Source organism: Leiobunum rupestre, chromosome 3 (assembly GCF_980474605.1).
Source record: "Leiobunum rupestre chromosome 3, qqLeiRupe1.1.hap1, whole genome shotgun sequence".
NCBI lineage: Eukaryota > Metazoa > Arthropoda > Arachnida > Opiliones > Sclerosomatidae > Leiobunum > Leiobunum rupestre.
The window spans coordinates 41,269,789-41,413,967 of NC_143386.1; the positions used below are offsets into that span (position 1 = coordinate 41,269,789).

The following is a 144,179-nucleotide window of genomic DNA, read 5'->3' on the forward strand; positions in this document are numbered from 1 at the left end:
AACCATTAAAAAAGAGTGAAATTAAGAAGACTAAATCCGCCCTATAATTAGTTTAATCCTAAAAAACTATTAACGGTATTAACACAATTTTTGGTTTAATAGGGTCAGGATCATATGTTGAAAAAACGGCTTTTTAACTAGGTGTTTTTTTAACTTTGAACGCCAAATACATAAACGTGTACGGTTCACTGAACACTATACCAATGGCAATGGTAAAAAAATTCTAGTTTCTTTACGCGTGAGTTGTTATTAGCTGTTAATGGAGTGTGTTTATTAAACAAATTCGGATGCAGCTTCTTTGAAAGTTTCCGGTAATAGCCAAAGAAAGCGCTAAACATTTTCACCAAATGTTTTCAGAGAGACTCATCAACTATAGCTATTTTTATTTTCAAGTAACGACCTACTCTATTTTTTTACAAGTCCTGTTTTATCATATTTAAAAAAAACCACCGGATTCAAAATATGCGGAACCTTAATTGACTTTCTTCTAGAAGTTCTATGCTGAATCTAAAATTAGACCATATTTATGAATATAGAAGATGGTCTTGTACTTTTTAATATTGTTGGAAACATACTTCGATATTCCAATTAAAGGGGAATGGCCAAGCTTTTACAAATATGGCCTTATTTCCGTATCAAAAGATTAACAAGACGTTCAATATACTAACACGTACCTTTTTTGTCTTGAAAAAATAGCTTTTGGCCCAAAAAGTTGAAACGAAAAATAACTCCAGGTTTTTGGATTTGAATTCTCGCCGCCATTTTAGGGGCTGCCGCCAGCGCCCCTAACCCCGTATGAGCGATTTGCGAACTATCCTAACTTTTAAAATCGCGCAATTTAGGCATAGGTCTCTTATAACTGGAACGCGCAGTGCGTGCAAAACAAATTTTTTGCGTCTTCAGCAGCGCGCGCTTTTACGTTGTTTTTCTGTCTCACCGACTTCTCACCAGGTGTCGCGGTGGACGCGCGCTTTTCGATTTCCTGAAATTTCTTTATTTTATTAAAAATTAACCACTCAATATTTTTTGATGCGGTTTTCGCCATAAATTTTAGTTTTTAATGGGCTATAGGGCTATCTAACTGGTTAAAGCTTGACCGTTCCGCTTTAATAAAACTATAAATTTCAATTCAATTAAATCTATTTTATCTTAAAATATAAATTATAAAAACGGTACTTTACATCTAGTTTTTTGACATAAAATCAAATAATACTGCAATCTCATTGGTTCTTAAAAATTACGTTTTTCGACGCGATTAACGCTGCTGCGAGGACGCAAAAAAAAGACCGCCCCTTAGCGTGACGGGGTTAGGGCCTCAACGTGTCCGTCGATGGTCTCGACATATTCATTCTCCCTGAGTATAAATAAATACATTTTGATCAAATAGATTTTGATGATTTGTTGTAGTTTAGTGAATGAAATTATAACTCAATTAGGCTAGATTTGCGCAAATCCAGGTATTTTCTTTAACATTTTTTAAATAATTTTCTATAAATTTATAAGCACTAGAAGTAGGCGGAGCCCATATTTTTTGTTTTTTTTTTGTAATTTTGAGCCTTTTTATTTTTGTAAAGTTACCACAAAAATAATTACCACACTCAAAATATCTTATTTTTATGCTCACTCTAAAAAGTTTCAAAATTTTAAAAGTTGACTGCCAAAGGTTAAACTTATTATAAACTTTTTGAGTAAAATTATTAAACCATGAATAAATGATTAAATCATGATTAAAATTATTAGTTCATGATTAATATAAGAATAAAATGATTAAATCGTGAATTAAATTATTAGTTCATGATTAATATAAGAATAAAATTATTAAATCATGAATTAATTTATTAGTTCATGATTAATATAAGAATAAAATGATTAAATAATGATTAAAATTATTAATTCATGATAAATATAAGAATAAAATGATTAAATCATGATTAAAATTATTAATTCATGGTTAATATAAGAATAAAATGATTAAATAATGATTAAAATTATTAATTCATGATAAATGTAAGAATAAAATGATTATATCATGAATTAAATTATTAGTTCATGATTAATATAAGAATAAAATGATTAAATCATGATTAAAATTATTAGTTCATGATTAATATAAGAATAAAATGATTAAATCATGATTAAAATTATTAGTTCATGATTAATATAAGAATAAAATGATTAAATAATGATTAAAATTATTGATTCATGATAAATATAAGAATAAAATGATTAAATCATGATTAAAATTATTAGTTCATGATTAATATAAGAATAAAATGATTAAATAATGATTAAAATTATTAATTCATGATCAATATAAGAATAAAATGATTATATCATGAATTAAATTATTAGTTCATGATTAATATAAGAATAAAATGATTAAATCATGATTAAAATTATTAGTTCATGATTAATATAAGAATAAAATGATTATATCATGAATTAAATTATTAGTTCATGATTAATATAAGAATAAAATGATTAAATCATGATTAAAATTATTAGTTCATGATTAATATAAGAATAAAATGATTAAATCATGATTAAAATTACTAGTTCATGATAAATATAACAATAAAATGATTAAATCATGATTAAAATTACTAGTTCATGAATAAAATGTTGAAATGATGATTAAAATAATTAATTAATGATTAAAATGATTAATTAATGATCAAAATGATTAATTAATGATTAATTAATGATTAAAATGATTAAAATGATTAATTAATGATTAAAATGATTACTTAATGATTAATATGATTAAATTAATTATTAAACTGATTAATTAAGTATTAAAATGATTAATTAATTATTAAAATGATTAATTAACAATTAAAATGATTAATTCATGATTATACTGTTTCATTTATGATTATACTGTTTAATTTATGATAATACTGTTTAATTTATGATTATACTGTTTCATTTATGATTATACTGTTTAATTTATGATTATACTGTTTAATTTACGATTAAAATGATTAAATTATTATTAAAATTATTAAAAGGATTAAATCATAATTAAATTTTATTAAAATTATTAAAAGGATTAAATCATAATTAAATTGATTAAATAATTATTGTATGATGAAATTGAGTTTTAAATGATTTATTCTGGATTAAAATTATGAAATCGAGTTTGAAATGATTTAATCTGGATTAAAATGCTGAAATAGGGATTAAAATGATGAAATAAGGATTAAAATGATGAAATAGGGATTAAAATAATGAAATGGGGATTAAAATGATGAAATAGGGATTAAAATGATTAACTAGGGATTAAAATGATGAAATCGAGTTTGAAATGATTAAATCGATATTAAAATGATGAAATAGGGATTAAAATTATTTAATCTGGATTAAAATTATGAAGTCGAGTTTGAAATGATTAAATCTAGATTAAAATGACGAACTAGGGATTAAAATGATGAAATGGGGGTTAAAATGATTTTATAACGATTAAATGATTAAATAGGGATTATAATGATGAAATCGAGTTTGAAATAATTAAATCTAGATTAAAATGATTAAATAGGGATTAAAATGATTAAATAACGATTAAAATGATTACATCACGATTAAAATGGTTATGTAGGGATAAAAATGATTAAATAGGGATTAAAATTATTAAATAGGGATTGAAATGTTTAAATCGGGATGGAAATTATTTTATCTTGATTATTTTTCAATAATTTAAGTTACTTTTATGAGTTCTTAGTTAATTCTATGACTTCTTAGCTACTTCTATGACTTCTTAGTTACTTCTATCAGTTCTTAGTTACTTCTATGAGGTATTAGTTACTTCTATGAGATTTTAGTTACTTCTATGAGATTTTAGTTACTTCTATGAGTTCTTAGTTACTTCTATGAGTTCTTAGTTACTTCTATGACTTCTTAATGATTTCTATCAGTTCTTAGTTACTTCTATGAGTTCCTAGTTACTTCAATTAGTTCTTAGTTTCTTCTATGATTTCTTAGTTACTTCTATGAGTTCTTAGTTACGTTTATGAAGTCCTTGTTACTTGTATGAGTTCTTAGTTAATTCTATGAGTTCTTAATTACTTATATGAGTTCTTAGTTGCATCTATGATTTGTTAGTTACTTCTATGAGTCCTTAGTTACTTCTATGAGTTCCTAATTACTTCTTTGAGTTCCTAATTACTTCTATGAGTTCCTAGTTACTTCAATTAGTTCTTAGTTTCTTCTATGATTTCTTAGTTATTTCTATGATTTCTTAGTTACGTTTATGAAGCCCTTGTTACTTCTATGAGTTCTTGGTAAGAGCTAGTTTGTATACGGCATGAAGAGGGACAAACAAGACCAAAAAAGAAGACAGTGTTCGCGGTGGGAATTTAAAGGATTGTCCGGAAATTTCTAAAGACAAATCATGAAAAGAGTATCTAGGAGTTCCTTTTCTTCGCGTGGAAATTTATCCGAAGGTGGAATATCGACGGGGGAGCGTTCAAAAGCTGAAAGAGAGGTGACGCTTTTTAGCAAGTTCTTTTACCAATATTCACGTCGCATCCTGGTTGTAGGTGGCCTTTGATATCTGTCAACTTCCGGTAAATACCGCTGGGTTTGAAGTACGTCGGGTACACACGCGAAAATGGTCATTAACTGATTTCGGAGTCGCGTGGGATTAGGCAGTTACGAAAACACGCGTGATCATCAAGTTTGAACTCTTGATTGTAACGAATTACCTTACTTAAGGTTTAGCCGCGAATATAGTATTAACATGGTATGACCTCTCACTAGTAGAAAATTATAACACCACTAACACTAGAAGTTAAAGGTTAGTTTTAAAGAAAATTTTGACTAGAATATACGCATATCCGGCTCTTAAAATTCCCCTAATTCTTCTCGGAAAGATAAAAATAACTGACTTACACCCAAATATAGATGGTTTACGCAAAAATACTTTACTATTCTACGGAAATAGCGCTATTCTTACGCGTAATTTTCAAGTTTATAAGGTTATTAAAGTGATTCTTATTACTTTACATACCCAGTAAAAATACGAATTTATTTAACACGAGTCATAGACTTTTCTACGCTTTTAAGAATTTTATCTTTTTCCGCGTTGGTTTTCAAAATTTATAGTCCACGAAATGTAATATTATAAACAGAAGTTTAAAAAATGGACAAAATTGTAAATGCCGTGCGTTGAGACGATAAAATATTTCAACAAAATAGGGCTTATAAGAGGTATTAAATTTAATATGAGGAACTTGAACTTGAGAAAATAGAGGTGCAAGAAACAGATAAAACTTATCCTTCCGCTAACTGAGTAAAAATATAGAGTTATATCTTAAATGTAAATATATTTTAGTATTCATAGTTAGGAAATATATACAGTTTATCTTTAACCTTAAAGGGCCACGGAATCATTTGAAATATTCGACCCAAATTTAAAGTGGATAGCAGATCCCACAAATAAAATTCTGGAGAGTAGCACGGGATATTTCTCAAATTCTAACAATATTTTGCTCCTTTAATATATTATAAATGATAAATTCACGGTTTTTTAATCTTTAAACTTAATACATTTAAAGTTGATAAAATTTCGCGAATTTTATTCATTAAACTTAATACATTTAAAGATGCTAAATTCAAGCTAAATGTATTCTTTAAACTTAATACATTCAAAGATGATACAATTACGAGAATTTTATTCTTTAATCTTAATACTAAAAGATGAGAAAATAACGCGAATTTTAATGTTAATACTTAAAGATGAGAAAATAACGCGAATTTTAATGTTAATACTTAAAGATGAGAAAAAAACGCGAATTTTAATGTTAATACTTAAAGATGAGAAAATAACGCTAATTGTAATATTTAAACTTAATACATTAAATATGATAAAATTACACGAGTTTTAATCTTCATTCTTAATACATTAAATGCGAGGAAATCACACTAATTTTAATCTTTAAACTTAATACAATAATGATGAGAAAATTAATCGAATTTTGATCTTTAAATTTAATACAATAAAGATGGTAAAATAACGTTAAATTTAGTCTTTAAACTTAATACAATAAATATGATAAATCCAGTTAATTTTAATCTTCAAACTTAAAACCTTAAAGGCCTAAAGGCCTAGGTTTGCTTCTGCCTGTCCCCCTTTAAAATAACTTGCCTGAAAAGCAAATACCCTGGTGGTGGGCCAACATGTTCAGCGGTTGGCCTACCACCAGGGTATTTGCTTTTCAGGCAAGTTAATTTAAGGGGGACAGGCAGAAGAAGACCTAGGCCTTTAAAGACGAGAAAATCACACTAATTTTAAATGAAGTTAATATTTCGGTCAAGATATTATCGTGAACTAATTTATAAAAGGTCAGCTATTAGACAAAATAAAATTTGAAATTTAATAACTAAATACATCCGTCATTAAAAAATTAAAGGCAATAAAAGCCGCTAATTGACACACTTTATTTGACTTAATTAAATAATATTTAACGAGCCATAGGTCACGCTAAATATCAATTAAAAGTAAATGGAACCCAAGATACAAAGCCACTAAATTGATATAATATTATGCGATTATCTTAATGAAGAAAATAATTAAAAGGTGCGATTCTGTGTCATTAATTAGTGTCTGACTGTGACATTAGACTAGTTCAATACATCGAATATAATATTACGGATGAATGGCAAAAAGAATTTATAGAATAAATTTAATGGATAAATTTGGCAAGCTGGTTTTTGGTATTCCCCCTTTTCGGCGGTCATATAGAAGGCAAGCTAACTCGCACCGTAGCCCAAAGCATCCGAGCTAAAACCGGACGATTTCAAAACGAAGAATTTTACAAGGAAGTGGAACTATTTCGGTTTCGTCACTAAATTTTCTTAATTATCCAGAAGAGGCGGGGCTTTACAAATGTCGTTGGAATGTAGTTTAATGGTCAACTTCGCGTAATTGGTCACATAAAAAGGTTTCATTTTAAAACGGACTAGTAATTTTAATACAATCATATTAAAAATGAAATTAGGGCGTTGTAATTCCAATGTTGACACATAGATGTAATGTACCTTCTAGAATTCTGGTGCATGTATATATATTTACTTTCAAAATGGTTCTAAATTTTACAAACCATTTTGTTTGGTACCAAAATAAGTTAGGTTTAAAATTAGGATTTTGTCTGTCGGTGATTTGGCTGAAATTAATCTAAATCAAGGTTTATTTCAGCACAGAGCACCTTAGTGTTTCAATATGATCAAGGTGAAATGCACTAATATATCAAGGACGATAATATACTACTAAGTTCAGTTGCAAGTCCCAGTTTGATCTGGGCGAGGGAGTTAGTGTCGAAAAAAGGGTCGGTAAATTAGCATAAAACAATAGGAATATTTAAGCTCATGTTATTATGTTAATTAATGATTTTACTGATATCGGCTGCTCTCAGTTAAAAGTTGTCATACAATACTTTATTACATAATTAAATTTATAAATAACGGTACATATAATTATCATACTTTTTTATAACGTTACCTATGTCTAAATTAAACTATATTAATTAGACTCAGCAAAATATGTATGAATTTAGGAATAACATATTTTTAAAATACGTTGCTGAACCAAAATTGCAAGACGCATAGCGATTAGCGAAGGCCTAGTGAAAACCAGGCTTAAAGTAGGTTTTTAGAATCATCACTTTATTTTCGATGAGTATATGTAATCAAAGGAACTTGGCGTTTACAAGGTCATACCTCCGTAATTTTTACCCTAATTTAGCACCTTTACCGACGTATTTAACCCCCACCCCCCATACCATACCTCCGATTGTAAGCCGCGGTATCATCAATCAAAAACCTCGCTAAGATACATTTTAAATGAATAACTCACCATTGCATAATGGCAGACCACAATACTGCCGGATTTAAGGTCACGGAATCCGCTGCAAGACCTCATGTTGAGATTTATTTCGAAGGCAAAGTTTTCAATCCAAAAAATATACAACGACGATGCCCTAGGGTACGTTTAGGGTTCGCTCTGTTGAGCAGCGTTTCTACTCAAAACCAAAGACACCCATCACAGCGTGCTGTTACCAAAACGCGCATTCTACTTCGCGCTCACAATTGCGGGATCCATAACGCTCCTAGCCTAGCGGAACCGAAATCATTTCTTTCCCGACACCAGAAATCGTACGTTTATTCGACGATATTTTCTCATCCAAATTTCTTCGATTTGTTAAAAATGAACTAGCAAGAGTTAGAGTTATCGATTATAAAAGATGAACACTAAGGTTGTTTGTTTGGATGAAAAATAACGGGTGAAAAGACGACCCGTATTTTCGACGATACGGTAATACGATTAAAACAGAGACGCGAGTGGTGGCTGCGCGCTCCTCTTGCCATTGACCTCAAAGGACGAGAAACGAGAGCCGCCCAGAGCCATACCTGTATCTCGTCTTCGTATCAGCTTGTTACGTATTATGCCGGTTTATTCGGAAATCCGTACGCGGTTTCTTTAGAAAGATCGGCCCACTATCGAAGTGCACTTCCCCTCCAATCCTCGCTTTTCAATACGGCAATACGTAAGCGAGACGGGGTTTACTAAAAGGGGAAACGATTGTTTGATTAATCTTAGCATCAATTTATTCATACGCAGTTACAAAACATATTAAGCAGTTTAAACAGTTTTGTGGAGTTTTAAAGTTTAATGCATTTTAAACAGTCTCATGCAGTTTTAATAGTGTGATGCGGTTTAAATAGTTTTATACAGTTTAGCGAGACTGATGCTGCATCAGGGATGCAGTTTTAAACAGTATTGTGCAGTGATATACAGTTTTATATAGTTTTAACACGTTTTGTACATTTTCAACACAGTTGTGCAGTTTCAAAGGTTTTATGCAGTTTAAATAGAGTTGTTCAGTTTTAAAGGTTTTGTACAGTTTAAACAGAGTGGTTCAGTTTTATAGGTTATATCGAGGGGCTGATCACTCAGCGTAATCGGTGTACAGAGCCGTACCTTTGACTGTACTAATGGGATTACGCGTAATCTTTGAAGTCCCTGCCTTTGGCAGTGCTAATCTAAACGTAATCCGGTGTACAGACTTTCTTAGAGTGGTTAGCCCCTCGGGTTATATACAGTTTAAACAGAGTGGTTCAGTTTTATAGGTTTTAAGCAGCTTAAACACACTGGTTCAGTTTCAATTTTTTTATGCAGCTTAAACAGATTCGTTCAATTTTTCAAGGTTTATGCAGCTTAAACAGATTTGTTCAATTTTTCAAGGCTTATGCAGCTTAAACAGATTTGTTAAATTTTTCGAGGTTTATGCAGCTTAAACAGATTTGTTTAATTTTTCAAGGCTTACGCAGCTTAAACAGATTTGTTCAATTTTTCAAGGCATATGCGGCTTAAACAGATTTGTTCAATTTTAAAGGCTTATGCGGCTTAAACAGATTTGTTCAATTTTAAAGGCTTATGCGGCTTAAACAGATTTGTTCAATTTTAAAGGCTTATGCGGCTTAAACAGATTTGTTCAATTTTAAGGCTTATGCAGATTAAACAGATTTGTTAAATTTTTCAAGGTTTATGCAGCTTAAACAGATTTGTTTAATTTTTCAAGGCTTATGCAGCTTAAACAGATTTGTTAAATTTTTCAAGGTTTATGCAGCTTAAACAGATTTGTTTAATTTTTCAAGGCTTACGCAGCTTAAACAGATTTGTTAAATTTTTCAAGGCATATGCGGCTTAAACAGATTTGTTCAATTTTAAAGGCTTATGCGGCTTAAACAGATTTGTTCAATTTTAAAGGCTTATGCGGCTGAAACAGATTTGTTCAATTGTAAAGGCTTATGCAGCTTTAAACGTTTTATGCAACTTTGAAATAAGTTAAGCAGCTTTAAACGTTTTATGCAACTTTGAAATACGTTAAGCAGCTTTAACAGTTATGTGGAGCTTTGTGCATTTCTATGCAATTTTACACAGATTTAAAAAGTTTTATGCAGATTTAAATATAAGTTTATTATAAAATAAATTTTCAAGAACATTTTTGTAAGAAAGTTTAAAATACGTTTTAAACTAGGTTTATTATTGATTTTTTAGTTTGATTTAAAAACAATTAAAACAATTTGCACAAAAAAAGGAGAATTCGCTTTAATTGTTTCCATATAAATAAAGTTCCTCGTGAATAATGTGAATGATGTACTAAGGAATTTAGCTGTCGATACTAGAAAGGTTAAATAAGATTGGGAAACTAAAAATCAGTTATTCAAACCTATAATTAGTCTGTTCAGTCTTTAGCAGATAAAAATTAACTTACATTATGATAAATGAAAATGCTTTTATACATGATGACGCGCCATCTACAATCAGAAAGGAAAAATGCTTTGTATGTATATTTAAAAAATATTCAGATCCGTATGGTGAATAGTTCAAATCTTTTTTATACTTTTTGTGGGGAATTTACTTAAGGTATTCTCATATTTATGGTGTACATGAGAGTTGTTGATATACTATACTATACTGACTTTATCATATTTTAAATTTTAAATCTATCGGTGTAGTTCATGTTACCTTTTTACCAGTTATTTGCTAGCATACAGCGCCGCATCTATCGGAAATATCGATTTTACCACTTAAATTTAGCCACATTTGTTGTAATGGGACATAAACGGTATCGCAGGCCAGATTTAGAGTAACTTTAGAAAATTTCACGTCAATTTATATTGACCATACCAATGAGACCACTTGTATGCGGGAGTGGAGCTCTATTCCACCTTCTTAAACCATGGACACTGTATCTCTAACCGGACGGGAAAAGCTGTAGCCTCCACCATACAAAATCATCTGTCGCCGCCACCGTCTCTCTTAAAGGGGGGGAGTTTCAAGAATTTTGAAAGTTTCGGGCTGTCAAGGCCATATAATTAATCACGTGGTCAACAAAACGTTCCGTTTGAAACATTGAGTTGGGAATATTAATCTAGAGGTCCAATCAAAACGTCGGATTTCAGTATTTTGCGAAACAAGTTTTTAAAAAATAAGAATACTGCCGTCTGCTCCCAAAAGACGAGAAAACTTTATCATTCTACTCGTGGCGCCGTCTATCTCTCAATGGTTCGTTCAAATAAGACGTGTTTTCCGGCAAAAATATTTTTTTTTTCAAAAATAATGGATGGCGCCACGAGTCATATGATAACGTTTTCTCGTCATTTTAGAGGAGACGGCACATTCGTTATTTTCAAAAACTTGTTTCGCGGGGAGCAGATTTGATTAGATCTCTAGATTAATATTCCCAACTCAATGGTTTGAAATGGGCGTTTACATTCTTTCGAATGACCAAAAATAAGCCGCCGATATTTTTTCCCTAAATTGTTTTTTTTTTAATATTCCAAAAACAGACACTGAAAAGTGCCGGTATTATAGCTAGCAGTAATAACCTACCTTTCATCCACCATATTGGATTAAAAATGGTGGAGGTGACAATAATGTGAGCTATATTATTTCCTGTATGTGTCAAGTTTCAACCAGATATAAAATGTTCTTTAATAACAATTGTATGTGGTGACCACCGTAGACCAGTTTTCACCAATTTCCCATGAGATGATTTATTGGGATTTTGAACGGTCGTTTGGGACCTTTTTTGGAACACATTGCCCAAGAAATAAATTATATTACAATTTGTTCTAGGTCAAACCCTAAATCGGCTGCACTATAGGCTTCGAGCTTAAGAAATAAAGCGCCATCAGGCTTAATATTCGTCAACTAAATATGTGAAGAAATAGCAGACAACTTTTGAATCTTTATGTTTTTTCTGTTGAGCTTTCAGGCGCGCAGTGTTGGAAATAAGGCGGTGGCGTCGGTCAAAGACCAGTTTATTTTGGGATATGACCAGTAAATTAAATGGAATCTGGAGGGTTCACTGGTCATAATGACTAGTTTATTTTTAATTAATACTATTATCATATGTAAGATATTTACACATAAGTGTGCCAATGTACCTTTATTCCTTTCAAAAATCTTCACTAACGGTTTGTTTCACCACGAACCAGTAAAAAGGTGGACTACGTTAGATTTTAACATTTTTATTCATACTAGTAATTTTGGGAGTCACACTATTGGCTACTAACATATTTATTTAAGCAATGGAAAACCTCTAAATTGTTTCACCACGAACCAGTAAAAAGGTGGACTACGTTAGATTTTAACATTTTTATTCATACTAGTAATTTTGGGAGTCACACTATTGGCTACTAACATATTTATTTAAGCAATGGAAAACCTCTAAATTGTTTCACCACGAACCTGTAAAAAGGTGGACTACGTTAGATTTTAACATTTTTATTCATACTAGTAATTTTGGGAGTCACACTATTGGCTACTAACATATTTATTTAAGCAATGGAAAACCTCTAAATTGAGAAGGAATTTTTTGCGTCGGAATTATAGTCAGTCCAATGTAGCTTTATTGAAATTTATAAACTCACTCGGTTTGTGCGGATGAAGTTAAATAATGAGTAGTTTAGAAAAATAAAAGGTTGGGGAAAATGACCAATAAGTGATCGCTTTCCGAAAATGGAAAAAGTCGTCGAAGTGGAATATTCCACCAGCGTTATTAAAACCCATATCAAGCCTAGAAGAGTTAGGCCTAGGCTCAAAAGAATCTGCAAAGACTCCAACCTTGTAGATGCGCCAGAAAAGCTAAACCTGAATTTCAACTATTTTTTCTAATAAACCTGCTTCTTTTATTTGAGAACTTCATTAATTTGCAAATTAATTACATTAATAGAACTTGACAATATATTGTAGTTAATTTTAGCTCCTAAACCTTATTTGTTCAAACCGGTTTGTTTACTAAAATAATGGCCGTCGGTTTATCAGACATAGAGCTAATTGGGCGACGGCATTATCGGCATTTGAGATTCGATGACGTCAAATATTACGTAGGGTACGGATGACGCAATATCTGTGAAGCAAACCGTTAGTGAAGAAATAGAGCTAGTGGCATACTTATGAGTAATTATGTTACATATGCTATAATTCTATACCGAAAAGAGAAAATGATAAAAGCATTGCACTCTCAGCTTCTCACAGCCAATGAAATTGCGGATTTTGACTTATTTCTACTCCTAAATCGAACGTATTTCCTAGCATCTGGCAGTAATGCAATTGGACGTTCTTCTGCAGCTACAATCAGTCAGATTCGTCGAGCTAAATGCGAAACATCTAGATCAATCATTAAGAATATGTTTAAGAAACATAAGCATAGAAGACATTGATGCCTATCCTGCAATTTCTTTATGGCTTTTAGAAACAAAAAGAAAGTCAGAAAGGAGTAAAACTGTTTTTATTCGAAGGACTAGAAAATGATGTAAAACTGTAAATACGGATAAGTTTTTATTCGAAGAACAAGAAGATAATGAAATATTTTTTAAGTTTCCTTAAGAAATGTGATAAATATCAAAGCTCTTTGGTTTGTGATAAATAAATATAATTATAGTTCCTAATCGCTATTAACAATTCACTTTCAAAAGTAAATTAAAGAGTGAGAGAGTTAAGTGGTGTGAAAATAGTGGTCATGACCAGTAAATTATTTTTTAAGTAGGGGTAATTGTGGTTATATTGACCAGTACTCTTAAAAAGCTTTGCTTGTTCCAGGGCTCTAAGGTTACACTTTTTACTCCTCCTCGATAGGAGGCGTAGAGGGAGTAATCTAGCTTTGTCGTCTGCTTAAACGAAAACATGACGGGCTTAGACGGTTTCGAGGGTTTAGACCTCTTCACCAGCCTTGGAAATAACGGTGGTCAAGTGGTCAAAGACCAGTTTATTAATTGCTCAGACCAGTTTATTTATTCAAAATTTGGGGGGTCACTGGTCACCGTGTCCAGTTTATTAATTCAAGGTTTCTATTAATTTTGATTTCCCTATAAACCGGATTTCTATGTACCGCGACTCCGCGTACTACCGCCACACGTCGAGGCTTTGTGCAGAGTCCCTCGCTCGCATCCCACGAACGAGTCGAAACTGTCGAAAACCCTCTGCCCTCAAACCCTCAATCCTCTAGTTCCCTTTCCCCCGAGTACGGTAGGCTACGCGGTAACGGACCGGGGACTCTGGAGCTACGGGGCTTAGAGTAGAGAGAGAATACGGTAAATTACGAGGGTCTTCTAGGCTATGGCAGTAGTCTTAGGTGAGATAGTACTATATTGTACTATTCTTGTGATACTAATACAATAAAGTGAACTATTTTGAATACGTGTAAAATTAAGGTTACCAACATAATCTAACTTCTAAACATGTAGTATAGGTTTTTTAGGCTTATAAAATGACATTAGAACATTTTATATGAGACCAGTTTAATAAGGTCATAAGGACCAGTAAAAAAATAGCTTATTTCCAAGGCTGCTCTTGTAAATAACCTCTAAGTTCTCCGGGAGGCAGAGTTTGTGGATGGCCGTGTGAGGACGACCACTAATCCCACAACGGGTGGTTGTCATACTTCCGCCACGGGTGTCCCAACCCTATCCCCAAGTATCCCCTCGTTGGCGTAGCCGTAACACATATCTCGCACCTGATTAATCAAATGTACGAGCGGACTGAATTATCCCACCCGTTACAATCGCTCATAACGAGCTTCTAAAAAAAAACCCCTCTAAGTTCTAACCTTTAACTACTCCCTTCTTACTCTAACTCGTTTTTTTCGTCAAGGCAGAGTTGAAGTAAAATGACGTCATATGGCTACACTTTTTCACCTGATCAAAAAACCCAGAACAGGTGAAAAAAAAACCACCTAATTTTGAACATGCAGACAGCTTTCATATATTCAATTTAAAACTCGGTCGGTAGGGGGCGATAATTATGACAAAAAATTAAACTACAGCAGACAACGACAGTTTCTAGAATCCACAGGATGGCGGGTGTGCATTCGGTGACGACGTGTTTCTAGTCTTTCTATTGAGTTATTGGATCGTAGTTCGTAGTACGATTTTGGGCAAGGTTCCTAAAAGCAAAGAGTATAAAAACTACGGTTACGTAGTTTTTATACTCTTTGCTAAAAGCACGCAAACGTACTGGATTTTGGGTACTTATCATTCTCCGACCATGAAGGAAAAGCAAGGAGCCGGAAAGATGGGGGCCATTTGTCACCTTCTAGAATTCATAATTCTTCTTCAATATGAATTATTTAACAGCCTACTTATAAAATTAATGGGGAAATTTCTAAAACTTAAGAAAAAATCGGAAACTATATTACATTATTTAAAAATTTTATTTTCAAATTCCAAAAATAAATAAAATGGAATTAAAAACATTACCATAAATTACCATTTAAACTATTGTATTTATCCTCCAAAGACAGCCGCTATTTTGTCAAGGTCAATTTTGTCTACTCAACCAAAATTACCCAACTCTGGCAAAAGTGTTGGGTAGCAATTCTCTCCCCCCAACCTGTGGCCACGGCCCTGTGTAAAATCATATGACGTTTTCCCGATGCCAGACGGCCTAGACGCTTAAAGGGGCTGACAATAAGAGGGCCTATTTCACCCGTGATTATTTAAACTCGTACCCTAGATTCGAATACTGAGAGCTTTCCCATTGACGGTTTTGTTACTAGGCGTTTACCCATTTCCGGCACGTGACCTCATAAAAATCGGGCTCCATCGGTTGCGGTAAGGCGCAAACCATGGAGCGAATTTTTTCTGAGTTCCAGAGGGAAGTGGGTAAACGCTATCGGCAACGCGCGAGAGAGTGATTTCGAATCTAGGGTACGAGTTTAAATTATCTTTGATGGAACAAACCCAGCGCCCGGTGCTTATCCCATTTTTGTCCATTACCGACCTTATTACTGGCTGACTTCATGATGACGCGTTAATATTCATAGACATTATTTCTATGTTAATATTGTCTGTATCTAAAAGCGACCATCACATGTGGCTTATCTATTCTCTAATTTTTCAATTATTTAAATCAATATTTATCAAAATTCCCATGGAAAAGCTACGGGGTTATTGTTTTCTGTTTGTGTTGGTCTTTTTCGACAAGGTATTATAAATTTACTTATAAATGTTTATCCCATAATTTGGTTTTATTGAATAACACAAAAGTGACAAAATGCTTTACAACTAAAAAAAATTATGCAAATGGCTGCAGCTGCTTGGAATGATTTCTCTATCGAAAAACAAGTTCAACTCACTAAGTAAATAAAATTATTAGTTTTTTTTACTTATTTAAAGTATAATTAATTGAAAATAATAAATTTATATTGTATGGATACGCTACTAGGTAGTATATACAGTTAATTCACCAAAAATCCAATATCACATGACAAGGCTTAGTGGGGGACTGAAGTGAAAATTAAAAGAATGCCTTCTTTTGCTTTGAAAAATGATGGAGCTGGAGATTTCTCCAAAAAGATGGATGCAGTTTTCGGCAATTTAAGCGCTTTGGAGGAGAAGCACCAGAAATGGGAAGACGTAAACGCTCAAGATAATGAAAATTATATTAAACCAGACCCCATTTTGGAGGAAAATTTGGCCTCCAGAACACGGTCAGCATTGAGTCGCATTAATGATTTTAAAGCTCCTTTCCCTACTCAAATACGGAAGCGTACTCACCACATGGCATCAAATTCATCCCAGTGGAATAGAGTTAGTTTTCAGAAAGATCCTCAAAAGTGGACCAAATACAGTTTGGCAGATGTCTCGGATTATGAAATGACAGATAAATCTAACACCAAAGCCGCTATGAGCTTTTTGGCTGAGATAAAGAAGCAAAAGAGAGAAGAGGAAGAAACAAATAATGAGAAAATTCAATTCAACAAACCAATGTTTCGTAAACCTAGTGGTAATAAAGCTAGTGCTACTATTTCAAAATCTGACGAAGGTGAAGGAAAAATGGAGACTGACACTGACGTAGCTACAACCAGTGGACTCTCAAAGGTAGTTCATGTCATGCCTGAGTGTATCGTTGGTCAGAAACAGAAGAAAAGGGCCATTAGGAGCAAATTAACTGTCACTGACGAAACTGAGGAAGATAATGAAGAGGTGTTAAATATTACCCCAGCGCCGAAGAAACCAATTACATTGAATCATCTGGAAGATGAAGACAGTGATTCTTAATTTATTTTACTAAAATACAAAAATAAATTTTAAAACATTTTATTAGCACATTCTCTGAGAAAACTCTCATTATAAAAACGTCTTTATTTTCAGAATAACTATTTAATTTTCAATTGTTCTAAATCTTTTTCCCAGCCTAATTTAATTATTATTTCCATAATAATTTCTTCAATATCCCCTAAGAATGTTTATTTAGATTAGAAACAAAATCAATACAGGTTGAATTAATTTTAATTTACCAATCTGGAAAATGTCATTATCACGGTATCCAACGGACCCTACCATTTCTTTATTAATTAAAAGTCTTGGTGTTATTTTATTAACGGCGTCAGCTATACTGGCGAATGGGTGTACCTGTATTTCATGTAAATAGAATTAAAGTGTAACAAAATCTATTATCCAATAATCTAAATATTTTAATTACCACTAACGATGTTCCCATAATTATTAACAAATCGGCGATGCTCATATCATCGATGTGTAGGAAAAAGCTATCTGGTAGCATTTCTCCAAAAAACACTATATTTGGTTTTATAACTCCCTAAAAAACTTTCTTATAGTAAAATATTGATAACTTGCATAAATTTTATCATTTTAACCTGGCATTTTGCGCATAACGGAACTTTATCATTTAATATGTCATTCTGTTTGAAAAAAAGTGTTATTAATTTAGTATTTGCATAATTTTCTTAAACAAGAAAACATATTATTTACTTTGATATCATCCGATAAATATGATTTCTTGCATTTCAAACATGTAGCGGTTGAAAATGAACCATGAGCCTCAACCAATTTATCCGGGGGTAAACCAGCCACTGTGTTAAAATATACATTATGATTGATTTAATTTTTGGATAAAATAAGAGAAATTACATCTTTCTAACCCATCAATATTTTGAGTGTACATCCTTAAGAGCTTCTTTTTATCGTGTAATAATTTTACAAAGTAATGAGCACAGTTTGGTTTAAAATTTCCGGGATATAATTCTTTGGCAAGTGTGAAGAAAGGTTTGTTATTGATTCCAAAATATTCAATGTCAAAAATTGCTTCCGGATAAGGCAAGTTGTACTTTTGGAGATTGTCGTACAGCCCACTCTTTGGGGATCTAATAAATATTAAAATATACTACAGTTAAATAGTAAAATATTATGATAAAAATTCTGAGATAAAATACCTAAAATCTGGGATACCACTGGGTGTACTTATACCTGCTCCTGCCATTACAACAACATTTCTTGGTTGGTCATCTTTTAGCTGATCTAAAACTAAGTCTAATTTATTTTCAATCAAACTTAAGAGTCGATGGATTTCATTAAACTTATAGCAATTTGATAATTTATTACAGTTTAAAATTCTTGAACTAACTTTATGTATTAGAATACCACTCATTTTTTAATAATTGAAATATGATAAAGTTCCCAAAAAGTAAATGAAAAAATGTTCAAACTAAATTTTACCTATAAATTTAATTCACTAGCACACCAATCAAAAGATAAAAATTAAATTTTTATTGAAGCTCTCGCCATCTAACGGTTAAAAAGAAAACTAGTTGGGGTTTTTAAATAATATTTTGAATTCCCGGGCTACGGGCCTAACTGTCAAACTTACAAAATGGGAATAACTATTTTTAACTATCAGTTTTTACTTTTTCTACGTTTTCTCTTACCAATTTTATCGTTATACGGATATATTCATCCTGATGAATATTTTCAAGGACCCGAAATCGCAGCAGGTCTAGTCCTTAAATATTAAAACTCGTCAAAACTAAAAGACATGTAACCCTATTTCTCTTTGGTTTTCAGGAGACATTTTGAACTACGACGTTTTTACACCTTGGGAGTTTAATTCGGGTTTTCCCATGAGAAGCACCATCTCATCCCACTCTACCAGCATAATTTTCGCCATAATCAAACTATTTCCTAAACACATAAGGGCCAATTTACTTCTAACACTACCAAGAATCTTTATGGTACTATTGTCCCTCGTAAATGATTACGCATTGAAGAAACTCTGCGTAAAGTTCAACATGGATTGGACAACTATATCCATCATCTATTCTTCATCATACGTTACCTTAATTTATTTCTCTAGAACATTTAGCAATTGTCTCGAAGCAGCTATATTTTCCTTGTTATTATATCAAACTCTGTCTAAAACCGATTTCAGAGATACAAAAGCCTTCACTCGTAAAAAATTACACGCAAATGAGAACTCTTCTTCCATAATGATAGCCTTAATTCTGACAGTTGGTATTTTTATCCGACCAACTTTCATAATATTTGCTGCAGTGCCTATACTACTTTGGCTTTATAAGTCAGAGTCTTTCTTGGCAGCTCTGAAGTCCAAGATAATCCCCATGATTATTCCAACAATTTTAACATCCCTTACTATAATTGCAATTGACACTTATTATTATCGAAAAAGGTACTACCAAACCTTACTACTGCCTGATCTAACACGCATTAATTATAAAGATATTTTGTTAAATTTAGTGGTAACGCCCTTAAATTTTGTTATGTATAACTTTCAAACTAAAAATTTGGAAAACCATGGCTTACATCCGTATTATTTACACTGGATAGTCAATATTCCTCTAGTTTTTGGAATATTAGGCCTTTACGCGGTGTACAATTGTATAAGAAGCGCCATATCTTTTAAAACTAATGAGGCAAACCCTTTAAATATAGCCATGAATTTAATATGGATCTTTCCAGTAATTGGATTATCAATTTTCCCTCACCAAGAACCTCGCTTTATAATTCCCTTAATTTTGCCTTTATGCTTTCTTTACGCCAAAAATATTTACAAATCTAAAACCTTATTTACATTTTGGATACTGGGCAATTTTGGATGCGGATTTTTTTACGCCGTGCTTCATCAAGGTGGCATTGCCCCCTGCGTCTTCCATCTCTCTAAAACCCTACCGGAGACCCAAAATCCAGTAGAATTAATATTTTTCCGCACTTATCTGCCCCCTAGATATCTTTTGCAACTTGAAAAAACAAACTCAAGGGTTAAAATAACCGATGTTGGGGAAAAAACCCTGAAAGATTTGGTTGAAATTGTTCAAACCACTATTAAAACCACAAGCCCCAAAACAGAGGTTTACGCAATAATTCCCGGTTCAATATCATCCTCCGTTAACTTTATGTCGCAAATGCAAGGAACAAATGATGACAAAAAATTTGTATTAGGCAGGGCGCAATATTTTTTCCCGCATTTATGCACCGAAGATTTACCCAATATTAAACTGTTATACACTTGCGCAACCACAAATTGCAAATTCTGGGGAATTTTTAGGCAGCAGTTAAGCCTTCAAATGTATAAAGTTAGCTATATTAAATTGTAATATTAATATTATATTTCCTAAACATGAAACTCTTCATAACATAGTAGATAATAGTCATTAATACTTAAAATCATATTTATTGTTATAACGAAATATTAAAACATGGAATTTTAAGCAATTTAAATAATTAACCATGTTTATGCATTTACAATATTAAGCGTATAAATTAACAAGTTTTTTTAATAACCAATCATTTTTGTAATCATTAATTTTATGAAAAAGTGTAATTTTTAAAATTCACTGTGCCTAACATGATGTTTTTTCCTTGCAATAAAGTGTACGTTTTATAGTCTATTTAGCGGAAACTATTAGCCTGCCCCAAGTGGTCCCATTAAAAGCAATGTTCTAAATTAACACGAAAATCACTAGGTTGCGCAAATAGTTTGCACCTATTGAGGGTTGTGCCCAAAGGTTTTGAAACTAAGCTTATATATTTATACTTATAATGTGGCCTTATTCAGTAGAAAAAGCCCTTTTTTTTTACAATTTTAAGTCGAAAGTGCCTAATTTATAATTTTGTTTACACTAGTATTTTTTGACTAGTCAAATTCACTTTTTAACTAAACTTATAACTGTTTTGTTATTGTACTTTTTATGTAGTAACACACTTTGATATTGTATAATAAAATTTAACACTTAAACATTATAACTGTTTTTGAATGACTATATTTGCTTATGAAGACTAGTTTGGACGGATAGTGAATAAATTATTTAAAACCTCTAAAGTACTAAACGATCACTCGTTGATGCTGCTCCAGAAATCACCCTACGGTTATTAACTTTCCTATGCCAACAACGTTTCTTACATTCCATCAGCTGCTGCATGTCACTCCACATTCTCATCTGCTTCTGTTTTGTTTCGTGATTTTCTTTGACTTCAACTCGTTGATCTTTCAACTGCTTCGACAGTTGCTCTTGTTCTTGGACGAGTCTTGTCAATTGTTCCCTTTCATAAAAACAATCAATGAAAAATACCGATTAAACTTGAATTTCAAACAAGCTTACCTCATACTTTTCTTCTTTTCTTGGGCATCGTTAGAGACGTACATCTTAATTTCATCAGCCATTCTCTGCTCCTGCAGTTCCAATATTTCTATATTACACTTCAGAATGTGGTATCTGGCTTCATCCTGTATAACTTCATCTTTCAACGTTGTAACCTCCTATGAATATTTAAACATATTTCAACATTTTCCCATAAGTACATTATGATTAAGCCAAAATTACCTGCTGAAGCTTCGAGACATTGCTTTCAAGTCCAGCAGCGCAAGAGTCGTAGGAGTTTTTCTTCTGCTCGTAAATAACTGTCATGTCCTGAGCACATATTTGTATGATCAGAGGTATATAATAAATCTCTTATGAGAGAAGTATTCACAGGGGCTATAAAAATAAAACATGTACCTCTACAGACTCAAAACTTGTCCCAAACTTTATGGTCAAACCTCCCTAGTTCAGCCTCAATTGGGCTGAAAATTTATCACGCCTAATGATGTAAATATAAAAATTAAACTAAATTGAGAAATTTATTTATAAACCATATTTTATCTCTTTAGTTTAAGAAAAATCATTGAAGCTCTTAAACTACAAAGGCCTGTACTTGTTTCAATTAGAGAATAACATTAGCAGTATAAGCAGATGGAGACTTCTTGCTAAGATAAATAGAACGTGCAGGGGGTCACTTGACAACTGAAAATTCCATGACCGTGCACCATGTCTTCAAGGTCATTTAAAACTTATCTCAAGAACCATTAGAGATACAAAGTTGGTTTCCATTAGAAAAGTTTCCCCTTCACATTTTAGGTGTAAATAACTTTGATCCTTCCTTTTTTTACCAATAAAAAGTCGAAATAATTGAGACAAAAACATGAAAGTCATGATGAAAATAATGTACCAGAGACCAGGTTGAAAGGCTAATATCTCGAAAAGTACTCATTCTAGAGTATTCAAACTTTGCTAGACATCTAGTAGGAAGTCTTTAGAATTTGCAAACTCGGATGACTAATGGTTCAAGGTCATTCAAGTTTGTCTCAAGAGAAATGGTTCCAATTTGAAAGGTTTTCATGATAATAATAATAATAAAGGGCTTTTATTCGTATATCACTTTCAGCATAGCTGATTTACATAGAGGTCCTACACTTAAATTAAATTAAACTACACCATAATTTATTTGTATTTGGTTCATTAATTGCTGCAACATATTTTTTAAGTTGATCTCTAAAATTTTTATAATTATTTATTTGTTTTAATTCAGAGGTCAAGTTGTTCCATAAAGTTATACCACGAGTTTATGTACTTTTTTTGTGTAAGGAGGCTTTTAAATTTTCAACATAAATATTTTGATTTGCACCATGGGTTTGATATTTATGCACATCGGATGGTTTTTTAAAGTGATCGAATTATTATGAGAAATTTATGAGCGTGAGAATGTTTAAATGATATTGTTGCTTTAGTGTTAACCATTCCAGTTGCTCGGGTGCCTCTGCTGATGAACGCCTTTTCTTTTTGGCCACAAATTTATCGGGCACCATTATTATGCGCCACCTGAAGTCTCTTTAAATCAAACTCCTTTTCTGAGTTATTAAAGATATCGCCATACGAAAAAATTTGTTGCATCATTGTTTTGTACAATAAACTTAAGGTGTCAGAATCTAAGGACGTATATAGCGGTCTAAGGATGCCGAATCTGCCTGCACGTTCTATGTGTCTTGAAAGTTTCAAATTTCTAGCTAAAACACATTTGGAGTTATTGTCCTTGTATCGTTTTTAGTTAACACCCTGTGTATTATATACTTCTGGTATTATGAAATATTGGTTCACTGACGCAATAACCACCATGAATAATAATCAAAACGTACCTGACATTCTTGCCTTAATGGTCTCAATTCTTTTATAATGGGAGCCAAACGGGCTTTCTTTTCGGCAATTTTTGCATTTAATCTTCTGACCATCGTGGCCATCTCCTCTAATGTTTGACCTTTCTGTTCATCAAGTTGCGCCTTCACACTTGAAACCTTTTCGAGTTCCTCTTGAGTAGTATGGTAGCCCTCAATACCTTGTTGTTCTTCCATGGATGACTTTGAAAAATAATTCTGGTAAAAATGAGGTACACGCATGGAGTGCCATTTTAATTCTGAATCATCCCCTCACCAAGTTCTCCGAAACAGATCTTTCTTTATTTTGTAAAATCTCCTCAGTCCGAGCCAGTACACCAATTTCAGCTCTAAACTCAGCCAGCTCTTGTCTTTTCTTCTTGTAAACAGTGCTCTTGCTTCTTAATTTATTAACGTATCGTTTAAACTGTTAAAAGTACAATTAAATATTTAACAGGGTTGCCTCAAAATTTTCAGATTCAAATTCCTTGACCATTTTGAGAGATTTTCCCTGACTTTTTAAGGCCAAAACTGTTATTTTATATTTTACTTTTATTAGAAGTTAATAAATTTAAATGGACTTATATTTCATTAAGGTTATTGCAAAGTTGAAAATATTAGCCAAATTTTCAAGGAAATAAATGATAATCATAGAATCTAGAGTAAAATTACCTTCAAAAGTATCAAGATAAAATTGAAATCCCTGACTTTTTACAAATTCTTAAAATTCTCTGACTTTTTAGGCCAATTTTTAAATTCCCCGACTTTTCCCTGCCTTATGGCAACCCAGTTTAACTAAAAATTAAAAATAAAACAGGCTAATAAATTACTTCATCGCCCCTGAGAACTTCTTCCCCGTTAAATCCTTTCAATTCTTCTTTCTTTTCTTGCATTTCTTCTACCAAATGATTAAATTCAGTCCTCAGTTCGTTCAGTTGTTCAGCCGCAGCTTCTTTCTTCCGTCCAACAATAGCAGATTGTTGTCGAAATAATGATAATTTATCATCAATTGGATCTTGGCTCATCATTCTTTTTTCAATTAGTTGATTGGATTCTGAATTTACAATTTGAATCTATAAGCAAATTTGATTGATATTAAGATGTACTTATTACAAAAAGTGTAACGAATTCACCTTGGCATGTAGTTGATCCAAATCAGTCCTTCCCATTGCAGGTTCGTGAGCTACTCTTTGCATATCCTCAATGTAGCGCTGTTTACTAGCAAGCTCTTTGGGCAGCTTTTCATTAATCAAGTAAATATTAACTTTGACCTCTTCTTCCAATTTTTGAATTATCCCCTCAGGAGACGCTCCCAAACCAGCATGTTTCAGTTCCTTTAATTGTTGGTTTAACCGAGAAATTTTCTGTTCAGCATGCGTCATCTAAAAACCAAGTCAAAGATGAAAATTATAAAAAATTTAATTAAAATGAAAAACAAATTTGTGTACCATGGTCTTCTGTTCTAATTTTTGTTTTCCTTGTTGCATAGCTTTATCTTTTTCTTCTCTAAGTTTTTTCGCAACAGCTAACATTGAATCTTTACGTGGATGGGATTCAACTTTTCTTTTCAAACGTTCAATTTTCTTTGACAGCTGGTCTCTTTCTTCCTCCATATGGGTCAGATCTTTCCGAATTTCTTGGGTTGAGTAACCGCTGTTCTGTACATGTTCATACTGCTTGTGATATTCTTTAAATTCTTCAATAAGATGATCATACTGAAAAAGGTTGTTCCTTAGTTTTGGAAATATTTCTAAGACCCTAAACAGTTATACCTCTTGAAATAAATCTTGAACATCAGAGTCACCTTCTATATCAGGTGCTAATTCAATTTTAATGAGAAATCTTGCTAAGTAAGCTCGTTTACGCAACTCCGGAATTTTGGTTAAAGCCCACTCAAGTATGTGGTGGATAGTGTCCTTGTTGCCCATTACGATACCTTGTCTGAATGCACTCCTGATAGGATGAAGTAATGATGTAACAGGAACTAAGTATAAATTTTAACAATACGAAGAACTCACAGGTCGACATCAGAAGGAGGTTTGTACTTTAAAATGCGCAAGAAACCTAGGATTTTTACTGCGGTTTGTTCAGGGTCTTCGGAACGAATTTCAGCTTTCATCTAACAGAAACCAAAAGCTGAATACTTTTGAATCATGCATTGCATGCACTCCCTAAGCCTTGACTTACTTTGGGGTCTACTTCAGTAAAAACGTCATTTAAAATCTGTAGTAGTTGTTCACTTCGTAATGAATCGAAGGATATGAGATTTAATTTTTGATTGAACGGGGGTTGGTTGAGTTTTTGAACAATAAATTTAATTTGATCACTCATTTTATCGTAGAAGTAATTTGAACACTTTTCAAAAACGAATGAACCGCCACTAAATTTGTATAAATTGTATTTGTTTGGAATTTTCCTCAGTAACCATGGAAACGGACTGATTATATTCCCGTTTCTGAAAAGAAATCAGCGGTAGAAAATAACAAAAATGGGATTATCAATGTCTAATTTTAGCTTTAAAAAGTAAGATAGAATATTTTAGTTAGATTATATTAATTTTTCAAAGTCTTTATCGAAATTTTAATAATATATCATAAAAAAAGACTTCTCGATTTTTATGAGTGTTTCCCGTTTTCATTTCAGAAAAAAAATGGCGTCCAAGAAGGGAGAATCTCAAGATGGGGTAATTCTTATTTTACTTTTCTAACTATTTAGCAATTTTGTTTAATGTAGTTTCTTGATAATCGTAATATAAATGGAATAATACCTATACTTCTTGTTAAATGTTTAAAAAAACAAATCGGAAAATAGGGTGAAGTACGTCATCAGAATATTTCAGAAAAAATCTGCTTAAAAGGGAAGCAATCTATCAGGGGTTTCGGTTTTACACGTCAGCTTACCGGTTTAATTATAAGCCTTGCGTTATTTCAAATTTCCGATTCTTGTGTTCTAAAAGCAATGGTATAGGTTAAACTTTTGCGTATTATAGACGATTGAATAATTTTTTATTTATATAGGGAAGCAATCCTGAAGATAAACCCATCAAAGTTGATAAATGGGATGGATCAGCTGTTAAAAATGCTTTAGATGATGCTGTGAAGAAAGTGTTTACTGAGAAGCTGAACTACATTGAAAGTCACCGCTTGATGGATGGTCGTTTAATCATTTGCAGTGTTGCAGTCGGTGCTGCAATGTTTGCCTTAGTTTGGGATTATTTAAACCCATTTCCAGAGTCAAAGATTGTATTAATCATTTGCGTTGTTTCATATCCTTTTTTACTGCTTAAATTTATTTTTGTCTAACAGTAAGAATCCGCACTCACTAATAGAGATACATTTCTTTAACCAAAACTCACTTATTTCGTATTAATGGGCATGCTAACATTATACACCACACTTTTAGAAAAGGGAATTTTCCTTGTGGCCTATAATCCAGATCAAGCTGGAGTTGATCCAGATGATGTGTGGACTGTCAGCTCAAGTTTAAAAAGGTATACAACCACTATTTAAGTGTAATAGAAATATTCCTTTCCTATAATTTTTATTATATGCAGATTTGATGATCAATATCAAATCATGGTATCATATGCTGAGGGAAAAACTGGTAAAATTCGTGAAGCCAAATTTGAGAAATCTATCGCCAGCTGGTTTGATGAAAATGGAATTTTGTTAACCGAGCTCTTTGACCCTGAAGTACAAAAGCTACATTCCAGTCTAACCTCGGAGAAGAAATCAAAATAAATTAACATACTGTTTATATTTATAAGTTTTGGATTTTTTTGAGTATTAAAATATTTCTTCCAAATGCTTTCAAACTTTTTATAAGGAATTCATTCAAACATAAGCAAGAAATTTCCAGTGATAGATCACCCAACATTTTAATATAACTCCAATAATGTAAGTTTTCCTCTCTCATCATAGCCAAAATGTTCTCAGACTAAGTACTCTTCAGACCTTGGTCTAAGGTTCAGACTATGCAATTTTATTGGTGGCAAATTAGTTTTTTTTTAATTAATTGGTCATCCTATGCTGTTCACAGCTTTCCACCAAAAATAGTTTTATATTCAATTTTATGTGGCAATAGTACAACAATTGGTCCCCTGACTAACAATTTTTGAGGATTCTGCTTTAGGTTTAGCTGAAATTCCATGCATGTACCACACTTAGTTGACTTTCTAATACGCATAAAACTTATATTCATATCTTAGCGGATTGATATTTGTTTTGCTATGTAAATTGTCCACCTAAAGTGTCTCTCCGTTACCAGAAAATGCCAAATTGTTCCATGGGAATAATAAATAATCTTATTGCTTCTCAGAAAGAAATTATCTTCCCTTGTGGGAAGCTGGTCTTGGAGTCAGTTAAACCTAGGAGCAACAAACACAGCACTGCCCACACAAAGAGAACGCAACCCGTCAAAAGTCGTGGATTTTCTCATTTAAGTTTTTCATTGGCTAGACGCTTTAGCGCCTGCTGCCGTCGGAAGGGGAAAAATCGTAAATTGTCTTCCTCAACGCCCGTAAACCATTCAGCTTGAAGGCTTGTCCAATGAAATTCGTACACAACCCTTGTTAGCGTGTTTAAAGGCTGGCTAGCTGCGTTCTCCTTGTGTTTGTTGCTCCTAGGTTAAACCATGGACTAAGAAAAAACAATTACGCTTTTGCGCGTAATGGTACCTATACATCATGAGGTATAGCAAACTTATTTACCCCGTTATACCCTAACATGGCGGTGTATTTTCACCAATTCCACTTTAATTTATAACTATTCCAAATATCTTGGGACTTTTAATAAATATATAATTCATTGGATTAAAACCCAACCCAATATAAAATTCTTTATCCCCATTGAAGTTTAATGAGTAACACTTTTGTAATGCTTGTTCTTTTATTTCAACTTAAAAAAAGTTTTGGAATGGAAGCTGGATTTGGCTCATTTAATACTCTTCTCCATCATCCTCAATGCCTTCAGCAGAGTCAATTCCAACTTCTTCATAATCCTTCTCCAAGGCAGCCAGATCTTCACGGGCTTCAGAGAATTCACCTTCCTCCATACCTTCTCCAACGTACCAGTGAACGAAAGCCCTCTTAGCGTACATGAGATCAAACTTGTGATCCAGACGGGCCCAGGCCTCTGCAATGGCAGTGGTGTTTGAAAGCATGCAAACAGCACGTTGTACTTTGGCCAAGTCTCCTCCTGGTACAACAGTTGGTGGTTGGTAGTTGATTCCAACCTAAAATGAAACGAAGGTTATTTAGGGATAATTGTCACGAGACAGAAGCATCAACAGGTATAGATAATTACCTTGAAACCAGTTGGACACCAATCAACAAATTGAATGGTACGTTTGGTCTTGATGGCGGCAATAGCTGCATTGACATCCTTGGGGACAACATCACCTCTGTACAGGAGGCAACAGGCCATGTATTTTCCATGACGAGGATCGCATTTAACCATCTGATTGGCTGGTTCGAAACAGGCATTGGTAATTTCGGAGACAGTGAGTTGTTCGTGGTAGGCTTTTTCAGCTGAGATGACCGGGGCGTAGGTGACCAAGGGGAAATGGATACGTGGGTAAGGGACCAAGTTGGTTTGGAATTCAGTCAGATCTACATTGAGAGCTCCATCAAAACGAAGGGAGGCAGTGATGGAAGACACAATTTGGCCAATAAGTCGGTTCAAGTTGGTGTAGGTTGGCCTTTCAATATCCAAATTTCTTCGGCAGATGTCATAAATGGCTTCATTATCAACCATAAATGCGCAGTCCGAGTGTTCCAAAGTAGTGTGGGTTGTCAAGATAGAGTTGTATGGCTCAACAACAGCGGTAGATACCTAAATAAAATTATTTCAAATTAATTCATTTATTTAGAGGGAGCCACCAGCTTTGTTATTTACCTGTGGGGCTGGGTAAATGGCAAATTCAAGCTTAGATTTCTTTCCATAGTCAACAGACAACCTTTCCATAAGTAGAGAAGTAAAACCAGATCCAGTGCCACCACCGAAACTGTGGAAGATGAGGAAACCTTGCAGACCAGTACATTGATCAGCCAACTTCCTGATGCGGTCGAGAACCAAGTCAACAATTTCTTTGCCAATAGTGTAGTGGCCTCGGGCATAATTGTTGGCAGCATCTTCCTTGCCAGTAATGAGCTGCTCAGGGTGGAATAGTTGGCGGTATGTTCCAGTTCGGACTTCATCTACTACTGTTGGTTCGAGATCTACGTAGACTGCTCTAGGAACGTGTTTGCCAGCACCAGTTTCGCTGAAGAATGTGTTGAAAGAATCATCTCCACCTCCAATGGTTTTGTCACTGGGCATGGTTCCATCAGGTTGGATACCATGTTCCAAGCAGTAAAGCTCCCAGCAGGCATTTCCAATTTGGACTCCAGCTTGGCCAACGTGTATACTGATGCATTCACGCATGATTGGATATTTTGTTTAAAATCTACAAATAATAATTGGAAATTAAAAATTAACAACTCTCGAATAAAGTACTATCTGGGGCATAAGGGCGGAGCCCTGGGTTCAAAACGCAAGATGGCGAACTACTTCCACGAGTCAGATATGGCATTGGCGCCCAAATGGTGAGGGAAGCCAGCCGGCCGCGCCCTGAACGTCAGCCATTGATAAACACGGCTTTTTTTATTAAAATTTATCATTTAAAATGTTTTAAATTGACCAAATTTCTGCTCTATAGAAGTCTTGAGGTTCATAACTAACAAATCCGTTGCATTTAGTGGTAAAATAGAAAAGGTTTTGAAAATACAACCTAGAAAAAGACCGCGAAGTTGGTACATTAACCTACATACTGAAAAAATCTTTAAATCGTCAAAATTTTGGCTTTAAATCGGGAAATAAACTTTTTAAGGCTAGAAGCTCTATACCCATTAGTTAAAAAAATTAGAAGCTTACATTTTATCACAAAAGAAGAACGGTTAAAAATTCTTTAGAGCTGCGACACGGCTTGCAAAGATGCCAGTCACAGAAACTAATGACCGTTGAGACGCGAAATACCGCTTTATACTTGACTTCTTAGCCAATCAAATCGCTCGTTACAAATGTACCACGCACGCGCAGTCTCATTTCTCGTTTACAAAATATAAGAGTCAACGCCTGCAGCGATAACAAAACTCGCCCGATATAAGGTGACGTCACCAAAGCTGCTCCGAGACGCGGAGGATGTGTGAGGAGGATGGGGGTCCGTTGCTAAAGGTGCAATAATCCTTATGTCATTTAAATTACAATTGGAACCAATTTATAAGAATATAGTTCAATCCTATGCTTATTTCGAAGACTTGAAAAACAAAACTACTAATTTATTAGAAAAACTAGCAATTAAATAAATTATTATTATTTTATAAATTGGTAAAAAATTGCCTATTGAAAAACCCCTCGTCAAAAGCTCTGTGGTCTTGAAATGTGAATTTTCTAAATATGGGCATACGAATCTGCCGTCCCTACTATACGTCACGAAAAAAATCTTTCCCTTTATTGTTCTATTCGAAACACTCTTTTTTTATGACCTGATTAATCTTAAGAGAATAGTAGTTTTGAAATAATCAAATTTAAAGTTTAAATTAATACTGCCTTAAGAATATTTTTAATTATATCAGAAGTTTATCGTTTGTACCTATATAATAAAACTTTGAAAGCTTCATAAGTTAACAAAACCATACAAACAAGAGCATCTTCTTATACCATGGAGCTTCTATACCTATGCTATAGTCACGTACGCCGAATTCTAATACGCTTCTTCCTGTGACCTTGAAAATAGCGTAATATCAAAAGTGTATAATATACACCTTACATAAATATAACACATTCGCAGGTTCTAGACAAGTTTTCAATCGTCACGAATTTCCAGTAACACGGTTGAACATTTATCGCGTGTATTACTACTCCTAACTTTCATGAATGTAAAAATTGCATTCCCTTGGGAAATTTACTAATTTATAATAATAAACCATATTTTTACGATGTAATAGCTATAGAAAGTAAGTATTTGATGTATTTCGACAGGCACTATTTTTTCTTTAGAAAAGTATTTTTAGAAATCGGTGGGAGCTGGTTAAGGTACCCGTTTCAAGCGTATAGCATTAGTATAGTATTGAGAGACGAATACTTCTATCGTATAAAATATCTCATGCACTTCTGCTAATAGATGGTTTTACGGTAGGTAAAAGTTGTCTAGGGAACTAATATTTTTAGCGATATTCTTAGTAATAATAAAAAAATCTTTATCTCCTTCTTGTTCTAGTACCAATTAGTACTTATAAGCCCTTGTAAACAAGAAATTTTATTCGTAAAGTTCATATTCTATCTTCATTCTCATTTTGTAATATCATGTAAGATGTAAATGATGCTGGCCCAATAAACGCATTTGGGCTTTTATGTTTTCCAGTAAAATACACTTCAATCTTTGAGTCATTCAGTGAGTGGAGGGAAAGAAGCCCTTGTGGAAATAGCCAAACCTCTCTCGCGTATTTCGTAACTTTCCCATTCAAAAGGGTAATCCGACAGTCTAATTTTTTCATTTAAGAGTATTTTGTGCGTAGTCATTTAAACTATTTTACGAATAAACTCTGTGTCTACAGTTGAGTATAGTCTAGTATAGTTAAATCAAAACCATATAATATTAACTATATGGGAGGTGTTATAGCCTATTTTTTGGCAACTTCGGACGATGTTACGTCAGACGGCAACCAGCCAAACGAAAATACTGGTTTAACTAACCGAGAGGTAACAACGATAAAAAATTCATGGAAAATAATGAAAAAGGACTCCGCAACTACGGGCAAGGAACTTTTTATACAGTAAGTGTAATTTCACTAGGGCAGCTTAGTTTGTTATACAGAGAAACATGCCTATTGCCCACGTACATGTAAACCTACGAAGGAGTGTCGTGTTTAAAAGACCCATGACCTTGTATTTTTAAATCTCCGCCCACAAGTATTTTTACTTTCCCTTTAAATTACTGTAGGTTGTTCACGGATCACCCAAGTTACCAAAAATTTTTCAAGTCGTTTTCTGAAGTCCCTTTGGAAGAACTTTTCGCATCTGGAAAATTTCAGGCCCACGCGGTAACCGTCATGTACGCTCTGACGTCATTCGTAGACAATTTGGATAGCCCTGAGGTGCTAAAAGAATTAATCCATCGGACAGCTAGAAATCACAACTTTAGGGGCGTGTCAGCGAACCAATTTAAGGTACGAGTTCGCCCACTACTTCGTAAAACCTTTTGGTTAAGCCTTATCTGTAGACAGTTTCTGTAAATCACGGAAATACGTAAACGTGAAAGTCTACGTCACTCCCCTACGCATTTTCATGAGTTGCTGAAACCTAGGAGCAACAAACACCAGCCCCACACAAGGATAATGCAGCTAGCCTTTAAACACGCTAACGAAGGGTTGTGTTACTGTGTACAACTTCCATTGGACGAGCCTTTATGCTGAACGTTTTACGGGCGGGGGAAGACCATTTCCGAATTTTCCCCTTCCGTCGGCAGAAGGCTCTAAACTAAAGCGTCTAACCAATAAAAACTGTACACAAGGAAATGCACGACTTTTAACGGGTTGCGTTCTCCTTGTGTGGGGTGCTTTGTTTGTTGCTCCTAGCTGAAATTATCTCGTATCCTATTCTCACTGTTGCACTTCCACAGGACTTCACCAAACTCGTAATAGGAGCAATTGAAATTAAAAGTAAACATAAACTGGATGAAATAACCACTAATGCTTGGACCAAGTTAATTACCGTTTTAAATAACACTTTCGAAGAGGGTATTAATTTAGCTAAACAGGAAACTCTATAGATAGTTCAGTCATTGTGTAACTAGTATGAAGTAGTAACATTACCTTTCAGTACAACGAGGTTTAAATTGAACATTTTAATCATGTAACAGTATTAATAAAATACGTTGTCTAAACTTCTACTATAGTGGAACATTATTTTGAACAATATCACCCCCCCCCCCCCCGCGAGGTTTCTCACCAGATGCCGGCACATTGCAACCCTACACGGTATAAAGCAGACGATACAAAAAAAAACACATGGTCTAAAGTCAAAACTGGTTTTAGTCAAGGTTTATATATCGAAATTTATATTACCATGTCTATAAATTTAATTGTAAATAATTCTGATAATGAGGATGATATTGAAATATTATCAAAAACGACAGAATTTTTATGGAGTTTAGGTGGAAAAACTAGCGGCTTAAGTTTGGGATTGTCAAGTTTTTATATGTACCACTTCAATACTATTTATTTAACTTTGAATAATGGTAATACTAACATTTTTTATAGTAATTGCATGCAGAGTATTGTCAATGGATCTGAAAAAATTGAGTTGGGTAATAATACCGCTTATTTTAAAATTAATGGTTTTCGGAATTTTGTGGAAAAGTTTCTATTAAAGGACCCACAAAAATTACCAATATGATCAATTGCCCGTATTGTGGAGCCTTTCGCACACCCAAAACAACTAGGATACGGTGCCAACCTAGACTACCTTTAACTAAAAGACTAAGGAAACTCTACAAACTGAGTCAATTGAAACCATTGTTAGTAACAACAAAAAATAAAAAACTAATCTTAAAATTTCAAAGATCAAGAAACAAATTTGTAAGTATTCAATTGACGTCTTCGCTAAAATGAAATGAATAAGATTATGTCTCATAGTCGCTTAATTGTCTACAATGTGGCAAGTCTACAAAAATAGAGGGAAATAAAAAACAATCTGAACCAACACCATTACCTAAAGAACCCCCAAGAGCTATATTTAACATCAAAGCTACCCCTGGGTATGGAAAGCTATGCTGCTATTTAAGTGGAGAGTATCTTTATTATGCTTAACTGAAGATTTACTTACAGGAATAATCAAAGTCGAAGAAAAAAGCGTAACCAGAAGAAATCACAATGTTCAACAATTCTGCTAGATCAATCTAAGTCACCTGTCAATCAACATAATCAGAAAAAATATCATACACAGTATTCTAATTCAAATTTAATAACTGGTCCAACCCCTGTTATACCACCCAAGAGAAATAAGAAAAACGCGTTAAAACAAATTCTACAAATGGAAATAAATGCATCCAATAAGCCTGGGTCTAAGGGGCTCGCTGAATTCTTAGAATCCATTAAATAAAATCAATTTCCAAATCCAAAACATGGTTTTTATTTCTTAAACATCTTTTAAAACGTACCTTTTCATTCAACTGACGCTGAAATTGTCAAGACGACAAGTTTTTTGAAAACAAGGAATAAAACTTCCCGTTAGCAGTAAACAAACTTCGACAGAAATGGTAAGATGGTAAGTGAACCAAATTTCGCGTAAAGGCTTAGTATATGATTGTTTCAGTTTCACTACCCAAAATTTCTAAATTATCCAATCACCAAGTGCCTCAATGGATCAAAGCCAATGATAGGCTAAAACACGGCTAACTGTGATCTCGAGCTGTAGCGGCTAACCCATTCGCCGAAATTCCGTGAGCCAGATATTAGAAGCGTGGCGCTGCACTCATACAGTTTTTTATATTGGCTTCAATGCAAAAACTATTCTAAACATAATATTCCGCTAGGGGCGCTCAAAACATACATATCTTTAGCTATAGGTTAACATAGAATCTTCAACGAATGGGTTGGCTGCTATAGCGCGAGATCAAAGTTGGCCGTGGCTAAAATGTCAAAAAAACCAGTCCAGCTGGCGCCTTTTTTTAAACGTAATAAAATGAAAATTGAGAATCAAAATAACTTTGTAATTTTTCTTTTTTTGTATAGCTAATATTATACTTATAAACCATAATTTTTTTATATAAAAATATAATCTATTTTGCTCATATATTATTCATCTGTGTAGTAAATAAATTATTTCTGGCTAACAAAAGGTAAATTTTAACAATCAAAACCAACACTTAATGGATGATGTACCTACCAGACTATAAAATTTTGTGGAATGCAATCATGGCCTAATACCCTATAATAGTTTATCTAAGAATGAACCGACAGATGATGATTATGCCACTATTACTACTATACGTCGTATATAGAATTCTGAGACAGAGCTCTTCGAGCAATATTAAAATTAGGCACATTAGAAGATGCTTGTTCTTCAACTTTAGCCTTTTTTGATCGAACCAAAGCGTCTTGCAAATTTTGAATAGTTACTTTTTGAAGCTCAACCTAAAACAATAATAAAATTAGTTTTGCGGAAAAATATCACTAGTCTTGTTCTCTAAGTTCAATGATAATAAACCAATCAATCTTAACATGATTGATTAATTCATCCATTTATTTTACTAACCAATCAACAAAAAATCAAACGCTTCATATTTACCTCCGCTTCATTCACATCAAGATTATTCTTGGCAAGTTGCAGCTCTTCATCTAAGTTGATAATTTGCTCAGCTTGTTCATCAACCTGAATCAGCAAAACCCTTTTTTGTTCCTGTAACGATTGCTCTTGTGTCTTCATTTCTTTAATTATATCCTCTCTAGCTTCAATCTAAAAAAATTGGAAAATACACCAAATAGTTTCATTCTATACTTTCGTGAAATCATACACATACATTTTCTTGCAGATTAACTTCACGATCAGCAAAAAAAGCCATTTCTTCTTTACAATGCATAATTTCTTGCTCTAGCTCAATTATCTTATCTTTTAAGTTATTATTAGCCTGTCTAGAGGCTTCTAATTTCATTTCAACGTTCATTAATGCTGTATCTTTCAACTCTACTTCCTTCGCTGATGTTTGAAGATGATTTTGTAGTTGAATAACTAAAACTTCCTTGGCTGATGCCTGTTTGGAGATAATTAATAAAACGGAATCAGAATTTCATTCACTTCTGTTATTAAAAACAATATATTTAGAAGTACATTATCTTCAGCCCTTCTCAACTGCTCTTTCAGTTGCTCAAAGTCAGCTCTGGAAATTTTTTCCACAGAGCTTTCAACGATTTCTTTTATATCTTTCTTGGCCTCCTCCGTTTGAGTTATAACATCAGTCAATTTTCTTTCTGTTTGAACTGCAATTTGGCATACTTCTTTCAGTGGGTTATGCTGAATTTGAACCTAAAATAAGGAAATGGTTATTAAGATACATAAAATTAAATCTTTCAGATACTTACTTGAGTACAAACATCGGACATATGAGAACCAAGTACAGTGTTCTTATAATGAGATAATTTAACTAAATTTGAAGTACTAGTTGCATTCTCTTCGTCATTTTCAGTTAAAGAGTCTTTACTGTTAAGTTTTCCATTGCATTGAATGTCAGGACGGAATATTTTTTGTAGACTTTTAACTTGCATATCAATATTTTCAGTTTTATTTTGATGACAGACACATGGCAATGATTTGATGGAGCAGTTGTCCTACGAGAAATAGAAAATACATTAAAATAAATGGATTATAATAGAAAAAATGATTACGTACATTTCTTTGATGAGTTCCATAAACTTCTAACTCGAGCGAATGACGATCACATTCTGCTTTTTGAATAGTCATTTCATAGTTCAGAGTTGTGATTTGGGTTTCCAAGTTTGCAATTATTCTATCCTTCTCAAGTAACTGTTCCATTAAAAAAAATAGTTATGTATATTTACAAAATAACAAAATATTGATTAGAAAAGTTTATGGTAAGAAAATGGTTCTTACTTCCATCTGGGCTTGTTCTCTAAGCCTTTGCAAGTAACGCACTTCCTTGCGGAGTTGGTATTCTGGCTTTTGAGAATGAACAATATCGTCATGCAAATTAGACAAAGAACTACAACTAGAAGTCAAAAGAGAGCCATGCTGTGGAAAATGCCAATAAAAAGGCAAAAGCTCATTTAAAACAACAAAACCAAATGATTCAAATGAAAATAAACCATGCAAAATGTAAAGTTAGTCAATGTAATGGAAAAACCATATTGAATATGCTTTTGTATTCTAGATAAAAAGCACAATCTATTTAAAAAAATAAATTACTTCAGATACCATTCCAGTATGAGACCGTACATCTTCAAAAGTTTGAGTATAATCAGTGAAGGATTCACCGGAATGGCTGTTACCAAAAAATACAAAATAATTTTTACATAAAGCTTTTAAAACTAATAAATATTACTTACGCTCTGGAAAATGAGCGAACGGGTCCAAAAACTTGATCAGGTGTTAACTCGCAAAATGTAACACAATCAAGCTGTTAAAACAATGTTAAAGGTAAGTTTGTAAATATATATATATATATATTGTGTATTAAAATAAATAATACCTCCCAGTGGCCGGTAGAACGGGCTTGATGCATAATGTGAAGTAAGGCATGAAGATCATGTCTCAAATTTGCATTTTGGTCTCTTAAGAACCCATTTTCCACTTTCAGAGTGGAGCGCTGTTGGGTGAGATCTTCCATGACAGATTCGAATTGAGTTTTTTCAATAATCATATCACGGAAATGTTCTTCATATTCTTGCAAATGAAGTACTACTTCTTTCGTTGTTTTGGCAGACTTTCGGAGCCTGGACTCCATCAATGAGATTCGTTTCCTCGTTTCCCTCTCCAATTCTGTGGCAGTGTTTATCAATACATCATTTTGTTCTTCTAGTTGAGCTACGTAACTTTCTAAAACCCTGACTTTTTCCTAAAATGACAAATGAACTTACACTCCATTTAACTCCATCTATACATTAGCACATACTTTTAGTTTGGTTGATTCATCCCAACCAGTCTTTTCAATATATTTAAGCTGTCTTTGATGGGAGTCAATAAAAGCACTAAATAGAACATCCAGTGGCACTTCCTTATCTAACATTGGTGTTGACCATGATATAGATGAATAGTCTGAAAAATGGGAGCTTTCACCCAATTGCAAGGAACAATCTTCCGATAGTGTTCGGGAAATTTTATCTCCGTTGTATAACAAACCACGTTTTCCTTGCGGTATTTTAGAAATGGCCACGGAAAAGTCATCTTCCGTGTTACTACTCGAAGCACTGTCTATCTCTTTAACTGACATTTTAGGTATTATAATATCCATAAATATAAGAAAATCACATGGGGAGTATCCAGAACCAAACGTCAAACAACATCTGGAACAGTTTACCGATTAATTTTTAGGTATCCCATTTTCTCATCCCAAGTCCCCAACTGATTGTAGGTCAACCACAAAAATGCTGATTAAGGAGTACCAAGAAATGTCATTTTTATCTTGAGGCAAGGTTTACCCTAGTACTCTCCATGTGAGAATTGCGTTAAAAATGTAAAATAAATATTCACTAATTATGGCTCATTTAACATATTCTACCCTAAAAATCACTTCGCACACGAAAAAAGAAAAAAACTAGAATATGAAATCACATCACTACTACCGTTGATTCGCCTGATTGTTGACTTCTTGTCGAGGTGGCATTGGCCCTTGAGAAAACATCAAATACGCCGCCGGTCGGTGATTTCGCGCATCATAAAACACATCCGGATAAACCAAGGCTTAATTAAAACAAATTTGCGGAGAATTGTAGTAAACACGTCGTGTAAAACAAGAAAGTTTATTCTGTTTCTATAAAAAAAAACATAAACGCTTTCAGATCAGATGTGTTTCTGATGAGGAAATAACATTTAATGGAAATAAAGAGTGATCTTTCATGACTTAAACCAAAACCGTATTTAGCGCTTTTTCTTAGCCAATAAAACAGCTAAAAAATGTTGTCCATGGTAAATTTACCCAATCAAAACTAGCTTCTACGAGTCTTCCAACAAGCGTCAAACTTTTAAAACAGAATTTACTTAATTTATCTTAAAATAACTAAATCAAGTTGTTAACCTAACATATTAAAACGCCAGTTTTTACTATTCAAATGCAAATATGCGAGGTCGTTTTCAATAAGAATGCGGTACAACGCAATTTAACTTTAAGTAAACGAAACAAGGGGAGGTTCGGCATCGCCCATAAAACACTACGCAGGCGCAATGTATTTTGAGTTTTTGATAAACCAATTTTTTCCCATACTCGGGAAAGCTGAGAGATCGTTCTTGATGCGCTGTCTTCTTACGCTGTATCTAGCCTAAAAAATAAATTCTCAAAGTTCAATCAAATATTCTCTTAATATTTCCAAAGTGATATTTCAAATATTCGCCAGTGATATCGAATCTCAAGTGTTTATATAAGGGGTCGACCGTAATCTCATTAAAAACGGGTAGCGTAAAATTGAATGGATCCGAATATAGGCTGGTTTCAACCAGAGCAAAAGGTAATTTGCAGATTGATCTTTTAATTCGCTAATCAACGCTTTTTGTCCCAAGTTATCTATTCTAAATATTTCTCTTAATTTTCGCTCAGGGACCAGCGTTGGATTTTTGGACTAGAGTTTGGGAAACTCGACAAGGCCTCGAAAACATGGATTTGAATAACTCGAATTACAAGACTCTTGATTACATCCCCATCAATAAAAGCACGACCAATTCGGTGGCAGATCAAATTAAGGGATCACGAAACAGACCCGAAAATTGTAATAGTACTGACAATTCATTTTACAATCGAGCAAAAAGGAAACGTGAAAATCGCGCGAGTACAGCCGCTCTGAATCAAAATTCCCATCTCATAAGTCAATATGGCGGCACTCCATGGAGAAAGCATGGCAAAGTCTATCGTCAGGGGATTCTCGGGTGAGCATCGACAGTTTTACTTTTTACAGACCTAGGCCTAAGTGTTACGCAAGACCGGTAATTCGGCGTGCAAAAAATCGCTGAGAAAATGTAACATTTTTCTCGGGTGAGGGGGGGGGGGCGGGGGAAAGCGAGTCGGAAGCGGTGTAAATTTCGGCTATGGAACCTCTGATGGAACGGGGTCCAGAACCGGCATAAATAGGCCTACTACAGCGGCATTCTTCGAAGAGAAGAATAGCGGCCGTCGCTCGAAATAGGGGCGCTTTTCCTTTTTAGTAGCCGCCGCGAAAGTAGACATTTTTCGGCAAAGGCGTACAGTTCCGCCCTTTAATTTAATGCGAGAATGGAAATCTCCAAATAAATTGGCCCTGTATTAAATAATTAAATAAGGACTTCTAATTTGGCGTAACAGTTAAAAAGATTTAAAAATCTGTAATAGTTGTTTTTTTGACTGTTTGCCAATTTTTTTTCCTTCTTTTTACGTGACGTGAAATTGAGCAGTAGGTATTTTCCCTTTAAAAATACACGACCGTTGGTAGCGTACGTTTTTTTTTACAGAAACTTCGGATGCGTCAGGGACTTATTTTAATCGCGAAGAAGATAGTTGCGTGAGAGTAGTTCCATTTTTTTTCACCCCTCCGGCGGAACGTAGAAACGTCGTTTCTCTACCCCGCCGCTCTCACGTGCACCAGAAACTTTAAGGACACTAAATCCCCCTCCCTCTTTACCTATAGGGTTGGGTGCCGGTGTTAAAATTGTTGTATCAACCCCACCCACTCAATGACTAGATCAATTAATTTCCTTAATTAATTGTAAATAATTCAAATTAAGTTATTTTTATATAATTTTTACTTCTACAAATCTGGGCTAATTTTACTAAAATCATTTTAATTTATTAGAGTTTAATCTATTAATACCCCATAGTTTTTAGCTTTGGTGCGCTTCAACATTTTATACACACCCTTAATCTTAAACCGAGAACTATGAACCAGCCTTTTCTCGATAGGTATTTGGGATAAAATTAAATTTTTGCTTAGCAAGCTGTTATTGACACGTAAAGGCTGAATGTTAGTTTTTCTTTTCAATCTCAGGCTACACGATGAGATAGAAGATTTCTATCAATATATGTCCCCCACCCCGGAGGAACATCAAATGAGACAAGACGTAGTTGAGAGAATAAGGAGAGTAATTCAGGGATTGTGGCCTTTGGCAAAGGTAAACCTGCCCCAATTTTGTGACCTCTTCTCGGAATAAATGCTCAAGTTTCGAGACCTCACACTTTCTTATTTTTATAAACTATACAGGTTGAAATATTTGGGAGTTTCCGTACTGGTCTATATCTACCAACCAGGTAGAGAATTGGTAGACTTTTCTATTTAATTTTGGTAACTAATGACACTCTTAATTACCATTATCAGCGACATTGATTTGGTGGTAATTGGCAAATGGGAAACACTCCCTTTGTGGACGTTGGAGAAAGCTTTAATTGACCACCAAATTGCCTATGCAGATTCAATAAAAGTGCTTGATAAAGCTTCCGTAAGTTTATTTTCGATAAAGTTTTAGTTACGATTTATGCGCATTAGGTAAGAATTTTGTCCCTGATAAGGAATCAAGGTTACACTTATGCGCTATCTTTATCAGTTAAAAGCTTTCATTTCTATATATACGGTAGCTTGATAATATTTGTATTACATAGGTCCCTATAGTCAAATTAACTGATGCCAAAACTGATGTTAAAGTTGATATAAGCTTTAATATGAATAATGGAGTCAAAAGTGCCAAATTAATAAAGGTACCTTGTCAAATTATGTACTTAAGAAATGTATTAACATTTTCGTCGCAAATTTCAGGAGTTTAAAGACATGTACCCTACTCTGCCCAAGTTGGTTCTAGTCTTGAAACAATTTCTACTCCAAAGAGATCTCAATGAAGTTTTTACCGGTGGTATCAGTTCCTACAGCTTGATTTTAATGGCTGTTAGCTTTTTGCAGGTATTACGGAAATTCCCTTTTCTTAATTAGAATAGTTTTTTCACTTATTTTACTTCCGTATGATGGCAGCTTCACCCCAGAAATGACGCTGCATTAGCTGAAAACAATCTGGGTGTGCTTCTAATAGAATTCTTCGAGCTGTATGGAAGGCATTTTAACTATTACCGTACAGGAATTCGTATAAAAGATGGGGGCTGTTACATAACCAAAGAAGAAGTACAACGTAGCATGTCTGATGGTTGTAGGCCTTCTATTCTCTGCATAGAAGACCCGCTTTTACCTGGTGAGGAATACACTATCTCATTGGTCTATAGTGTAAATTTCTAATTTGGCCCAATTTATCCAGGTAATGACATTGGACGAAGTTCCTACGGAGCTTTAAATGTTAAAAAAGCATTTGAATTTGCTTATTTGGTTCTAAATGGATTAGCGAGACCAGCGCAGTTCCAAATGAGTTTGCTAGATCGCAATGAAAGTATTTTAGGCCGCGTTGTCAGAGTTACTGACGAAGTGGTTGCCTATAGACAATGGATACAGGATATGTTTCCATTGTCCAACCATACGCTCGCTAGTTTATCAGATAGTCCTCTATCCACACCACCCCCGGTTGAAACTCTGACATCTGGGAATAGTTCAAATCGTCATTCGAAGGAGTAGGTTTTTTATTTATCCAAACTCATTTCTTTGGTTTTTACATGATATTAAAACAATTTGTTATTAGTCACAACAGAGCCCCTTCGAGTGGTGGGTCTAATGCGAACGAAGATTCTCTTGGTTCTTGCTCTTCGTCCGTTGGTAGTCAGTCGTCAGCTTCCGTAACTAGTTCCTGTTCCAGTTTAGCGAGTGATACTGTAAGTATGACTGTGGATGACAACCCTGAAGAGTGCGATTAAATCAACACTATTTACATTTATTTATATGATTAACGAATTATTAAATTATTAATCTACTGATTGATTAGTGATTTAAAATGATTTTGATAAGTTATTTGTCCTAATTTCAAATAAATTGATATTTTTTAGCAAAACAAAGTTTATACATTTTCAAACATTAAAAAACTAAGCTTTAGTTCCTATAAAATTAATGTTTTTAATTTGTAACATTTTCAATACAATTTTTTTTAACAGGATTCAGATTCTGTACCTGATGACCGTGGTGGAGGAAATTTATACACGGGCAAGAAGAGAATTGGCAAAGATAATCTACCCGTTGTCAAAATGGGAGATAAATATTCTAATAGTCAAAATCCAGGCCAACACAGTTTCGCATCAATCGCGAGTTCTCAAAACAAAAATAGCCGTTTTGCGGATGTACAGAATCAAGCGCAATGGCCAAGATCTAACCAATCTAACCCTGCCTTGCATTCAAACAAAATGAACCCGAATAACGGGGGACAATATTCGGGGAACAATGAACAGATGTCCTACAATCGTTATCACAACAACAGAAATATTGCCAACAAGAGGAAAAAACCTCCAACTAGGAAAGATGGTAATGGACACAACCTGAACAATAACAGAAATACCCCAGTCGCATACGCTAGTCGGTAACAAATGCGTAAAAGACCATCGAGGTCTTTTAAACGAATAGGATTCAATTAATATTCATAACTGTTTGAATTTTGCTGAACTTAATGCAAAAAAATACTGTGTCTTCCACGGAGCTGTGTGTTAAGTGCATTTTTCTCCCCGTGTGTGCTTAAAAAAACTTTGCCGGTTATTTTCAAACTAGGACAAATTTGTGCGTGTATGAATGAGATATGAGTTTGAGGACAAAATATATCATGACAAGTTATCATATCAGTCATTCCTATAGGTTAAAATGAATCACGTTACTTTCGGGATGGTGAAAGATTTTTTTTCCCCTCCCAACAAAACTTTTTCTTTTTCCCATTCTTTTTAATACGCTTTGACAGTGTTATTTAATGAAAAAAAAACACGAAAAATTATTTAAAAAATTCAAAAAAAACTTTTGCCTTATTAGGTTCTTTAGTAAGGATTTAAACAAATGTTACGAGACATTACAGTGTGTAAGATATTAAAAAAATAACTGTAATTTGGAGTTAAATGTTTAACTTTTCTCTTTTGCGTTCATTAACAATTTAGTGGAATTAATATCCGCTTGTGAAAACATATTTAATAATACTCATGTTAAATTTTCATTGGGTCTCTTTTTTCTTAGTTAAATTTATGTACATAAAAAGATACATAAATGTAAAAAAATGTATGTACATAATTGTATGTAATATAGACTAATTTTCCCCTTTAAAATAAACTCTATAGACCATTTAATTCTCATTGTATATGGAGGTTGCCATTTAGAGAAAGTTTTACTATAATGGCCGCTGCCATTGGAGATTCTAAAAAAAGGTCTATAGTTAAGTAACATTTACTATTCATTGGCACTAATGAAATTAGTGATAAAGCAACTTGTTTTGGAAGACAGTATGTGAAAAAAAGGAATGCCGTACTTAGTTTATGCTCAATTCTTTGCCATTCCTCATATTCAGGCCCCAAAAACATGTAAATATATAAACTAATTCCGAGCCTCCACAATCACTTAACTCGTGACTATATCTCTATTTCACTCATTAGTTATTCCTATTTCTTAGCTACTACTACCCTTAAACTGGCTGTTCTGCATGTTTTCAAATGGTTTTTGTTAATGTAGCTTCGTTAGCGCTAGCTAAGCTACACTCTTTTTTGGAGATTTTAACAGCCATTTTAACGATGTAAGGTTAATATTTCTTCATTTTTTGTGTGTGTAATTTTAGGAAGTTTTACATGCATTCCTAAGGTTCCATTTTTTTTAAAAATAGGATTAAAATTAAAATGGGATTAGTTACCTAAACATCTAAAAAGAGTCCCTCGTGTACCTAAATAATATAAATTATTTTTTTAAATAACATGTTAAGTTAAAGACATTGTTGATCATGTTAAAAGAAAAACATTGGAAAAACGTTCAGTAATATATTATCAGGCAATCATCGCTATTTTAAAGTGTAATGGAAATTTTAATGGAATATTTAGAGACGCACCAAATTAGATAGTTTTAAAAGTATCAAATAACATCTTTATTAGGCGTGTGCCAAAACTCTTCAGAATGATGAGAGTGCTATTTCTGGTCAAAATATTTTACAGTCAATAATTTTAAAGGTGCAGCTTTTATTTACAAAATATACTAAGTATATTTTGTGACGAAAAAAGAGGTATTTAAGTTTCGTCTTTAGTCACACATTGTTCCGCACGATTGAGAAAGTTGTACTACAATATTACATGTAGAACATTTTGAGATAACATCCCATTACTAAAAAAGTAAGAATGTTTTTCGCGCATGTATGTTTGATACTGTGTACAGCTTCAAAAAATGCCAGGTGTAAATTTGTATGACCAAAAAAAAAGAATAAAATTTCAAAAAAAGCACATTTAAAACAACTGACACAATTATTTTAATATTTTCTCATCATAATTTTGTATTACAATCCGCAGCTCAAAATGCTATGACGTTAACTACCAGCATCCTTACACTAAATATTACCTTTAACCTAAAGAAACTTAAGTAATCTGTTTTTAAATTAATGGGGTTTTCCTCCAAGTTATAATATGTTGAATAATTTATCTGCCTTTTTCCTTCACAATTATAAATTTTATTTTATCCTACTGTATATCAGAATAATCTTCAACCAATATTTTAGAACAATTATTTAAAATTTATACTTTTTTAACAGAGAAAACTTGTTTTAAAAGCTCTTTCTTATTAACTTTTCCTAGTAAGTTCTTAGGTAATTGCGATAAACTAACTAATACTGTAGGTATAGAATATGATGGCAATTTATCACGACACCATAGCCGTAACTCTTCCAAGGATAACTTCTCCGAAAAACCACCATTTTCGACTACAATAGCTGCTACTTTTTCCCCCCATGTAATATCTGGAAGGCCCACGACAGCACATTCTTGAATTTTGGGGTTTGACAACAACTGGCACTCGATGTCTAAACTACTTATCTTAAAACCCCCACTTTTTATGATATCAATGGATGTTCTACCCAAGATACGGTAGTTTCCATTATCATATTGAGCCGTGTCACCTAAAAATAGTCGCACAACTGTCTTATATTCATCAATCATGTTACCCTGTTGCAAATTTAATCACCTGACAAGACAACCATTTATAAATAAATAAGTGGAACTTTAAAGTAACAATAAATTTTGTATATACTGACTATTGTTAGGAGGCTTTGGAGTTTTTTGTTGGTTACGTAAATCATTGCAGCAGGGTAATTACTTTTGTGAAAATAAAAAAATTAGCTGACCAGTTTTGAACCATCCATCTTTAGTAAAGGACTGTTTAGTAGCTTCCCTTTTATTCCAATAACCGGCAAAGACATTTGGACCTTTTATCAACAATTCTCCGATATCATTCTCTCGGCCTTTTCGAACTGTGGTTCCTTCTCTATCTCCCTCAGCAACAATGTCATAACCAGTTTTTGAATAGGCATTAGGTATTCCAATTCTAACTTGAACACCAGGAAAAGGCTGTCCAACACTACCTATTATAAATGGGCCAAATAGAAAATTAAAAAAAAAGTAAAGGCAACAAATAAATCACGCTTCAGTAAGCCTACCTGCGACTCTTTTTCCATGTAATGGATTAGTAAAAACCATTCCCAACTCAGTCATACCGTATCTTTCTAACAAAGTATGTCCAGTTATCCTTTCCCACTCTCTGAGAATTGTTGTTGGCAAAGAAGCTGAGCCACAAGCCATAAATCTTAAGAATACCAAAGTGTCAAAATAATGCGTATTTTAAAGTAACCTCCACAAGAATAATGCAACCTGACTTTATATTAGTAGTACAAAATGCTTTGATAAACTCCATTGTTCTGGAGAAGGAAACTTTCTCCAATGGATGTTTCTCTTTTATCTTTCGAATTAATAACGAGTACATGGTTGGAACAGCGTGAAATATAGTTGGTTGATGTTTGTGATCACCAAGTAAATATTTCCAAATCTACAATTACGAACTCAGTTACTTTAATGATATTTTATGTTTAATTTTATAATACCTTTTCAGGATCAAATTTAGGGAGCAGAATAACTTTTGCTCCGCATATTAATGGGCTTATTAAACCATTTAATATTCCATGTAAATGATGCATAGGCAAAGCGTGCATTACTGTATCATTCGATTTAATCTCCCACGCATTATTAACAGAACTAGCTTGAGTGTAAAGATTTTCGTGAGTTAAAATAACTCCTTTAGGAAATCCTGTAGTTCCACTAGTATATACAAACATTGCTAACATTACTAGTTGAAAAACTGTGTTATATGTTTGCTTACTACCTGGTAGTTTACAGAAAGCCTCAGATTTATAAGCCCATTCATTGTTGTTTTCATCAAAATCGTATTGTTCAAGGGAGTTTGGGTAAGAAATTTTTATAACAGGGAGATTGTATCTTTCTCCAATGGGTTTCATAACGTTGAAAAGCTGTGTAGAAACCACTATAGCACTACAATCAGAGTCTTTTACATAATATTCAAGTTGATTAGGAGGATGTTTATCACACAGGGGAACAGCTACAACCCCTTTCATCCAACAAGCCCACTGAGTTATTACATATGTAACATCACTAGGGCACAAAAAGACTACTTTCTGTTGTTTATCACAGTTATTTCTTAAAATATTTAGTTCAGTACCGGCAAATTGGCAGCTGTACGTAAGCAAGTCTTTGTACTTATACTCTCTAATATTATCAACAATCGCTATTCTCTCTCCAAATGTTTTTGCTTTTTCAAAAACAGATTCAAAAGGAGGTGGGAATCCATGTATATTACTAATATTGATTTTAGCATATGAGAAATACGATCCTTTGATTAAAAAATAATTGCAATTAATTCTACGAAAAAATTGAAAAAACATCTTGGGAGTCGGGACACTTAATGAATCAAATAAAATTGTTTTGTTGCATGGTGTAGAAACTGTTAAAAGATAGTTTAGTCAAATCATGGATAGCGTTAATTCCATGATTTAAGATTCAAACATTGAAAGGTAGAAAGTTAAAATATGACTGCTAGATTCCTAGTGTACTGCATCCCTGAACTTCTCGGCTTTCCCTATCGTAACAAGCTCTAAATTTTGAAAATCATATTCATTTACGTAATGCTATGTATATAATAATCTTTATCTAAAAGGTAATAAAATTTGCTTACGTAATAATCCTTTAATTCCCAAGAAATGGAATAGGATGTTTTCAACATTTCAGGCAAGGAAGATTTTATTTACACAGGATAGAATTCGAAGCAATGTGTGGGGGAACGTTCCGAACCGCCAGCTCGCGGGCCCGGGGGATTATATCGTTCGACGCGCCATCTATCGATGAATTGTTGAAACTAATTTTTAGATAGTTTTTTGTGTTTTTATGGAATATGAAGTCGTGATTCGCGAATTAGCGGATGTTTTTTTTTAATTTCTGAAAAATTCTGAAGATAATTGAAATAGCAATGTAGAGCCAAATAATTATGTTACATAATCATATTGTTTATTAAAGGGAATATAACCTCAGGTATTTGGTGTGGAACACCAACGTTTGAAGCTCTGGCCGCTCTTGCCTTTGGCTTTAAAAATGTTTGGCGCCACTGTACAGGGAAACTTGAAAAATTAAAGGGGTCTTCCATAAAGATTGCTTTGCAGGTTATATTCCCTTTAAAGGGCAACGCAAGTGGCCATGAAGGGGGGCTGGCCATGAAGGGGGGCTGGCAATGAACCGAGTATCTTAGGCTTAGCTTAATTTATATATTATGGAGAAAAGAACTGAGTTAGTTTCCGAGAGTTTGACGTTGAAATATTTGATTTAACAATGTTTTTGAAAAATGATTTGCCAATTGAATATTTTCAATTATGGAGGTTGAAACATTAAAGGGAATATACCCTCAGGTATTTGGTGTGGAACACCAACGTTTGAAGCTCTGGCCGCTCTTGCCTTTGGCTTTAAAAATGTTTGGCGCCATTGTACAGGGAAACTTGAAAAATTAAAGGAGTCTTCCATAAAGATTGCTTTGCAGTTTATATTCCCTTTAAGCTTTGGACGCTTTCTTCAAATTAGACACTCTTCGCAGCAAAAATATTCAAACCACGGGCCCTGACCAAACAACGTCAATGGCACCTTGCTTTCCGTGCTATCATAAGTTAATGATACCTCTAAGTAGACAAATGGCTATGCTGCCTATGGCGGATATGCTTGTCCAAATTGACCTATGTCTCTCCGTACTGCGTATCAAAGTAGCCTTAACATAGACTTGGAACTGCCGAAGCTGACGTTTCTTTAATCCCGTTTGGTGCAAGGCTAGCTTGAACTTCCCCAAAAGAGATAAATTTCGGTATTCCCTTAGAAAATTCGTTCCCCCCGCAGAGGACAAAGAACGTTTTTTTGCTACACTCTTTTTAGAAACGTTTACTGGGCGCCGCCATTATCGTACAGACAACCATCGAGCAAGCCCTCTACCACAGAAATTTCTTCCCCCCAAAACCGGTTTTTTCATCACCCTCCCCGTAGACTGTAAGGTAATGGCGGTCGATTGCGGAGGTGCGTTTAAGAGTATAGTTTAATTCTCGACCGCACAGCGTATTGTAACCCGTTGTGCTTATTTTACTTATTTTATTTACTTTTTAGGTTCGCGCTCTAAATGGGAGAGACTTATATTTTAGGTACTAACATCGACTGAAAAAATGTTAACCCTAACTTATTTTATTTTAAATTATTTTTAATTAATTCCACGAGCGCGGATCTTGCACTCCTTTCTTTTTCAGAGTCCAAGTCGTAACTGCACGAGAATCGTTTTTTAGTTTTTCTCGTGATGACAAAAATATACAATTTCAAAAGTGATATATAATTTTAACAAATCGCCATCTTCTGTAACAAATTCGCTCCTTATATAGGCATAGAGAGAGAGAAAGTTTGTTATTTGAATTTTGACCGTTACTTATACACTGTTACAAAAGATATTTACGCGAACATTTTAATTTATACAATTTTATTAGATTATATATATTTTTATCAAATAGTTTCGTTTTAGGTATTAATTTATATTTATTAAGGGAATTATTTAACTTTAGTAATTTTAATATTAGCTATTTTTAGAATTAGGAAAATAACAAATAAAAATAAAGAAACATATATCGTGAGTTTTCACACAGCGGCGCTGGGTCCGAGATATTTTTCATTTTCGCGGGAATCGGAGAGACAAGATTTGACATCACATTTTCTGGACAAAGATTCCACCTTGAAAGGGCTTATTTGTCTACTTAGAGGTATCATTAACTTATGGTGCTATCCATACTTGGAACTCCCTCCCCGCAGATGTACTTTCTGCTCAATCTCGTTGGACTTTCTCGGGAGTTTCTCCATTCTACCGTTTAATTTTTTTTTCTGGCTTTTCCACCTGTGGGTTATATAAAAGCTATTCTAGCTTCGTAACTTGTATTTTTCTTAATAATAACTAGCTGAGAAGCCCGCCTTACAGGCAGGCCCTCATCTAGTGGTGTTTTTCGAGGCACCCTTTCCCCATAGTAGAACCACCCCAGTAAGGCCCTTCCTCAGGCCCGGACTGGCCATAAGGGCGATCGGGCGCGCGCCCGGTGCGCCCCAAGGGTAAAAAGGGCTCGGCACCCCTAAAGTGCCAAACATAGTTCCCCCGATCACGGATCGCCCTATGGTCAAAAAGGTTCGGGCAGTGAAAATATTTCACTAAAACTCGAAAATAATAAAACATAAATATAAATACATCTAGTTTCGTTACCCCTTCGGGAACATATTCAGTATTATCCAAATACTCATTTTGCTTTCCTGAGTCCGGCGGCTACTAACGTAATAATAACCGTGAGTTAGAAGTCAATTGGATACTCTGTAGTTGCCTTTGTATGTAGATCACTCATTTAACAGTTGACACTCAGTGGCGTAAATAAGGCCCCCGCAACCCCGCGGTGCGGGGGGGGCGGAGGTCCAGGGGGCCCAGGGGGCCCCTATTTAGTTCGTTTTATAACCTTGCTTTTGTTCTATCACGGCACGAGCTTTTCAGTCTGTAGGAAAAGATTTTCGGTCATCATTTCCGATAAATCGAGGATAATTATAAATGAAGAAAGTCAAGAAACTTCACTGGCAGAGTTTCTTAAAAACGTGTGTAGTGGTGGAGAAATGGGGTACGCAACTGCGTACGGGGGCAAAGATTTTTAGAGGCGCAAATTTTCTAGTTCTATTAGGTAAGCATTTTTTTATTTGGCGCAGTGGCGGTGTTAGGAAGTAGTCTTATTTTTAATAAAATAAAAATAAAAATAAAAATTTACGCTGCAAAATGCATCTGATACAAGTTTACAAAAAATAAGTAACAGAGTAAATTAAAGAAGAATATTCAAATAATAAATCATACATATAAATGCATCTGTATTAGTATTATTATGCTTCCCTGAGTCCTGCGGCTACTAACGTAGAGAAAATGGAATCTCTGTTCTCGGCCTTTAAAATCGAAAATCTTACATAACCTAAAGTGAAACTAAAACTATCGTTTCCCTCAAACGTTCCATATTTTTATAATGTAGTAGTGTGCACGAACACGCAAGACGACATAATATGTGTTTCGTTAATACCATAAGTCTATATTATTGTTTCATAAGTTTGCCACTTTGGGGAATATTTTACTGAGAGCTAGTAACGGAGTGACGTCATCACAAGTAAAAAATCTCCCTCTAGCGAGGCGCTGTGAAAGACTACGTGTGACGCGTTAGCAAGCGGACGCAAAACTGTGAAGAAGCCCGTAATGCAGGCGCTAGGCGGTCTTCTGAATAGCTCTTACTAAACTTTAGCATGTGAAGAATAGGAAGTGTCACACTAATTTAAATATATTATACACTTATGGTAATACTAATATACCGTTATGCAGGGTGCTTTGAATTGCTCTGACTGGGCATTTGTTTCAGAAACTGCAAGAGATAGAGTTGCGAAATTTTCAGGGTATTATTTCTAGTGTGGGATCGCTTTAAATCCTAAATTTCAGAAAAATCGGAAATAATTTCGGGTTGTTGTAAAAAATATATTTTCACCGGTAGGTGCTAGAAAAAACGTTTCGATGAGAAAGTTGTAGAATGCAGTCGAAAATGTTCAAAGAAATTGGTAAAGAACACTGCTGTTTCACGAAGATATGAGTAGATGAAAAATAACTGTGCATAGGGGCCAATAGCCTTCACATTTTTGTACGTAAATGAAAGAAATCACGTTAAAAGATTAAATTCCTTAAAATAAGTACATGTAATTTACCAAAACGCCAATTTAGGCCTACAGTTGACCTAAAAACGTATCAGTAGGCCAACTACGCACAAAGGTCAAGTTTTCAATTAGTATTTAATGTGAAACCTTTTGATTTCAACCATTCTATAACGTTTATTGAGTCTAATCAACATGCCACTAAATTTTTCTCGTAATCTGCGTGGTTTTATGGTCGAGTTATTTTATGGTTCAGCCAATCGTATCGTGCAAAGGGTTAATGAATTGTTCACCGTTCGATATCCAGATAGAAGACCAAGCGACAACACGGTTCTTGGAGCTGTTCGTGACTTTCAGAAAGTTTCAGACTTACGGAAACGTCAATCCCAGATTTCATGGACCAGGTCGTCAAGACATCAACATGGAAGACACCGTTCTAGCCTATTTTGTTACGTATCCTCGAGCGAGCGTCGGAGGTACAAGCGACGATATCGGGTTATCGACGAATTACGTGTGGACCACTCTTCACAATCATAACTTCCATCCGTATGGAGCGACCCTCCACTAAGCTCTTCACGAAGGAGATGTGGAACGTACATTTGATTTCTGCAACTGGTTAATAACCATGTCTGATGAGAACCCATCATTACATTACATCAATCAAATGCTGGTGACCGATGAGTGTTCCTTTGGGAGAGATGGGCCTTTCAACCATCAAAACCCCCACATGTGGTGTGAAAAATCCTCACTGGGGTTTTCCTCACCATCATCAGCAACAACTCCGACTGAATGTTTAGGCGGGTTTTCTCGGGGATCGAGTTATTGGCCCATTTTTCCTCCCAACTCATCTTAATGGACAACGCTACTTGGTGCTTTTGCAGAACGAAATAGCAGACACTTTAGAAGATATTCCGCTGGAAGCTTACAGACAGATGTGGTACCAACATGACGGCGCACCACGCCACGTACCTAGATGTGTAGTGGAGCATCTTAACAACGAGTTCCATCAGCCTTTTGTTGGCAGGAACGGTCACGTTCGATGGCCTGCGAGGTCTCCGGACCTAACTTCGATGGAGTTTTTCTTGTGGGGGTTCATCAAAGCACAAGTTTACGGGACGCCCGTTGAGAATATCGAAGATTTGCGTCACTGAATCATTGCAGCCTTCGAACTTGTCACTCATGATATGATCAGACGCTCGTTTCAAAACATGCTTCATATCGTACCCAAACATGTACCGCGGCAAACCTAGGTATCATAGAATCTCACTTGGAAAATTCTTATGATTATTCGAATAAAATGTTCAATTAAATCTTTCAGACATTTCTTTCATTTACGTACAAAAATGTGAAGGCTATTGGCGCCTATGGAGAGCTTGTTTTTTTTCATCAGCTCATATCTTCGTGAAAGTGTTATTTTACAATGAAACCAATTTATTTGAACATTTTCGGCAGCACTCTACAACATTCTCATCGAAACGTTTTTCCTAACACCTACCGGTGAAAAATATGTTACAAAAACCCAAAATTATTTCCGATTTTTCTGAAATGTAGGATTTAAAGCGATTTCCCAACTCTATATCTTGCAGTTTTTGGAAAAAATGCCCAGTCAGAGCATTTCAAAACAACCTGTATTTATAACCAGTTTAATAGGAATTAAGAAAAAATGTTAAAAAAGACTGAAATAATTTAGACCTGTAACAACAGAAGTCTATAATAATATAATAGCAAACACGAAGGGGGGGGGGGTGTATAATAGAGTTCTGATCAAAGATATTGGCGCCCTTGGCTTTTCCCGTCCGGTGCGCCTTTCGATACCCAGTCCGAGCCTGCCCTTCCTCCCCTTTTTCCCCATGTGATAATGACCGTGGTACCACCTCCCCCTTATCAAATGTGATAATTACCGTAGTACCCCTTCCCCCCTTTTCCCATGTGAGAATTACCGTGGTACCCCCTCCCACTTTTCCCATGTGATAAATACCATGGAATCCCCTCCACCCTTTTCCCCATATTATAATAACCGTGGTAACCCTCCACCATTTTCCCATGTGATAATAAACGTGGGACCCCCTCCCCCTTTGCCCCATGCGATAATTACCGTCTAACCCCCTCCCCTATTTTCCCACCCTCAGCTAGTGGTGTGTTTCGAGGCCCCCTTTGCCCCGTATTCGAACCACCGCAGTAAGGCCCCCTCCCCCCTTTTCCCATGCGAGAATTACCGTGGCACTCTTTACCCCAAAGTCGAACCACCACAGTAAGGCCCCCGACCCTTTTTTAAACGCGATAATTTCCGTGGTACCCTTTACCCCATAGTCGAACCCCCCCCCCCCCAGTAAGGCCTCCTCCCCCTTTTTGCCAGGGGATAATTTCCATGGTACTCTTTTCCCCATAGTAGAACCACCCAAGTAAGGCCCTTCCTCCCCTTTTACCTCATGTGATAATTACCGTGGTACACCCTCCCTCCTTTTCAAATGTGATAATTACCGTAGTACCTCTTCCCCCCTTTTCCCATGTGATAACTACCGTGGTATTGTAATAAAATGTATTGTGATTTATAACAAACTAAACTCTTTCTCACTGAATACTTTTAATCATAAAACTCGGAATCAACAAAACGTCTTTTCTCTTTCAAACCCTAAATATAACTCTCAAATTCAAAACATAAAACACGCGCTCTTTTTTATACGTGGCACATTTTAAAACGCTATAACTATATCTTCCGCGTGCAGCTTCAAATATCCATTATTTCTTACAATTTTGATGATAAGACCTAAACATTATTTTACATATCTCCCCCCTTAAGGATGAAACACGTCCTCGTGTTTAAAACATCACATAGTAATTTATGGAAATGTCGGGTCTTCTTCGTTCTCTTCGTGGATGTTGGGTAGGGGTTCTTTTCTTCGTTCTTCCACAAAGAAACCATCATGGTAATGGGCTATCTGTGGATGTTTATTTGCTTCTGGTACCACGTTCGAGGGTTTTGCGTTGTTTTCAGTTTCAGTTTCTTTTGGTAGCGTAGTTGGTGGTGTAAAACATTTCTTCAATCGATTATGGTGCACAATGAAGGATTTGAAATCGCGATCTCGTACTATTCTGTAGTTAACCAATCCAATCTTCTCTTTAACCGTGTATGGGCCAGTCCATGGCTGTAAAAACTTCGAACTTGTTCCAGGTGGGCAATGTGGGTTGAATAACCAGACGCGATCATTTACATCATAAGGACTGAATTTAACTTTCTTGTCGTACTGTTCTTTTTGATACATTTGTTTCTTTTGAATATTCTCCATAACCTTTTTGTTTATTTTCGTCATTTCTCCTTCGACAAATTCAATATATTCTCGGGCCGAACCAAACGTATTTTCTTTCAAGTTCAAAATCGTATCCTGAGGAAGCTTAGCGTTCCTCCCGGTAGCCAATTTATACGGTGTCTGTCCAGTCGTGCTGTGAACACTACCTCTGATAGACATGAGCGTGTAAGGCAACCAAACATCCCAGTCGTTGTGATTTTCTGATACGTACATAGTAATTTTCTCTTTGAGCGATCGATTCTGCCTTTCACTCAGGCCGTCACTCTGTGGGTGATATGATGAAGTGCGATGCCGTGAAATCCCTAGTTTTCCGCAGAAATCTTGAAATATTTTGGAGTCGAAATTACCACCTTGATCGGTTATAATGACGTTTGGTATTCCCCAATTAGCGACATAAGTCAAAAGGGCTTTTCTAACTGTTTCAGTTTTCTCATCGGGCAAAGCGATAGCCTCTGGCCATTTAGTGAAATAATCGGTTATGGTAAGAATGTATTGGTTCCCCCATTCGGTAAGCGGCAACGGTCCAATGATATCCGTCCCGATCTGCTCAAATGGGCGACCGATGGAAATATTTATTAAAGGCGCGACGTCGTAGCAATGAGGTGGTTTCGTTCTTGCGCACGGAATACATTCCCGACAATAAGTAGTTACGTCTTCGGACATAAGAGGCCACCAATATTTTTGTTGTAACGCTTTCAAGGTTTTCTCAGTGCCGCGATGTCCGGAAGTTGGTTCATCGTGGTAGTAGTGTAAAAATTCTGGGATCATAAACATAGGGACTACAACCTGAGGATTGGTCGAATTCTGTTTTTTACGATATAAAAGTTCATCTTCCACAAATAAATCCATCGAGTTTTTCCACAATGATCGGAATCTTTCGTTTCCTTCTCCACTTAATTCCCGCGACGTTGGTCTGGCTTGAGTAGCCAAAACGCTCATTATTTTTTTAATCGATTCGTCACGTTGTTGTAAGCCCGCGAATTCACGCGTGGTGTACTTAGGCCCGTAATCAAATACGGCGTTTGTAACGTGGTGAGTGGTAACTATATCGGAGTCGTGATTTGGCTATTGCGCTCGTCGTGACAAACCATCAACATTTCCATGTTTCTTTCCGCATCGATATTGAATTTCATAGTCATACTCCTCAAGTTTCAGTATCCATCTGGCGAATTTCCCTCGGGGTTCTTTCATACTTCGCAACCAAACCAACGGATTGTGGTCGCTGATAATAACGAAGTGTCTGCCAAATAGATAAGGCTGAAATTTTTCCACCGCGTCAATTACGGCTAACATTTCTCGCTCGGCCGTCGAATAGTTCCTTTCACTCTTATGTAAGGTTCGACTATCATAACAAATGACGGTCTCCCGACCATTTTGAACCTGTGAGAGAATCGATCCAATTCCCGTACTCGAAGCGTCCGTTTCAACCCTGAATTCTTCCTTGAAATCTGGATATCCCAAAATAGGCTTCGATGTTAGACAGGTTTTTAAGGTATTAAAAGCCTGATCGCACGATGCTGTCCATTCGAATTGAGTTTTCGGCTTCATGAGCACGTGCAGTGGTGTAGCAATGCTCGCAAAATTTCGAACAAAACGTCTGTAATATGATGCGAGTCCCAAAAATGATTGAACTTCAGTCGTTGTACGAGGTACTGGCCAATCAATAACTTTTTGAATATTCTTGTTGTTGGGTTTGATTCCGTCAGCTGACACTATGTGACCGAGATATTGCAATTCATCTTGGCAGAAATTGCATTTTTGAAGATTCATTTTAAGTCCAGCACTTCGGATTCGAACAAACACTTGCTCCAGTCTCGATAAATGTTCGGAAAAATTGGACGAAAACACTATAATATCGTCCAAATAGATAAGACAGCTTTCCCACTGAAGACCGCGTAAAACACAATCCATAAGTCTTTGAAAAGTAGACGGTGCGTTGGTTAGTCCAAACGGCATTTTATTAAACTCGAACAAACCTTGTTGAGTTATAAATCCAGTCTTTTCCTTATCCTCGGGGTGAACTTCAATTTGCCAATAGCCTGAGGCCAAGTCAAGTGTGGAAATCAACTTTGCCCCTGACAAATAGTCCAATGTTTCATTAATCCTTGGTAAAGGATAGGCGTCTTTCTTAGTGACGTCATTTAAGGCCCGATAGTCAACACAAAATCTCCATGTGTCATTTTTCTTTTTGACCAAAACAATCGGAGCGGCCCAAGGACTTGAACTTGGAGATATAACCTCACTTTTCAACATTTGTTTTATTTGTTCATCAACGATCTCTTTCTGCGAATTTGGGATTCGATAAGGTATCTTCTTAATTGGAGGAGCTTCTCTAGTATTAATACGATGTTGGACGTCTTGAACTAGTCCTAAATCAAATCCGTATTCTTCAAAAGAAAATTTTGCAAAGTGTTTTTATCGGTTGTTGGAAGCGAACAGTTATTCAGGGTAAATTTGTTCAATAAATACGTATTTTTCGAGTCCTCACGTGATCTCGTTGCTTGATTTCCTCCAATTTCTTCCACCTCGTGAAGAGTACCGATAACGCAATCGCGAAATAGGGTTGTTGGTGAATTCCCAGTGTTTAATATTCGGACGTAGAGCGCGTCTCCATTAGTATTGACCAGTGTTCGTCCAAGTGCTACAGCGTTCGAGTGACGAAACCCTTCTGTGGGTTCAATAAGACCCATTTTCTTACGAAGTGCACTCGTCTGTAGACCATTCTCAATTTTACCACGTATAATCAATTCGTGTCGAGCTGGAATTTCGACGGTTTCAGCCAGAGTAACGCGGCAAACTACACAGAAAAAAAGGTGTTTAGGTTTTTAGCATCTAAACATGTTTGAAAGCTAAACATGGGTAAGAGTTGGTGTTGTTTCCTTAAACACATCTGTTTAAATAAAACGAGTTTTTCAAACAATCTTCCAAGATCTTTCCGGTAGTGTTCCAAACCGGAACAGCTGGTAAGAGGTCATGTTTAGAAATTAAACTTAGTGGTTTTTAAACATAATGCTAAACACTGATGTTTACTAAGTGTATATTGCGTTACGAGTTTAATGTATATTTCGCGTTGTCTATATATTTCGTTTAATTTCGTTTTCTATTTTTCTAAAAAAAATAATATTCGTTTATCACCGATATATTAATAGAGTTAACTACAATATGGACCGGATTCCTATATCATCTCATAATTTTAAGTTATTGGTTATTAAGACTAATTAAATAACACTAATGTATATAAATCAATAATTGAAAATGAACTACTAAAAATTAATAAAATAACACTACTTTTGATGTGATTTAAGGTCGTATTAACACAAATATAATTTAAATTAATAGCGCTAAAATATAATCAGGCAGTTAAAGAAATGAAATCGACAGTATAGGCAGTAGGTTTCATTATTTCGTAGCCAATTAATATTAATGTTATTGTAGATCGTAATTAAAACACTCAAATATAGGGCTACTCAAAGAGTGGCGTATACGGCAAATTAACACATGTCTTAAACCACAACACCCGATAATACAATCGTTGACTAATCCATCCGCAATATGGACAGCCCAACGTTGCTTGACTGATGCGAATTCATAATCTACTTACGTTACACCAAGAACACGAATAACTTCCCCGGTAATTGAATAAATTAAAGGTTGCTTGCCTTCTAATTTACCCTGGTCAAAGGAAACAAGATCACGAGCCAAAGACGATCGAATGATACTAATAGACGATCCGCTGTCGACGAGAGCATTCAATTGAACTCCATTTATTTTTATAGCAACATAATAGGTCACTCCATCTTGTCCTTTAATTTGACTAGTTTGGTTTCTACGATTAGTTTGAACATTTCCATTTTGACCCAAATATTGATCTGTCCGGCGTTGAAATTGATGGTGGTCTTCCCGGTGTCGATTCTCGTCGGCTTGACGTTTATAACAATCTCGTTGCAGATGACCCTTTCTTACTTATCGAAACCGTGTGTGGTCAGAATTAATTAATAAGTGTGGCATTTTCTTATCGAAGCCGTGTATGGTCAGAAGTAATAAATAAGTGTGGCACTTTCTTATCGAAACCGTGTATGGTCAGAAGTACTAAATAAGTGTGGCACGAAATAGTATTATCGCCTTCTTGGCGAACTTGTTAAACTTAGAGCCACGCGTAAGAAATCTCCGCCGCGATCGAGCTCTTAGTACCGTAGCCAAGGCTTATTCGCAATTTTATCGTTTTAAAACTTAAAATAACACTTATCTTTGCAAAATGATTAATCAGAACCTAAAACTGGCTATTATAAATAATTATATAAGAAGGTATTTATTTTTCAAATTTGAGATTTAGACGCGTTTTGTGTGGCATTTATCAACCCGAGCTTGGCTGCTCTACCAAGTAAGATAATATTTTAGATGTAGAAATTTTTAAAAAGAGGATGTCACTACTACCCTATCGTCGTACGATAATTTTCTTCTCGCATGGACAATGCCGTAAACATGGGGCTCTATGCTAGACCTTTACTTATGGGGACCTTATGATAGGCTTATGGCAATAATAACGCAGTACACAAATGGAGTGAAAATATTTGAACAATGTTAGGTAAATCATCTAATTGGGCGACATCTTCGCAAACCAGGCCCAATTTAGATTGATACCAGTTGTCACGCTCCTCGTGCGTTATTATTGCTCCTAGTTTCTTGACTAACTTCCGCAAAGCAAAGACTATCACATGAAGCTGTATAATAGCTCTATAGTCTTTGCGCAGCCCCTAGAGATTTGTTTCTCCTATACAACAGATGTTCCCGTGAAATTAAACATTTCTACAGGAGTTTTCATCTATTTTTGGTATTCGTACGCCAATTATTTACATATTTCATCTCGTCGTACGCGCCAAGCCCATGGCTGTTACAAAACGAAACCCTCCCAGAATCTGCGTTTGACCTTTATACATAACTGTTGCAAGTGTTGGTGGGATGATTCGTGTGGGGGATGACCGCAGGGCCGGCGCTAGGATTTTTGGGCCCCAGGTAAGTGCTCTTAAGCCCCTGCCCCCCCCAAAATGTTTTACTCCAAAATTTGTTTTTTTTGGAAATAGTCAGAAACTTTTAGTTAAGCACCCGTTCCGGCGGGCCCCTTTCGCAGGCCTGGGCCCGGGGTACTTTTGCGCCACTTACCCCCCTAACGCCGGCCCTGGATGACAATGTACTCCGACTTTGAAGACGACCCCTCCACCTATCTTTAGCATTATGGAAGATACCCTCCAACGGCTATTCTCCGGAGATTATGGATATTAATGAACAGATTTTGCGTTAAAAGAGCGTAAATACTATCAGAGATGACAATCATACCAGACATTTGGAAATATTGAGAAGTTTATTTTTAACATTACTTGACCCAGAAGTCTACCTTTTGTTACGGGTCTCCTTTTTTTTGTATAAAGGATCCGATTTGTCGGTAACCTCGAAAACTTCACTTTCCTCGGAATGCGTGGATTTTGCTATCGCATAAGAACCGCGAAAGGCGCATTTATACAAAATAAATTCGGCAAATATGGTTCTGCTTATTTTACAGAGGGAAAGGCCTTGGATTAATAATAGTAGTTCCTATCGGGATATATCACTTGAAATAAAACCTGACCAACTTAATGGCTTTTGCGACAGCAGCGCCGCGGAGAATTTCCGAAACTCCCGTAACACGTAGCCTTCAACAAGACAGAACCCGTAACAAACACTTAGCAAATGCACGCGGAACTATAGAGTGATATATCCAGGTAGGAACTACTATTATTTATCCAAGGAAAGGTTATTCGTTCTTTTTATCTATAAGATAATTTACCCCCTGCATGGTTACTTGCGTTGCCCTTTAATAAATTCAGATAATTTGGAGTTCGCAAAGTTCGTATGTGATTTAGGTTTGTCCAAAAGTTGTTTCTTGATAGTTTAGTATGATCAAAGATAATATAAAAAGCCGTGTACCCTAGATTCGAAATAACAGCCTCACGCGTAGTCAATAGGCGCTTAAATAAATCATCCTCCCAGGAAATCGCCAAGAAGTAATATTTCCGAGAGCCAGGACCCGCAAGTCACTGTTTATATAGTGCTTGTGGAAATAATGGAAACTTTTCACCAGGCCTGTAAACAGAACGTCGAGTCAAAAGCATAGAAATCTTATACTCCTACCTAGAATGCTCCGGTCTACGGGAGAACCAGTCCTGATGCCAGGACATTTTGTAGCAACGACTAGTGATTATATAGTCTTTGCTTAAGCTTCAGCCAATCAGCGGCCAATCATTCAATTCAGGGCTGATACTGGGTTACTTTTTTAACTAAAAGTTACTTTTTTTAAATCGGTTACTAAAAGTTACTATTTGTCTAATTTGTTTACTAAAAGTTACTTTTTTGAAATTTGTTAGGTTATCTCTACGAAAAAATATTTTACCATATTTAATTGTATCATATTTAATTTTAGTACTGCCCATAGAAATCAAAAATGCCGTCTTGTAACAAAATCCTTTATTCGTAACGAAGGGAAACGTGTTTAGCTACAAAACTAGCGGGAGAGGCCGCCACCGGCCAATAGGCGCTTAAATAAAACATCTTCCCAAAAATTGCCAAGAAGTAATATTTCCGACAGCCAGGACTCAAAAGTTATTATTTATATAGTGCTTGATGAAATATTAGAAAGCTGGAAACTTTCTCGAACGTAACATCGGTTTTTTGCTAAGCCTTAACATGCCAAAAAAATTACCTGGTTAAAAGGAAACACTTGTTGCATACCGTAGTGCAAAAGAAATACGTTTAGTTCTAAAGGAATTAGTTTTCATCTTTTTCCGAAAGATAATTTCATACGAAATGAATTAACTCTGCCTCCATGAGAAGCCTTAAAATTGACCGGTAATATAAAAATATTACATATAATTTTAATTATTTATACCATAAGAGGATGATAATAATAATAATATTATCTTCTTATACTTAGTTTTAGTAACATTATATATTTTACCTTAAAATATATTATCGAAAACTAACATTAGTATGTTCCTTATACACGTGAGCCGACGCGTTTCTTATCTGACGCAAAATTCTCATGAGGGCAAAAACGCGTCTCCAATTGGCTTAAATACGACTTTTTGGCTAGCGATTCTAACCGTTTAACCGACCGACCGGAAATAGCTCCTTCCCAGATGAATTTGGAGAGGGGAGTGGAAACCGAGTATCTTTTATTGAAGCGTCCATTCCCTAGAAATGAAACGGCCGCTCCCTAAGCCAACTTATGTCTACTCCTATTTTGGCAGCCACATTTTTTTCTTGTCTTAAAAATCGTCTGCTTAATTTATCACAAACCTCGTGTGGTGGGTTTTTAAGTTATTTCTTAGTTACTTTTAGGTTACTTTTTGGCTAGGAGGATGAAAGTTAACCTGGAGTGGTATTTACCATACCTATAGCACGGGGCCGTTGTTCGTATGTGTGGAACCGAAATCCGCTAGAGGCGCTCCGTGTCCACCTTGGTTCATACGATTGTAACGACTTCTAGCCGCAGCCCTAATTAGTAAAAATTAAAAAAATACCTTTTTTTATATCACGAAATATGCTTAGCTTGGTGAGGTGGGCTTAACAAATCTTTCAACATTTAACGTATATCGTTAATAATGGTTAAGTAATGGAAATTAGTTGACTTTCAGCTTTCCTATTTCCAACTTTCCTTTTTTTAGTACTTGTATTTTTCTTATTTCCTAAATGTTTTATAATGCAAGTTGAAGTTATATTTTACTAGGCCTTGGTGACATGGCCAAAATATTAAGCATACAAAATAAATCAAATTATTCTTACCCGCGTCTTTTTTATTAGATGCACAACTATAACTGTGCTCATTCAAAATTGCTGATATAATATTCATTTTATCTTTCAAAATCTTTCTAATTATCTATAACTATAGAAATACACGACGTTCGTCTTCAAAACCCTGCTTAGGACCTGCTTAGCTTATTTCAAGGTCACAGTTCAGATTTTGCCGTTCAGAGATGGCAGCACATTACGATGAACCGGGCCTAAGCCAAGAGGCAGGTGCAGTACATCGTGCGCGCAAATTACCACTCCAGGTTCACTTTCATCCTCCTAGTTTTTGGTTACTATTTTTGAAGAGGTTAGTTACTATTTCCACTAAAGTTAGTTATGAATTTGAGTATCAGCTCTGATTCATGGATTACGGCAAGCCGCTATAGCGCCATAACATGGCTTTAAAAGTCGCTTGATGACTCAGGCCTATGGTGGTGCCTTGGGTATTAGCCTAGCTGATTATTATTATTATTATTATTTTTAAAAATAGCGAGCGAAAAATAGTAAAAGCTTAGACGTTTCTTACAGAATCAATCCGATCCAAGCTCGCAGAATTCCCATAGGTTTTTGCTGGAATTTGTTCACATGAATCACTTCAACGTTTTTGGATTTATTTTATTTTTAGTTTTGTTTTCATATTTACTTATTTAAATGCCATTGTGAGGAAGATAAATAAGATTTCTTTTTAGGTTCGCTTTGAAAATATTTAAGCCTAGGCCTGACAAAGGCTTAACTTTTAAAATAGCAGGCAATCTCAATAGCAGTTTTAAATTCAACATTCCACTGTTAAACAACATAAGAGGTAGTTCTCAACGAATACCGATATTTACAATGCTAAATAAAGTGTTTAAAAAAACGGATATTGCAGTAATTATAGTCCTGAGTTGTTATTCCACTAGGCTCACTGAACTTCCTGAAGTAACTTTTACCAAATCACCAATTTGAATAGCCCGCCGTTTGTTAACATTTCAAATTGTCCCGAGGCTTAAGAAAACCCAAACATTTACCTGTACAACGACCCATTATCGTCCACCGTAAATCGTTTTCTACATGTGGAAATGAAGCATCGAGGACCCCTGTAGCACATGAAGTCGTTTTAGGGTCGGGGTACGGTCGAAAAGTCGCTTTATAGTCGACGACCAAATGCCGACCTAAAAACGTCCGAACTTTTTTCGACACTAAAACCGTAAATCCTTTTTAGGGACTATTTATGGTCGGTATGCCGACCATTATCCGACTTAAAATTGACCTTACATTAGCACAAAGAGTCGATTTAAGGTCGTGCTTTGCCATTAATCGCTCAAAACTATGAAAGTTTGACGATTTAATAAAACAAATTGAAATATTTTTAAAATAACTTCCTTTCTGTATTATATTTTTTCGAAAAAGATTATATATTCAATCTGAGAATGTTTCCTTATTAAAAATCTCTCAGCTCAAGTAGGTTACATTCGTATAGCTAAATATGTTAGGCTAAGATATTATTAATGAAGATTTTTTCGTTACTTTTACTAAGCCCCAAGAAATTCTAGAACTCTGTACTCTAGATTCAAGAGCTTTCCGATTGACGGAAATAAACTCATTGTTTCACTCCCGTTCATGGGACTTGACTAACTGCATACATGTATATAGCTATATTTACGGTTTTATGTGGTCATTTTCAGTCACTTAAAATATCAAAAAGTAAGTCGTTTCGACGTAATAATACAGTACATGCTAAGTCGGGATAACGTCGTTTCTTAGTCGGTTCTTAGGTCTATTAAAAGGCGGTAAAGAGTCGACGTTTTGTAGTCGGCCGACCCTTTTACCCCTAGGACATTTCGACCTTTTGCCGACGTCGGCCCGACTCTAATTTGCTACAGAGGGAGCTTTAACAACAAACAACGCAATAGTTATCCAAAACGTTTGCATATAAGAGAAAAATCTTTACGAGTAAAGAAACAGTCTATCATGTTTAAAAACTACATTAAACTCGATTGACGTGGGCCAATCAAATGCTGGTTCTTAAGGTGACGTAATCAAAATCGAATTATTATTTTCAGTAACTCAAACTAGATGGCAACGAGTCGTTGCCGTAGTCACTCTTTGAATCGTGATTGGCTGATAATGACGAAACCTCCGAAAATGTAATTGGCCCATTTTGTATTTATACGGAATCATTCTATTGTATAAGATTTCTATGGTCAAAAGATACCTGGTTAAAAGGGAACGCCATGGGGAACACTTGTTGCTACCGTCTAGGAGCAACAAAGACAAGGAGAATGCAGTTAGCCTTTAAACACGCTAACGCAGTGTTCTGTACAAATTTCATTGGACGAGCCTTTACGCTGCTCGTTTTACGGGCGGGGGAAGACAATTTTCCCCTTCCGACGTCTAGCCAATGAAAATTGTACACCAGAAAATGCATGACTTTTGACGGGTTGCGTTCTCCTTGTTTGTTGCTCCTAGCTGCTGCAGGTCCTGGATCTCGGAAATATTACTTCTTGGCGATTTCTTGGGAGGATGACTTAATTCAGATTTTTAATACTTAAATTTAAGGTCTACTTTGTATCTTTAATTTAGCTTTAGAACTCATTTTAAAGTATTTTAGGTATACCAAATGTCATCTAGTGTCAGATTATTGTAAGGGATTCAAAAATTCGTAACACCAAACAAATATAAACACAAACAAATACTTCAACAAACAAATACATGAAATGGGGATATTTGAGATTTATTGGAAAATATGCGCAGTGAGAAAATAAAGAAAACACGTAAGACACTGTACCTTTAGGGCCTTTAAGTGAGTGATAAAAAATTGAGTGTTATATTTTATTCCATTTCTGGGTCGCATGGATAATGATTTATGAAGATAACTTTTATGGGTAATCCTTGGAAAACCACACAAATATAAAAATTAAAACCAAGTATTTCCGGGATATCGCCGACAGGGGTAACATTACTTTTATAGTAAACTACGAAATGCTTGGGAGTTGTTTTATGGTAGTTTGTGTGGTTTGGACTAGCCACGACCCGAGGAAGGGAGATTGGAGCAGTTTTAAGTTTAACATTTTCCCCACTTAATTTATTTAGAGGGCTGTAGCAATTTCACTGTGAGGATTAGCAGCCCCGTGGACGTAATAACCAACGCTACTAAATTAAATGTAATGCGAAATTTTTTAATTGTTGGATTTTTGTCCACCCTCAGCTGCAGTTTCGTTGTGATTCCACAATGGTATTGGAAACATTGGTGTCCGTCTCCCACGGTTTGTTGGTCGGCCCAAGTAATTGTCCTCGAAATAGTCTAAAACAGATTGAATAGAACTGTCAATTAGTAACTGTATCTTGTCGAAGGCTTCTTCTATGCGATTTTCCGGTACTATAGCTAAAGCTGGAATTAACGCTAGCTGTTCAGCTATAAGTACGTCATTGGTATAACTCTCTTGAAGTCCTTGAGAAACCCCCCTTTGGCAAACTTTCCAAACGCTATATATGGTCAAAAAGGAAGGTAGAGGGGAGAGACCCTCCCAAATTCTGGGAATTCCGAGATTCAAGAAACGAGCCGGTCCGGGGCAGCTAGCCGCCTCCCACTAGGGGAGAGAGTACCAGTGACCAAGATTTCCAACACTCGCCTCTAAACCGTGGAAAAACCCAAGTTTCTACTTCTTGGAAAGGCTTACTATGGCGAAAAGGCCGATCGTCCAAATTACACATACATATACAGGCAATATAGTAAATATACGACAAATTCCAAATACAAAATATAGAAACATTAATTATACAGCACATTTTCATAAAAATCACAAATACAATGACAATTTCGACAATCAAACAATAACAGATACACTTAGTATTCAAATGTACAGAAATCAAATTAATTAATTAAAATAAGCCCAAAATCGCTGATTATCGAAATCCAAAATTCAACAGGCGCCGCGAATATCTCCAAACCTGTTTTAGGTACGAATTTTAAATTTTCAAGTCGCATAGAATGGGTAGGGGGAATACGTGCTATGAAAATATCGATGACCTTGAACCATGCCTTCAAGGTCATTCAAAGATTATCTCGAAATCTGTAAGAATTACGAAGATGTTTTCAATTAGAAAAGTGTTCCTCGTCACGTTTTAGGTCTATATAGCTCTGATACGATCGGATTTGGCCAACAGAAAGTCCAGAAAGTTTAGACCAAAATGAAATCAAGCAGGTCATGCATTAGAGGCAAGGATCAAGATGTGTTTGAACTACTCATTTTGAGGAAATCGAATGACCATCAACTCGTGTTTCAGGGTGATTATGGCTTTTTTGCTTTTGATTTAAACGCAATTTTATTGATCAATTTGCATTTTTGGCCTAAAAATTCTCGACTTTCTGTTGGCCAAAACCGATATCAAAGCTATGTAGAACTAACACGTGACGAGGAAAACTTTTCTAATTGAAACCATCTTCATAACTCTTACGGTTTTCGATGACCTTGAAGACCTTTTCACATTGTGAGAAATTCAGAAAATTGTCATGGAGACTCTTCGAAATTTATGAAAAATAAAACTTTTCTAGTTTAAGACCATTCTTTTTGGTCGACTTCGACTACGGAGTGACGTAGACAAGAGCGATTTTCGAATAGCACATCGTAATTATTTTTCCACTTTTTAATTTTGTATATAATCTCTTAACGTTTATAGAGTTTATTCTGGATGAACTTTGGGTACATTTTTTTGTTATGATGTTTCGTAAAAACATTAATTCTAAATTTATTTTAATGTCTGTCCCTTCTTAGCCGTAACATTTACAAGAATAAACACTGTTTTTTCAGTTCGTAGAACTGGTTTTCGTATAATAATAATTATTATTATCATGCCATAGGAGTGCACTGATAGAGTAGCTTCGCTCGCTACGCACCAATAAGTAGCATTAAAAAGACGAATCTTTCTACGTATTTCGCTGAACGCTAAAAATGTCGCTGGTAGTTTCTATCAAGTTTAAATTCTTCTATAGTTGGGTAAAGTAGGATACGCGATAAAGAAAAAACGTGTTTGGACGTTTTTATTATTATTTATTTATAAAATATTTTGGCAAAACTTGTAACTGCGATATTAACTGTTTTTTGGGAAGAAATATTACAGAGATTCAATTAAGTCCACACAAAAGTGCAGACTCCAGGCTTAGACATATGTGAAGGTGATAAAATAATTACTACATTAAAGGGGAACGGCTAAGCTTTTCCAAATATCGCCTTATTTGCATATCGAAAGGTCAACAAGACGTTTAATATACTTACACGTACCTTATTTTGTCTTGAAAAAATAGTTTTAGGCCTAAAAAGTTGAAACGCAAAATAACGCCAGCGCCAGCAGCACCTTAGCGAGCGATTTGCGCACTATCCTAACTTTTAAAATCGCGCAATTTAGGCTTAGGTCTCGTAAAACTGCACGAACCGCGCGTGCAAAACAAATCTTTCACGACTTCAGCCACGCGCGCTTGTATGTTTTTTTTTGTCTCACCGATTTATCACCAGGTGTCGCAGCGGACGCGCGCTTTTCAGTTTCCCGAAATTTCTTTATTTTATTAAAAATTAACCACTTAATATTTTTTATGCGGCTTCGCCATAAATTTTAGTTTTTAACGGGCTATAGGGCTATCTAACTGGTTAAAGCTTGACCCTTACTCTTTAAAGCCTTACATGTAGGCTCTTTCCATGAGCGCACCCAGAGCGACCTTTCGGTGTCGACGCATCTGAACGGTCATGAAAATTACGCGACGCGATATCGCCGCCTGTTTCCATTGTCGAATCGAACCCCCACTGATGAGTAGATCGCTCCATTTGTAGTGCTACTAATTGGCACTTTGAAGCATTTATCCTAATATCTTCTTTCTAGCCCAATGCGGTGGATTAAGTCAAACTCGACTTTCACCCAAACTAATTTAACTTACGCTTACGCCCCAAATTTATACGTTCATATAAATGTAAATTTGACGGTGAAATTAGTGAAGCAGTTTGGATATATAATTCAGATTGTACCTGATCATGTGAGAAAAAGATAACGGGTTGATATGTTCAGATATAAATTAGAAGCACTAGATTTACCAGTGGTTTTTAATTCGGAAATTGGCTAAGAGGCACACCGAGTATAGAAGGAATAAGGAGAGAAACACCCAAAATGTAGTGAGAACGATGCGATGACCGTTTCCAAGAAACAAAAAGGAGCGATATTTTCTCCCCGGAACACCTCTTTTGTCGTGCCAAGAAGGTCGACCACTTTTATCGCACTAACCCGTTTCCATGACCGTTCAGATGCGTCGACACCGAAAGGTCGATCTGGGTGCGCTCATGGAAAGAGCCTCATGATCAGCATACGACCACAATCAGATCAGAATCTAAACGAATACGAAGAGATAGCCCAAAATATTAGGTACTAGTATGGAAAAAGAATACGGTGATTTAAAAAAGTTTCGGATAAATCTTCAGAAAAAAATTGCTAAAGGGAGCGGAAACCTTTAAACGGAATACGCTAAATGTTGCATTAGATAATTTGATTATGGATTTAAACATAAGGGGCAATGTCTGTGGGGAATATAGAAAAAGATTCAAATTGTAAATGGATTTGCAAAATTCAAATATGGAAAAAATTGACTTGGAAAGTACACGCAATGTTGTTGATTATTATTCGGATGACATAGACGTACATTTAGTCAATGAATGCGAACCTCATACGACTCATGCGATGATACATTTAAGCTTATTTATGAAAAAAAATCTTTTTGATGTTTTCCGAATTATTGTACAATGTTAAAAAATGTTTGGCATTGCCAACGATGTCCTATATTGAAAACAAATTTAGAACAACAATGACTAATGAAAGATTAAATTATTTTTCAATTCTGTCCATAAACAGTGATTTAACCATTGAGTTGGGAATAAATAGAGGTACCACTAAATCTGGCTGGCGCGGGACCAATTTCGTTCAATAAGGAGAATTTATCAACTGTATCGTTCTACCGTGGCGGTATCTGTCTCTAGTGGTGGCAACTATATAGCAATTGAATTTTTTCGCGAATCTGATGCGAAATTGAAATGTATGATTACTCGTAACAAACAAACCTTTGAAGATTTTTAAAAATAATTTGATTCTGTCAACACTATCCTTTTTAACCCAAGTTACGTTGAGTTAGCTAATAATTATTTATTTTTAGCCATATAACTTTACAAAATATAGATGGCGCTACCGCCTAATTATAAAGATGAATTTCGTACAGTCTTATCAGAACAGGTCCCGCGTAACCATGACAACTGAAATCGTAATTGTAATTCTAGCAGTATTATTCCCAATTCAATGGATTTAACTGGAGGTGTCCCCTTGAATTTCGGTTTTAAGTAAACTTGATTTTAAGCATGGCCCAAAATCATTTAAGTTTTTAATTTACCAACATTCACAAAAACCATTTTAAACCAAATATTGTACATATTAGTGCCTAATTAAAAAAGATAATTAAAAGTTAGTATACATTTATATTGAGAGAGTTATCTAAGGTGGTCTTAGATAGAATGCTACGTACTCAGAAACATAAATACGTACTTGATATAATCTAATGGTAATGCTTTATTGGTTGTTACATCAAAAAGGGTTTTACATGCACAAAAGCAATTATTCTTAGCACAAGTGTAAAATATATATATACACGTACATAAATATTGTTTTACGAATCACTTCATAAAAGTGCACATGTAGTTCACTTTGGGGTCATTCCATGACAAAACGCCTGCCACAGAACACCCGACCCCTTTCGATTTTGCCCAAATTTTGTATACAGGGTTTTTTGGGCACAGGAAAACGATTTTGACAGTTTCATAACGATCGGTTCAGCCGTTTACGAGATACAGCATACGCGTTTTTTCAAAAGTACGCCTTGACCCCCTAAATGTTTTCTACTATATCTTAAGACATAATTATCGCAAAATCACATGTAATACCTCATTTTAAAGACAATGCGCACCCTAATATGAATATTTAATCAGAGTTGTCATTTGACGTAAATGTCATTAAAATCTGGGCCTTTAAATAATTTGACCTTTGACCTTGCCCAGACACCTCAGTCGTAGGTCAACGATTTTAGCATTTTTAAAATTCCCACTATCGAATACATAATAATCACTCAAAATCTCAAAGTAATATTTGTAGTTTTCGAGATATTAATTTTTGAAATTTACCCCTCAAATTAATGAAAATGCTATTTTATACACGAAACTAGTTGACCTACTAAATAAATTAAAAATATCATTATTTTGGTAATTTTGAGTTTAGAATATCAAATACACTAATTCTTAAATTAAGTTGAGTTATTTACATATTATTTTTAGTTTTGCATGTTATCTGTAGACAGAAGACATCACTAAATTGCTTGTCCTTAGTATAGTCTGGCGTTCAATATTATTGTAGCGTATCTTACTGCACCCTAAAATGGAAATGTGCTAGATATCTCAAGAAAACCCAATATTGCTCTTAGTCATATCGATTACGTTTTTAATAACGTAAAAATGTTTTAATATCTTTTTAATATATAATAGTTATAATTGAGTAGTTAAATATATTAACAGCGATAATTGAGTAGCGAAATAGAATTTATTTAACTGTATATTCTCGAACAAAGCCCTGAAATGGATCGAAATTGTTCGTTTTGGAGAGACAGTAGTAAATGTCATTTGCAAACACTTTCGAAAACAGTTGGTATCAACAACCATCTGTCCGAGGATGACAAATTAGTTCTTAGCAGCCGAACAGCTATACCTATGTCCAAAATAAGAAACATATGTCGTCACCATGAAGAACTTTTTATGAAAAGGTATTCAACGAGTCAAAAGAAGTGTATGAATCCTTTTGGGACTCACGACGCTGAAAGAAAGAGTGGACTAAAAACTATTTCATTGGATTTGTTCAAAAAATTAAAGTTACGAGGAATTGAAGTTATCGCTGGAAATAAGTTGTGCATCCAGTGTTTTATGTCTGCTGGAAAAAAAGTAAAGGATGAACTCCAAATACAGTTGGACGTTTCAGAAGTTCACACTGCACAAGAATCACAAGAAAGCGATTCTTTTTCATTTAGTCAACCTTGTTCATCGGGAGATGCGACGCAAGACGACAAAGCTATAGCTTTAGTGGCAGTTAACGAAACTCTAATAAACTTGGGAGAATCTCCTGTTAAAAGAAGTAAGAAATATATTCAATTTGAAAGAATTTATATATGTATACATATATAAATACATATATTTTTTAACTTTTGTACAGAAGGTTTGTCATCTCGCCAAAAAACAATTCTAAGCAGGACTAAGTTAAACGCTGTGAACAATTCATTGAAACGCAAATTAGAAGAGTCAATGGAAATTTCTCTTGATGAAACAGACGATAATATGGTTACGGACGATGTTTTTAGAAAGCTCGAAGAACATCGATTATATGAGAATATTTTGAACGAACTGAGAGAGAAATTCAATAACTCCAAGACATCATACGGCGAAAAGCTTCAGATCCTGACCTTGTCACCATTTGGAATACAACGCACAATGGAGGAATTTGGAGCACCAGAATACATGGTCAAACGAAGCAGGAATCTTAAATCTAGTCAAGGAATTCTTTCGCTACCAGAGAAACAATCGAAGGGATTAATATTGACCGAAGACGTTAAATCAAAGGTCGTTGAATTTTACGAAAATGACGATAACAGTCGTATGACACCTGGACAAAAGGAGTTTGTGTCAGTTAGAAACCACGAGACAGGTCAAAAAGAACATCATCAAAAGAGGCTTGTACTGCTGAACCTGAGAGAGCTCTATAACAAATTCAAGGAAGAGCATGATTTGCCGTTAGGATTTTCGTCATTTTGTTATCTACGACCACCTTGGTGTGTATTAGCAGGTTCGTCAGGTACACATTCAGTGTGTGTCTGCACCTATCACCAAAATGTCAAGCTAATGATATCAGCTCTACCGTCTCCTTGTCCTTTAAAATGTGATATCGATTTCATGGCGCTCACCGTGTGTGACACTCAAAACAGGAATTGTATGATGAGGGTGTGCAAGGACTGTCCTGGGAAAAATGGTCTACTTGAAAATGAATATTTAACGAACCTTTTAGAAGATTTTGAAAATATAAAGTTCATGCAATGGGTGACAACTGACAGCACAAAACTCATGACCTTGAGCGAGAGTGTTGAAAACTTTTTCGACTCTTTGGCCATTAAACTACTTGAACTAACGCGTCATCATTACACATCTAAGTCGCAATCTAATTATCTTAAAAACCTCAAAAAAACTCTAAAACCTGGTGACGTAATTGTTCTCGGTGATTTTGCGGAGAACTATTCCTTCGTAATTCAAGACGAAGCACAAGGGTTCCATTGGGACAATTCTCAAGCGACAGTGCATCCCTTCGTAATCTACTTCAGGGTAGTCGAAAACGGAGAACTTAACCACTTAAATTTTTGTATTATCAGTGATACCAGAACACATACAACCAATACTGTTCACAGTTTTTTAACTTATCTAATTCCAAATATAAAAACACATGTTCCTAATGTTAGAATTTAGTACAGTCAAAGGTAGGCTTGGACGAATAATTACCCGAATGAATTTTGTATTGCTCAATTTAGTTTTAATGCTCGTAAGCTTTTCTTTTGTATAAGATACGCTATATATATAAATGTGGCTTTAAGCCTAATTTATTCGTAGCAGTTATTTAAGTGCTGGCTATTTTCACCCATTGATAATTTCCATTTAAAGACCAATTTTCCCCCGAATTTATTTCCGTAAATAAAGTGTCATTTCAAATACGATATCATAGACGCAATTCAATTAATTATTTAAATTGATTTTGCATTGACAGAAGTAAATGAACCGCAATTATCAGACTGCTTTACTCCCCATGTGGGAGGCGTTTACCTTATGAAGTTACATTTTTACCTCGAATTTGAATAAAAAAAGTTTCTGTTTTTATGAAACCATTTTTTATACATATAAATAGCTATACCAACAATTTCCAAGTGCAATTTATCACGTCAAAAGACGGGGATGGAAATTAGCTTTTATTTGACTCGATTTTCTCATCATTTTCATCAGGAAAACGCCCTCCGATTCTGAGCGCTATTTCAATAACTTGGGTTCATTTACTTCTGGCATTGATTGATTAGATTTGTTATAACTTCTTTGTCTTAGCACGCAACAAAATAAGAAAGTAATGCATTTTTTATCCATTTTTAAGTTAACGGAATCAAGGTGTAAAAACATTGCAGAAATTTAATTAGAGAAACATGACTCAGTTTGCTTTAATTTACACTTTAGCCCAGGTAAGTGGCTGAAATTTGCCGCAAATGACATGCTTCAGCAAAAACCACCACTTATTGCTCTTTCTGCACAAATCTATGCGCTAATTTCGTAAACTAGTAACATTAAAAACCAATATTATACAATATGCGTATTCTAATACTGCTAAATGATGTTAGCTGCTTGAAAGCAAATTTAAAATTAATAAAATTGCAGGGCGAAATATATTTGATAGTGATTTCTTAAAATCGAAGAAACATAATTTAAAAATAAAACAAAATTCTTATCGGAGTGTTTTAGTTACTTTATTTGGCGTAGTGATGCGGATAGCAAAATACTTTGAGCCGGCGAAAGTTTATGTGTAATTCCATGGCCTAGTTGACTAAAGTTATTTTATTTCAAGAACTACGATTACCTTTTTAATCAATTCTTGAGAAGGTATTATCATTGGACGTGGCCTCTTGAGTATAATCTTCCTCTTTTCGTCCTTCCGAACTTAAAGAATATTACGTAAGTTATTTTACAAACAGCCAACTTCCAAGAAACAGACTTTAGATTTGATCATTTTAATTCGTTTGGGAACATCCCTACCATTTTATTCTGACATGGCGTTTAAAAAACTTTGTTTCCCACAAACACATTTCTTATAAAGTATTTAATCGAAACAGTAATACTTTGCCTATTTTAAATTATAAATAGGCAATCTTGGAAAAATTAATTTTTGCTAAAGCTATTTGAAATAGGTTCTTTAGCAATCTAAGTTAAGTTAAACAAGAGTTGAAAAATTTTATAAATAGATACATTTTGAAATTTATCTTAACGACTCCGCACAAAATAAATTTCTTACAGAAAAAATTTGCGGCTTAGCAACGAAGTTATATAGTTTTAAAAAGAAGCACTTAAACGAACTTTAATTGCCGTAATTAATATTAAACTAATTGACCTGCATATACAACCTTGATAATTTATATTATGGTAAATAATCAAAACATTTTTAACGAAAACATTGCCTTTTAAAATACGGTAATTTTTTAAATTTAGGAGTACATTTTTTTAACAATCCAAATGGGATATTTAATTTAGCGTCTCCTGTTGCGTGGCTTTGTGTGTAGGGAAGGTGACTGTTCTTAAGAAAACTAAGGCCATCTCACATCGCGTCAGATTAATACGAAACAGTTGTTACCAATTGTGAATACCTACCTGTATTTTGACCCAGATTTTCCCAACGGCGGGGTGGCCCTTTATGTGCTGTGCTTGGCAACACTACCATGAATAAATTGGTCTTATTCAGTGTTTCTTGCTAAACCCTTACTCTGTGCAACATTTTCTTGGTTCTGAAATGGATTTAAAGCAAGTGACGGCTCTAGTGTATTTCCAGGAATGTACGATAGATGGAATAATGACCAAGGCTAAACGTTAATTTTATTTAATAATTAGGATTATTTTGATTTAACATAATAATATGAAAAAGTGCACATTTTCAATATGTTATCAACGTAATTTATAATCGATTTTTATTTATCAAAGCAGGGCTGACCTTTAGTAAATCATGATAACGATCTTTAAAATGATTGAACCCCCATTTTAAAGAGAAGCTAGTAGTTTTAGTGGCTAGTTACTCTGCTAGCATGATAAAGTTAAATTATGTCTCGCTGTGGTTTTATGATATTAGCGGTACTTCATTGAAGTCTTTTTGTAGTAATTCTGAAAACACGTCAGTCGTTATCTTTGGACCTCCCACTTGCTTTATTTGCGATTAAGGTGTTCAAAAGTCTACAACGATAAATTATAGAAATATAAATTTAGGTAAGAAGTCATACATACGGAAACGATGAAAGAACAAATAACTTTCTGCTATTTCAAAACAAATACTTAACTAATTAAAATATAAAATACGCGTAATTCAATTTTCAACATCAATCAATTAGTAGTATAGCAAACTATTAAAAATGTGACTTTTAAATTCTTTAGATTGAACGGTATATCACCCCGTGTTATGGACCAAAAGCTTTATTCAGTATCACCTAAAAATAGACAATTAGAATTTCATGTTTACAATGAAGGAATCAAATATTTATCAAGTATCCGTCATAATGTAAGTATTAAAATGGGGTGAAAGGTTAAAGGGTGATCGAACACAATAATGAAATATTATTATTTTCTTCTGATATTATCTACTCATTGAACTGCTGAACAAACCATAAGCTCCTCTTGTACAGGTTTAAGTCAATTCTTTACAAAAGAGCCGTCATGTGGTTTTTCACATTTATATGAAATTTGTTTAACGTGTTAGTTAACGTTCAAATTTTTTTTATTCTTTTCGATTAAAATATTTTAACGATTTTTCAAGAATTTAAACCAAAACATTAAGTTTACATGTAATTTGGAAAATCGTTTTAACAGTGAATTTTGTTTATGTTTAGTTTTAAAATATTGAAGCCAATTACTACAATGTATATCAGATCGAGAGTAGCACGTTCTGGTGCTGCTATTAACTTTTCTTCTACTTAATATATATCGTGGCGAAATGTTTACGGATGACCTTAGTGCTTTCAAAAAGTTCTAAAATGGCGTCATCTTAGATAAGACGCGACATAAAGTCCAGGGTGTCTCCAATGGCTCATAGCGAGTTGGTTAATAACGCAGAATTCAACTAAATTTGTAGACACAGATACCTTCAAAGAAATCATTTATTTTAGATATCAGCTATTTTTTTTTAAAGGCCTAGGTTTATCTGCCTGTCACCCTTCAAATTTACTGTCCTTTTAAACAAAAAGAGTAGGCTAACGTGTTCTGCTGTTAACTAGGCCATATATAATAGAAAGTTGCCATTTGTGAAAGATTTTTTCCACTAAACCTTAGCCAACCTGAATAATCCTTTGACAAGCCCTATAGGCCAAGTAATTTAGCTGAATGAAACGAATCATTGCTAAGAAGACCTCTCAAGTATTCCTTGGGGGCGGTTATTTTGCCAGCAAGGAATTTTCTAGTAAGCCTATTTTAGCACTGCAACCTCACACATTTTGTTGGCTAACACCTCAAAAAATCAACTTCAACGTTTTTATTTCTGCACGACCGTAAATAAGTATCAGCCAAAGCTTTTAACATAGTTTTCAATAAAATCAGTTCCAACGGACATGCATGCTTCAGCCGCTCATTAACAGGTTCATTTGGTCCAATTGAAACTATTTTCAGTATAAAATGCGTCAACATTACTTAAAGAATTCCTTTATATTATTACGTATTGTGAAAAATTGAAAGTGTTGGTTACACAGAACACTTCTTGGATGCTTTTTAGAATGCCACGGTGACACCAAAAACACCTCTTAAAATATCGCTACTTCAGGAGCTGTACAAACTATTATATATTATTTTTGTTATGTAAATAATTAGTGTTCAAAATAATTATGTTAAAATAGTTATCTGTAAATGTGTATGTATTTTCAAAATGTTCCTTGTAGGAAATTTCCGCTGTATTATAAGGTTTTTTAAATATTGTAGGGTTTCTCAAGTGCAGGTTATGGGAATTTTCTTTAAAATTATTGTAGTGTATTTCCTGCTAAGGCCGAGTTGAGGAAATACCATGTTCACATCTCGCGGTTAAGGAACGCCAAAAGTGTCCCAAGCAACACTTTTGGACATGTCAAAAGTTTTTGACTAGTGCTTTTCCGTTAGCATTCATTGGCTTTTAATTCACCGAATCCCATCGAAGTTGCAACGTTTCCACCAATAAAACAGTGACAATTTAAGCTCATTATTTATTCAACCATTAAAAATTGGCTGTTTCATTTGGGCGTAGCTGGGGAGGAGTCACGATTTTACTTGACTCGACACAATTTATACATGTCAAAATCAATTTTAGACATGTCAAAACTTCCTTTCGACTAGTGCATTTCGTTTTGACTAGACAATTTCTTCACGCATCGTAATTGGACTAGAGGTTTTTAACGGTAACTGGACAGAAATATTATTCACATAATTATTGAAAAACGCCATTCTATTGGTTTATCAAAATTTATACAAAGCCTTTATTGGCCTTTACGTGTCACGTGAAATAATTTAAAAACTGTAGTCAAGTACGCCAAAGGTGTCTCAATTCCCGTACAGAAATCTAACGCGAGCCGAAAGTGTCACAATACAACAGTTTTCGACTAGTCGAAACTTTTATACACGTCCAAAATACGAGTCACGTCAAGAATTCGGCACTAGTTCGGAAATGTGTCGCTTAAAAACGTTTTTGACTAGTCTCGAAATGTCGCGACTAAACCTGCGATGCCTTTCAACCAATCACAATAGTTGAAATTCAAACTGCCCAATCGCGAGTGTTGTAAATTTCTGTCGCTTAGCTCGCCAAAAGTGTCTCAATACAACAGTTTTCGACTAGTCGAAACTTTTATACACGGCCAAAATACGAGTCACGTCAAGAATTCGGCACTAGTTCGGAAATGTGTCGCTTAAATACGTTTTTGAATAGTCTCGAAATGTCGCGACTAAACCTGCGATGCCTTTCAACCAATCACAACAGTTGAAATTCAAACTGCCCAATCGCGAGTGTTGTAAATTTCTGTCGCTTAGCTCGCCAAAAGTGTCTCAATACAACGGAACGAGACATGTCAAAAACGCTTTCACTAGGCTCCATCTCAACGATTAAATCTGCGATGGATGTATTGTTTCTTTATTATTTCCGTTTATACTCCGATAAATCTGCGACTACGTCTTCTGCTGCTACGTCAGTATATCGTTGTGGTAGCAGACGATTCCTTTAATTTATAGAAAGAATAACATAAATAATAGTTACAGGATTGGCAACTTCACAGACAAAAAGGATTTAAGACGTAGGCTTCGAATGATATTGCAAAATAAACTTGGCAGTACGAGAAGGCTGCGTCGGAATTGAGATTCATTCATTTTTTTATTAGATGGTTTAGAAACTGGAAATAGGAAGGATGCGTCAAATCTCATTGCGTTGTTTTTAATAACTAACGATATTTAACAAAGGATCCTTTCAATGTGTTAGATTTTAGAACGCGAGCTTTATAAACAACATGTTTAAATTATTTCAACTTAATTTTTAAGACTGGCAAAATAAATGCTGCTTTCTGATTTCTGTTAGATATTTTGAAGACCGGAGCTGGTAAAACCAGATGAGTAGAAATCTTCTAGCGATGTTTTTTACTCAGGCATTATAAGCAAAGAGTATAGAAAGTGCGTGAACTAGAGAATACAGTTGGCATCGACCAATGAATTGGTCGCCACAGAGGATGGCCCTCCGAAGAGCTCAGGAGACGGGTCTGTACTTTGGTAATACGATTCCGTAAGTCGTAATCTTTGAATATCGAGATAGTCAAACCAATTTTACCTTACATGGAGTACCGAGGAGAAAAGTGTCTTCGGTACGGAAGTATTAGATTACTAGGTAAAGGTATACGCGCTGCTGATGAATAACACGCCGCGAAAAGTCAGAATTGCTTAGCTCGCCAAAAGTGTCTCAATACAACAGTTTTCGACTAGTCGAAACTTTTATACACGGCCAAAATACGAGTCACGTCAAGAATTCGGCACTAGTTCGGAAATGTGTCGCTTAAAAACGTTTTTGACTAGTCTCGAAATGTCGCGACTAAACCTGCGATGCCTTTCAACCAATCACAATAGTTGAAATTCAAACTGCCCAATCGCGAGTGTTGTAAATTTCTGTCGCTTAGCTCGCCAAAAGTGTCTCAATACAACAGTTTTCGACTAGTCGAAACTTTTATACACGTCCAAAATACGAGTCACGTCAAGAATTCGGCACTAGTTCGGAAATGTGTCGCTTAAAAACGTTTTTGACTAGTCTCGAAATGTCGCGACTAAACCTGCGATGCCTTTCAACCAATCACAATAGTTGAAATTCAAACTGCCCAATCGCGAGTGTTGTAAATTTCTGTCGATTAGCTCGCCAAAAGTGTCTCAATACAACAGTTTTCGACTAGTCGAAACTTTTATACACGGCCAAAATACGAGTCACGTCAAGAATTCGGCACTAGTTCGGAAATGTGTCGCTTAAAAACGTTTTTGACTAGTCTCGAAATGTCGCGACTAAACCTGCGATGCCTTTCAACCAATCAGAATAGTTGAAATTCAAACTGCCCAATCGCGAGTGTTGTAAATTTCTGTCGCTTAGCTCGCCAAAAGTGTCTCAATACAACAGTTTTCGACTAGTCGAAACTTTTATACACGTCCAAAATACGAGTCACGTCAAGAATTCGGCACTAGTTCGGAAATGTGTCGCTTAAAAACGTTTTTGACTAGTCTCGAAATGTCGCGACTAAACCTGCGATGCCTTTCAACCAATCACAATAGTTGAAATTCAAACTGCCCAATCGCGAGTGTTGTAAATTTCTGTCGCTTAGCTCGCCAAAAGTGTCTCAATACAACAGTTTTCGACTAGTCGAAACTTTTATACACGGCCAAAATACGAGTCACGTCAAGAATTCGGCACTAGTTCGGAAATGTGTCGCTTAAAAACGTTTTTGACTAGTCTCGAAATGTCGCGACTAAACCTGCGATGCCTTTCAACCAATCACAACAGTTGAAATTCAAACTGCCCAATCGCGAGTGTTGTAAATGTCAGTAGAGATGGACTAAAACTTAACATGTAAAATCCAAGATGGCCGCCAAGATGGCCGCCAAAACAACGTTTTGACCTTGGAAAAAGTCAACAAAATATTTTTGTTTTCAATCTCAAATTTGACCCTGAAGATGATCTTTGACACAACCCCTAAACCTCGCTCTATCACCCCAACAAGTTTGGACACGATCGGACAAGCTCGGACCGAGATATCGACACTTATGTCTGACCCCCGATTTCTTACGTTCATTCACTTTTGGTGTCACTTTTTTCGTTTTTTCGTTTTTAGCCGTTTAAAATGCTAATTAGTTAATTGCGAGATGGGGAAACGAATTCGCGACCTTCGCTTTATAATCTTGACAAGTTTTGGCCCCACCTAAAATACTTAAAAATTTATATTAATATAAATAAGTTTTTTTTCATTTTTTTCGCAAATATTTTAATAGTTTTATTATTTTAAAACAATGTTAGTTTTAGTAAAAGTAATCAAAACACAATTAGTTATTATAATGTTTAATAACTATTATATTCAAACAATATATTTTTTAAACACTTAACAAAACAAGAAACACTACAAATAAAACTAAAATATAATCTAACAAATTAAATTAATAAATAATAAAGAATTAAAAAAGGTTGTATAAATAATTTGAAGGCTAAAAAATATAAAAAACAATGTTAAAAATATTTTAAATATATAATTAAAAATAATTATAATTACATCAATTCGTAGAAGGTATTTTTTCTCTTCGGTACAAAACAACATGTCGGGTTGGAAATTCGAGCTAGAATTTATAGATATAAATAAATTAATCTATTAAAAACGATTATATCTAAAAATATTTACCACAAGAATTCTTTAACTTTTCCTTGCTGTTCTAACATCGCACGAATAAAAACACTGTCTTTTTGGTCTTAATTGCTTCGGAAGTATATAGTTCCGAATGTCTGAATTAATTAAAACAGATCGAACGTTATGTTGTACAGTGTCAACATGTTAAATTTGATCTAACACGTGAAATTCAGAATCAAACTGTTTTAAATTTTTTGTGATTCCACCACAAAATTTGTCTAGTATTACAAAATATCTGCATATATTTGCTAGATAATTGAAGAATTTCGTAGCTAAACAAATAGTTTGTTTTTAAAAAGATTATACATTCTTACTACTCGAAGAGAGAGAAAAATTTAACGATCGCGGCAAAGAAACTACAGGCTTTAGATAGAAATCTTGATTCTAGATTTCTCCTGGTAAAAACCCTTTACATTGATATTTTATAATTTAAGCCTGACCTATATTTTAAAATTTTAAAATATTGCCTTTGTGAATAATTATTAATTTTGTAATACAACTAAGGTTAACTAATTATCCCTATCCTTCTCAAACAAGTTTTTTTTTAAACAAATTAATAAAAAACAAATATATTTACTTTTAAACGACCTAGTACAAAGTGTGCTTATAAAATTTCAGTTAATACACTCAACAATTACTAAAATAACCATATATAAGAAAATCAAACACTATAGTTTAAACACGATATTAGTATAAAAAAAGTATATAGAAGATATGAAAAAATCAAAAAAATAAGAATAATAAATGAACAATGGGTAGTTTGAAATGAGCAATAGATTGTATCCCAGAGGAACTTCGTTTATATCAGTTTTAAATAATAAGTTTTCAAGAAGTTTTTTAAATAATAATAATAATAAAAGAAAATATAAAAAATCTAATACTAATAAAAACAAAAAAGATATTTATATAACCCAATTAATTTAACCAAAAAAATTAGATGCATGTCAAAAAGATAAGAATAATACAATTTCTTGAAAATGTATTGTATAAAAAAGATGAAAACAAAGGATGTTTAATATAGAAAAAAAGGGCTTTGCACCAATCCAACCATTAAATTAATAAAGCTAGTTAAAAAAGAAAAAGTAGATTATGAAGTATTAAAAAGAACATCCACCGCCTGAATTAAATTAATAAAGCTAGTTATTTTTGAAAACATGTTTAAAAAACACTTAAATTCTTTAAAAAGAAAACATTTTAATTAAAAAATATAAAACATTTTTTTAAATTGTTTAACCTTTACAAAATAAACAATTAAAAAATAAAAAAACACAAATAAAGTTTTTAAATAAAAAATGTCTAATTCACAAAATTAAAACTTTATGAGATTTGAGTCCTATTTTAAAAAAATAAATTTAATTTTTAAAAAATAATAAATAAAAAAAATATTGTAAATACCTTGAGTCGTAGTTGTTAAATTCGCCGACGATCGTTTAAATTCGAAATTGGAGGAGATAATTTGCAACTAAATAAAAATATTTATTTGAATTATTGTAATTATTTTTTAAAATAAGTATTCCTTACTCTAAAGTTGTAACTATTTTAACTTCTTGTCGATCCAAATCATTAATAAAAAAGATAACTATCATTCCTAATTCTAAACAGATAGTATATCTTGTTAGGCGAAAGTCATTGGTTATAGTTAAATTTTTTTTCGAAAGAAAGAAAGTTGCTGTAATTGATAGAGAATTAAAAGGTCGTGTTGAAGGTTCCTACGATTTCTATGCTGTCGAAACCATGGGATCTTATTTAAATTTTGATATAATCGCATATGTTTTCCAATTAAACGTAAAATTTCATAAGAAAACCAGCCCTCAAGAGTGGCTTGAGTGTGGAAAAGCAAACCGTCAAACTCAAAACCATCGTGGGGACAGAAAAATTAATAGAATGAACGTCAAATAGACAAGAATTGTTATTGATTCTTCTAGAAAAAACAGAACCGAAAACAGAGGCTGATAATTTAAAAGACTTTAATAAAGGGGCACGCAAAAATGATTTTTTTAAAAGGTTCTACTAATGCTTGACATTCAAGAAAAACAGATCTCATACAGTAATTTTCAAGTCTAATTGATATATCACTAATTTTAAAAATGTTATAATTCCTAACTTTGCGTAAAGCTAAGTATTTAAGAGTAAAAGGGTTCACAGCGAGAGGATGAGAAATCTTACAGAAAAACCCAAAACTTCGCGAGATCCCATGGTTTTTGAAAAAGTATATAGTAAAGACACTCTTTTATAAGAAAAATTTTAAAAATATTTAATTTTTTACATCCTGTTTTAACCTGTTTAAAATCAAGTCAAAAGACAATTTTTTTTATCAAATACACCAGCACACCCTGCAGAAATATAATTTATCACTTCGCTTAAATTTTATACCTCGCAGAAATACATGGCTTCCCATAGAATTTTAAAACATCTAACCCTGTAATTAACAAAATTCTTACATCTATAATCGATTTTTAAAGCAAAAATATTAAAACTCTTAGGGCGTTTTCTTTTTTGTCACGGAAAATATTTGATTTAATGATAAAAAAACTGATTAAATATAAAGTCCTTCAAAAAAATAATTAATAATTTTATATTTTTATACATGTCTATATTTAAATTGGCATTCACAAGCAATTTTTAAATACCATTTACATATCGATAAATTATAACCAGGTTCTATCCTTGTAGTATTAAATACTTTAATATTCAAAGTTTTATATTTTTGAAAAAATTAATGAAAAAATAAATTACTTTTGGTATAAAAGGGCAAAATTTTACTATTAAAACATAACAGCCTAAAATGGCTTCCACAAGCGATAGTCAAATCTCCGCGAGTCAAGCAGTTTCAGTTTTTGAAAGGCCTAGATTCGGACGAATCGGATGTAGATTTTATTCAAGAGGTACGTCGCATGTCAAATATCGAAGAAGTCGGTATTGAACAATCAGTGAAAGTGAAGAAAAGTGGAGTTTCTTACGAAACTAAAACTCCGAGAAAGAAGGCGAGCGACAAGGGCATATATCTAGATATTCAGATATATTCGTATAAAAACATTAAACATCTTCCTCAAGATGAGATCTGGAAAGGAGATTACAAAAGAGTGAAATTTTTAGCCAACACCCTATCCCTGGACGTTGTTCGAATCATAAACTCAACAAACAGGCGGAAAAAAATAATTGACCAGACGGAAGGAAAAATTGTTTGCCCACCCTCGAAGGTGAGTTAAACTCATTGATTAATTATTCGTAATAGTAATTAGAATAACATTTTAGACCTGGAAAAGAAATTAGAATATGGAAGACTCCAGTGATTACGGTTCGGACAGTGAATTAGACTTTTCATCTTTTAACAGTTTTAATTATAAAAAGTGTTATAAAATTAAAAAAATAAGCCCTAGAAATTCAAAAAAGTGGAAATGTAAACAACTTGATATTGAATTAGAACTAATAGATTTAAACGAAATCCCCACACATTTATTTTTTACAGTATTTGAAAAGATTCTGTCCAAAATTATCAAATACGTAAAAAAAGAGGCACCAGGTTTTGATTTCCTCAGATTTGCAATTCAATCGGAAAATTTAGAACACCCAATTAATATTAAATTTATTAAAATCGATCAGTTAACTGTTTCTCGAATATTTAGCCATATAGCTCGCATTGCTCAATCGAAAAAAGATTTCTTACTAGATGGAGAAATTAAATTAAGTATAATTCTTTTAAAATCCCCACAGAAAATGGGAAAAAAAATTTTTACCTTAAAAAACAGAGATATTATCGATCTTGATGCTTTTTTGAAATCTAAAGCCAACTTCTACTATATAAACAACAAAGATAATTTATGCGTGGCGAGAGCCCTCATAGTCGGACAAAAACTCTGTGAAATTGCCGAATACAAAAAGAAACAAGTTGGCAAGCCAAAATATACCTCTCCTCGGAAGAATTGTCCCTAGTGGTATTAATTTCTCGAGATAACCCTTAAAGATATATCTCCGCAATTTAGAGTTATTTGTTAAAAATATTAACCCATTTCTATCCCGCCCGGTATAAAATTTTAATTATAATTAAAATAATTGAGACGAAACGACCAATTTTAATTTATTCAGAATATCATAAGTTAAGTAGTTACAACAGTAAGTTAGACGTACTATAACAATGCACAATTGAATTAAACCCTTTTACAGAACAAGTTTATCAGTTAAATATAATACGAAGCAAATTTTAATGAAAGAAATATCTACAGAGGCTTTTTGGAATTACTCGCTTACGAAATACTTGCCGAATCTTTAACGCTCATTTTATTTCAACACTCGCCCTTGATGAAGATACCGTAGATATCTGGTAGTGGACGACTCGTTCACTTCCTGTTGACGTTGTGACGCATACCACATGAAAAAGACCAATGCCGTCCAATTTCCAATATCATATAATGACTCGCACACCCAAGAAATCATTGACTGCGTTAGAAATCGTAGATATCCAAATATCCACACCAAATGTATTTACAAGAAGCAAAAACCTTACCATCAACAAAGCACAGAGAGCCACTTGACTAACCGCCAGCTCTTAAAGCAATTAACGTTAAATTATCTCCTTTGAATTAACAGAACTATATATAGGTCGTTAAGAAAGTGGACCACCCACAGGGTCTACCCTTTAACCCTCTAATCTCGGCTGACTGCGCTAAAACAAGATTTAACCTTTAAAAAATACCAGATTAGGCCTTCATAAATTCATTAATAAAAAAAGACTTTATTACCTATTATGCTTACGATGCCTGTCTTAATTTCAGTGAATCTAAGCAGCTATCGGTGGTTCTGTGGTAGAGCGCTCGACTGCCAAGCCGAATGGTCTGGGTTCGAAACCTGGGTGGCGCATTTGTTTTTAATCAATAGAGAAACGCTAAATTAGAATTTCTTCGATGCAATAATTTCAATTTCAATTCTATTTCAATTAAACCAAAATTTCGTACTCTATTAAATACGCTTCCGATAAAGCTGAAGGTCTAATTTTCAATAAGGCGTAACAAGTGTCGGTGGTTCTATGGTAGAACGTCCGCCTGTCAATCAGGAGGTCTCGGGTTCAAATCCCGCCCGATGCGATCGCAAATTGATACTAAGACGAATACCGTGTACAACTGGTGGAAACCCTGCCATTGGACGTTGAGAGGTAGCATTACACTCAGCACTCGGTCCGTCCCAAAGTCATTAAGAAGAAGTTGGAGAGAAAACGCCCATATAAACACAACAGACTCAACATGCACATCCATCAGAACACAAACACAACAAATTCAACACTCACAACCTACGCATAAACATTACAAAAACCGTAATACACCAAACCGTCACGACGGTGAGCGAAAAAACACCATCCAAACCAAACCGCAAATGCATCCGTTAACGCTCACCGTCACACGGTGGTTTTGCCAACCCTTTGAGAAACTGCGTACGCAGTGATTACACTTTGCACCGAAAATGCGAACGCGTTCGCAGTCCTGACAGACAGACACACCCACAGACCCACCCACAGACCCACCCACAGACCGACCCACAGACAGACACGGTCGTTGTATAACCCCTCCTAGGGGACTTTGTCCCCTCGGAGAGGTAAAAACTTCCATTAACAAGTGTTCTTAAAGAATATCGCTCCTTAACAGTCTTTCGTAGTAGATTACAAACTAAAGCCGCTAAACAATTGCATGATGATGTGGGAATTGTACAAGATGCTGTAGAAATTGGTGATATAGCTAAATTTCAAACATTTTTAGGCCCAAAATATCAGATAATAATATTTAACGTAGCGGAAAATTTTCAAATTTATTTCAAAGGTTTTCCACCTTCCGAAAACAAAATTCTACTTGTAAAAACTGGCACGCACGTTCATTTAGCTAAAAATCTACATTCTATTTGGGGTGGCGTAGCTTCGTGCTTAGACTGTGAAATTTTTTTTATTCCACCGAGCGTAGGAACAAGCACCATTGCTTTGCCACGAATTTTAGAAATTTCTTTAATTCGTTGTAAACTTTGTAATAGATATTTAAAACAAGGTGAATGCTACAGTTTTCATTTTAAAAATGAAACTTGCAAGCTTTTCCACAGATGCGAAAAATGCTGTGTTCAATTTGAAACTTTAAAAACTCACAAATGTGAAACAGCTTGCAACTCTTGTAAAATTGAACATCCTCCTAATCAACATTATGTTAAACAGTCGACCTTTAAAAAGAAACCGCGATCCTATGTGTATTTCGATATTGAGACTGTAATCGAGCAGGACATTCATAAGCCTATTTTGTTAGTGGCACAAAGTGAAATCTTAAATCACCCTGTTGAAACCACGGTTTTTGAAGGACAATATTGTGTAAATAACTTTCTCAATTTTCTGTTTCAACATGAAACTATTTTACTTACGGATGGGAAACGTAAAAGAAAGACAATTAGACCGAAATTTACCAACCTCATCGTAATGGCTCATAATTTAAGGTCTTTTGATGGAATGTTTATTATTTCTAAATTAATTAAACATGTCATTCCCGAGGTTATTTATGATGGAGCCAAAATTCTTACTATTTATATTAAAGGGGTAGACATTCGTTTTGTAGATTCTTTAAATTATATTAGTGCACCACTAAGGCATTTTCCTAAAATGTTTTCTTTGCCTAAATCTAAAGGATATTTTCCCTATATTTTTTGGACAAAGAGACTTTAAACTATTCAGGACCAATTCCGGACGAAAAATGTTTTGAACCCAATAAAATGAAAGAGTTGGAATACCGAGAATTTAAAAATTGGTATTCACACAAACAGCTCGAACCGTTATATTGTATTAAATCAGAATCCAGAGCGTATTGTCTTTTAGATTGTAATTTATTACGCTTAGCTATGCAGAAATTTCGCATCTTATATAAAGAACTTATTGAAATTGATATTAGTAATTATGGGGGTATTTCTCTTTCTGGGGCACTTAACAATGTTTTTATCGACAAGTTTTTAGAACCATATACGCTATGTACTATTCCGGCTATTGGTTTGGCAAGTAGACAGAACCAAAGTGAGATTGCATTAAAATATTTATCTTGGTACGAGAAGGAAAATAATTTAATTTTGCAAACGGTCAGATCCCCGGACGGGGAACAGGCCGTAGGTCCGTATTTCGTAGATGGTTACTGTGAAAATCCACCCATAGTAATTGATGTAATGGGTGATTTCTGGCACGGTTGTCCAAAACATTTTTCTGGCTCGTGCTTTAATCCAATTATAGGAAAAACATTCAAAGAAATTCGAGAACGGGAATTAGACCGAAAAGAATTTATAGAACAAAATTTGCCAAACCACACATATATTCAAATTTTTGAATGTGCGATATTAGACTTGTTGAGAAAAAATACTGAAGCGAAAGCTTTTTTAATACAATTAAAATTATTCCTAAAATTAACCCTAGAGATTCTTTAGTTGGAGGACGTGTAGAAACAATTAAGCTGTACCATGAAATAGACCTCTCAATTGGAGAACAAATCCGATATTTTGACTTTTGTAGTCTGTATGCGTATTGCTTACAAAAAAAGAATGTGGTTGTAAAAGTGTTAAAGTTATCACACACAGCTTTGATTATGCACCTGACGCCTATTTTGGAATAATTAGTTGTCGAATCCTCCCCCCCCCCCAGAGACCTCTACTTACCCGTTCTTCCCTACCGTTTTAATAAGAAACTTTATTATCCTTTATGCGGAAGTTGTGTGATAAATAATGATGAAAAACGTACCCATAGTATTGACGAACGAGCTATAACGGTGGTTTTACCTTCGGTGGAAATCTACTACTCAATAAAAGAGTGTAAATACCGGCTGTTAGAAATTTTCGAGGTGTACCACTATAGTATTACAACCAATTTTTTCAAACCATATATTGACATTTTTTTTAGAGCAAAAGTTAAAAATTCAGGATTTCCACCTAATATTAAAACATATCAAGAGCAAAAATAATATTTAGACACGATATACGAAGCGGATGGAGTAAGGTTAGAACCCGAAGAAATTGTTGATAACCCATCCTTAAGAACCTCCGCGAAATTGGCGCAAAATTCGTTATATGGAAGAATGGCCTTAAGAATGGATAAATCAACAACTAAAATCATCCATCGCTACTCCCAATTAACCGAAATTGTCGCAAACCAAACAAACAGATTAACAGATTTCCGTCTAATCAACAACGACGTTGCCATGGTAGGTTATAAAAAAAAAGTGAGCTGGCACCCACATTTACAAAAGGTAACGTAATAATTGCTGCCTTTGTCACTAGTTATGGGCGTATTCATCTGCATAAATTAATTAATAAGTTGGGAAAGCGAGTAATTTATTTTGACACATACGGAGTTAAATTACAACATTTACCAAACGAATGGCTACCCCCCTCGGTGGTAATTTAGGTGAACTTACATGCGAGACCCCTAATACATATATAACAAAATTGGTGTCCACCGGACCAAAAAGTTACAGCTTTCAACTTGAAAATAATCAGACAATTGTAAAACTAAAAGGAATAACCCTCTCTCGTGAAAATTCAGAAATTATTCATTTTGACAATTTCAAACAGATGATTTTTGCAGTGTTCAGCGATTTGGTATCTAGGTACAAGATACAGATAGTAGATACATTTATCCTTTTATTTGAGTAAAAGTATCTAACAGTATATACATTTTTTATTTGAATATACATTTTCGCAGATGCCTATTGAAGTATCTTAAAGTATATCCTTGTTTTCTTTAGATACATATTTATAATAGTGACATCTACTATATCTGTTAATTTCGTTACCATACATAGTAAAATACTCTTAAAGTGTATACTAATGTATCTAAATTAACTTCTGTGCCTTCTAGTAATGCCGAAATAATTTAGTTACGAGATAACATAAAACGCTGCGCTGCCTGACATGTAGCTCACCGTGTCAGAATCTTCTTTTTGAAATATTAGGTAATTTACGAGTGCCTGACGACTAACTTATCTCGTAAACAAACTAATTTTCATTTGTCGTTCTTACATTACTGTGTTTTAAACCTAAACTTCAATTATATTACATGCCCGTTTTATTAAGTATTTATAATATACTAGTCTTTTGCAGTGGCGCAATCCCATTCATTTCTGGATGGGGCCCAAGGAGATATAATATTTTTGACTGCTTTAGTGGTAATCATAAGCAAAAAAAACGTTTTATGAGAGATCGGTCCTCATTTTATTCTTCGTCGTGGAGGGGGCACGGGCTCCCTGCACCCCCCTCGGGTAATTTCAATTAGTGTTTTTAAATAAAGAATACTAATCAAAAATATACTTAAAATGTCTACTGCGTCTATAGTAATGACCAAAGGGTAGCACGGTGGTGTTCAAAGAAAAGTATTCCGTCAGGCGCGACGAAATGTTTTCCACCAAAAGGTACTGGCAGCAGTGGTGTAGTCCTAAAATAAAAAGAACCGGGGCGCTCAAAGGTTCAAAGGTTCAAAGGTTTTTTATTCGCTCGTACAAAGTACACCCTTTTGTAACAGGGCGGCTCCAATGGGAGCTCAGCATTAATTATACAATAATACACTAGTAATAAAAATAAAAGGTAATGGTAATGGAAAATTAACCAGGAAAACGTAAACAGGAAAAAGTAATATACAACGTTATGTAATAAATTTTAGGGGGAAGTACTATGTAGACCGGGAAACAGAGAAGTTAGGGTAGTCAAATAAGTTGGGTACAGCCAACTTCGATTACGCGCGAAATCGAAGTTCGCTGTACCGGACGCTATAAATGTACATTTAACTTCGATTTTTAGCGTGATTGAAGCTGGCCGTAACTAGGTAACGATTTGAAATTGTTATGGTATTTTTCTGCGGGAAAAATTTATCATAAATTCACACACCCTTTATTCCAGAAAAATGATATACGAAATAGAAGCAAAAAAAAGGCAGGGCCGCCCTGGCAAAATGGAAAAACCAAGGCGGGGCGGGGCCCTGCCTTTGAAAAAAGCACCGGGGCGACGCCCTGCCCCGACTACACCACTGACTGGCAGCCTAGGCACGGAAGGTCACAGGTAGTTCAAAATAGTTGCTTTGAGCTAGAAAAAGTAAGTTGTGCACGTAGCGCAAATTTAAGCATACTACCGAGCGGCGATTTAAAGTTATTAATGGGACAGATATACATATCATACATAAATAAGGATAAACATTGCGAAATATATTATAGATTTCTCAATTTTTGTCCTACTGTATGTATGTATGTATTAAGTCCCATAAATAACTTTTAACCGCCGCTAGGTAGCATGCTGAAATTTGTGCCACATGCACGGTTTTCTTTGTCTAGCTCAACGCCACTATTATGACCTCGTTGTGACCTTCCGTGACCAGTCTGCCAGTACTTTTTGGCAGCTAAAAAATAATGCCGTGCCTGGAGGGATACTTCTCCTCCGAGCACCGACGTACTGCCATTGTGGAACGTTTTGAGCCCCAGCAGTGGCATAAATAGTGCCCCCGCAGACCCCGCGGCACGGGGGGGGGCGAGAACTAGGGGCCCCGAAAATTTTATGATTAAGAAAAAAGGGGCCCCGAAGTCGATTTCCGTGGGGGGGGGCTAAGTTCCTAGTTACGCCACTGACCCCCAGTAGACATTTTTAGTCTTAATTTTTGTTGGTGGTCTTCATTTAAAAAAACCTATTGGGATTACGCAAGACTCTCCAATGGCAAAGCCGGATACATACCTAGAATATTTATTAAGTAAAGAAAAAAAACTCTTTAATACATTGCAAAATGTCTTTCTGATCGGAACCAAATTCGTAACTCTCACGGCTCTTAAGTTAAATTTCGAACAACCTTGAAGATATGGTTCAAGGTCATTGAAATTTTGATTGTCGGTTGACCCCTAAGCGATCTATTACACCCTAAACTTTCAATACCGTAGCTATAACACTTTTGAGATATTCGCCCTGGTTCATTTTGTTGTCAATACCCTGTAGAGTGGCAAGTTCAGCCTTCACTGAGCTTGACGCTCTCAAGAAGGAGCGTGCTTCGAATTCCGGCCCAACGGCTTTTGCGATTTCAAACATGTCCGTTTACGCGATAACGAATAAGGAAATAGACCCACCGGAAGCCATTTTGGCTGATTGGTTGGCCTTGAACCTATCTGTAGATATGTTATTTTATACCACCTGCCACTTCGCATGTAAAATACTTCTTGCTTAATTAATAAGCCGTATTCATCCCAAATATATTTAGATATTAACCTTTTTTAAGTATTTATGTTATTGAGAAGTTTGGACCACATGTTAAATGAATAGTGTGTTCATTTCAAAGGGAATAAAACCGGAAAGACGATCTTTAATACATAAAACCCTCAATAAGTAAGCAACGCTAAAATGTCTGAAGTCAGAGCAGAGGTGGGAGTGGTGAAAAAAAGTGTTGGTGTTCCACACCGAACAACGAAGTTATATTCCCTTTTAAAATAGTGAAATAAAAACATCCGATTGAAAGCCACAATTTGCGCTTCAATGTAAAACACTTACTTCGTTTTTGGACGGAGGCTGACAGCGTAGACGCTTCGAACTTTCACCATTACAATCTAGTTCCGAAGACGATTTCTTGGCAGCTTTTTTTCTTGGATTTGTTTTAAAACGTCAGGGTGTATTCTCTATAATAATTAATTAACACTATAAGTTCCAGCTAATTGTTCTTAAAAGATCCCAATACAGGACTATCGGATCGAACAAGAGGAACTTGGAATTACGAACCCCTCTTTATCACAGAGATATAAGTTGAGTAACGAGACAGATGGTTTTTTGTCGTTTCACGGAGTGTCGATGTTAACCGAACAAATAACGGTGCATCGAAATTAATAAACGGAAAAGAATAAATTATTGTCGTGGAGACGTCGTCTTTTTTATGGTAAATGCTTAATTTACTCTCAAAAGTTTAAGTTACAATTATAAACCGGTAAAAAAAAACTCGCCGTCCAGAAGATACGGAAGATTAGGTTTCCATAATGTAGCAATTTCGACTGTCACTTGTCTTGGTTTGCTATGGCCGGCTACACCTATTTCGTCAACAACATTAATTGATTCCAACATTTTTATAATATGACCTAAGCTACTTCGCGTATCAACTGAAGCATCGTCTTAAATTGTTGGTACTACTTAATCATGAGATACTAAGGTAACTTCGCAAAAACTATGATGTAATAATATCTTTCCGTAAAATCTTAGAGTTACACAACAGATAATAAGTAAACAAACGTTTGCTCAAAAAGCCTGAGTCAGATTGAAATTCATTATAAAAAGTAAGTTACTGAAATTAAACCATCTAGAAAAATATTTTTATCTCTAAAAATATCTTGAACTAAAAAGATTGCAATTGATTTTTTTTATCTAACTCTTTCTTTTAGGTAAGTTTAGATGGTACTCGAATTTTGGAACTATTATTTTATGTAAAGAAAAAATATCTTTACACGTATCTAAATACGTTTTATCTAAGATATTTGTATCTATCGCTGAACACTGGATTTTTGGCTTTAGTCCCATTCGACCGAAATCCCATTCGACCGAAGGTGGTTTTTGAGGTGTCCCATTCGACCGAATTCCGCCGAAACGTGCAGTTTTTATGTGTCCCATTCGACCGAACGCTTTTATGTGTCCCATTCGACCGAACGCTGCAATATAAATTGGCTTTTGGAATGAGCATGAATTATATTTTTATCTTCACCTAGTCAAGAAAAGTAACTGAACCAAAACTGAAATAGTAAACTTAACCAACTCTAACCTAACCTAACCTAACCTAACCTAACCTAAACATGGATCTTCGATAGCACATACCTTATAAATAAAATACCAAATCACCCCGCCAATTCTGCTACATTTTAAAATTCTTTCGGTCGAATGGGATTTCGGTCGAATGGGAATAAACGGATTTTTGTACCAAATACCGAGTTTAAGGTGAAAATTCCTTTTAACGTAATAAAAGATAAGTACAAAATGCTTTTACGCGTTGGCAACTTAAGTAAAACTTTCAAAAAACATTTTGTAAACGTGTGTTAAAGGATAATATCTCTAGTGTACCCTACGGTTATTTAGAATATGAAAATGGTGAATTGTAAAATAAAATTGTCATCTTTTAATTATAAGTCTAAAAAACGTGTAACAAAAAAAAACCCGCAAAACCGGTTTCTTTCAACCACATAGTTATCGTAAATGAAATCTCTTCCGAAAATCGAATAAATACTTTATTTTTAAACAACCTAAGATTTAAACTTTTAACTTCTAAAATTGAATTTTTACTAAAAAACGGGAATTGATGTATAATTTTTTGGTAAAGGAATTATTATGATTTATTTTTAATTCAAAAATGTTATTTTTTTATGTTATTTTGAAAGTTTATATAATTGGTGAAGGAATGATTTTGATAAAAAACATATTATACTTTAATAAAATAATTTTTTAAATTTAAAATGTGTTTGTTGATTTTAATTATATTCTATAAAACCGGCAATTTACTAACAAAATACGTAGTATCTTGTCTTTGTTTAAACAGTAATGTCTTATATAAAATTTCTTTCACCATTTCGAATGATGGTGTCAGGGCCTACTATGTCAGGCAAATCATCTTGGACGAACTCGCTAATTAGATGGAGAAATGTACTAATCGATAAACCTCCTATTAAAATTATTTATTGTTATTCGGTTTGGCAATCAGGTTACCATGATTTATCTCAGCTTTTAACCGATATAGAGTTTATTCAAGGACTACCTCCGATGGACAGCGAGTTTTGGGAATCAAATAGAAATTCCTTACTTATTATTGATGATTTAGCGGATGAGCTTTACAAAAATGACCAAATTGCTAAATTGGTTACCGTTGACAGTAATCATTATGAAATTTCAGTCGTATTAATCTCACAAACTTTATTTCCTCGAGGCAAACAATCTCGTTTAATCTCTCTTAATAAGTCATATCTAAATCTGTTTAAATCTCCTCGAGATTTAAGTCAAATTCAATATTTAGCTAATCAAATATCTCCCAATAATACAAAAATAATTAAAATGGCCTACGATATGGCTACTAGCGAACCTTACAATTCACTATTTATAGCAACATCTGTCACCACTCCAGATAACTTACGATTAAGATCGTACACATTTAATCAAAACGGACCACAAATGGTAGTTTTTCCAATAATAAATAATTTACTATATTATTATCAACTTCATTAAAGACAATGGCTCCAAAAAAGACAGTACGTAAAAAAACGAGTCCTATTGCAAATCCATCCGACAGGTTTAAAACACACTATCCATATTTAAATTTATTGTATAAATCTAAAGGAGGGATACGTAAAAATTTATTAGCTAACAGTTCTCCAACGCAATTAAAAGCCTTACAAACCGTTTGCAAAAACTTGAAAGGGGGTGGAATTGTTTTATCTAAAGCAAAAAAAAACAATTATCTATATATAAAAAAACAATACGGTTTTTGGCCAGTCCGAAAATTTCACAAAAAAGGAAGCGTGCTTTAATAATTCAGAAAGGCACTGGGTTCTTCATACCGGCCCTCTTAGGATCTATCGTTCCATTAATTGCCAATTTATTCAATAAAAGATAAAATGAAAAAAATGATTTTAGTTCCCGCATCGAGTGTCGGACAAATATCTCAAGAAAATAAACAGCTTGTTTCTCCCCAGGAAACATATAACTTATTAGATAATGAGATGCAAAATATATTAACTTCTAATTTAAACAGTCGCTCCAAATTACGCGAATTTTTAAAAATACTGAGCGAGGCCAGGGAAATGAGGAAGGCAATACCCATACCTAAAGTTGAAATTACCAACTTTCAAGCACCCGTACCTGTTGCCCCATTAAAAATAGGTTTAAATTCCCCGTTCGCCTCGCAAATTTATTCACCCTTCAAGACGCAAGAGGGAGTTAACGCTGGGGAAGCCGCAGAGCTGCGTCTAAATACTATGACACGCAAAATGAAAGACTATCTCAGCGAGAGAGAAAACGAACAGACTAGGGGAGAGGCCAAATTCCCGAGTCTCTTAAAGACTAGATTCTTGGAAAAGGAAATCATCTACGCCGATTGTTAAGCAACAAAAAACAACTATTGATGATAAAATGCAAAACGATTAAATCAAGAAAATGAAATATTTGAAGAATACTTAGAGAATACCGATATTGGAAGTCGTTTAAGCAAGGAAGGTGATTGGGATCGAGAGCTAGATTCTGAGGAGGGTGCTGTTGGTGGCGTTCTAATATCACCGCAAAAAAATTAAAATCACCATCGCCTAAAAAGTCTCCCAGGCCAAAACGACAAACCAGACCTCCTCCGCGCTGGCAAGAATAATAAAAATGTGTAACAATAATTATGTGTGAAATAAATAAACATTTATTTATTTTAAACAAATCGTTTTATTTCGCTTCCACTCTTTCATTAAATGAATACATATATTCAACAACGCTAAACTATCATTTCTTTTTAAATTGAAATTATACAATTCATTAATTATTTTACTGTAAGAAATCCTCCGCAGTTTTGGCTTTTATCTGATTGAAATTTATGAGTATTTTATCGAATACGCTTGCTATATCACTCTAGCAAAAATCCATAGTCATGATGTGATCTTCCTAGAGAACAAAAAAAGTTCAGAGTGTCGCCCGATTTGTAAACAGCCGTCCAATGAGACCCTGGAAGCGTATCAGGGTCGGTATTAACTACGAAACAATATGATTTTTTTAATTGGAACTTTTGGTAATCTATTAGCGGGAAACACTCCGATAAATTTATCTCTCGATCGTGGATCACAGTTAAGTATAGATTGGATTTGATTAGTGTTCATCTTTCACGTCACTGTCAAAATGCATAATTTTTCATATTGATCTTTTGTTAAGTTGATTCCCCTAATAGATGGCTTCAAACTTCCGTCTTCTTTCTTAAAATGTCGCACGTCGAAAGTCTCGTTACATTTTACGAGGCACGTGTCTCTTCCTAGATCGTATGCTTTGTCACGAACTCCAATGTCTAGGGTATATTCGGGACTTCGTTTTTTTAATTTCATCGCGGATGACACTATTGTAGCGCTAACACCAAATATTACGATCGCAAGACCCAGGAGAACGTGTACTTTACCCAGGAGAACGTGTACTTTACCCATGGTTAACAAAATGTTGAATAAAGATTGTAGCGCTCTACACTTGAATTTTAACCATTTCTTGAGCGTAAAACGCCCCTTTAATTATATTGCCTGTCAAATCTTTCACAATATACATACAGGGATCTCTCGTAATCACTCTATGAATTTCAAATATTTCGGCTGTAAACGTTCCTCTGTATGCTTTATCAAATGTTGATTTTGCAACGGCTAACCGAACTTTATCCCCAATTTTTAAAGTTGGTTTTCCAATCATGCTAAGATGGCCATAATTTTTTTTCTAAATTGCCGATTCATTGTTTTTATTGACATCTTTAGGGGCGATTCCTGTTGTAGAATGTTTTCGAGCGTTATAAGATTTTGCAATTAATGGTAGTTTATTAAGATAATGTAAATCGCCGGTCTTGGTAATTATTTTAAAATTTTTGATTTTACCGTACGCACAAGTCTCTCAATCATAGAGGCCTTTTTCTCGGAATACGTGAGATAATGATGAATGTTATAACGCTTTAAGAGAGAACGAAATGGAGCGTTTCTAAATTCAGAACCCGCATCGGTACATAAATTAAGGGGTACCCGTTTTTTAAAAATATCTTTGAACGCCCTAATAATCTCGCTCGAGGTTTTATTTTTTATTGGATGAATAAAAATGAATTTACTTAAGATGTCCTGAACTAAGAGCGTAAAACGGTAATTATTATTAAAAGTTTGTAAAAGAGGGAGGTCTAATAAATCTGCCATAAATGTCTCGTCAATAGTTGTTACATATAATTTGTTACGTTTAAAATTCAACCTCCTAGCTCTGTGTTGAGTGTAAGTTGGTTGTTTGTTGAGAAAATTTTTAATTTCTTTTTCCGAAATTTTGGGAAAAGTTTTTTTTAAAGTAAGACTGTTAGAATAGCTGTATGGGTTTTCAACATCGTAATAAACTTTACTTAATTGTTTGTCTGTTTTTGACACCACCATCTTTAAATGTATGTGTAGCAATAATAAAAACAGATTATAGTAAAAGTTTTTATTTTAATAAATTAAATCACATTTAAGTTTGAAACATTTTGTACAATATCAAAATATAATTGACTTTCTACTATTAAGGGGTCAAGGCTAAATTCCTTTTGGAATCTTACAACAATATGATCGTAGTTTAATTGTGGAATGGCTAATAATATCATATTTTCAACTCGGTCTTCAAAATTTGTGCTAAATCCTAGTTTACAAGAAACATCGTGAGTAATTGCTGAGTTACAATGCGGATTTTCACAATTCTCGGTAATTTTAAACATTTTATCCGTGAGCTCGTGTACAATTATGTCACGCATAATATTTTTTGCCGACAAAATTAAATTAATCTCCTGATCAATTGTATGTTTGCAATGCTTCAATCTTTTCCACGCTGCTTGGTTGAGAGTAAAACTTTAATTTGTTGAATAAAAAAGATGATACAAATGGTTTTTTCCTCTTGCGCAAACTCGTACATCCACGAGTTTTTCCTTTTGTCCCTTGAAACAGTCGATTTTTATTTTTGAACCTTCAAGCGGGAGCCAGGTATGAAAACTAGCAACTTGATCTTCAAAAAAATCCGTTATTTCCTTTTCGAATGTGAATAGAGATTGCCAGACTTCCAAATTCAGTTCAAATTCGGCGCAAGTGTCTAGTCGGTAAATTTTGAGGGATGGGTTGACATAACCTATCACCGTCCCTTCTTGTTTAGGCGAGAGACTGTAAGTTCGAGACATCTTTACCACTACGATTTCACAAAGCAACTAAACAATCTTTGCCCTCGTTGATTGTTTTTTTATTCCGTAATATACGTAACCTGACGCTCTTGGTTAATGACAAATCGGTTTTCGTATTCTCCAATAATAATTATGTTTTGAATATTAGTTAAGGGGGAAGAAAACTTCATTACCATCCGTAAACTACCATTTCGTTGAATTGAGAGATTGTTAGAATTTGCCGAGGAGTCGTAAGTTAAATCAAACGCGAATAATGTATTACCATTTTTATAATTTTCGTAATCAATACAATTACCAGAGTTATTTCCAATTAAATCCATTGCCGAGAATAGTGAATAATACGACCTAGTGTAAAGGCTTTTACCAAAATTTGGAGTTAGAGCAGTTTCTGGGATATTCTGGTCATCCAAAGAAAGATTATTATAGTTAAATTGAAAAGGGTTTTCTTGACTAGACCCATTGTAAGCAGAATTGTTTACCATTCCGATTATTACCCGATTTGGAATTTTACCTAAAAAAATATTCGACTTCACGAAATCGCTCGCGCCTGCTGAGATTGTCAGAGTTTTAACGATGGTTTGTGTTAGGTCGTACAAAGCTCTTTGTTTCTGAAGTATCACATTATGTGCCAGCTGGAGATCTGGATTTACGAGAATATGCTTAGCAGTAAGAATTGCATCCTCGATACATAGTTTATATTTATTATTAACATCTTCTTGGGAAATAATTATAAATTCATCGGAATTTTTCAAGAGCCGAATTCTTAAATTTACTTTGTTTAAAAGAAATTTGTCTATTTTACAAGAATCTACATGAAGTCTACCCATAAATTCACAAACTTTCGATCCTGCAATATATTTACTTCTTTTTAAAATTCCATTGTTTTGTTTATCTTTATTAACATCGTCAAAAGCTACTGTTGGGTCGCAAAACCCGTCTTCGTAATAGCCTTCGGCTGTTTTGTAAGAATGTTTGGCTCCCTTATCAAAATTTAAAAGTGTTGTTAAATATGCTAAGTATGGGTAGCAGTTGTTGCTAGACTGAACTAAAGTTTCGTTCATCAAAACATCTATTTGGTTAAAAATAGAATGAAGTGGAAGGTTACATAGGGAAACCTTTTTTTCGGCTGCTGGAATATCGATTAAGGTTCCGTTCTGTTCTTTTTTAACGCGAATTCGAATTTTAAGCATTAAGTTCGACAAGTCGATATAGTAATCTCCCCCGGGTATAGAAAAATCAATCTGTGTTGCATTCGACAAGGGTGCCAAAGGAAAATAATCTACAAATTTATTCCCTTCAATATTCCCATTAACCAGGGGTTCATTTAAAAGCTCCAACTCCGAACACATAGATTCAAATTGAGGCATAGTGTTTAGTCAAGAAAATCGGTTTTTGTTCTCTTGCGTCCAGAGCCTTTCTGTGTATTTAATATGGTATCACCGAGACTATTTAAAAGATTAGTTCCAGCAATTTTACTATTTTTTTTAAAAGAATCCTTAAAATTTTGGCCCGCAACAACATCATCTATTATTCTTTTCCCCATAACCAACCCTTGGATACCGAGTGATTTAGCTACGGGTCGAGAAAGAGGCGTTACGAATCTTGCTAAACTTTTAAAAATTGACCCAAATCCACGACCAGTTTGATATTGGCTTCCTCGAAAGACGTTATAGCCGCGGCCTGTTTGTAGGTAATGGGTATAATATCTTTCCATGATGAGCTTGTTTTAAGTGTACTTTAGACTAAGAATCCAGTCTTTTGAATATTAATTTAACAATAGTCTTTCCATTCTTATATGGGAGAAGTTCCCCGTAATCCGACCTTAAAGAAATTTCTATAGTTTGTATTTGATCATAGAGTACTGGAAAATAGTCTAAAAATTAAATCTTTCAACTTGTGCTCGATTTTTATTTTCGTTTAATTTGATAATTCTTAACAAGGGCGTATTAGTGTGACCTGTAATTACGGGTTGTATAATATTTGTATAGACATAAATTCCGGATATTCCGTGGTTGAGATCTGCGGGGTACATACTAATTTCGTTAAAAAGAGGTCTTTCAATTTGATTGGTGGAAAAACCTAACATTTGTCCGAGTTTGGGGTTGTCCGTCGGAAAGGTTAAAAAACTGTTTCCACCCAAACCTTTAACTGAAACTGTCGAATCTGAATTAAAATTAAACTCGAATTTAGCCCAATTTTGTTGTGGTAATGAGTGTTTCATCGCAATTAAAACATCTTCAATAGTGTGATAAACGCCACTTGGAATTCGACAATGGAATTTGTCTACAACATTTAGCTTATTATTTTTACCTTGTTCGTAATTGGGGAAATCAATATCGCGTTTTTGTCGTCGACTATTCTCAACTCTGTTTAAATCGTTTCGAAAAATTATAAAATTAACCGTATTATCTATTTCTAATCTAATTTGAAGAGGGTCTAATGCTTTGCTTATATAAACTGAGGAGATATAATCTATTTTGTACTCAATTTCTAAGAGGTCTGCTAGAGGTCCGAATATTTTAATTTCCAACCCACTCATTAACTCAATTTGAAAATAATATTTTTCATTTTCTCTAAAAATAAAAAATCCGGCCTTAAGAGAGACATGCGAATCAAAATATCTTTGAAGTTCATTTAAAATTTTGAAATGAAGAGATAACGGTTTAAAATTCCCGCTTGAATTCTTATCAGCCTCGTAATAATTTCGTTCAATCGTATAACTGTCATTTTCCCAATTAGGCGGTTCAATTGGAATATTTTTATTATATCTAAAATCTATAATCGAATCCTCGTCTGACATAAATTTTTCCTCGTACACTTTTAAAGGATTTTGACTACTAATCACCCCATCTGGAAATTCTGGCGCGTTTATATTAAAATATTTGCTAAGGGGTCGGTGAAGGCCGCCTGTAGGTCTGGAGGGAATGAAATTCTTAAATAATAGCCTCGATTTATTACTTCGATTACGTAATGAATTTCGAACCGATTTAAAGGGGGGAAGTTTGTTGCTTGTTGAATTTCGTTTTTTAATTGCCTATGCAAAGATAATGGAATAATATTTCCAAAATCATCTCTCTGACCTTCAAATAAAAAAGGTTGGATAATTGATACGGAGTAGAAGGCCCAATCTTCCTGCTCAAATTGCGGTATTTTTGTAGATTCAATACGTATGTCGATAAAATTGTTGCGCGAACTAAAAGTAATATTATTTAAATTATTTAACGGGCCAAATTTTTGAATACCCGTAAAATAAGTGTCTGGTGGAATTTTAAAAAGATCTGCTAATGGATTTTGAAATTTAATTTCCATACCTACCGGTATTTCTAAATTAAAATATAAATTATCTTCATCATCGGACGATATCGCGGTTTTTAATCCATCAAACTGTCTCGGATTACATCGTTCTAATAAATCGCGTATAATTAAGTGTAATGTGAACGGTTGAATTTCATTATTATATTGTCTTTCTCCCTCATATCTGCCTGCCTCAAACACAATCGCGTAATTATTCCATTGTATTTTTTAATAACAGGCTGAGATGGTAGATTAACTGCTATTGGAAGAGATCTTGGTAAATTATTTTCTTCGGAAGGATTTAAAACTTTTGGTTGGTTGACGTCTCCATTAATATTTGGAATTAAAGGTTCTGTTGGTAAAATGTTGTTTAGATTTTCTTCTGGATTCAGTTTTGGCTTTTCTTCTAAATTTAGTTTTGGCTCAAGTTTTGGTTTTTCTTCTTGTTTCACTTCTAGATTTAGTTTCGGTTTCTTGTTAATTTTTTGTTTTTTTTTTCTCCTGGGTTGTGATTGTATTTCTTCCACGCGAATTTGTCGTGGTAAATATTTTTGATGATATTTATTCACAATTAACGCTTTTTTTATTCGTACTTCGATAAAATTTGTTGCGTAAGTTAAAAAAATAGTTTTGGCGTGATTTGAGAGTGGATAATTAGAAAGATAATCACTGTCGACAAAATCATTTTCTCGAAATTCCAAAACAGAAGCTAGGGGCGATGCTTGAGGTATTTTTACTTGCACATCTTTTTGTAACTGTATTTTTAATTTTGAACTAGCTTCGTTTTCATCTACTTTTACCGTATTTATTTGGATTTTTCCTTTAAGTGTTTGATTGGCCTCAATACTTTTAGCAAACTCGTTAAGTATATTATTTTGAAGAGATGTTGGAATAGTATTCTTATTTCGGTCTAGATCACCCTCGTAACGCTTGGGTGGAATTTCAATTTTAATATAATCCCATTGATTTTCTTCGGGTGAAATAACATCTGACACGTGCCCTACTTGGAAATGCGAATACTCCTTTGTTATATTCGAATAAGTTTCAGGAAGAATTATCTCTGCTAATGCGCAAACCCATTTTTCATTGTTAAAATTTAAAGGTTTTGATAACTGTACTTTAAAGGTAGAAGGCGTATTTTCTGGATATATATCGGGTGATGCGTTCGAAGGTAGAAATACTACGAAACTTGACATCTTTATAATGACAGTTTAGTTGGGCGACATCTCGTTTTATATTAATAAAAGATTTAGCGTGATAGATCGAAAGGCTTGGGAGTTGAACTTGAAACTATTTGATTAACGTCCTGCAACGCTACCGATCTACCACGCTAAACCCTATCCTTAAAGAATTAAAATAGCTATTTTTACGTAGGAAAAATAAGAACAATATATTTATTAGAAAAACATATTTTTTCAAGATTTTCTAAAACCTCAATGGGCGTTTCAACTTGATTAAGAGTTAAAATTTGATTATTTTTTCAATATTCTTGAAAAAAGATAATAGCTTCCATCTGCTCATCAGACGTCATGACAAAGTTCGGTGGAAATACAACATTTGGTTTCATTGTTGAATTTAAAGTTTCTTCGGACTTAATACCAGTTGTCTTTTTTTTTACGATGAATTTTCTTTGGAGTTTTATTATCGTTAACAAACCCATCGAACCATTCTTGATTTTTTAATAAACTCGTTCAAATAATCAATAATTTGGTCGTCTAATATTTCTTCTTCGCTTGTGTATTTCGGTTGATTTGAATGAAGACAATCGCAAACATCAATATTAAGAAGTGTTTTATTAGAATAACTAGATGTCAAATGGTAGTAGTTTACCCCCCTATTCCTAGCCAAGCGGGGGCGTGGCTACCGCGTCCCCAGCTGCGTGACGGGGGGAATGAAGCGGGGAATCGCGTTTCCGACCCCCCCTCGGGCGCGTATCACGCGCGCGTGACCTGAATAATTAATGAGATTAACAGGTGTTAATTAATTAGTTGACCTATCAATCAACCTGTTCAAGGTCGAATATTAATGAGCGTGGTATTGTTTAACTAGGTGGATTACCGTTAGGGGTCATTGACCTGTTAGATAGTAACATGTGTTTAGGATCATCAAGTAGTTACACTTGTTTATTATATGTTTGAATATTAATTTTTGGCGCGAATTTAACATGTGTTTCGGTTAGAAAAGCGCGGGAAATTGTAAGCGTCGATTAACAAGTGGTTAAACTCTTTAGGTTTATTAATGTCTGACATGAATATAAAGTAAAACCATAGACTATTTTTTTATGTCTAGTCACCACAAACTCTATAATCAGTTATGAATGCCTATTGAGCTTAATATACCAGATGGCCATTATTCCAAAGCGCCGCGTGGTTAAACTCTTTGAAAAGGTGTATTAATGTACAATTATTGAACATATTCGGTTTGACCAACACCGAACCATATATCTCTAAATATAAAACTTCTTCAGATGTGCAGAGTTCAGGATCAGCAGTGTCCAAATATTTAGTTGCTGAAACTCTTTTTGACCTTCATCCTCTAATTCGAAATTTAAGACTTCTTCAGATGTCCATAGTCCAGGATTATCAGTGTCCAAATATTTAGTTGCTGAAACTCTTTTGACTCCCATAGAACTCGTATTGAATTCATTATACCAGATGGCCATTATTCCTATTATACAAAGCATAACAATAAAGTTTACGATAAATAACTTAACATTTTTATATTGACATTTCGAATTTACCGCGCCTCCACGAAAATCTCTCCTTTCCAAGCCCCCTAGCGCCATCTATGTATTACGTTGCAAGATTACCATAAAAATATATTTTCGAACAAAAACTTTTTAAAATATATAGCATAAATATCAGTCTAATTTGTTTATTATATACCAATATTAATAACACTTTATAAATTACTAAATTTTTAATATATAATATTTAAGTTAGATGGCGCCACTTTCTTCACCCAGCATCTTCACCCAGCATCTTCACCCAGCATCTTTAATAGCCATTCTCCAAAAGAAAGTTAAGCCAGAAGTATTGTTAAGATAATGTTTTAAGTTTTGAACGTTTTAAATAGGATTTCGGGCACTCTAGTTATTGCTAATGGGAACTAAATTGTGCTAAGTATCTAACCGCGTAACTTTTAACATTTTTTTAGATTTCTAGGAATTATATTGGCCGCATACTTTCCAGGTAAACTTTTAGGCTTATAAATGAACATTTTTTAAAATATTTTAACGTTCTAGGATGTACGCCATTACTAACGGCCATTGGTAAAGCTCAACGAACAGTAACGGACTCATCATTGTCATTTGACAAGGTAAAAAACTATAATTTTGAGCTAGTATTTTGTTTTGGGTCGTATATATAAATATATATATATATATTGTATTATTCAATTTAAATAAGGTGTATGATAGAAAGATTTATGGGAGGTCGGGGGGGTTAAACTGGGTACGAGGCCCCGTCAAAAAGTTTCTCCAGCGCCACCAAGTGAGGCGTTTTAGAACGTATGTCGGGGAAACATTAAGTTGTTTTAAGACTAGCTTTACACACATTTTTGGTGGAATATTTTAAAATAATTTGAATGTTATTATAAGTATATTACCATGTCGAGAGGGATCCCAGCTACTAGTAGATTGTTGATTTTTCATAAGGAACGTAAGACTTTTTATCAGAAACATTAACGAATTGTGAGAATACATGGAAAAAATCCCGTCCTTTTATATCAGTAAATCCAGGAAAAACTGGAAATCAGAATCAGGTTATCGATAACTAGATGTGAATAGCCCTATAAATTAGAAAGGAATGTCATAGTATATAACCAGTTGTTAATATCGTATCTAATTAAAGTTTACGTGGTGGTTCAGGCTAGTGGCCATATTATTTTTGCAATGGACGATCTATTTTTAACATTACCGAGTAACGCTTCAAGCGATTTATACCCGGAAAATACAGCGTCTACTTATAAAGTAAATTTAGGACGACCTTTAAATGTACCTTCAAATTTTGAAGTTGGAATTAGCGAAATTATATTACCGCCAACATGGGAAAATATTACAGAAAAAAAACGGTCATTTTTAGCAGTTTCCACGACAACCGTTAAAAACGTGCAACCGTTTACATACTTTAAAATATCAGTGAAAGTGGGTAAAATTGAAGCGGAGAAAGACCAGAATGGAAATATCCTTCGATATAGTGTCGTGCGAAAACTTATTGCAGCGCTTAATGAAAGTTTAAAAGAATTCGGGCTTGATAATGAAATTAAAATTGAACTCCACGCAAAACCAAACGGGCTCTGTTGGAATTTGATAACCACCAATAACTACCATATTAGAATTCCCAATGGACCAATTAAAGAGCTTCTCGATTTTGAACCTAACATAAATCCATATCGGAAAGACGGATTTCATATTGGGTCATATTTTTGTACGAAACCTTTTGCTGGTTATATAAAGTCCTTATCGTTAAATAACTTTAATTATATTGAAATTAGAAGTGATAATGTACAAGACGCCGCGTTTAGAGTCGAAACTCGAATTGATTATCAAATACCGACTGGTGCTTACTCGAGTGTCCAAGACATTTTAGACGCAATGATGTTAACCTTGGATGAGGAAATAAGGGATAAATTTTAATTAACCATTAACCATAATGGATCCGTTCACATTGGAGCCGCGGCGGGGTTTGCAATTATATTTCATTCATCTGAGAAAGGTCTCGGTGAAATGTTAGGCTTTACGCGCTTTAGTGAACTCTTGGCCAATACAGACAGTCTCTACGCTGCTGATTTATCAATGGGAGCCAGAACACTATATATATATTCAAATTTAATATACCCTCAATATGTAGGCGATACGTTTGCCCCTTTGATGAAAATAATACCGCTAGCTGGAAATGATAAGCCGTTTGAAAAATCTATTATTTTTGACAAAATTGATTACTATCCTTTGAGAACAAATAATACAGAAATAGTTGACATTGACATGAAAACGGATTTTGGCGAAACAATAGCCTTTATAAACGGAAAAAGTGTCGTTAGACTTCATTTGAGACGAAATGGCCGACAGTGAAAGTTATTTCAAATATTCCCGCGAACAATATGGTGGCGGACCATTTTTTGCCGGACCAGTTTATCAACGGGGAAGAGGCGTGGGCGGAATTTTTAAAAAGCTGATAAAATATATAACACCCATTATCAAACCCGTGACCAATGAGGCTTTTGGAGTAGGCAAGAGATGGTGGCAAGATTTAAAACAAGGACATGACCCTAAAGAAACGTTAAAGAACAATTTAAGAATCGCCGGTAGCAATTTATTACATAAAGCGGCTGATCGATTAACGAGAAATCAGTCTGGCAGCGGCTGTCGTAAACGACGAACGGGCCCCATTAGGAAACGAAAAAAAGTGTCCAAACGGAGAGTTACAAAAAGAACCAAACTTGACTTTTTAGGATAATAATGGCGGTTTACGAGGGAATGCTAAGTCAGCTGGATATTTTTCAACGCCCATTGGTCAATACTAATGTAATTACCACAACGGAAATAAGATATTTACCAACAAATAATTTATCGGACAATGGCCCTCTGGAATTTTTTATTCCCGCGTCGGAAGATTTATATATGGGTTTATCAAAAAACTATGTTAAAATTGAAACTGAGACTTTTACATAACGATGGATCGAATGTCCCCGCCGCTGAAACAAAAGTGGCACCAACGAATAATCTAATAGGGTCGCTTTTTAGTCAATGCGATTGTTATCTCGGGGATACTTCTACCCAGTCTGCGAACAACTGCTACGCTTACAGTTCATACATTGAAAATTAGTCAACTATGGAGAAGATGCAAAAAATTCGCAACTCCAAAATAGCCTCTTTTATATGGACTCTACGACCAAGCCTACGGAAATGTGGTTAGATACGTTCAAGTCAGAGTCCAACGGGGCCCTGAAGCGAAGCTCAAGATCAAAAGAATCGCAATCCTTTGAAATAATGGGGCCTTTGTCTGTTGATGTGTGTAAAATTAATAAGTTTATGTTAAACCAAGTTCCGGTACGATTTCGTTTAGTTAGAAGCCCGCGCCTAACTACCGTCATGTCTATGGAAGCTGGCAAGGATTATAAATTAGTTATAGACCAAGCGTACTTGTACGTGACAAAAGTTAAAGTTAATCCTTCAATCGTATTGGCGCATGCTAAAATGCTGGAATCAGATATTCCAGCTATCTATCCCTTAACGCAACGATTGTTAAAAATTTTAGCGTAGCGAGAGGCCTAACGAGTATAAACCGCGATAACATCATTTTAGGTAGATTACCGAAACGAGCTATTGTGGTTTTTGTCAAGGAAGATGCGTTTATTGGGTCATTGAATAGTAATAGTTTACAATTTGAACATTTAAACGTGACCGATTTGTCCCTCTCGGTGGGTCCTGATCGTTATCCTCCTGATGGGTTCCAAATGGACTACGACGAAGGGAATTATTGTTTACCTTATCAGAGTCTATTTTCCGCGATGGGGATCGATGGGGCCGACCGTGGTAATTTCATAAGTTTTAAAAATTTTAAATACGGGTATAACATGTATCTGTTCGATCTAACAAGCGACAACAACGCTAGTGGGGATTATTTGTCTCTTAGAAAGGACGGTAGTTTACGACTCGATGTGCAATTTAAAAACGCATTAACCCATAATGTGACATGTATAATGTATTTTGAATTCGATAATGAGATTTTGATAACACGCGATCGCAAAGTAATTTATAACGCGGAATAAAACCCATTTAAAGCACTTTACCTTAAGCCGTTTAACAGTTCCTCGCTTGCAATCGTTCAACCATGTCACGCTCTCTTTATCTCTCCGATAAACTGGAAATTTTTCTTTCAAATGACATTCCGGGTACCGATCTTAAAATTAAACGCCAAGGGCATAGAAAATACGTTTCATTTAATCTTAACGTTTGGGAAAACTTATGGACATTTTCCGATGAAATTGACACATTCTTTGACTTGACAAAACCCCCAACCCGATTTCATAGTTGGCTAACCGATTACGTAAAACTCGAAGGATTTATATGTCAAAGAGGTAAATTTATTGATTTGCGTTCGCACGTCCGCGGAGCTAATGACAAGTATAATGTCTTGTACTCGACTTCAAACGGGTTTGCAATGTGTAAAACAAGCTGGGAGCGGTTAAAAATTATTCGTTTAAGTCTTAATACGGAAATTCAGGAGAGAAAAAACTATTACCAGTGTATGAAGAAATGTATTATAGACGAATTAACCGAGATTCTAATGTCGTTAACGGGATCCTGTGAAAATACAGCTTGTCACTTTCAATTGGCTCATGACATTACGTGCCTTCCCGTAGCTTCGCATTGGTCTGAAAGGCTTGAGGCTAATGTGAAAAGAGCTCTTCCTCTGGTCAATTATCAAAAGACTCTAAATAATTTTAACGAAAACTACCCACATTGTTCTTTAAACATACATAATTTATTTCATGCAATGGTTCACGATGTAAATGAAATTATTACAGAATTTTTGTTTTAATAAATGGTATAAATTTAAGAATATGGTTTGTTTAATTTTTATTACAAGTTAAAAGGTCAAAGCGCGCGGCCATGAATAAAACCATAGAGAAAGTCTATTACGATCCTGAAAATCCAGGGGGATTAGGCGGTGTCAAGCGATTAGAAAAAAGTTTGCCTTTAATTCCAAAGACCAAAATTAAAAAATGGTTGTTAACGCAAGACCCCTATACGATGCATAGAGACCGAAAGCTTAAATTTGCTCGTACACCAACATATGTGACGTCACTGAATGAAATTCATCAAATGGATTTAATAGTTTTGGACGAGTTGAAACCGGATTATAATTATATTTTAGTTAACATTGACGTTTTATCGCGCTTTTTATCAGCGTTACCTTTGAAAACAAAGAGCGGGAAAGACGTTCTACAGGCGCTAAAAAAATTCACAAAGTTAATAAACCCATGAAAATTAATACGGATCAAGGGAAGGAATTTCTTAATAAGACCGTACAGGATTATTTAAAAAAGAACGATATAAAACATTTTGTAAGTTACGGGGACATAAAATGCGGAATCGTAGAACGCGCCAATAGAACTCTCGAGAACAAAATATATCGTTTAATTACTAAAACTAAGAAACCAAATTTCATTAAGGATTTACCGAAAATTGTTAGATCGTATAATAACAGTGTACACAGGTCGACCGGGTTCAAACCGTGTGAAGTAACGGTTGATAATGAGCATTTAGTTTGGAAAAATCTTTACGGTAAAAAATCAATTAGGGAAAAAGCCAAATTCAAAGTCGGTGAACGTGTTCGATTAACAAAAGCCCCAAAAGCGTTTACTAAAGGCTACAAGGGATACTGGTCGAAGGAAGTGTTTACTATTAAGAGAGTGATTAATAGACCTCGTCCTGTTTACGTCATACAAGATCAAAATAAACAAGTCATCTTGGGTTCATTCTATCCCGAAGAACTACAAAAGATTCTATCATGAATACTAATCAGCTTGATGAATTTTTGAAATGTGATTATAAAACGCGCCCATTTTATATTGGTACATTTTCCAAAGACGCGATTCCCAAAAAACCACCGAAACAGAAAACGTATTGTTTTATTATAAATACGGACGATTCGACGGAACCAGGTTCTCATTGGGTCGCTGTGTTTATTGAATCGGGAAAGGGAGAATTTTTCTGTTCGTTTGGAAATTCACCTGTTACGTACAATTTTAACTTGGGTCATTTAGCTAAAAAGTGGGTATATAATAAAAATATTATCCAATCGATTGACTCGGAAACATGCGGTGCGCATTGTTTATTTTATATCGTATGTAAATGTTCGGGTATACTTATAGAGAAATATTAGATATGTATAATGATACTCTATATATCAATGACATAATCTCGTTATGGAATATGTGTCTGCATTTAATGAATCACGAAAATAAATATTGTAATCAATAAATTTTTTATTGTATCAATTTTTCCATTTTTTAAAAGGGCTTAATGCGCGGCGTCTGTTTTTAGGTGTCGGATAAGGTTTGCGAACATTTAGTCTCCTCTTCACGTGCTTTTCATTCGTTTGTAAATCTTTATCCGAAAATGGTAGAGACACAGCCTCCGATAAATTCTCCACGCTTTCAGCCGATGGCCTATACGTTGCGTCGCTGTCTCGTGCAGTACCCGTCGCGCCTTCAGACGTATTGAAGAGGTTCCTTATGTTACTGGTACTTTCGGAACGGCGTGGTGTACTACTTGAAAGAGGATCAAACTCGCGGCGGAGTGCTTCGTGGACGGCTTCGGGAATATTCGGTGTTGACTCCGCTATCAAATGATCCGGTAGAAACGCCGGGACTGGGGGAGTAGGTCGAAGAGGGGGTCTCGGTTCCGCGTGTAGATAAACGGGAATCGGATCGGGAGAAATCAACGTAGTACTGGGTGAAACGGGGGAACCGCGAGAGACATTTCTCGGAGAATTTGTTGGTGTAGCTACGGGTCGTATCATCTGCGCCGGTGCGAGAAGAGGGGCCACGGGCCGTATAATCTGCGCCGGTGCGAGAAGAGGAGCTAACGTATTCGATGGAGGAGGCATCGGTGGGGGCTCTAAACGAACGGCGGGGACTCCTTGAAATTCTTTAATTTTAAAGTACCTTTGAAGCATAGTTAAATACTCTCGTAACGTATCCTCCTCACTCCCTACTTTAATCGGTTTATTTATGATACTTTTCATTTGATTTTGAATAATGTCTATTAATTTGGCCGTATCGCTAAAATAGCTATCAGCGGGGACTAAAACGAATTTTTTCATCGATTAATAATACGGTTAAGAACCACGGGAATTAATGAACCGAGAATTGCACCCCAGAATCCGCCTCGCTGAGATATTAGAATTTTTCGACGGTTTAAGTCGGTTAAATTTTTACGAGCAAGTTTTCTGATGCACGCTTTATAGCGCTGTAATATTTTTTTCCTATTTGCGCCTACAGGTAGCGCCCCCCGGGTAATATTAAGACAAATATTAGAAATAGAGTTTAATTGTTCGGGACTAGCGTTTTTAATTAAAAATTTGCGTTGACTGGGGGAAGCTTTTTTAATGAGCGTTAAATAAGGTTTATGTTCCCGTATCGCTCGTGGCCAAGTCATCTTACGTAATGAAACAATTTTATAAATACATTCAAATTTATTCAAAAAACACAAAGAATTTATACAATGAAAACATTTTCACATATTTTATATAGAATATATTTAACAGAATAATTTTTTTTAAACATTATTTTTAAACCCGTCACCATTACTCTAGAAAAGTTATCATTGGGCCCTCTTCAAATAAGCAATTTGTTCGCACTTTGAAATGTTCTGGTGTTTCTTGATTTAAATCTAAAACAATATTAGAATAGGGTCGGGAAGCAGTTACATTATTGTACACAGTACTTAGAAAATTTGGGTTATTAGGAAATACTTGTCGACTGAGACATTTAATCTGACTAGGATCACGTGGACTCTTAAATAGAACAATATACGATGAGTTCAAGCTAATATCGCGAGCCGCTCGACCTTGACCAAAAACATTTTGGGTTAAGAATAATATAGTTAAATTTAAGTGGTGACTACCAACACGAAATAATTCCGAAACGTACGCGTTATTTAAACAACTTTGAGAGAGATCGTCGAGAACGAGCAAGTTATTTATAGAACTATCAAATATTTCTTCCGGTTTCTCATTTAATAAACCCTGATGAAACTCGATATCAGGTATAATTTTTTTAAGCTCATTGAATTTTTCCGACCAAATATTATAACAATAAATGATTCGCTCGGGAGGTTTCTCGAACAGCGTGTGTCGATTTTTTAAAAGCCGAAAAGTCCAAACTCTTTTCCGCATCGACTCGGTCCACTGATGAGGAACGTGGTCGGTGATTTAAACTTGAGCCGCGTTACTGACATTTTTGTAGCCGAAGGGAATACTGGTACCGTCGCTCTTGAAGATCCGCTTGTTAGACGTAAATCCAACGAGTTTTTCAGCTGGTTTTTGGAATAGCTGCCCCGTTTTTAAACGTTTCACGTTAAATGTGACTTCGACGCTGTATTTCAATTGTTGGTTGCGTGTAGCGAGGTCCTTCAAAGCTTCAAAGTTGACAATTGACTGATTTTTTTTAGTCAATGTAATGCCCTTAAGTTTAGTGAAAATCTTTCCAGATTCGAATAAAATTGAATAAGCTTTACATCCCAAGGAAACAAAGGCTTTTATATTTTCATTGGGATACTGGTCAGCTAATGTACCTAGGGTAGTCCCTAGCGGAATATTTAAGTCTTTACTCATATAAAGAAAAGCAGAATCAGTATCGACGTAATTTAAATTAGAACCAATTTGAGCCATTAATTTGTATAATTTACTACGGCCGTAACTGGCTACAAACGCGCCTATCGTTGGTGACCCTTTCCGATAAGTTGGAACGTAGTCTTCCCGAAAACGAGGGGTGACTAAGGCTATATCATCGTCTAGTAGTTTAAAATCCGTTAATTCTTTGGTTTTATCGGCCAAAATTTCAACTAATTCCTTATAAGAATTAATAAAAACACTTTGGCCTCGATTTAAATTAATGGAATTTTTGCCCCACAGACTGTTTAGACTAAGTTTGCCAATAGCTTTTAAAGCGGGATTATCGGTTATATCGTCTAAATTTAAATCTAACCCGTCAATTTCATTAAAGTCTCGTAAATAATTAAGTTTTTGTTCTAATGTAATTATGTCTTTTGGATACGACGAATTTTGAACTTTGATTTTGTAAAAAAGCCGAATATAGTCATCGAATAGCGGACAATCTTTATCGAATGTCTCTTGGTAATGATGTACTTCGTGAATTGTAATAATTTTGTAACCGTACTCTATCGCTAGATAAAACTCGGGGGTCGTCCACACGTCGGTTATGCTACGCTCTCGATCAGTATGGGTACATTCGAAACATTGTTCAGCTGCACATTTGTAGCAGAGAGTATAATAAATTTTACTATTAATTTTAGCTGAGAGAATAGGGAGGTTTAAATTGGTAGGTGGCAGCACCGTAGCTTTAATCAGACCAAAATAAGCGTTAACGGAAAAATTAAAGTTACAAGTTATAATTTCGGGGCTTGATTTGGGATATTTATAGGAACTCATCTGGACGGACGGGTACATACTATTGAAATCCACGACTTTGATTGGTCGATCGGGAGTGGCTTCGGCGTAAATTACAAAGTTTTCGACCCTCCCCCCGCGAATGGCGTCTCTCGCTCCTATCGGTTTGGTAAAGGGTAGGGAATCGCAAAAACTCGCAATTGCTGGGTCTTCTACTAACTCATCATACTCGTGTTCCCATATACTAATAAACTGTGCATTAGGCTTTTTCTTTTTTAAAAAATTTTCGCGGTCTAAGGTTTTGAGATAAATATTTAAATTATAATCTTTTAACTGTTTATCGTAAGCCTGGTGGTCAGTGTGCAGTGGGCATTTATGGTAATGGCAGCCGTAAAATTCGGCAATTATTTCGGGCGAGGAACAATAACCGTCTAATCGATAGGGGTAAATTACATGTTCTCCACCTAGCGATCGAGCCGTTTGAAATGTCACGTTGAGTTTTTTCCCCAAATAAGCTAACCATTTTAGGGCCTTGACACTATGCCGTTTCCTATAACCCGTCCCCGGAACTATCGCGATAGTGTTTGGTTCGACAAATCTACTAAGGAATAAATTTGTGACGGCTCCCGGCAACGTTATGGCGTTTGACCCTAACAAATCAAAATCGACTGTTTTTAAAAATAAATTTCTAAAACTATCGAATCCTTTCTGTAAAAGTTTAACGTCATCGATCGCGTATTCGGTTAAAACTTTATTTAGATCAAAAACGACGTAACGTTGGGAATCGTACCATTGATTAAATTCTACGATTTCCTCGTCCGTAAATTTGTCGATACCAAAATATTCTTTCTCGGGGAGGGCGCCGATATAATCTAAATTGTTTTCCGTAGCGAATGAATAACAAAAATAACCTTTCTTTTGGACAATCTTAAAAGTTTTCGAGAAATTTCGAAGGGCTGTAGGTAGGAACATGAAACTATCAATAAAGGCTATTTTAAATTGGGCGAGAAACATACCCAGGGCTTTGGAACCGGTATAAATTATCTCGGGTTTAATCTTTCGTTTTAATAGACCGTTAAGAATAAGCAACGTATCGAAACCACTCCCGAAATGGCTAATTAATATGACGTTTTCAAAGACCGGCCTCGTAACCGTATCTCTTTTCCGACCATTAACTGTCACCTGGCATGCTAATAAATAATCTAGGAAATTTTGAACGCAATCAAAGCCGTGAAATTTTCGGTAATCATAATTGGTCGAAAATGGCGCTTCTTGCATCGCGGAAATGATTAAAATTGGTCTAATTTTAGTGTCAGTCGTTATGGTTTCAAAATCAAAATAACATAGTCGTTTCTCATTTGATTTTATTTCTAATGGGCGGACGTGACACTCGTTTTTGGGATGCTCAATTTTGCAAAAAGCGCATTTGTTGTCGCAATTATGATGGCCTTCATAGTCTTTCCCGCAATTTAAACAGCGCCTTAAAACCTGACAGATTCCTTGTTCTACGTGTTGGGAGAAACAATTTGGTCCGGCAAAATACCTATTACAGTCATTACAACGGGTAGCCTGTTCTATACTGGGGTGAAACTCTGGGCCGCGACAGCGCCGGCATTTAAGCTCGGATCCGCAGTCGTGACTTTTTTTTTCTTTGTCTTTATATAACAGGGTAAGACAAAATTTACAATAATATTTTGCCCCAAACATGGCCGAATAAGATCGTACGACGTGGGTGTGGTCTTTAATTTTTAAGAGGAAAATTTGTTTTTCTTTGAAGGGACCAATAAACACTTTATCGAAATCATCTTCCGCCGAGATTAATATAATTTGGTAGTCGGGTAATATATTTTGGAATCGGTTAATGTCTATTATTTCTACGGGACCTTCGGGAACCCCCGCTAGGGCGTGTAATTTTTTAGCTTCAATTTCTTGTTCGGGCTTTTGCCCGTTTCTAATTGTCTTTAAATCGTTTTGATTAAAACTAGCACCCTGTGCTAAACTTTTCAAATGCTGATAGTCGGCCAAAACTCTTCCCACCGCCAGGGCTCTCGTAAAACATAAATTGTCCGTATTTCTAATGGGAATAAATGTGTTACCTTGGTTGATATACTGATCTAAACATTCATAACTTTTGCTTCTAACACTGCGAGGAAGTCCTCTCATAGGGGTATCTTGAAGAAATATTAGGTCGAATCGGAGGGGTGACTCTAGATAAATGGTTTTTACGGACTGGGCTACCTTTTCAATCCCCGTTAAAATTCTCTCAGCTGTCAACTCATTAATTTTCATTAATTGGAAATTTATAGGATCTTGCAGCTCATCGGAAATTACCACCACCCTGACGCGCGTGTAGCCTAAATTATCGGCCGTAATTCTATCTAATATTGATTGGAAAATACGGGTCAGTTGGTTACTGATATCCGCGTGGTTTAATTGGTCTAAATTTTTAAAATTACACTCGAATCGCATAGATTTACACCTATACTTTCGAGAAGAACTAGCAATGATTTTATCTATTGAGTAAAAATTTTTAGGGTTGAAACGGGTGCTAAGATCGAGGGCCATGGTGTTTTTAAAGTCCTGCGTAAATATTTAATACGGTTTGAATCGTTGTCGCGACGTCGTAAACTTCGCCGGAATTCTGCAAGTTTAATAGTTTTTCGTAGTGACGTCCACGGTTCTTGTAAACTAGAACTTCACCTCGCCGACCCGCTAGAATTTCAACCTTCTCGTTTCTTAGTTGAAAATCACCTTCTTCATAAACTATCTGTTCTAGATACTCTTTTAACTCCCACGCCTAATCTAGTTTGACGCAAACATCGTCTTTCGTCGCGGTTGGCCGATCGCTATTTTTGACGTAACGTCTTACGTCTAAATACAAGTTATTTTTAAAACTTGCAATTTTTATCCCGAAATTTTTATGGCGGGAAAACTCTACGACTATATCCGTCCAGCCGTCGTCTACTGGTTTAGATGGACCGGCTTGAGATGGACCTGGTTGAGATGGGCCTGGCTTGGATAGGGTGCTTTTGGGTGGCGCATCAACTGGTTTGAATGGCGATTGTTTCGAAGGGCTATCGAGTACCTCGTGGCATGTTAAATTTATGATATCAGGTTGATTCTTCGGGATGTCTACTTCGAAACGAGTTTTCTTAATATTTTATTTATTTCCGAAATCTAATCGACGACGGACCTTATTGACCTGGGAGCAGGGGGATGTTTCGGATTGGTTCTAAAAATTAAACTAAATTAAATGGTGTAAAAAATAGACTGAATTAATAAACTATTACTTTGCGGTCAAAATCCATCGTGCCAGAATAATTTCCTAACAATAAACGGTCATTTAAAAAAGGTAATTCCCCAAATTTTAAAATGTACTTACAATTTCTTCAAGTCGAATGCAAGTTGTGAAATAAATGCAAATAAAGCGCGTCCCTCTATTTATAGTCGCTTAGGAACTTCTATAACACATGCTAATTTATCTAACGCTTTTATTAATACATGCGTAATTTTTCGTAATAAACAACAAGTTGGCAAGCCAAAATATACCTCTCCTCGGAAGCATTGTCCCTAGTGGTATTAATTTCTCGAGATGACCCTCAAAGTTATATCTCCCCAATTCAGAGTTATTTACTAATAACGTAATCCCGGTTCAATCCCGCCCGGTATAAAATTTTAATTTGAATTAAAATAATTGAGACGAAACAACCGAGATTAATTTATTCAGAATATTATAAATTAAGTAGTTACAACAGTGAGTTAGACGAACTAGAACAACGCACAATTGAATTTAACCCTATTTACAGAAAATTTTTATCAGTTAAATGTAATACGAAGCAAACTTTAATAAAAGAAATATCTACAGAGGGTATTTGTATTTTTATCGCTTACGATATAACAACACAGAAAACCTTCTTTAAACCACTTCACACGAAAAAATGATAATTAAAGCCAACAATACCGCCCAAAAGCTCAACACAATCAAAATTAAAATACAACTAGCGGTATTAATTTCTCGAGATGACCCTCAAAGTTATATCTCCCCAATTCAGAGTTATTTACTAATAACGTAATCCCGGTTCAATCCCGCCCGGTATAAAATTTTAATTTGAATTAAAATAATTGAGACGAAACAACCGAGATTAATTTATTCAGAATATTATAAATTAAGTAGTTACAACAGAGAGTTAGACGTACTAAAACAACGCACAATTGACTTTAACCCTATTTACGGTACAAGTTTGGCTTCGTATTATATTTAACTGCTAATTTTAATGAAAGAAATATCTACAGAGGGTATTTGTATTTTTGTCGCTTACGAAATACTTGCCGCATAGTTAACGCTCATTTTATTTCAACGTTCGCCCGATCAAGATACCGTAGATATCTGGTAGTGGACGACTCGTAGACTGTCGGAACCATCCTGTTGACGTTGGGACACATACCGCATGAAAAAGACCAAAACCGTCCAATTTCCAATATCATATAATGACTCGCACACCAAGGATATCAATGACTGCATTAGGAATCGTAGATATCCAAATATCCACACCACCAAAAAACTTATTAACAAGAAGCGAAAAACTTACCATTCACAAAGCACAGAAAGCCACTTGACTAAACGTATATCAATAAATGACCGTAGAGGGAATAGTTAGGGTTCTTTATAAAAAAACACAAACGAACCCAATTGATGAACTGCATTAAACATCTTAATCAGCCGAGAAAACGTTTAAAATAAATTACGACCGAGTTGAAAACCAGACCAACTCGATATGTTGTTAATAAATGAATTATTAAGCTTGAAAACCAATACGCTAAACCTAATAGATAAGAATATACGACTGAAAAAACTAAATAAATTACAAACAAGTTGGCAAGCCAAAATATACCTCTCCTCGGAAGAATTGTCCCTAGTGGTATTAATTTCTCGAGATAACCCTTAAAGATATATCTCCGCAATTTAGAGTTATTTGTTAAAAATATTAACCCATTTCTATCCCGCCCGGTATAAAATTTTAATTATAATTAAAATAATTGAGACGAAACGACCAATTTTAATTTATTCAGAATATCATAAGTTAAGTAGTTACAACAGTAAGTTAGACGTACTATAACAATGCACAATTGAATTAAACCCTTTTACAGAACAAGTTTATCAGTTAAATATAATACGAAGCAAATTTTAATGAAATATCTACAGAGGCTTTTTGGAATTACTCGCTTACGAAATACTTGCCGCATCTTTAACGCTCATTTTATTTCAACACTCGCCCTTGATGAAGATACCGTAGATATCTGGTAGTGGACGACTCGTTCACTTCCTGTTGACGTTGTGACGCATACCACATGAAAAAGACCAATGCCGTCCAATTTCCAATATCATATAATGACTCGCACACCCAAGAAATCATTGACTGCGTTAGAAATCGTAGATATCCAAATATCCACACCAAATGTATTTACAAGAAGCAAAAACCTTACCATCAACAAAGCACAGAGAGCCACTTGACTAACCGCCAGCTTTTAAAGCAATTAACGTTAAATTATCTCCTTTGAATTAACAGAACTATATATAGGTCGTTAAGAAAGTGGACCACCCACAGGGTCTACCCTTTAACCCTCTAATCTCGGCTGACTGCGCTAAAACAAGATTTAACCTTTAAAAAATACCAGATTAGGCCTTCATAAATTCATTAATAAAAAAAGACTTTATTACCTATTATGCTTACGATGCCTGTCTTAATTTCAGTGAATCTAAGCAGCTATCGGTGGTTCTGTGGTAGAGCGCTCGACTGCCAAGCCGAATGGTCTGGGTTCGAAGCCTGGGTGGCGCATTTGTTTTTAATCAATAGAGAAACGCTAAATTAGAATTTCTTCGATGCAATAATTTCAATTTCAATTCTATTTCAATTAAACCAAATTTTCGTACTCTATTAAATACGCTTCCGATAAAGCTGAAGGTCTAATTTTCAATAAGGCGTAACAAGTGTCGGTGGTTCTGTGGTAGAACGTCCGCCTGTCAATCAGGAGGTCTCGGGTTCAAATCCCGCCCGATGCGATCGCAAATTGATACTAAGACGAATACCGTGTACAACTGGTGGAAACCCTGCCATTGGACGTTGAGAGGTAGCATTACACTCAGCACTCGGTCCGTCCCAAAGTCATTAAGAAGAAGTTGGAGAGAAAACGCCCATATAAACACAACAGACTCAACATGCACATCCATCAGAACACAAACACAACAAATTCAACACTCACAACCTACGCATAAACATTACAAAAACCGTAATACACCAAACCGTCACGACGGTGAGCGAAAAAACACCATCCAAACCAAACCGCAAATGCATCCGTTAACGCTCACCGTCACACGGTGGTTTTGCCAACCCTTTGAGAAACTGCGTACGCAGTGATTACACTTTGCACCGAAAATGCGAACGCGTTCGCAGTCCTGACAGACAGACACACCCACAGACCCACCCACAGACAGGCACGGTCGTTGTATAACCCCTCCTAGGGGACTTTGTCCCCTCGGAGAGGTAAAAACTAACGGGTTCTACCCTTTATCTTATCTGCTGACTGCGCTAAAACAAGATTTGACCATTAAATTTTTTGAAAATGCGACGTATACACTTTGAAGGTTCCGTCAAAAATTATCCTTTCCCAAACGTAAAGGTTCTCAAAACATTAATACACAAAAAATAAGTAAAAAGGTTCCTCCAAAAAATGAACCATTTTGCGGAAGAAGTAAATAATTTTAAAAGAATAAAAGATAAAACAAATATACAACCGCAAAAATAAAACGTCAAATAATAGAAGAAAACAATCTTTAACTCCATTCATTAAAAAAACCCTAAACAAAAGTACCAAATTGAAATAAAGCAACTTATTATATTAAACAAGATTAAGTCTTTATAATTTTTTCGTAAAAAAACCACATTAGGCCTTCACAATTTCATTCGTAAAAAAATTCAAGACTTTGTTAACTATTATGCTTACAATGAGTGTCTTATTTGCAGTATAGCTTGAAGTTATCGTTGGTTCTGTGGTAGAGCGCTCGACTGCCTAACTGAACGGCCCGGGTTCGAAACCTGGGTGACGCATTTGTTTTTAATCAAATGAGAAATCGCTAAATTAGAATTTCTTCGATGCAATAATTTAAATCTTTCACGAAATTTTGCTCTATTTCAATTAAACCAAAATTTCATGCTCTATTAAATACGCTTTTGATAAAGCTGAAGGTCTAATTTTCAATGAAACGTAATAAGTGTCGGTGGTTCTGTGGTAGAACGTCCGCCTGTCAAACAGGCGGTCTCGGGTTCGAAACCCGCCCGATGCGATCGCAAATTGATACTAAGACGAATACCGTGAACAATTGGTGGAAACCCTGCCATTGGATGTTGAGAGGTAGCATTACACTCAGCACTCGGTCCGTCCCAAAAGTCAATAAGAAAGAGTTGGAGAGTTACCACCCGTACATACACACCACAAACTCAACACCCACAAACGTCATAACAATAACACAACATTACCACCCTACACATAAACATTACAATACCGGAATATCCAAACTACTGAATTAAACCTGTCGTGACGGCGACCGTTGACGAAAAAAAACCACCAAACCAACCCCGACTGCAAATTAATCCGTTAACGCTCACCGTCCCACGGTGGTTTTGCAAACACGGTTTTTCGACTTTGTTCCCTAATTACTAGCAACTGCGAACGCAGAGATCTCGAGAAACTGCGTACGCAGTGATTACACTTTGCACCGAAAATGCGAACGCGTTCGCAGGCCTGACAGACAGACAGACCCACCCACAGACCTACCCACAGACCCACAGACAGACACGGTCGTTGTATAACCCCTCCTAGGGGACTTTGTCCCCTCGGAGAGGTAAAAACCCCCTGGCGGGACGCTTAGGAACTTCTATAACACATGCTAATTTTCATAACGGTTTTAGGTACTCGTAATTTTTCGTAACGGTTTTTTTATATCAACATGTGGTAAATTGTTAGGAAACTCCATTTTCTAATGGTTTTGTAATAATTTTTACGTACTCTATTAACGCAACGGTTTTTTAAAATAAATCAATGTTTTCTCGAGAAAAATTCCATACACGAACCTAACCTCGAGCTATAGAAATAGTAAATCAAATATTTAGGTTAAGATTGCCGGGTATAAAAGGCGTGATTTTTTCATGTTTTATCACATTTCGTTCCTGAACTACAATGTAAGTTGTAAAACGTCTTAATACGAATCTTTTCAACAAAAATTTAAAAATTAGGGCTTCCAACACTACAGCAGACTTTATTAAAGTAGTGAAGGGGAGAGGACGCGGAAGTAATGTACTTTTGATAATATACTGTAACAAGTAATTGATAATTATTAAATTATAGGAGAAAACGTGGACCTAGGACCACTTCGAAGTAATTATTTTCTATTTTTTATTATACTTTTATAAAATGTCTAACAATAGGACCCGACACGTTGCCACCACCCTCCACGCCTTCGGACCCACCAACACCCGGGAACTCCCCAACGCCCTCGAACTCTCCCACAATTCCATATCGGGAGATTTTGATAAACCCGTCATTGTCGGCGGAAATGCGAGTACTGGACTTGAGGAAAGGTAATTCGTTAAATATATTTTAATACGTATGAAATTATAATATGAATTTTTTCTAGCGCCGGGGATCAAAATCATCGTGGAAGAGGGTAATATATTCAACATGTTTTATTATATTAGCAACTAATTTATGTAATTTTAGGTGGCGCCCTTAAAATTTTAATTTAAATAAACTGTTTATATTTATTTTTGTCTCTTTCTTAATAAGCACGTTAGTTGTATCATATAAACCAATTTCATACAGATTGGTTAAAACGTACCATTCCTAATAAACCTTAACTTGTTAATCGACGCTTACAATTTCCCGCGCTTTTCTAACCGAAACACATGTTAAATTCGCGCCAAAACTTTAACAGTTCAACCATATAGCTACCAGGTCAATTACCCCTAACGGTTAATTATGAAGGTACAAACATGTAATAGACCTATATAGTACAACCTATACCCGTTTCCCCGCCAAAATCATGTCAAACATAAGTGTACATTAATAAACCTAAAGAGTTTAACCACTTGTTGATTTTTATACACGCGACGCTTACACTTTCCCGCCAAAAATTAATATTCAAACATATAATAAACAAGTGTAACTACTTGATGATCCTAAACACATGTTACTATCTAACAGGTCAATGACCCCTAACGGTAATCCACCTAGTTAAACAATACCACGCTCATTAATATTCGACCTTGAACAGGTTGATTGACAGGTCAACTGATTAATTAACACCTGTTAATCTCATTAATTATTCAGGTCACGCGCGCGTGATACGCGCCCGAGGGGGGGTCGGCAACGCGATTCCCCGCTTCATTCCCCCCCGTCACGCAGCTGGGGACGCGGTAGCCACGCCCCCGCTTGGCTAGGAATAGGGGGGTAAACTACTAATGGTTCATCAGATGCATCTTAAAAACTCTTCGTTCCAGAAATAAAGCTTGACAAACCCAGCATTTAACACTAAATTTAAAACTATCTATAAAATCAAACGCGTGTTTGCGACATGGTTCCTCATAATAACAAGGGTTCTCGGTAGGCGATTTGCATTTAATTTCTGGTTTCCCCATAAATAACTTCATTTTTTTAACCTTTAAAGAGCTCGAGTTTTGAGACGTCTTACGCTTACACATATCCTTTGGTTTTTAAATGTCAAAAGAATTATCATTTATAGAAATAGTTTTATCGACAGTTTAGACTCTTTTATTAGTTATTTAAAGTATTTTGGGTGGGGCCGAAAGTTGTCAAGGCTATAAAGCGAAGGTCGCGAATTCGTTTCCCCATCTCGCAATTAACTAATTAGCATTTTTAAATGGCTAAAAAACAAAAAAAATAAATTTGATAAGTAAATTAACATAAGTATTCGGGGGGTCACATATTACCGCCGATATCTCGGTTCGAGCTTGTCCGATCGTGTCCAAACTTGTTGGGGTGATAGACCGAGGTTTAGGGATTGTGGACAGAGGTCAAACGTTGAGGTCAAAGATCATCTTCAGGGTCAAATTTGAGATTAAAAACAAAAATATTTTGTTGACTTTTTCCAAGGTCAAAAACTGGTTTTTTGAAAAAAAAATGGGGTTGTTTTGGCGGCCATCTTGGATTTTACATGTTAAGTTTTAGTCCATCTCTACTAATGTCGCGACTAAACCTGCGATGCCTTACAACCAATCACAATAGTTGAAATTCAAACTGCCCAATCGCGAGTGTTGTAAATTTCTGTCGCTTAGCTCGCCAAAAGTGTCTCAATACAACAGTTTTCGACTAGTCGAAACTTTTATACACGTCCAAAATACGAGTCACGTCAAGAATTCGGCACTAGTTCGGAAATGTGTCGCTTAAAAACGTTTTTGACTAGTCTCGAAATGTCGCGACATAACCTGCGATGCCTTTCAACCAATCACAATAGTTGAAATTCAAACTGCCCAATCGCGAGTGATGTAAGTTTTTCGCGAGTGTTGTAAATTTCTGTCACTTAGCTCGCCAAAAGTGTCTCAATACAACGGAACGAGACCATTGAGTTGGGAATAATAATCTAGAGATCCAATCAAATCTGCTCCCCGCGAAACAAGTTTTTGAAAAATACGAATGTGCCGTCTGCTCTAAAATGACGAGCAAACGTTATCATATGACCCGTGGCGCCATCCATTATTTTAAAGAAAAAAAATATTTTTGCTTGAAAACGCGTCTTATTTGAACGAACCATTGAGAGATAGACGGCGCCACGGGTAGAATGATAACGTTTTCTCGTCATTTGGGACGCCTATGGGAGCAGACGACAGTATTCTTATTTTTAAAAACTTGTTTGGCGAAATACTGAAATCCGACGTTTTGATTGGACCTCTAGATTAATATTCCCAACTCAATGAACGAGACATGTCAAAAACGTTTTCACTAGGCTCGATCTCAACGATTAAATCTACGATGGATGTATTGTTTCTTTTTTATTTCCGTTTATTCTCCGATAAATCTGTGACTACGTCTTCTGCTGCTACGTCAGTATATCGTTTTGGTAGCAGACGATTCCTTTAATTTATAGAAAGAATAACATAAATAATAGTTACAGGATTGGCAACTTCACAGACAAAAAGGATTTAAGACGTAGGCTTCGAATGATATTGCAAAATAAACTTGGCAGTACGAGAAGGCTGCGTCGGAATTGATATTCATTAATTTTTTATTAGACGGTTTCGAAACTGAAAATAGAAAGGGTGCGTCAAACCTCAATGTGTTGTTTTTCGGAATTGAAATTCATTAATTTTTTTATTAGACTGTTTAGAATCTGGAAATTGGAAGGATGCTTCAAATCTCAATGTGTGGTTTTTAACTCAGTCTTAGACGAAGTGCCCCTCTGAGTCTCAGAGGGGCATTTCGTCTAATGTACGCCCTTGGTCGCTACGGCCATTACAAAATTATCTAGCTGATGAGCTCTTGTCTAAAGAAAAATTCAGTTTTAGAATTTTAACGCACCTCTATCGTATACGAATATAGGAGCAGACAATTTGAAAAGGCAGGAAAATGTGCAAATCCTCATAATCCGGTTTTAATCAACCTTAGTATTAATTTTGTAAGCTGTAGCATTGATTTATAGGTTGCTCAGAGCAGCTCAGATATGAATTCCTGAGTTGCACCATCTCGAGAGATAGCAACTTTTACGTATTTGACCACACTGAAAATTTTGTATTCCATTGGGAACAGCACCAAATCTGGATCAACGAACAGTCAAACCTAATGGACAACGTTATAGTTTGCCTAATAAAAATTAATACAGACACATCATATGTAAAATTATAGGACTTGGTCTACATAATAGTGCCGAGCACTGTGCCGCTCTCTGCCGTCCGCGATAATATCAATATCACACGCCTAATAATTCAAAGAATTTAATTTTTCATTTAAACCAATAATGTTTTAAAATTGGAATCAATAACAATAATTCAAACTTATCTTTCTATAAAATCTAAAATTACCCACCTTGATCGTAGAAACTCTAGCGGATAATTCTGCGACAAGTCTCCTCTATTTTTGACATGTAGAGTACAGTTGGGAACAAGACGGGACGAAAAACTTGTTGCAATGTTGGACGAAAGTAATCCATTGTTTACGTCTTGTCAATAGTTTTCAATTACGTTTTCTAAAATGGGAAAATGTTTCAAACTTTCGTTATTATTTTTCGAATTTAATTACTTAAATTAACACAAATATCTTAATATTTATCCCTGTGTATTAGGCTTACAACTAATAAAACGTTGTTAGTAATTGAACAGTTACGTTACACTGTATTCAACCTTAGAGCAAGCAGAACACTCTGCTCAGACGAATGTGCTTTATCATCTGCTAGTTCGTTTCTCTTGTTCTTTTTGCACGGGAAGACTAATTTCGTTACCATCATGCCACCAGCCTTAGACATAGGCACTAAAATAAATGCTCTGGTTACTAACATTAATCAAAATCTGGGGGCTCACTAGTCAATTTCACTAGTGAAAAATTTACCTTAATATTCATAACTAATGGCAAACATGGCCTATCTTAAATCCATCATCCGTCAATCACATTTTATTTAAAAAAATTATATCATGTAACTCAACTGATAATAAACTTCTATTTTAATTCTGACGGGTAAACCAAAATGTTGGCTACCCCCATTTTACCCCACTATTCAGTGACTACTAAAAAAATATCCGTATTTCCAACACTGCATGCCACTTGCGTGGGCAGAGTTTTCAGAAGTGTTCAACGTAATTTAAAACCATTGACAAGACGTAAAATAAATGAAATTCGTCTGCTAGCAATTCTGACTTTTCGCGGCGTGTTATTCATCAGCAGCGCGTATACCTTTACCTAGTAATCTAATACTTCCGTACCGAAGACACTTTTCTCCTCGGTACTACATGTAAGGTAAAATTGGTTTGACTATCTCGATATTCAAAGATTACGACTTACGGAATCGTATTACCAAAGTACAGACCCGTCTCCTGAGCTCTTCGGAGTGCCATCCTCTGTGGCGACCAATTCATTGGCCGATGCCAACTGTATTCTCTAGTTCACGCACTTTCTATACTCTTTGCTTATAAAGCCTGAGTAAAAAACATCGCTAGAAGATTTCTACTCATCTGGTTTTACCAGCTCCGGTCTTCAAAATATCTAACAGAAATCAGAAAGCAGCATTTATTTTGCCAGTCTTAAAAATTAAGTTGAAATAATTTAAACATGTTGTTTATAAAGCTCGCGTTCTAAAATCTAACACATTGAAAGGATCCTTTGTTAAATATCGTTAGTTATTAAAAACAACGCAATGAGATTTGACGCATCCTTCCTATTTCCAGTTTCTAAACCATCTAATAAAAAAAATTAATGAATCTCAATTCCGACGCAGCCTTCTCGTAATGCCAAGTTTATTTTGCAATATCATTCGAAGCCTACGTCTTAAATCCTTTTTGTCTGTGAAGTTGCCAATCCTGTAACTATTATTTATGTTATTCTTTCTATAAATTAAAGGAATCGTCTGCTACCAAAACGATATACTGACGTAGCAGCAGAAGACGTAGTCGCAGATTTATCGGAGTATAAACGGAAATTATAAAGAAACAATACATCCATCGCAGATTTAATCGTTGAGATGGAGCCTTGTGAAAGCGTTTTTGACATGTCTCGTTCCGTTGTATTGAGACACTTTTGGCGAGCTAAGCGACAGAAATTTACAACACTCGCGATTGGGCAGTTTGAATTTCAACTATTGTGATTGGTTGAAAGGCATCGCAGGTTTAGTCGCGACATTTCGAGACTAGTCAAAAACTTTTTAAGCGACACATTTCCGAACTAGTGCCGAATTCTTGACGTGACTCGTATTTTGGACGTGTATAAAAGTTTCGACTAGTCGAAAACTGTTGTATTGAGACCCTTTTGGCGAGCTAAGCGACAGAAATTTACAACACTCGCGATTGGGCAGTTTGAATTTCCACCATTGTGATTGGTTGAAAGGCATAGCAGGTTTAGTCGCGACATTTCGAGAGTAGTCAAAAACGTTTTTAAGCGAGACATTTCCGAACTAGTGCCGAATTCTTGACGTGACTCGTATTTTGGACGTGTATAAAAGTTTCGACTAGTCGAAAACTGTTGTATTGAGACCCTTTTGGCGAGCTAAGCGACAGAAATTTACAACACTCGCGATTGGGCAGTTTGAATTTCCACCATTGTGATTGGTTGAAAGGCATAGCAGGTTTAGTCGCGACATTTCGAGAGTAGTCAAAAACGTTTTTAAGCGCAGACATTTCCGAACTAGTGCCGAATTCTTGACGTGACTCGTATTTTGGACGTGTATAAAAGTTTCGACTAGTCGAAAACTGTTGTATTGAGACCCTTTTGGCGAGCTAAGCGACAGAAATTTACAACACTCGCGATTGGGCAGTTTGAATTTCCACCATTGTGATTGGTTGAAAGGCATAGCAGGTTTAGTCGCGACATTTCGAGAGTAGTCAAAAACGTTTTTAAGCGACACATTTCCGAACTAGTGCCGAATTCTTGACGTGACTCGTATTTTGGCCGTGTATAAAAGTTTCGACTAGTCGAAAACTGTTGTATTGAGACCCTTTTGGCGAGCTAAGCGACAGAAATTTACAACACTCGCGATTGGGCAGTTTGAATTTCCACCATTGTGATTGGTTGAAAGGCATAGCAGGTTTAGTCGCGACATTTCGAGAGTAGTCAAAAACGTTTTTAAGCGACACATTTCCGAACTAGTGCCGAATTCTTGACGTGACTCGTATTTTGGCCGTGTATAAAAGTTTCGACTAGTCGAAAACTGTTGTATTGAGACACTTTTGGCGAGCTAAGCGACAGAAATTTACAACACTCGCGATTGGGCAGTTTGAATTTCCACCATTGTGATTGGTTGAAAGCCATCGCAGGTTTAGTCGCGACATTTCGAGAGTAGTCAAAAACGTTTTTAAGCGAGACATTTCCGAACTAGTGCCGAATTCTTGACGTGACTCGTATTTTGGACGTGTATAAAAGTTTCGACTAGTCGAAAACTGTTGTATTGAGACCCTTTTGGCGAGCTAAGCGACAGAAATTTACAACACTCGCGATTGGGCAGTTTGAATTTCCACCATTGTGATTGGTTGAAAGGCATAGCAGGTTTAGTCGCGACATTTCGAGAGTAGTCAAAAACGTTTTTAAGCGACACATTTCCGAACTAGTGCCGAATTCTTGACGTGACTCGTATTTTGGCCGTGTATAAAAGTTTCGACTAGTCGAAAACTGTTGTATTGAGACACTTTTGGCGAGCTAAGCGACAGAAATTTACAACACTCGCGATTGGGCAGTTTGAATTTCCACCATTGTGATTGGTTGAAAGCCATCGCAGGTTTAGTCGCGACATTTCGAGAGTAGTCAAAAACGTTTTTAAGCGAGACATTTCCGAACTAGTGCCGAATTCTTGACGTGACTCGTATTTTGGACGTGTATAAAAGTTTCGACTAGTCGAAAACTGTTGTATTGAGACCCTTTTGGCGAGCTAAGCGACAGAAATTTACAACACTCGCGATTGGGCAGTTTGAATTTCCACCATTGTGATTGGTTGAAAGGCATAGCAGGTTTAGTCGCGACATTTCGAGAGTAGTCAAAAACGTTTTTAAGCGACACATTTCCGAACTAGTGCCGAATTCTTGACGTGACTCGTATTTTGGCCGTGTATAAAAGTTTCGACTAGTCGAAAACTGTTGTATTGAGACACTTTTGGCGAGCTAAGCGACAGAAATTTACAACACTCGCGATTGGGCAGTTTGAATTTCCACCATTGTGATTGGTTGAAAGCCATCGCAGATTTAGTCGCGACATTTCGAGACTAGTCAAAAACGTTTTTAAGTGACACATTTCCGAACTAGTGCCGAATTCTTGACGTGACTCGTATTTTGGCCGTGTATAAAAGTTTCGACTAGTCGAAAACTGTTGTATTGAGACACTTTTGGCGAGCTAATCGACAGAAATTTACAACACTCGCGATTGGGCAGTTTGAATTTCAACTATTGTGATTGGTTGAAAGGCATCGCAGGTTTAGTCGCGACATTTCGAGACTAGTCAAAAACTTTTTAAGCGACACATTTCCGAACTAGTGCCGAATTCTTGACGTGACTCGTATTTTGGACGTGTATAAAAGTTTCGACTAGTCGAAAACTGTTGTATTGTGACACTTTCGGCTCGCGTTAGATTTCTGTACGGGAATTGAGACACCTTTGGCGTACTTGACTACAGTTTTTAACTAGTCAGAAATTTTTTGACATGTTCAATTTGTCGGAGGAGGGGATAAAGGCATGAGATTTTTTAAGGATGTAACTAAATTATTTCACGTGACACGTAAAGGCCAATAAAGGCTTTGTATAAATTTTGATAAACCAATAGAATGGCGTTTTTCAATAATTATGTGAATAATATTTCTGTCCAGTTACCGTTAAAAACCTCTAGTCCAATTACGATGCGTGAAGAAATTGTCTAGTCAAAACGAAATGCACTAGTCGAAAGGAAGTTTTGACATGTCTAAAATTGATTTTGACATGTATAAATTGTGACGAGTCAAGTAAAAACGTGACTCCTCCCCAGCTACGCCCAAATGAAACAGCCAATTTTTAATGGTTGAATAAATAATGAGCTTAAATTGTCACTGTTTTATTGGTGGAAACGTTGCAACTTCGATGGGATTCGGTGAATTAAAAGCCAATGAATGCTAACGGAAAAGCACTAGTCAAAAACTTTTGACATGTCCAAAAGTGTTGCTTGTGACACTTTAGGCGTTCCATACGCGGTTTTCGAATAACTCGGCACTCGCAGGATTAAACCGCCGTGGGCCGAAGTTTCTTAGAGTAAGTCAAAAATATAACGGGCAATCTTGTTCTCGTTCGCAACCAAAAAAATGTTGAAATTTGTTGTAGTGCAAGAGACCCTTAGTCCGTTACACATAAAAAAACAGGGAAAGACGCTTTTGCAGCAGTAAAGGCCATGTTTCGCCGATTTAGTACATACGCCAAGCGTTACTAGATGGCACTACCAGTCGAAAATTTAAGTCTATTTATTGGCTAAAAATCGCGAAAAAAAACTTTGGTGTACCGGTGTTTGATGTTTGATTTTTTAAATTGAGAGTTTAACTTAATATATATTTTTATTTAAAAGATTGCTAAATATAAAGTTTAATATACTTTTTCAATATATATATATATATATATATATATATATATATATATATATGTTTTTTATGTGTAACGGACTAAGGGTCTCTTGCACTACAACAAATTTCAACCTTTTTTTGGTTGCGAACGAGAACAAGATTGCCCGTTATATTTTTGACTTACTCTAAGAAACTTCGGCCCACGGCGGTTTAATCCTGCGAGTGCCGAGTTATTCGAAAACCGCGTATATATATATATATATATATGTATGTGAGTATCTTTTTAAAGAGTGCCTTTTTTACCTAGTGTACTCTTTAATAACTTATTTTTATGCAGTAGCAAAACTATGGGAAAATGTAGTGTCCTGAATTGCAAGGAGAAAGGAGTATTAAATGCATTCTAATTTATTAATTTAGGTATCATATCATAAAGTACCTTCCTGCAATGACGAGCCAATGAGACAGCTTTAGCTTAAGAGAATAAGACGACGTGATTATATATAAAATCCAGTTAGTTATTAACTCTGGCCGATAAAAAATCAACGAGCCAAGTCCTATTCTTCAGTTAAAATTGATTTTATAGTAGAAATGAAGTTATTTAGTGAACGAGTGATACTAATGGATAGTACCATTGCTAAGGAAGCAAAGTACATGTACACTGTGGCCCGCAAAATGCTTTATTTTTTTAAAAAAAATTCCACTCGTTCTTTAATCAACTAATTTAGAGACTGAAAAAATTACTTGATTAAATTGTGTTTTTTTCCAACTGGAAATGTAACTGAAATACTGAATTCTTTAAATTGTTTTTTAAAGACAAGACCGAATCTGGTAAATTTTAGTTGGAAAATGCATGAATCAAGTATTGAAGTTAATGATTTAGTTGTGCAAAGTCAAATTTACTAAATTTAAAGAATTTTGATAACTACACATTTGGAAAGGCACGAATCAAGAATTATTAAGGTGAAATTTATGATATCTCTGTAGCTCCTACCTTTAATTGATAAAATTTTAAGAATTCTTATGAAATTGAAACTCTAGTCTTCAACATTTTTAATATTGCTTCTTTACATTTTGGCTTGAATCAAAGTGTAGGATCTGTCATTAAAGATATTTCTTTAGATTTTAAGAGATATTTTTTGCAATTACTTTCAAAAGCCAAATATATTTTATTACATTTCATCAATTTTCCTCTCCTTTTCACAAATTGATATTCATATTTATCAGATGGAAATATATATATTTTAAAACCCTTTCCTTAAATTTGAGCCTTGAAACTGTAACAGGAAACTGATAAAATATTAAAATACAAAGGATTAAGTGTAAGTTGACCATTTAATTTGTTGCAACTGACCAAAGAAAATACACTATTAAATCAGTATAAATGTTTTGCAATCTACCTAATCAAGAATATTATCAACTACATAGCCCCTAATTTGATGATTAATTTAGTACTGATCTCCACCCATTGAGATGTGAGAGACTGCAACTATATAAGGGGAGTGTTATATTTTCCAGTAATATCCAGAAAAAGATAAGAACTGATCAGGATTTTTATCCTAATAATAATAAAAATAATAATCAGCTAAGCTGATACCCAAGTCACAAACCACAGGCTAGCATCTTGTTAGTCATGATTCAAACTCTAATTTAATGTGAAAATATTAAATTTATTATATATAGTTTTCAGTATAAAAGTAAGCTGGAGTTAATTTATTGGGTAGCATAGTACAACAAGTTTTAAGCAATATCAAGCCCTAAAAATAACAATAAAAACCAAGTGCCACTTAATTTTTAAAATATTATAAAATGAAAACTAACAGACAGAATTTATTTATTAAATGAAAGTAAAACTCGCTTACATATTAATTATATACAAATAAAAAACCATAATAATTACTTGACAATAACTGTGTACTTATTTATTTATCCAAACTAGTGACGACACCGTAGCAGACGACTGTTTTAAAACAAAGGGCCAGATATAAGGTTATTAAAGTAAAAATCTGCTTGCTATGAGTATGAAGGTTTCGTTATTTGGAATATGTGTATTTTGCTGTGTCTATTTTCGCTATTTTCATATGGAAAAGCTCAAACTTTTTAAAAGTGAGTGATTTCCAATATAGTTCCCCCCCCCCTCCGAATAGAAAACCCTGGTACGTAGTCTAGATTATCTTTGCCTGGACGTACCCGCGTACTCCTTTGCATTTTAATATTTTATCAGTTTCCTGTTACAATTTCAAGGCTCAAATTTAAGGAAAGGGTTTTAAAATATATACATTTCCATCTGATAAATATGAATATCAATTTGTGAAAAGGAGAGGAAAATTTATGAAATGTAATAAAATATATTTGGCTTTTGAAAGTAATTGCAAAAAATATCTCTTAAAATCTAAAGAAATATCTGTACCTTTCTAGGTCCCAACTCACCCCCCCCCCCCCCCAATAAATTACCTTTAAACTGCTTTGATAAAAGCATTTTTAATTAATATATACGTGTGTTCAAAACATTTCAAGGACTCAGATTTTACATCAGCTAGAGTTAATGGTCGAAGGTTCTTGAAAGAAAAGGCAATATCATCAAATTTTGATTGGAATTATGATATACCGGAACGCAAGAACATTGCCGATGAAATCGTTGTTCAAGCAGTGGCTAATGAAGAAGAAAACAATACAATACCAACTGGAAATAACATCCTTCTTGAACCTTTAGCTGAAAATACAGAACTCCAAAATAATGAACAAATTCTGAAAGAGGAAAATAATAATTTCCTGGCAGAAAATAAAATTTTGAAAAGAAAAATCGAGATTTTACAGGAAACAAAAAATAACTTATTGAGACGGCTGTTTTAAAGAACAATATACAAGAACTCAAGCAGAAATCGGTGAAGGACCTGCGTGTCTCAGAATTAAAAATACGACAAATACAAAATTAATTAAGCGAAGAGAGAAAACATCGAATACTTCTTGAAGAAAAAATAAAAAAGATGAAACCTAGCTTAGACAATATAAAAGACTATGACAGTGACGTTCTTTTCTACACGGGTATCTCATCCTATGATAAGTTAATGGCCTTTTTCAAAATGCTTGATCCAGGTCTTAATGGTGAAAATATTATTTCATGGAGGGGAACTGAAGCTAAGTGCGCTACAAAAGGATCTCCCGCTGGGAGGCCAAGAAAATTAAACGTTCACGACCAATTTTTAATGGTGTTGATGCGTATGAGATTAGGACTGTTTGGGAAAGACCTGGCACACCGATTTGGAGTTTCACCCAGTACCGTAAGCAACACATACACGGATAAACTTTATGTACATTCGGCTAGGTCAAATAAATATTTGGTCAACTAGAGAAAAAATTGACGCTACTATGCCTGATGAGTTCAAGAAACTTTATCCCTCTACTAGAGTTTTGATCGACGCCACTGAGATCAAGTCGGAAGCATCTTCATCCCTAGTGCTGCAGTCCTCGACTTACTTCAACTATAAGTCTTGTAATACTTGGAAAGGTCTCATTGGCATTAGCCCAAGTGGGTACGTTACTTTTGTATCGCAACTCTTCTCTGGGAACATATCTGACCAGGCTTTAACTCGAAGAAGCGGGTTTTTAAACCTAAATTTCTCTTCTTTGGATTCAGTTATGGAAGATAAAGATAAAATTCCCATTATTTTAAATTACTGTAAGTCATCAACAAGGTATTTAAAAAGTCGTTTATATTTTATGGTTTTCAATTGAAGAGATGCTTGCAGAAATTGACGTTAAACTAAATATCCCTCCCTTCTTGCGTGACAAAGGGCAATTTACAAGGCTGAGCTAGAAGAAACCCAGAAAATAGCAGCACTGCGTATACATGTTGAGAGAAGAATTGCAAGATTTCGTGGGTTTCATATATATGACCGTCCAATCCCACTATGCCTAGCACCAGTCATAAATCAGTTATCGACTGTTACAGTGCTATTGACAATTTTTCAAACGCCTATCATTAAAAGAGGTGCATTATCAGAAGTCAACGATGATATGGATTGTACTGGTGATAGCGACTTACTCCGTGAATTTGACTTTGAAGAAGAAGAACCTCTAGACTGCGAACTTAATGAGAGTTTTGTGGAAAATTATACCACAGATGTTTCTGATGCTGAAATTGAGAGTGAAATGGAACCTATTGATTTGAATAGCAGTATTGAAAAGTGAAAAGCTCTTTTACTTCTCTAGGGTTATTATAAACCACCTATTTTTTTTGTAATGTGGGGAAAAACCCTATGATATATGAAAGATATTATTTCATAATAAATAATTTTTTTCAGATCTTATTTTTAATGTATCACAAATAACCATGTTTAAAATGAGTAGAACTGAGATACAAGTAACTCATAAAATAAATGGTAAATAGGAATCAAACACCAAGTACATCAGGTACCCTTTCACAGTATGTATCACAGCTAATAATTTTAATTTGCTTTAAAATAATGACTTACTCAAAGGCAAACCGTTTAAAAAAAGGAACCAAACACAAGCAAATACCCATAATAAAAAATCAAAAGTAATTTTCAACAGCCAGAGTTAAAAAAAAAGTAATTAAATTTCAAATGGAGATTCCTCTAATCTGTAATTTCAGTGAGTTTTTTTTAACATATGGGTAAAGAAAAATTTGTTTAAAAGCGGGTTCACAGCCCTCCACTTTTCACCGTTAAATCGAATCCTAATAATGAATAATCCCGTTGGGAAGTAGGTAACGGAGTCACACCACGTAAGGCCTGATAATCCCATTTGACCAGTTACTTGATAATGTTGCGGGTGGTTTTCATTTAGATGGGGATTTCCATTAATCATTATTATATAGAAATCTGGTGTCAACGCTTCTTTAGGAGTGCAACTTTTAAGTGAATAAGGACTCTTAATTTCTAAAAGCCCTCGGGGGAACTCTTCTGTAGGGTCATAAACTAAGCCATCAGGTGATGAACCTAGCCAACACTTTCTCGGGTCAATAATATACCCAGCTGATTTGACAATAATATTGTGTCCTAAAACTTTCATCTGTTGTTCGTACTTTTGCCTTGCCACTATTTCGAATGTTTCCCATATTTTATGGCTGCTTTGTGTCTAATATTTTTGGGCGCTTTATATTGCTAACCCCCGCAGATGTCCATTATTGGTTTCGTCTTCTACAGACAGTGTGAAAATCAGACGAGCTTTACCTAGTTGAGCGGGCAATTTTCCAAAATTCAGAGTCCGCTTGAGCCCTCGTTTTTCCTTCTAATTGCTTGGCAGCCTGGTGTGATATATAATTTATCTAACAATGATATAAAAGTTATAAAATGTAATTAAACCTACGAGGGATTTCAACTATCATATCATACCTTCATTATTACAAATTCAGAAGAATTAAATGCTAGCCCAGAGAAGGCTGTTGTCCAGGCAATAAGTCCATACCGTTCGGAGTGAGTGGGTATTTTAAACCCTGGTTCCACATAGACTGATAAGCATACACAGTGAGGTTGTAGCGTTTAGATCCCGATAGTCATTTGTGGATTTGTACATTCGGCACATAATTGGCTTTGAACTTCCACCCTCCTTTGGTGCACGGGAGTTAATGTCTATGACAGATAATGGCATAATTTTATCTCCTCTCGGTCGCCTCCACTGTTGGGGTAGGTGGCCCTAAATGGGTTAGAGTGTGCAATAACTGGTGGCTTTACCGGGGAGTTGGGGTCCGGCTCTTGTAACCCATAAGGGCGGTGGCGCACTGGGATATGTTAGCTCTGATCAAATGGTCCTATCTCCACCTCCGACTTCGGTCAGGTTTGGGCTGGATACTGAACTTCGGGTCAGGCTAACGGATAGGGTCCAGGCAAACTGGTCGCCTCGGCGGATTGGGTAGCCTGCTGTGGGGCGGCGAGCCTCCGTATGAGGGCACGGCGGACCCATCTCCCGGCCTTTTGGACTCTCACCGGGATCTCCGGTGCCAGCTGTGCCGGGTTGTGCGGGCTGCTGTGTGCTCGTCATTCCCCTTTAGGAGCTCTCTCCAAAGGGTTTGGCTCCTTACCTTCATAGGTAGGGTGTCGGCTGGAGTTGCTATAGCATCCATTCTAAATCCCACTGCTGTGTGCGAAGTGGGGATTGGTCCACCCATTGCTGCACCTTCTGCTGGGTTGAGTGGCTTGCGTCAAAGGTGAGACCATCAGTAGTAGGGTTCTGCTACCCATGCTGGATTTGTCACCTGTCCGGGCTAGGGGGACGCTGGCGTAGGGCACTATGATGATAGGCTTCCGATGGTATGGTCATTGTTACTAGGTACACCGGGCTATAAATTCTGACACACTATTGTGGTAGGTCAGTGCGTGAGAGCTCCATTGGTGGAACCTCCATATAGTTCATTCTTAAATGAGACAGCAACCGAAACAATGTTATTGAATGGTTGCATGTGCCATTACCTCCAACCGCACATTAACAATATCCATCTATAATGTTTGGTCTTGAAATTTGCATAGCAGCAACAAACATATGGGGCTTTTATTTTTTTACAGCTACGAAAGCACCTTGTTTTGACAAATACAACATCATCCTTTTTCCTAGAACAAAATGGTTATTAGCGATTTTTTCTAAATATGATAAAGTTATTAAACTTGCAGCATACTTATCTAGGTTAGTCATCAAACACGATGATTTCACATAACTTTCCACAAAATACTTATAGCTTTTGTCAAAATGCTTTGAAGTGAAGTTTTTATTGCTGTAATATTCCTTAATATCTTCCATTTTAATTTTAAGGGCATGTTTTATACCACTAGAGTAGTTTGTTATGGGAAATATTAAACCCTTATTTAAAGCCGATTTAATATCCATTGGACTAAACGTTTTCGCCTAATTACATTTAAAGAAAAACACAACGTGACCACGCGGCAGTCGATTAAGCAAACGACGTAAATTTTTGATTTGGTTAATTTCACGCCAAAAAGTTTAAGCTAGCGCCATCTATTATAAATAAAGCGCATTAAAATCGAGCCAAACATGGGATCCTTAAAATGTTAGTTTCCCTGCAAGCAGTTTGTGTATCGGTCTAGTCCAGTTACAAAGTATCGATAAACAAATTTTCTTGTCATCGTTGATATTTCGTGTTATTTTCTCCGAACTAAGAACTAGAGATAAGGCCAAGACCCCATCAACCTATTGCTACAGGAGCCACGGCTTCAAATTAAATAACATCTTTGATCACCCGACGAGAAGCTCGAGATCTGACGATTTCTCAGTTTAGAAAATTACTCGTATCTCTTTAAAACTATTTAATTAACTAAAATATCCGTTAAAAAATGTCAGAATTTGCTTAATTTCTGTAGAAACAAAAAGAGGTTTTGGATTAAGATTGATAATCTTGTCAACAGCTACTGTTTGTGAAATGATCTAAAATCATTTTCTTTTGACAGATTGTTCACTTCGGTTCAAAATCGTTTGAATTAGATCCAACCTGGCCTGAGTATTATCACGTAACTCCGCCGATCATGATGAGTAGCTTTAAAATGTTGTCGGCTGTCAAGCAAGAGAGCGGCCGAAAAAGCAACGAGCAAACTATTTCTCTGTCGGGATTCGAGAACGAAGTGTGGTTTTTCGTCCTCATTTCCATTTTGGCGGCTTTGGTTGGATTCGTTTTCTTAAATATGAACTATTTCAAAAAACGAAGCTTTATTGATCTTATTTGGAAGATAATTGCCAATTTTTTTGCAAGCAGTTAAGTATTGATGCCTAGCATAAATATCAATCATTTAGTTGTAGGTAAAAATGGTTAATATTTGAGAGTTAATAAGTAAACCAATTTATATGACTTAACAATAAAAGCTCATAATTTGAAGAACACTCATAAGCGAGAGTTTCTTCTATTACACAGCTCTATAAATGATACCCTACAAATTCAATTCGGTAAAATTATTCATCAAGGCTTTTAAACTCGAAAAATACCCGGTTGTTTCACATCTGCCAAAATATTCTGATAAATATTTATTTAAAAAAATTAGAAACAATTTGAGATAGTCACTTTATGAATTAGCTGATTACTCTTAGGTAAAAATCAACCTTCTGGATCAAGGACTATAAACAGAGTAACACTGAGCGTTGTGAACAACTGAGCATCATAGTGCATTAAGTCATTTATGCACTGTGATGCTCAAAACGCTCAAATTAAAGCCGAATTGTTTAATACAATATTCAATAAATATAGTTATTTAACTAAACAAAATTTTTGTTTCGTTCAAAAAAGCAGTTGAAACACGAGAATGTCGATATTGCGCGCCAACAACATTTCGAATTAACATTTCTGAAAGGTACTATTGCTCTTCGGACGAGTAACTGTTACTTATAGATATACTAGCAGAGAAGCCCACCCTACGGGTTGGCCCTCACTCCCTCAGCTAGTTGTGTGTTTCGAGGCACTCCACCCCAGTAAGGCCCCATGCCACTTTTCTCCATGCCAGAATTACCGGGGTACCCTTTTCCCCCCGCAAAAATAACATAAAAACTCATCTTTCTCTCTCGACCCAAACCCCCCAATGAGGCACCCCGTCCCCCCTTTTCTCCATGACAGAATTACCGGGGTACCCTTTTCCCCCCGCAAAAATAACATAAAAACTCATCTTTCTCTCTCGACCCAAACCCCCTAATGGGGCACCCCGTCCCCCCTTTTCTCCATGCCAGAATTACCGGGGTACCCTTTTTCCCCCCGCAAAAATAACATAAAAACTCATCTTTCTCTCTCGACCCAAACCCCCTAATGAGGCACCCCGTCCCCCGTTTTCTCCATGACAGAATTACCGGGGTACCCTTTTCCCCCCGCAAAAATAACATAAACACTCATCTTTCTCTCTCGACCCAAACAACCCAATGAGGCACCCCGTCCCCCCTTTTCTCCATGACAGAATTACCGTGGTACCCTTTTCCCCCCGCAAAAATAACATAAAAACTCATCTTTCTCTCTCGACCCAAACCCCCTAATGAGGCACCCCGTCCCCCGTTTTCTCCATGACAGAATTACCGGGGTACCCTTTTCCCCCCGCAAAAATAACATAAACACTCATCTTTCTCTCTCGACCCAAACCCCCCAATGAGGCACCCCGTCCCCCCTTTTCTCCATGACAGAATTACCGTGGTACCCTTTTCCCCCCGCAAAAATAACATAAAAACTCATCTTTCTCTCTCGACCCAAACCCCCTAATGAGGCACCCCGTCCCCCGTTTTCTCCATGACAGAATTACCGTGGTACCCTTTTCCCCCCGCAAAAATAACATAAAAACTCATCTTTCTCTCTCGACCCAAACCCCCTAATGAGGCACCCCGTCCCCCGTTTTCTCCATGACAGAATTACCGTGGTACCCTTTTCCCCCCGCAAAAATAACATAAACACTCATCTTTCTCTCTCGACCCAAACCCCCCAATGAGGCACCCCGTCCCCCCTTTTCTCCATGACAGAATTACCGTGGTACCCTTTTCCCCCCGCAAAAATAACATAAAAACTCATCTTTCTCTCTCGACCCAAACCCCCTAATGAGGCACCCCGTCCCCCGTTTTCTCCATGACAGAATTACCGGGGTACCCTTTTCCCCCCGCAAAAATAACATAAAAACTCATCTTTCTCTCTCGACCCAAACCCCCCAATGAGGCACCCCGTCCCCCCTTTTCTCCATGACAGAATTACCGGGGTACCCTTTTCCCCCCGCAAAAATAACATAAACACTCATCTTTCTCTCTCGACCCAAAACCCCTAATGAGGCACCCCGTCCCCCCTTTTCTCCATGACAGAATTACCGTGGTACCCTTTTCCCCCCGCAAAAATAACATAAACACTCATCTTTCTCTCTCGACCCAAACCCCCCAATGAGGCACCCCGTCCCCCCTTTTCTCCATGACAGAATTACCGTGGTACCCTTTTCCCCCCGCAAAAATAACATAAACACTCATCTTTCTCTCTCGACCCAAAACCCCTAATGAGGCACCCCGTCCCCCCTTTTCTCCATGACAGAATTACCGTGGTACCCTTTTCCCCCCGCAAAAATAACATAAACACTCATCTTTCTCTCTCGACCCAAACCCCCTAATGAGGCACCCCGTCCCCCCTTTTCTCCATGACAGAATTACCGTGGTACCCTTTTCCCCCCGCAAAAATAACATAAACACTCATCTTTCTCTCTCGACCCAAACCCCCCAATGAGGCACCCCGTCCCCCCTTTTCTCCATGACAGAATTACCGTGGTACCCTTTTCCCCCCGCAAAAATAACATAAAAACTCATCTTTCTCTCTCGACCCAAACCCCCTAATGAGGCACCCCGTCCCCCGTTTTCTCCATGACAGAATTACCGGGGTACCCTTTTCCCCCCGCAAAAATAACATAAAAACTCATCTTTCTCTCTCGACCCAAACCCCCCAATGAGGCACCCCGTCCCCCCTTTTCTCCATGACAGAATTACCGTGGTACCCTTTTCCCCCCGCAAAAATAACATAAACACTCATCTTTCTCTCTCGACCCAAACCCCCCAATGAGGCACCCCGTCCCCCCTTTTCTCCATGACAGAATTACCGTGGTACCCTTTTCCCCCCGCAAAAATAACATAAACACTCATCTTTCTCTCTCGACCCAAACCCCCTAATGAGGCACCCCGTCCCCCGTTTTCTCCATGACAGAATTACCGGGGTACCCTTTTCCCCCCGCAAAAATAACATAAACACTCATCTTTCTCTCTCGACCCAAACCCCCCAATGAGGCACCCCGTCCCCCCTTTTCTCCATGACAGAATTACCGTGGTACCCTTTTCCCCCCGCAAAAATAACATAAACACTCATCTTTCTCTCTCGACCCAAACCCCCTAATGAGGCACCCCGTCCCCCCTTTTCTCCATGACAGAATTACCGTGGTACCCTTTTCCCCCCGCAAAAATAACATAAACACTCATCTTTCTCTCTCGACCCAAACCCCCCAATGAGGCACCCCGTCCCCCCTTTTCTCCATGACAGAATTACCGTGGTACCCTTTTCCCCCCGCAAAAATAACATAAACACTCATCTTTCTCTCTCGACCCAAACCCCCTAATGAGGCACCCCGTCCCCCCTTTTCTCCATGACAGAATTACCGTGGTACCCTTTTCCCCCCGCAAAAATAACATAAACACTCATCTTTCTCTCTCGACCCAAACCCCCCAATGAGGCACCCCGTCCCCCCTTTTCTCCATGACAGAATTACCGTGGTACCCTTTTCCCCCCGCAAAAATAATATAAACACTCATCTTTCTCTCTCGACCCAAAACCCCTAATGAGGCACCCCGTCCCCCCTTTTCTCCATGACAGAATTACCGTGGTACCCTTTTCCCCCCGCAAAAATAACATAAACACTCATCTTTCTCTCTCGACCCAAAACCCCTAATGAGGCACCCCGTCCCCCCTTTTCTCCATGACAGAATTACCGTGGTACCCTTTTCCCCCCGCAAAAATAACATAAACACTCATCTTTCTCTCTCGACCCAAAACCCCTTATGAGGCACCCCGTCCCCCCTTTTCTCCATGACAGAATT

At 35.5% G+C, this 144,179-nt stretch overlaps 11 protein-coding genes and 1 long non-coding RNA gene across 18 annotated transcripts; 7 read left to right on the top strand and 5 right to left on the bottom strand.

The window, feature by feature from the left end:
* Positions 1-16,075: 16,075 nt before the first annotated feature.
* Positions 16,076-17,462, top strand: LOC149951793 (uncharacterized). Its single transcript, XM_090168216.1, has 2 exons — positions 16,076-16,145; positions 16,232-17,462. Exon 2 carries the CDS (start codon positions 16,312-16,314, stop codon positions 17,065-17,067), a length of 756 nt encoding a protein of 251 aa, XP_090024342.1. The 5' UTR covers positions 16,076-16,145; positions 16,232-16,311; the 3' UTR covers positions 17,068-17,462.
* LOC149951794 (NAD-dependent protein deacetylase sirtuin-3, mitochondrial-like) lies at positions 17,118-18,472 on the bottom strand. The gene is made up of 7 exons (XM_090168215.1): positions 18,243-18,472; positions 17,941-18,173; positions 17,782-17,882; positions 17,667-17,711; positions 17,492-17,608; positions 17,307-17,421; positions 17,118-17,245 (listed from the first exon to the last, which is right to left on the bottom strand). The coding sequence occupies exons 1-7, from the start codon at positions 18,455-18,457 to the stop codon at positions 17,166-17,168; spliced, it is 906 nt and encodes a 301-aa protein (XP_090024341.1). The 5' UTR covers positions 18,458-18,472; the 3' UTR covers positions 17,118-17,165.
* Positions 18,473-18,660: 188 nt separating this feature from the next.
* On the top strand, positions 18,661-21,019 carry LOC149951795 (GPI alpha-1,2-mannosyltransferase 4-like). The gene is made up of 2 exons (XM_090168223.1): positions 18,661-18,800; positions 18,871-21,019. Exons 1-2 carry the CDS (start codon positions 18,680-18,682, stop codon positions 20,415-20,417), a joined length of 1,668 nt encoding a protein of 555 aa, XP_090024349.1. The 5' UTR covers positions 18,661-18,679; the 3' UTR covers positions 20,418-21,019.
* LOC149951796 (intraflagellar transport protein 81 homolog) lies at positions 20,534-25,751 on the bottom strand. The gene is made up of 11 exons (XM_090168220.1): positions 25,475-25,751; positions 25,306-25,406; positions 25,060-25,240; positions 24,736-25,002; positions 24,421-24,669; positions 24,118-24,360; positions 23,565-23,714; positions 23,273-23,491; positions 21,645-21,731; positions 21,423-21,580; positions 20,534-21,363 (listed from the first exon to the last, which is right to left on the bottom strand). The coding sequence occupies exons 1-11, from the start codon at positions 25,616-25,618 to the stop codon at positions 21,138-21,140; spliced, it is 2,025 nt and encodes a 674-aa protein (XP_090024346.1). The 5' UTR covers positions 25,619-25,751; the 3' UTR covers positions 20,534-21,137.
* On the top strand, positions 25,739-27,094 carry Spase25 (Signal peptidase complex subunit Spase25). 2 transcript variants are annotated; one of them, XM_090168229.1, is made up of 5 exons: positions 25,739-25,810; positions 25,931-25,970; positions 26,305-26,551; positions 26,642-26,777; positions 26,841-27,094. In XM_090168229.1, the coding sequence occupies exons 1-5, from the start codon at positions 25,776-25,778 to the stop codon at positions 27,025-27,027; spliced, it is 645 nt and encodes a 214-aa protein (XP_090024355.1). In that variant the 5' UTR covers positions 25,739-25,775; the 3' UTR covers positions 27,028-27,094. The 2 variants fall into 2 exon arrangements, with proteins under 2 accessions (XP_090024355.1, XP_090024356.1); XM_090168230.1 differs by lacking the exons at positions 25,739-25,810; positions 25,931-25,970 and adding an exon at positions 26,095-26,248.
* A 1,060-nt stretch (positions 27,095-28,154) lies between these two features.
* LOC149951798 (tubulin alpha-1C chain) lies at positions 28,155-30,331 on the bottom strand. The gene is made up of 4 exons (XM_090168224.1): positions 30,199-30,331; positions 29,182-29,731; positions 28,591-29,118; positions 28,155-28,519 (listed from the first exon to the last, which is right to left on the bottom strand). Exons 2-4 carry the CDS (start codon positions 29,707-29,709, stop codon positions 28,223-28,225), a joined length of 1,353 nt encoding a protein of 450 aa, XP_090024350.1. The 5' UTR covers positions 29,710-29,731; positions 30,199-30,331; the 3' UTR covers positions 28,155-28,222.
* A 1,253-nt stretch (positions 30,332-31,584) lies between these two features.
* On the top strand, positions 31,585-33,228 carry LOC149951799 (globin-like). The gene is made up of 3 exons (XM_090168231.1): positions 31,585-32,099; positions 32,267-32,492; positions 32,945-33,228. Exons 1-3 carry the CDS (start codon positions 31,930-31,932, stop codon positions 33,092-33,094), a joined length of 546 nt encoding a protein of 181 aa, XP_090024357.1. The 5' UTR covers positions 31,585-31,929; the 3' UTR covers positions 33,095-33,228.
* Positions 33,229-33,327: 99 nt separating this feature from the next.
* On the top strand, positions 33,328-34,446 carry LOC149951800 (uncharacterized). Of its 3 annotated transcripts, none has more exons than XM_090168225.1 (5): positions 33,328-33,524; positions 33,585-33,631; positions 33,685-33,902; positions 33,960-34,081; positions 34,152-34,446. In XM_090168225.1, the coding sequence occupies exons 1-5, from the start codon at positions 33,391-33,393 to the stop codon at positions 34,423-34,425; spliced, it is 795 nt and encodes a 264-aa protein (XP_090024351.1). In that variant the 5' UTR covers positions 33,328-33,390; the 3' UTR covers positions 34,426-34,446. The 3 variants fall into 3 exon arrangements, with proteins under 3 accessions (XP_090024351.1, XP_090024352.1, XP_090024354.1); XM_090168228.1 differs by having other exon boundaries at positions 33,329-33,524; positions 33,697-33,902; XM_090168226.1 differs by lacking the exon at positions 33,585-33,631 and having other exon boundaries at positions 33,328-33,562.
* Positions 34,447-34,926: 480 nt separating this feature from the next.
* On the bottom strand, positions 34,927-39,291 carry LOC149951801 (uncharacterized). Of its 3 annotated transcripts, XM_090168219.1 has the most exons (12): positions 38,179-39,290; positions 37,952-38,094; positions 37,529-37,894; positions 37,386-37,456; positions 37,246-37,321; positions 36,934-37,071; positions 36,712-36,846; positions 36,405-36,650; positions 36,154-36,348; positions 35,846-36,076; positions 35,614-35,781; positions 34,927-35,459 (listed from the first exon to the last, which is right to left on the bottom strand). In XM_090168219.1, exons 1-12 carry the CDS (start codon positions 38,288-38,290, stop codon positions 35,310-35,312), a joined length of 2,031 nt encoding a protein of 676 aa, XP_090024345.1. In that variant the 5' UTR covers positions 38,291-39,290; the 3' UTR covers positions 34,927-35,309. The 3 variants fall into 3 exon arrangements, with proteins under 3 accessions (XP_090024345.1, XP_090024344.1, XP_090024343.1); XM_090168218.1 differs by having other exon boundaries at positions 36,934-36,999; positions 37,952-39,291; XM_090168217.1 differs by having other exon boundaries at positions 37,952-39,289.
* LOC149951802 (terminal nucleotidyltransferase 4B-like) lies at positions 39,248-43,731 on the top strand. Of its 2 annotated transcripts, XM_090168221.1 has the most exons (11): positions 39,248-39,500; positions 39,590-39,915; positions 41,007-41,130; positions 41,220-41,266; positions 41,334-41,454; positions 41,615-41,710; positions 41,769-41,909; positions 41,979-42,192; positions 42,256-42,562; positions 42,631-42,760; positions 43,037-43,731. In XM_090168221.1, the coding sequence occupies exons 1-11, from the start codon at positions 39,462-39,464 to the stop codon at positions 43,457-43,459; spliced, it is 1,968 nt and encodes a 655-aa protein (XP_090024347.1). In that variant the 5' UTR covers positions 39,248-39,461; the 3' UTR covers positions 43,460-43,731. The 2 variants fall into 2 exon arrangements, with proteins under 2 accessions (XP_090024347.1, XP_090024348.1); XM_090168222.1 differs by lacking the exons at positions 39,248-39,500; positions 39,590-39,915 and adding an exon at positions 40,587-40,921.
* A 1,602-nt stretch (positions 43,732-45,333) lies between these two features.
* On the bottom strand, positions 45,334-48,171 carry LOC149951803 (malonate--CoA ligase ACSF3, mitochondrial-like; the record flags this gene model as incomplete). The annotated part of the gene is made up of 7 exons (XM_090169676.1): positions 45,334-45,999; positions 46,225-46,461; positions 46,537-46,682; positions 46,753-46,922; positions 46,978-47,210; positions 47,256-47,780; positions 48,123-48,171. Coding segments are annotated over 7 exons (1,740 nt in total), but the record flags the coding sequence as incomplete, so codon positions are not given.
* A 58,060-nt stretch (positions 48,172-106,231) lies between these two features.
* On the top strand, positions 106,232-124,104 carry LOC149951804 (uncharacterized). The gene is made up of 5 exons (XR_016480044.1): positions 106,232-106,408; positions 106,462-106,535; positions 123,761-123,790; positions 123,841-123,993; positions 124,050-124,104. It is a non-coding gene; the product is annotated as an uncharacterized LOC149951804 (long non-coding RNA).
* The last annotated feature ends 20,075 nt before the right edge of the window (positions 124,105-144,179 follow it).

Bases quoted from the DNA above. Each gene is read 5' to 3' on its own strand.
- LOC149951793 (XM_090168216.1), top strand. From the start codon at position 16,312: ATGCCTTCTTTTGCTTTGAAAAATGATGGAGCTGGAGATTTCTCCAAA.
- LOC149951794 (XM_090168215.1), bottom strand. From the start codon at position 18,457: ATGAGTGGTATTCTAATACATAAAGTTAGTTCAAGAATTTTAAACTGT. The intron at 17,609-17,666 runs GTTAAAATGATA...AAAGTTTTTTAG, and splicing joins CGTTATGCGCAAAATGCCAG to GGAGTTATAAAACCAAATAT. The intron at 17,246-17,306 runs GTAAATTAAAAT...AAACATTCTTAG, and splicing joins TAATGACATTTTCCAGATTG to GGGATATTGAAGAAATTATT.
- LOC149951795 (XM_090168223.1), top strand. From the start codon at position 18,680: ATGGGAATAACTATTTTTAACTATCAGTTTTTACTTTTTCTACGTTTT. The intron at 18,801-18,870 runs GTCTAGTCCTTA...TTTGGTTTTCAG, and splicing joins AGGACCCGAAATCGCAGCAG to GAGACATTTTGAACTACGAC.
- LOC149951796 (XM_090168220.1), bottom strand. From the start codon at position 25,618: ATGAGTGATCAAATTAAATTTATTGTTCAAAAACTCAACCAACCCCCG. The intron at 25,407-25,474 runs GTAAGTCAAGGC...GGTTTCTGTTAG, and splicing joins TTACTGAAGTAGACCCCAAA to ATGAAAGCTGAAATTCGTTC. The intron at 25,241-25,305 runs GTGAGTTCTTCG...TCATCCTATCAG, and splicing joins CCTCCTTCTGATGTCGACCT to GAGTGCATTCAGACAAGGTA.
- Spase25 (XM_090168229.1), top strand. From the start codon at position 25,776: ATGGGATTATCAATGTCTAATTTTAGCTTTAAAAA. The intron at 25,811-25,930 runs GTAAGATAGAAT...TTTTCATTTCAG, and splicing joins TCTAATTTTAGCTTTAAAAA to AAAAAAAATGGCGTCCAAGA. The intron at 25,971-26,304 runs GTAATTCTTATT...TTATTTATATAG, and splicing joins AGGGAGAATCTCAAGATGGG to GGAAGCAATCCTGAAGATAA.
- LOC149951798 (XM_090168224.1), bottom strand. From the start codon at position 29,709: ATGCGTGAATGCATCAGTATACACGTTGGCCAAGCTGGAGTCCAAATT. The intron at 29,119-29,181 runs GTAAATAACAAA...AATTTTATTTAG, and splicing joins CCATTTACCCAGCCCCACAG to GTATCTACCGCTGTTGTTGA. The intron at 28,520-28,590 runs GTAATTATCTAT...GTTTCATTTTAG, and splicing joins GGTGTCCAACTGGTTTCAAG to GTTGGAATCAACTACCAACC.
- LOC149951799 (XM_090168231.1), top strand. From the start codon at position 31,930: ATGGGAGGTGTTATAGCCTATTTTTTGGCAACTTCGGACGATGTTACG. The intron at 32,100-32,266 runs GTAAGTGTAATT...AAATTACTGTAG, and splicing joins GGCAAGGAACTTTTTATACA to GTTGTTCACGGATCACCCAA. The intron at 32,493-32,944 runs GTACGAGTTCGC...GCACTTCCACAG, and splicing joins TGTCAGCGAACCAATTTAAG to GACTTCACCAAACTCGTAAT.
- LOC149951800 (XM_090168225.1), top strand. From the start codon at position 33,391: ATGTCTATAAATTTAATTGTAAATAATTCTGATAATGAGGATGATATT. The intron at 33,903-33,959 runs GTAAGTATTCAA...TATGTCTCATAG, and splicing joins AAAGATCAAGAAACAAATTT to TCGCTTAATTGTCTACAATG. The intron at 34,082-34,151 runs GTATGGAAAGCT...ATTTACTTACAG, and splicing joins AACATCAAAGCTACCCCTGG to GAATAATCAAAGTCGAAGAA.
- LOC149951801 (XM_090168217.1), bottom strand. From the start codon at position 38,290: ATGGATATTATAATACCTAAAATGTCAGTTAAAGAGATAGACAGTGCT. The intron at 37,895-37,951 runs GTATGTGCTAAT...TTGTCATTTTAG, and splicing joins ATGAATCAACCAAACTAAAA to GAAAAAGTCAGGGTTTTAGA. The intron at 37,322-37,385 runs GTAAGTAATATT...TTTTGGTAACAG, and splicing joins GTTCGCTCATTTTCCAGAGC to CCATTCCGGTGAATCCTTCA.
- LOC149951802 (XM_090168221.1), top strand. From the start codon at position 39,462: ATGGATCCGAATATAGGCTGGTTTCAACCAGAGCAAAAG. The intron at 39,501-39,589 runs GTAATTTGCAGA...ATTTTCGCTCAG, and splicing joins GGTTTCAACCAGAGCAAAAG to GGACCAGCGTTGGATTTTTG. The intron at 41,131-41,219 runs GTAAACCTGCCC...TAAACTATACAG, and splicing joins GATTGTGGCCTTTGGCAAAG to GTTGAAATATTTGGGAGTTT.